This window comes from Gastrolobium bilobum, unplaced genomic scaffold (genome assembly GCF_033153095.1).
Source record: "Gastrolobium bilobum isolate Gb01-03AN ecotype WA unplaced genomic scaffold, APGP_CSIRO_Gbil_v1 utg8625, whole genome shotgun sequence".
NCBI classification, from domain to species: domain Eukaryota; kingdom Viridiplantae; phylum Streptophyta; class Magnoliopsida; order Fabales; family Fabaceae; genus Gastrolobium; species Gastrolobium bilobum.
The window spans coordinates 61,862-170,961 of record NW_026898080.1 but is presented as its reverse complement, the minus strand read 5'-3'; the positions used below and the strand labels follow the sequence as shown (position 1 = coordinate 170,961).

Sequence of the window (109,100 nt, the reverse complement as noted above, 5' to 3'; positions counted from 1 at the left end):
CACACAGTAAGTAAAACCAGAAGAAAGAAAGCAAGAGCACGAAGAGCCAAAATAGCAGTGAACAAGATTGCAAAGAGGGAGAAAACCCCTTTAAATAGAGAAGGAGGGATAATATGTGGCGTACACATATAGCGTCTCACAATGTTGACCGTGTGATTGAAACAACCGTTAGACAATAAGCGGTTCAGATGAAGGACCCTAAGGTAATTACAGCACGACAAGACGTCCCTCACATCGCATTAATGCGCCGCAACTTGTGACGTTAGGGTATCCACGGTTAATAGCAATGATGGAGTTATTCATCATTACAAACTCTCAAAAATCGAAAAGCCACCGCTCCTCTTCGTGAGGCACGTGGTCAATCTTGGGAGTTGCTCATGTCCTACCAGTCACTAAGACCGCCAGACGCTAAGCCTCCCTCATAGTCGCCAAGACTCCCAATGTCCACCAAATCGCCAAAGAGTCTCATGTCCTACCAGCCACTAAGACCGCCAGACGCTAAGCCTCCCTCTTAGTCGCCAAGACTCCCAATGCTATACCAAATGGTCGCGTTTCCTGCTAACCTATCAAACCGTTGTTTTCCCCTAGGGCGCCCAAGGCAATCTATCTTGGCACCAAGCTATGTGTAACACCCCGTGTATACCCGGTTTGTTAACATGTCATCGTATTAAGCTAAGCTTAATTAAAAATGCGGAATAACTTTTCTTTTCAATTATGACGTCATTAATATTACCAAGTTGATTACTTAATCATTTTTCAAAATATTGTCTGTATGTAAATTTCACAAAGACAGCTATCTACACTGAATAACCTCATAATATAAATAACTGAATGCGTCTCTAGTCACGGAACTACAACACGTAGACCAGATGGATCCTGATAGTTTATACAACTCAATTAAACTCAAACATCGCCAAATCAATGTGGCATGGACAATCCCCATGCTCACCCAATAAACAACATACTCATCAAGTCTCAATACAAACATCATAATAATAACATAATAACAGATAAACGACATATCAGCATCCAACACATCATCATAACAGCAGATATCTAACTCAGCTTCGGCCTCCTGCCGCCAGAGGTCTCAACTCCCGAGTTACCTAAACCTGAAATATGTGCCCCAAACGTGGGGTGAGATCTCTAAACAGAAATCTCAGTAAGACAAAGGGTCCTCAAGGATCTCTCCACCCCAAGCTCACTTACATATGCAATACAAGTTCTAAAAGCAATATACAATATCAGTTCCAAAATCAGAGCAATGCAACAGATAATCATGCCATGTGTGTCAACTATTCTACTGGCCAGAGAAATGCAGGACTTAAATACGTCTATTGCCTACATCAGTGCAAGACGCCACTTGCACCCACCCACAGAATCACCGTATTGTATGACGCCACATACTCAGGCTTACCGTCTAGATGGAACAACACATGCATATTATAAGGCCCTTGCACTTAACAGCTCAAAAGCATTTCAATCATCAAAACATGAAAACACATCATGCATAAAACTATTCCCCCATGGGGCATGGTGGAACCAATAATGGCTAAACCGAGGACACGAAAGCTTACCTCGCAAGCTAACTATCCAAGCCAAGCTCACACTAGCTCAATGCCCACAAACAGCACAATCACAATCTGCTTATACAATAATTAATCATCAATAATCATTGCTCAAGATTCCATTAAGTGATTAAGGCTTTCTAACTCATTATAAGTCATTTCATGTTGTTTCTCATGAGGTATTCGAATACTCCCCGATGAGTATTCGAATACTCCAAGTTTCCAGAAAGTATCTGAATACTTTCACATAAGTATTCGAATACTACAAAGTATCCGAATACTTTTCACCCAGTATTCGAATACCACAAGGTATTCGAATACAAAACCCACAGTATCCGAATACTATCCAGTATTCGAATACTTCTTCATGGGAACCCGAATACTTTTCTTCCCAGAAAAGTATCCCAATACTCCTCCAAGGAGTATTAGACTACCAAGGGATAAGTATTCGAATACTACACGAAAAGTATTCGAATACTTATCAGACAGAATGCAGAAACTCGAGCATTCTTCTACATAAGTCCATTTTTAAGGGTCCTAAAGTGATTTGGAGTCCAATGACTCCGTAAACAGATGTTCATTAACATGTTTAAGACTCAGAAACACAGTCCTTTACTCAAATGATCCAAGTTTTACTTTTTAATGGATTAAACAAGCTAAAATCATGAAAATAACAAAGAGGTGATCATGGTATACCTCAACTGCACAAAACTCAGAAAAAGGGAGTGACTTGGAGCTTCCAACACAGCTCCAAGGTTCTGTCTTTGCAAGAGCACGAAAATGCACTACAAGCTTGGACCTTCCACCATCAAAATGGCTTCTTGAAGCCTCCAAAGACAAGAACAAGGCTCTCACAACAAAAACCCACAACTCAGCCCCAAAAACCTGACAACTCAGAAGCCTAAACTTAGAAATGAGTGGCCTCACACCCTCACAAGGTTCACTACTTAGTGTTTACAAGATTATTGTGAAGAAATCAATGGAAAAGGTGAGTTCTTGGCTTACTAAGGTTCAATGAGCTCAAGTCCAAGAAGGGAGGAAATGGCTGAAGGTGGTCAGAACTCACAAGCCTCACGTAGCAGCCAAATTATGGCCTAGGGTTTTAGGCCAAAGAATATTTATAGTTCGTTTAAAATTAAACACAGTGTATTAGCACTAATAGCTACGCTTATCGTTTTAATCTCAAACTTGGGATTCTGGACCTAGCCATTTTTCTAGGATTTTTCATATTTTTATTTTATTTTTTGCAGTAATTTTCGGTACGCGCTTTTACATAGCCAGTATCAGTTCTGGCACCAGTTCTCATTATTTTCACTTGAAACTTGTTATGCTAGTCCTATATATTATTCTAGTGACATATACATACTTTACATAATTTTCTGGGATACTTCATCGGTACGCATTTATACCGTGGAGCAGAACCGATATCTGCACTTTTCATCAGAAAAGCGACTTTCAGCATTATTACTCACTTACCATAATTATTTAAGCCTTCTCATAATTATTAGGGTCAATTATGAAATTATCTTATAATTAATTAATTAAATTCCTAAATTAACGGTGTGGGTTCTTACACTATGCTTACTACCACGCTGAGGGGCTCTTGTTCCGGATGGCCCAACGCCATACAGCCCACCAACCTAAGCCCAAACCTTGTCATGTCCTTTTCTCCACATCAGCCCTACCAACCCTCCATCCATCCTGCCCCCAAGACGGCTGCACCCCCTAGGTGAGACACCAAAATGTCTCGTCTAGGGATTCTAATTCCCTGGGAGACTGCCCCAGACACTATAAATGGTAACCCCCCATCATCATACACTGAAATCGCCGAAGCAGGGCCTACATCACTGTTGTCATAGTAGTGTTGGCTATCCCTAACTGATCCCAAGGATGGTTGACCCCTTATCACCATCCCACGCAGGATCAACATCTCATTCTCCTATAAATATCCCTCTCTACACACAAGGAGAAGCATCTTATGTATCGTTATTCTGCCCATAATCCTTGAGTCACACACACACACCCCTCCATTATCATATGTCATCATTTATACTTGGGATATTATCTCCTAGCTTGGTCTTTACCTGTGCTAGAGGTATTATCCATACAGTGATTCCATCCCTAAAGGGAACATAGTGGACTTATAGATCCCAACGGTACAAGATGCAAACATAGAAAATGGAGATGACGAAGCTTTTCTTGGTTTATTAGTTTATCATGTTAGTTTATCATGAGAGTACTATTTGTCTTTTGTTACTAGTTTATCAGTTTCTTATATTTTGCTACTTGTCTTCACTTTATCATGTTTACTTCTATTTTATTGGGTTATTGATACTTGTCATTCCACTTGAATAAAATAATGTTAACAAATGCAAAAGAAATAAAAATATATTTGATGGAAGGAATTGTTAAACAAAGGAGGGTTACGTAGTAACCAATGTATTTATTATTGTTTTTTTTGGGAAATCGAAATCATGTTGAAATTTGAGAGTAATGGCTTATTTTATTGATAGTTATTGGTAAGTTTAGTTCTTCTTTTAAAATATTTGAACTTTTTTATTTAATAACTTCTTATGATTAGGAAAAAGGTTCTTTTGTTGTTAATTATTTCTTATTGTTCTTTTGAGCAAATGATAATATAATCAAGAGTGACTCAAAATTTACCTTAATAGAATGGGAGAGATTAGATGAGTTGTGACAGCTTGTTAATCCCGTTATTTTCAGAATCATTTCGACTGTGATAGTATGATAATTTTAAATTTTTTAGTAATAATAATAATAATAATAATAATAAAGCAATCATAATTCCTATTTAAAATTATTGATTTTTGTTATCAAAAAAAAAAAAAAAATTATTGATTTCAGGTTAATTTAGAAAATAAAGAATACCTATTAATTAAATTGAGAGTTAGCTGAGTCATAGCGGCTTGTTTACTCCATGTTGTGACTTCGGCAAGTGCACCGATCGTAAAAGTAATAAAAGTGTACTGAGTACGAGATTGTTCCCATGAGGATTGGTTTTCAAGCACTAGTTCGCTAACAACGATTTAGTTGAACAATCGAATTTGAGATGAAAAGAATTGAAATTAAAAATAATTAATAACATGCAATTTAAAATTCAGAATTAAAAAGAATAATTGAAAAGATGATTGATTAAGAATTTAAAAACAAGCGTAGTTAAGGTTTCGACTTTTCCCAATCTCCTCTATATGCTATGAATTAAACTGTCAAGAATCTGCTCTTAATATAATGTCAATCAATTCTTTCTAAGTTAATTAGGGCTCAATTCCTTATTACCCTAAATCTATGTGATCTTGAAAGAACTCTAGTTCCCCGATTATTCTCCAAGAAAATATGCATTAAGATCAAGAATTTAAAGATTGCACAATTGCCTTATGTTTATCCCTAGATCAGAAGGATTATGATAAATTTACCAAGTCAGGGTTCATGCACCAACATCCCTATTGTCATACAATTCCCCAAAATCGATCTATAAAGGAGAAAACTCAGAGAAAGCATTAAAGACGGATAAATTTATTCAATTACAAAAAGAAAAGAATTCAGAAATTATTTAATTCAAAGCATACGAATCAATTGGGTTCCATCTACCCTTAACTTCATAAAAGTTTAGCCTAGCATACTGAATTCAAAAGCAATAATAAATAAAAGAGAACCCCAAGCCTCTATTAGTGTGATGTTGACTTGGTTCCTCAGTGCTCCAACGCTCCGCAACAGGATTTCTCCTTGTGCTGTTTCAGATGCGTCTCCGTTCTTGAATGAATTCATCAATTGGTCCCTAAGGCCCTTTATTTATAGTGGAAAACATATCTTTTTAATTTCTCTTCTAATCTTCATGAAATCTCGTTCATATCTTGATTCAGATATAAAATCTTCCATGGGTCTGAGTCTGATCGCAGTAGGACGTTTTAGCGCCCATTAGAGCGCTAAAATGCTCTCTTTGTGTATTCTTGTCTGCCTCAGGGCGTTTTAGAGTGATGTTGGGCGCTAAAACGCCCTCTTCGAAGGGAAATTTGTTGCTGTCAAGGCGTTTTAGCACTTTGTTGGGCGCTAAAACGCTCTCCTCCAATGGATTTTGGCTATTTTACTTCTTTAGGGCGTTTTAGCTCGTTGTTGGGCGCTAAAACACTATCCATAAGTTTGTGAGTTGCTTGTAACTTGCTTTCTTTGGGCTTTCTTCAGTATTCAACCATCTCCTAGCATTCCTTTTGCTCCATTAGCATTCTTTTATGTCAAAATACCTTCAAAATAAGCAAGATTACCACATGTTATCTAGAAATCCATTCTTTATGATTTTATATTGTAAAACCTTAATTTCCATGCAATCTACTATGTAATTCTTGTATAAATTAGCCTAAAAACATGGTAAACCAAGGGTTTATCACTCCACATATTTTGTTTTGACTCATTTTAGCCGTGACAGCTTGGAGATTCAAAATTCATTTAAATTCATCGTAAAATTTATCATAATAAAAAGAATTATTTTTAAAGGGATTAGCTGAGTTGTGATAGCTTGTTAGTCCTATAATTTTTTTTTGGGTTATTTTAGCTGCGACAACTTAGTAATCCGAAACTTTTAAATCTAAAACTTACAAATGAATTTTTTTTTTAAATTGTTTTCAAAAAATAAAATTTGCCAACACATAAATATTTTATTAAGAACGACGTAGCTTTGAATTTCTCATTGCTCCAGAGGATACGTCGGAGCGGAACTCTTTCCGTCAAGTTAAAATAAAATTTACTTATTTTTCATAATAAAGGTCTAGCTGAGTTGAGACAACTTGTTAATCTTGCAATAACGATTTCAGATTATTTTAGTTGTGGCAGCTTGGTAATTTGAAACTTTTGAATTTGAAACTTCTAAATTTAAAATTAACATAATCAGCACGCAAACAAAAAGAATGACGTAGCTTTGAATTCCTCATTGCACCGAAGGATACGTCGGAACGAAACTTTTTCATCAAGCTAAAATAAAATTTTAATAATTTAGTTTTCCCACTTCCTAAATAATTGTATTTATCTTTTAAAGGGATCAAGCAAATATTTTTAAAAGCTATTAATAATTTGCACAATTAATTTAAGGTAATCGTTTTTAAACGGATGTGTCAGGGATGCAATGAGATTAAATTTTCATCCTTCATTGCGCATAATTAGACTCATGAATCTTTGATCTATAATTTTAAAGACCAATTTATAATAAATTTTTTTTCTATTTTTTCAAATCAAATAAAATTAATTACGATTCCATTATTTTAATTTTTAATTTCGGATTTTTAGAATCTAAAATATGTACCTAAGATTTGTGGGCCTTATTGCCATTAGTCTTTTCACAAACTAGGGGATGTTTGGTAGATGAATTTTTTTTTTTATCCGAAAATATCGATTTTCAGAAATATGATGAAAACATCCAGTTTACGATAATATCCAAAAATTAAAAATTTAAAAAAACTCTGTTTCCCAAAAATCCTGAAAAAAATCGACTATCAAACGCTCCCTAAATGTAAATGTTATATCAAGCAAACCGTAAATAAGCAAAATTACCTCAGAAATCATAGTTGTGCTAAGTGAACGATATTCATATGTCAAGAATTAACTCAAATTAATTTTCTTTATAATGAGGTTTTACCCATCTTGACATTTGACGGGAAGAATATTTTTATTATTTGATCAATTAATTTTTGAAAGAAGTTCTTTCAACACAAACATTACTTCCTTTGACTCTATGTAGGGGTGTCAATGGGTTAGGCCGGCCAACAGGAGCGTACGGTATAGTGTATATTAGGCCAGACTTGGCCTACTATAAGTAGTAAAATAGAATAGACTTAGGCTTTTAAAAGAACCTATTTAGAAAATAGGCCATAGACTTTTTTGTACATGTCAGACCTATAAACCTACAGGTCAGCTTATATCATATTATTTATTTAAAATATAATAAATAAAATTATTATTTAATAATTTTGAATAATAAAATAATATTATATTAGTTATTCATTTAATTGTTGAATGTTTAATAAGCTTAAACAGGCTAACAGACCTAGGCAAAGGCTTTTATTTTTTGAATATAGATCAAGCCAGACTTGTAATTTAGAGCCTATACAGGCTAATAGGCCAGGCCATACCCAATATTTTTTACACAAGCTTGATTTATTTAAGCTAAAGACTAACTTAGTCCAGCCCATTTATATCTCTAATTCTACGTCACCTCGTCTTCCACAATGATGTGTCATCTCTTTCATTGGCATCATCAGCCAAGATCCAATATCAACCTTTAATTATTTAATCTAATGATATCAAAATATATCTGTTTTTTTTTTTTTTTACAAATATCGAAATGTACTTTTTTTTTGGGTAATATCAAAATGTATCGTGTTTTTTTTTTGTATACCATCTATCAAAATGTATCTTAACTTATGGCAAATACGCACTTCTGCAATCAAATTAGATTGCACATGACTTTTCTTGCTGTGATTTGATTCAAAAGCGGTGGCCGATAGATGATGTGGGACTGTACAAAATGCACAAAGTTTTTTTTTTTTTTTTTATAGTACAAAATGCACAAAGTTGAAACACGCAATACGCAGATTAAACGAAGAGATTTTTCTAAATAGGAATTTGTTTTCATCCCAAAAACCCCACAAGGTCAAGAGTGTTTTTTAATATCTAATTTTTTTTATGTACATTTTAATATCTAATATAGAGACAAATACTAAGTGTCTCTCTAGTATTACTTTGAGTGAGGTATATTCTCTATATCAAAAAGTGATATTATCTTATAATTAGAGAGAAGTTGTAATTTTTTATATATAGTGAAAATTTTCTTTGATCGTGCTAGTGATTTTTTCTCAATTAAATTTTTTACATAAATCTTGTATATATGTCACTTCAATTGATATATTTATTGCTCTCTTGATCGGTGAAATCAAGATAAGAAAATAAGTTAATTATTTAATTAGTCTCTTATCCATACTTTTCTAGTAGTAACAGCGAGTTAGATTAATCACTCTTCATATATTTCTCCCCAGATAAATCACGTATTGTTGCTTTTTTTAATAGATATATCCAATGTACGTATATAATGTAGCAATAACACTTAAATACAATCTTAGTCCCTAAATTTTTCCCAATTTGGGACATATTATTTTTTGTTTTTCATTCATATTAGGGACAGAATTTGTTAAGTTTTCTGTCCCTATTAGGGACGAAACGTTTTCAGTCCCTATTAGGGACGAATTTAAGAACGAAATATTTTCCGTCCCTATTAGGGACAGATTTTAGAAACAACATCCTAATTCTATCCCGAGTTGGGACAAAATATTGTCCGTCCCTATTAGGGACGAAATTAGAGACGGATTACAGAAATTGAAAATATTTTGTGCCTAATTCCGTCCCTGATGGGGACAGAATATTTTTCCATCTTAAAATTTGTCCCTATTAGTGACAGAATTTATTTCATCACTAATTCCGTCCCAAATAGGAACGAATTGTTTTTCCGTCTCTAAATTGGTCCCAATTAGAGACGGAATATTTTCTGTCTCTAAAATCCATCCCTAATTCATACTTTTTTAGTAGTGTTTACACTTGTTCTAGATGGCCCAAGTACTGGAGTGGCCCAATTACTCAGGCCCAACCCTCAGCTGGCCCAATTACTCAAGCCCAACCATCGTCCTTGCCTAACACTGGTTTAATCCAAAAGAAGGTACGCGTCCAATTCTTATAAGAGTTGGCGTGCTGGGCAAATATTGATCCAATCGCATTGCCCGCCTTCAAAGAAACCCAACCAAGCTTTGTCTTCTTGGATGGCGACACTTGAAAACAGTAGAAGAATGATCGTACAGAGTAGGCCATATTGAAATACTTGCATATACTCTCAAAGACTCTGACAAACGCCAAAGCGTTGGGATGCAGTTGTGAAGGCGCGACCTGTAAGTGAGATAGCACCCCCATCTCGAACTCGGATAACGGAAACCTCACCTTCTGATCAGTAAAGTGCGTTTTGTACACCATAAACCGCCACCGTGATCGCTGCTCCAAAAGAGGCGCGTCACAAACTCAACGATCAGCGCCGACCGCGATCGGTTGCCACTTCGCCTCCATTGCGCCATTTTCAGTTATGCTAAAGCTAAGCTCACCTTTATAGTGACTGCGTAAGATGCTCATGTCAGAGTAGCTTGAAGAGGTTGAGGCCACCACTGAATCAACCCAATCCTGCGCCCCGAGACCATCGTCCGACTGAACAGTCGCCATAAGTTTGGAAAATCCTTGTAAGTCCTACCTAGGAGCGACAAACACACAGTCAATCCTCTAAACTTCACTAACGCCAGGAAGACCATTGCAAAAGGAAACGAGATAGTCCAACCCACCCTATCAACACCCCTGTCACCTCCAACACCCCCACGCCAAGCACAACGAAAAGGAAAAAGGAAGAATTAAACAGTTAACTCACCATCAGAATCCGAGGTATCTGATGAACTTGAATAAAAATCTGAATAGCTCAGGTTAGAAGGCCACCACGCAGGCGGTATCTTAAAAAGCCCTATGTCCTCAAAAATGGCGTCCCACACGCCATTCCTTGTAAGGCGACCATCCTCCGGGTGATATCTACCCAAACGGTTCTCTGTGGACTCATCATACATACGACGATGGAAAGATTGGAGAATGGAGGGAATTAGACCATGAGAGGAGCGAAGGGAAACTGAAGAAGGGAGAGGGTGGAAATAATACTCCAAAGGACGGTTTTGACACAGGCGATTGATGTTGGATACGGGTCGAATTAATCGCCCAGTTCCAAGATCAGAACACCGAGAAACGCGACGACGTGAAGCGAATTTCTGCCTCCTAGAGGCGGCAAGCGAACGCCCACCAGATCTGGAGTTTTTCTCACCAACTAAATCGTGGCGCCCTCTGCGGCGCCCACTACGGGGAATTGAACATGACGCCTCACCAGCATACGGGAGGACAGGACCTAAAGCTCTCTCGGGAAGGAGATTTTGAATCTCCTTTTTGCTAAAACCCAGAAGTTAGGGTACTTTCCCGTGGGGAAATTTCTCAACCCCAGGAACTAAGGGACGACTTGGGGCGCAACTAGCAAGATACTCTCGCATCGCTGGCCCCACCGCACTATTCCCCAGTGCCTCAAAGGCCTCGTCAAACTCCTCTTCCTTGATTTCTACTTCTGATTCAGGGAGTATGAGGCCTGGGATAGGTTCTGTAAACCTAACCATCGATACAGCAGAAAAAAGAGTAGAAGACAACCAGAAATGAGAATAGAAACGACAAGAGAAGAAGGACTATACCTGAGAATCGCAGAAAAGGAGAGAAAGAAGACCGGCACTATCACACCGAACTGAGGATAGGGAACAAAGGCTTTGAGCAAAGCGTAAGAGTGTAGGTCTCGCGTAAGAAAGAGCCCCAACAAAGGGGCTCCCCCCCTTTTTATAAAAAAGGGGGGGAAAGAGAGAGGTCTCACACAAGTCTCACACAGACACGTGTAAAGAAAGAGAGAGGTCTCACACGGACACGTGTAAGTCCTCCTCACTTAACTGTACGATGACATGCTCATCGTGTGATGAGCGGTTAAGGAGAGGGGGCAAAGTGGTCACTTCAAAGGGACAAGTCACCAGTCGCGTCGCATTAATGCGCCGAACCCTATGACGCTTGGATGCCTGCAATAAATAGTAATGATGGGATAACTCATCATTACGGCTCTTCGGAAACCGAAAAGCCTCTTAAAGTGTCTTTAAGAGGCAGTTTTTCGCTTCCGTCACCTACCAATCCCCGTCATCAATGACCTTATTACAGCTATCACCAAAAGCAATCGCCCGTGCTCAAGCATTTCACATCGCCAAACAATGCGTCGCGAAATCCTATATACCAAGGCGCCAACTTATGCATATAACCAGGTTGGGGTTCATGGCGCCACGGCGATACAAGGCTTTGTAGTCATTTCCCTCTTGAAGGACGCCCCATAGAGCGTCAGTAACTCCCCCTCGAAGGACGCACATCGCCCTGACGAGAACGATCAAAGTCTTTAACTTGGCACCATCCCACGGTTTCTACCAAGCTGGGGGGGCTCCTATTCTGGATGGCCCAAGTACTGGAGTGGCCCAATTACTCAGGCCCAACCCTCAGCTGGCCCAATTACTCAAGCCCAAACCTCAGCCTTGTTCCGTGTCAGCCCTTAGGGCTGATGTAGACCCTCACAATCTCCAAGATTGCAGCACGTCCAAGAGATACCCCAAAATGTCCCACTTCGGGACATTAACCGCTAAAGGCAGTCGCCATAAGCACTGCAAGGGAACCTGCCCCTTTGTTCAGTGATGACATCGCCGGGTGCAGTGGTTGCAGCACTGCCATTGTGGCAGCGCCAACCATGCCTAACACTGCCATCATGGGTGTGCACCCCAAGAAGGGTTGACCCTCACCTCACCAACCCGCATCATCTTCCTTATAAATAGCCCTCAGGGGGCACACTAGATCTTATCTTTTATGTACTGTTGTTATGCCCATTTACTTCCAAGTCATACTCTTGTTATTTATCTGCCATTGATATCAGCTTTCTACCTCTTGGAACTATACCTTCTAGCCTGGTCTTTACCTCAGCTAGTGGTGTAATCCATATAATAACATTACCCTCAAAGGTACATAGTGGGCTCACAGAACTGAACGGTACAACACTTACTTAATTAATTGATGTGGTTAATAATATCTTAAAATTTTGATTACTCTCAACTCTATTTTAGTATATTATACGCTGTTACTTAACACATTTAAAAGTGTTACACTCCATCCAACAGAAGTAGTTCAGTTAACAATACATATTGGGTAGGTGGGGAAAAAATTAAATTTGATTCATACAAATATATTTTTGGCGAGGGTGAATATCTATAACTAAGACCACTAAAATTCGGTAGTTCCCTTTAAATAATACGAGACATGAATAAAAAGGAAATATTAACCTCATGTGATAGGAGATAACAAATTTTTTTAACACATTCAAAAAGGTGCGGGGTCCACTTTAATTTTTTTTCTCTTTCCTTGTATAGTGGGACTCACATAAATTTGTTAGTGCAACATGAGATATCTTATCTCTTATTGTATAAGAAAATATAATTCCTAAATAAAAATATATAAAAAAAAGAAATAAGTAAAGTAGAAAAACAAATTCCACTTCCCAAAGTGTGGCATCAAATTTCAGTGGTCCTGCATTGCTGAAATTCATCTCTAATAGCAGATTAAAAGAGTTAAAGTTGACGCGAAAATTCGAAAAAATGACTCCCTTTGTAGAAATAATTATGATATTTAAACAAAGGCAAAATCAATTATTCTGTTGCATAAAAATACTCATCTCCTGTCACTCTCAGCTCGTAAAACGTGCCCAACTCAAATTTTTTTTTTTTGAAAAAACTGATGGCACCCAATTTGTTTCTATCTACAGAAAAATGTGCTGATCACCAGCGGCATAAGAAATACAACGCCCTTAAACAAAAACAAGTGTTGAGTCCGAGATTCCAAGAAAGAGCATGAACAAGTGACCAAAATGTCACTTGTCACTAACGTTTTTACTCAAATGTCATGCGAATAGTGTTATTTCTCAATATACCATACGTGCAAGTTCGCTACACTTCCCAGCAAACTTGGTTTACTGATGTGGCACATTTTTGGTAGATGTAAGAACCTGCACCGTTAATTAAGGTATTTAATTAATTAATTATGCAAAAATAGGAAATGATTCCATAATTGACCCTAATAATAATCATAATAAGTGATTAAGAATGCTGAAAGTCGCTTTTCGGAAGAAAAGTGCAGATACCGGTTCTGCTAGTCGGTATAAATGGGTGCCGAAAAAGTATCCCGGAAAATTAAATTAAGTGCATGATAATTACTAGAATAATATGTAGGACTTGTAAAACGAGTTTCAAGTCCAAATAATGAGAACTGGTGCTAGAAACCGGTACTGGCTATGAAAAGCGCGTACCGGAAAGATGCTCAGAAAATTATAAGAAAAATATGATAAATCTTAGAAAATTATGTAGTTTCATAATCCAAAGTTTGGGATTAAAATGCTACGCGTAGCAATTAAAGTTAATACTATGTGTTAATCTTTAAGTGCGCTATATATACCCTTATTAAGGGCACAAAACCCTAGAAAACAGTTTCTCTATGTGGGTGAGGGGCTGGTCAGCTGCTGGTTCCACTGTTACATTGCTTCACCACCATTTTGTGAGCTTTGTGACCTCTCTTCCTCCTTTTCTCTTCACTTTGTACCTTGGGTGAGTGGGAGAGATCATTGTGAGTGTGAAAGGAGCTCTTTTCCTGAGCGTGGTGGCTGTGTGGAGGCTGTTTGGAGTCTGGACTGCCTTGTGGGAGTGTGTGAGCTTCTTCCTTGAGTTGTTGGAGCTCCAAGGAGCAACCTTTGTGAAGAAAGGACCCTCCTTGGTGTGTATTTTCGTGTTCTGTGAGAGACAGAACATTGGAGCTGTTGTGTGAGCTCCAAGAGCACCCTTTTTCTGAGTTTGAGCTTTGGTAAGCTTCATCACCTTTAACTTGAGTTTTAATGCTTAAAAATGGTACCTTAATGCATCTAATGACTTAAAGTTGATAACTTGTTGTTGGGTAATGTTGAACACGCCTAGAAATGCATGATTAGATGTTTAAAATCGGTAAAAAGGGAACCTTTAAGGGATATCTTCACGAAAATGCAGAAACTGCATTCTGTCTTGAAAAATATCCGGATATTTGTCGAACAGATATCCAGATATTGGATATCTGGATATGTGGTTTTGGGATATCCAGATATTAGATATCCGGTTATGTGAATCTGTATATCCGGATATTGCATATCCGAATATGGACAGTGAGATATCCGGATATTGCATATCCGGACATGGTCCCGAGGAATATCCGGATATTCTGGGTTTTCGCAGAACAGTAGCTGTGTTGTGCATACAGTAGGCTATTGGGGGTTTGTAGACCCTAGATTGATGAAGTTGAACTTCTGTTTTTAATGGATTAAGCCAGAATCATGGGATTAAGGGCTTGTGGCTTTGTTAGAAGCTTTAAGACTTGAAAACGTAAAGGAGTTGTCTTTAATTTGTATGCATGTGGTACGTGTTATTGATTTATATTTGGTCCATATCAGATTGTGATCTGCTGTGATTGGACTTTGAGCTTGTGGCATTGGATAGCTAGCTTAGAGGTAAGCTTTCGTGTCCTCGATTTAGCCATGTTGTGGTTGCACCATGTTCCATAAGGATATGGTATATGCATGCTGTGTTACATGCTTTCGTGTCCTCCCACCCTTTCCCCCACCCCAAACTTCTCTCCTCTCACTCTAACTCTCACTCTTTCCTTTTTTCCTCTCATTCTCTAGCTCTCTTTACATTAGCAATGTTAGTAATTTAAATATTACTTGTTTGGCAGTTTTTTAGTGTTAGTTATTTGATATTACTTATTTATAAAATGAAACCTTAGGTTAGAAGATTAATTTTATTATTGAGTCAATAGGATAGAATATGTATGTTAATGTTATTAGGTTTAGTATTTTATATTTATGCATTATTTAATAATATTAATTGTTTGATGTTATTTATAGGTAGAAAAATTAGGTTATAAGAATTTTATATTAATGATGTTAAATTTAGTATTTAATTTTTTTTAATTATACATTATTTAGTAATATTAATTGTGCCATATTATTTAGTTATAGGTTGAAAACTTAGGTTGGAAGAATTTTATATTAATGTTGTTAAAGTTTGTATTTAATAATTTTTTGATTATGCATTATTTAATAATATTAATTAGGCCATATTATTTAGTTATAGGTTGAAAAGTTAGGTTAGAAGAATTTTATTTTATGTTGTTAAAGTTTGTATTTAATAATATTAATTGTGTCATATTATTTATTTATAGGTGGACAACTTAGGTTAGAAGAATTATTAATTTTTTCAGTCCGTAGGTTAGAAGCTATGTATATTAATGTTGTTATTTCTTAGTATTTAATATTTATTTATTTATGCATTATATAATAATATTAATTATTTGATATTTTTTATTTCTAGGTAAAAAATTTAGGTTAGAATTTTTTTTTATTATAATTACGATTTTAGGTCTCTTAGGTAATAGGATATGTTTAAAATATTGTTTTCGTCTCTTATGATACCGTCCATGTTTATATATGATCTTATTGTAATTTATAATGTTGTAACTGTAATATAACTTTTTTTATATAAATAGATCCCTGGAGTAGTATTACTTGCACCAGAGTGTGATCGACCCTGGTCCTTCCAATCGTTCTCTCCTCACGTTGCAGGAGAAACACATTTCCATTCATGTGTGGAACACATCCGAGGACCCAAATGTACGTGATCTTTGCTTAATGTCAGACACGCCGCTACACACGATCACCTTGATATACCTAAGGACATCTACTCGTTCTTGAGGCAGGCTGGGTTTTATCACATTGCCCGTCTGTGCAACCATGAGGTTAGTATATTATTATTATTATATCGCGATTATAGTTGAATGTGTTTTAAATTTGAATAAAATATTACTGTTTTGGAAACAGATTGATCACTCACTTATATTACTGTATCTGATGAGTCAGTATCAGGAACAAGACCTTCATCAACCTCTTTCTCAAAACTATTAGTACGCCACGTGGGATCATACATGTCATGTGGCAGGAATCACTTCTAAAGGCATTGTAAGTGGGGATGATAGCGGTGGGGTGACACATGTATATCTTTCGGATTGACTAGTGGTTCCCTGTTAATGTCTATGGAGTAACTACAAGGGACGAAACGTTGAGTGCTTGCCTCTCCACCAGTATTTAGTTTCGCATACAATTCGATATTTGAGGACTCTCCATTCTGTTGAAATGCATCTACTACTAACGCTATATCTTCATACTCCACAACTTTCACAACAACTCACTGCACCGGATTACCAGAGGCGCATCTAGCAATCAGTCGAGAGCGGGATTGACCCCGTTGTAATCTCAACTTCTTGTTATTATTTTCTTCGGGTCATTATATTTGTAATGGGGGCTCATGCGGAACATCTTCGTATCTCCTTCAAACACTTGATCGTTCGGTCCAAAATATCTCCTCCATTGTAATATTAAAAGGAGATTAAATCATTGCTACTCTCACTCATTATGTTGTGAAATATGGAATACAAATTACAAAAAACAAGAAGAAAAACTGGGGTTCTTTGGAAAAAAAAATGCACCAGATTAACAAAATGAAGGTGGGAGTTGGGAGAGGGTATAAATAGCACTGAGTTCGCTATATATATATATATATATATATATATATATATATATATATATATATATATATATATATCAGCGAACTGTAACTGTTGCCAGCTGGGCCAGCGAACTAGCAGGGAGCTACCACGTGGCACCTAGTTCGCTGCAGGGTACAACAAACTTGGTCAGATGCTGCCACTTGGCACCTTGTTCGCTGGCCCATGCAGCAAACTGTCAGGGAGGTGCCTCGTGGCACCTAGTTCGCTTGGACCTTCAGTGAACTAGGTGCATGTCATACACATGGCACACTTAGTTCGCTGCATGTGGCAGCGAACTTCTCCATGTGTCCTGCCAATGTGTCAGCATTAATTGCAACGTAGTTCGCTACTGGGAGTAGCGAACTTGTTGTCAACCAGAAACATGCCACATCAGCAAATCAAGTTCGTTGAGCACTATAGCGAACTTGCCCGCGTGACATATTGAAAAATAACACTATTCGCATGGTATTTGGTAAAAAAGTTAGTGAACAGTGACATTTGATCACTGTTCCGAAAAAGCATAAGGAGGGAGGAACCTTTTATTATAAAAGACTTGCTTGGTCAATACACGTTTTTTTTTTTAATAAACTCAAGGCATCCTCATCTTATAAAATGAGATTAATCACAATTTGGAGCTACAATGTTTTTACCACCAGTTTCAAAGTATTTGTCGTATGAATCGATCTCATGATTTCATAAGTCATCCGTTATGATACACTGACACTTAAAAAAAATTGATGTGTCGTGTCCGTTACTTCAATACGCATTGCAAAGACTCAAAAAAGGATTCAAAGATTGTGTTGCATTTTATTTTTAGTTCCAACTATTAGATTCATTGGATTACGATTATTATTTATTGAGTTTAATATAAATATTTGAATTTTTTTTTATAAAATTAATAGCTATTATAAATTTAATTTAATATTAAATATAATTCACTATATAAATTAAAAATATCATTTAATATCAAAATGTATTTTAACATATTAAAATTTAATAATTTTTAGAATTAATATATCTAAATATCATGCCAAAATTGCCACCGCTTACCTAAAATATTACCAGAATGCCACGCCTCAGAAATTTTTTACCAAAGTGCCACTCATCAATCTCGCTACGCCACGTGGCGAGTTAGGATTGGCCACATGGCAACACCTGGTTGGCCACGTAACTAGCTGCGCAGTGCAGCTAGATTACGTGGCAGACAACCCCTTCCACCGTCTGCCACATGGTCTAAAGCACTGGGCTACGTGGCGACTGTTGAAACACTCAATGTATGTGTGACACGTGTCGCACTATTGTAAATTAGCTGGGCTGAGCAGCTGGTTACGTGCATTTAATTACATAACATTTACAAATAATTTAACTTAACATATTGCTAATTAAAATAAAATAATTTAACAATCCAAAAAATAAGTAATTAACAGTTATAACATAAATAATTAATCGTTACACTGAATTAACAAACATAAAATATATTACATTAATTAACAATCCTTGATTAAATGAAGTAACGTAACAATTCACAAATTTTTAACATAACACAAACTACATTAAATTATTTTAGTTAACACCCATAAAAATAACTAATTAATGTAGAGTAAATAAATTTTTATGTTCGTTAATTAATGTAGTGTAAATTAGTATAAATTTAATTAAATTATTTTACAATTATAATTTGATAATTTTTAGGAGTGTTAACTATATTAATTTAATTTAATTTAAATTAATTTATGCTAATTGAAATTGTTTGTAACGGTTAAAAAATTTAATATAATTGAGTAGTGTTAAAGAATTAAACTAAATTAAATTAATGTTAATTACTTATTTTTTGGATTGTTAATTATTTTGTTTTAATTAGCAATATGTTAAGTTAAATTATTTGTAAAAGTTAAGTAATTAAATTTAGGAGGGTTAAATTAATGTTATTTAATTTTATTTAAATGACACGTGTCACACATGCACGTAACCAGCTGCTCAGCCCAGCTAGTTTACCATGCGTTGAGTGTTCCAATAATCGCCACGTAAGACGCCACGTAGCCCAGCGCTTTATGCCACCTAGCATACGGTGACAAGGATGCTGTCACGTGGCCAACCAGATGTTGTCACGTGGCCAATCCTAACTTATCTTATGATGTAGCGAGATTGATGTTGTGACACTTTTATAAAAAATTTCTGAAGCATAAGATTGATGGCAAAAGAATTTATTTATTGTAATTTAATTAAATAATTACGCATTTATTGCAGTTTGGGAAGTATTTACAGATCTATTGCACAATGTGACGCCTTTTTTGGGCGTCACATGTGACGCCTCATTTAGGCGTCTCTCACCAAGGGAAGACGCCCCAATGGGGCGTCTCTCATGAGGTGTTGACACGTGTCATTTCTCTCTCTAAAAAAAATAATAATTTAATCATAAAACTTCTAAAGGCCATAACTTTTGACTCGGGTATCCAATTCAGGTAATTCTTTTTTTGATTCCACATAACTTTTCGAGATCTACGTAATGACATCTCATTTGATATATTTTATTTCTCACAAACATAATTTAAATTTGCAAGAATGGTACTATACGAGCGTTTGAACCTAAAAGTCTCTTAGTTCTTTCCGAATCAACACCAAACACACCAAAACCAAGTGTTTGAAAAAAAATAGTGTACAATGTTATTGAGCAGAAATTCGTATTGTGTATCGTTTGGTTGATTTTTCGTATCTTGAATCATACGGTATCATAAGTTACATCCTTCTGTTTTATGACTTTTTTCTTTAAAGTCATTTAAATTATAGCTTCTGAATGGTTTTCAAAAATAAAATCCTTCTTACTTAGAGATTTATAATATTTATTTAATTATTTTTTTATTATACAGATTTTTCAAAAAAATAAACATAAAATAAATTTAAAAAATGTGATTAAAAGAGTTGCTTAGTCTATTCGCGTTGCTATTTCTGATTTCAAAAAATGTGAATAATATAGACCACCAAAGCCCGATCCCACTGTGGAAATTTGTTATTATTAAAAGAGTTGCTTAGTCTATTCGCGTTGCTATTTCTGATTGCATTCGGTGGGTACGGAGTGTGGAAATTTATTATTATTAAAAGAGTTGCTTAGTCTATTCGCGTTGCTATTTCTGATTGCATTAGGTGGGTACGGACTGTGGAAGGCGCCACTTTTTCTTATTGCGTTGAGTGGGTACTTACAGTTACTGATCTAACTTGTTTGCAGCAACTTACAACATTATCCCTTCTTTCAATCGCTTGTTCTTTGTTATGATCCTAAATTTCCTTTCCATTTGAGGGATGGCTGAACAAAGCCCGTATGGTGATATTCTAAACATTATCGGCAGTTTGGCTTCCCCAGCCTTGCAAGAATTTGGACGGATTTATGGAGTTATGGATGACCTGGAGAATCTAAAGAGAACACTGGAATCTATCAAAGTTGTTCTCTCAGATGCTGAGCAGAGACAAGACAAGGATGCTGCTATTGAACACTGGATTAGAAGGCTCAAAGAAGTTCTATATGATGCAGATAACTTGTTGGATGACTTGGAGATTAAGGATCTGAGGCGCAAAGTCAACGATCATAGCAAAGTGATGAGTAAGGTTCGTGATTTCTTTTCATCCGAAAATCCACTTGCTTTCCGTTCTAAATTAGCTCGTAAGATTGAGAAGATTCAAAAGCAATTCAGTGATGTTGCTGAAGATATATCCAAGTTGAAACTAAACTCAAGTTTGGTAATTCTTAAACAAAATGAGAATGCATGGAGGGAAACGGGTTCTTTTGTTTTGCAATCGGACATAATAGGCAGGGAAGAAAACAAAAATGAGATTATTGACTTGCTGATGCAAACTAATACCAATGATAATGTTTCTTTGATTGCTATTGTTGGTATTGGGGGTCTAGGCAAGACAGCTCTTGCTCAATTGGTGTACAATGATTCTCAAGTTCAGGAGCTATTTGACAAACGGATATGGGTGTGTGTTTCCGAAGACTTTGAAGTAAAAACTGTTTTGAAAAAAATGTTGAAATCTTTGAAAAAAGATGAAGTTGGTGACTTAGAAGTGGACATCCTACAAAAGAAGCTTCATGAAGAATTAAATGGGCCAAGGTACATGCTTGTACTTGATGATGTGTGGAATGAAAGTCAGCTGAAGTGGAATGTTTTAAGAACTCATTTGATGCATGGAGGTCAAGGTAGTAAGATATTAGTGACAACACGTAGTACCATGGTCTCAAAAGCAATGGGTATAGACACCCCGTATGTTTTGGAAGGTTTGACAAAAGAGCAATCATGGACTTTGTTAAAGAACTTGACATTTGGTGAAGATACCAGCGGAATGAACCCAAATCTTGAATCAATTGGTGAAAAAATTGCAGAAAAGTGTTGTGGAGTTCCGCTAGCAATCAGAACAATCGGAGGCTTCTTACACACTATAAATGAAGGAGGTGATCAATGGCTAAGTATTTTAAATGGTGATGTTTGGAGTCTGTGTGAAGAAAAGCAGAGTATGATGCCAGTGCTAAAGTTGAGTTATCAAAACTTACCACTTGAATTGAGACAATGTTTTGCTTATTGTTGTTTGTATCCTAAAGATTGGATAATTAAAAAGGATGAACTGATTCAATCATGGATGGCTCAAGGATACCTTGCAAGTCCTATTAAAACGCAATCTATGGAAGAGGTGGGCAATAATTACGTCAAGATTTTGTTGATGAGGTCATTTTTTCAAGATGTGTCATTGAGCAAATACAATGATATAATTTCCTTCAAAATGCATGATTTGATGCATGATCTTGCAAAGTCCGTGGCTGGAAATGATTGCTACCTGCATAGTGAGGGGAAACAAATTGTTGGTAGACCCATGCACCTCTCTTTTCTGTCTAGTACCATGTGTTCATTAGATTCATCCGATGTAAGTAAACTGCGAACCCTTCTTTGTCGCAAAACTCAAGTTGGATATTTTACTACACCATCTATCATCACCAACCTGAAGTACCTGCGTGTTTTGAATTTGTCATATTCTTCTATAACTAAGCTGCCAGAGTCAATTGATAAATGCAAGCATTTAAGATCTCTGAACCTGTCCAATTGTAAAGATCTAATTAGTTTGCCCAAGTCTATTGGCAATCTTGTTGGCTTACAATCTCTGAATTTGGGTGGGTGCGAGGAACTTATGTTTAGTACAGAAATTGTCACGAAGTTGATTAGTTTGAGACACCTTGAGATCGAAGAATGTAAAGCCTTCGAGGACATGCCAGTCGGATTAGGGCAATTGACTTCGCTGCAGTCCTTATCAAGTTTTAAAGTGGGTTATGCTGAGAAGAGGAATTGTGGGAAACTAAATGAATTGAAGGAGCTGAATAACTTAACAGGTCATTTGAGAATTCGTAATCTGAATTCAGTAAAAGATGTGGCGTCGGAGTCACAGGAAGCAAACCTAAAAGCAAAGGAATACATTCAAATCTTGAATCTTGAATGGGAAGGATATAACCAAAACAGTGACATCAGCTTGCAGTTATTGGATAACCTTTGCCCTCATCAGAATCTGAGAGAATTGAATGTGAATGGGTATCCAGGAGTGAGGTTTTCAAGTTGGCTTCCATCACTCACTAATATTGTTCATATCTTCCTTCGTGGTTTCCCCAATTGCCAATATCTCCCACCGTTGGAAAGACTTCCTTGGCTGAAGAGTGTCCATATTTTTGACTTTGATGAACTGGAGTACATTCATTATGAAGAGATTTCTCATGTGTTTTTCCCGTCTTTGGAGGAACTCATCCTCTTGAATTGCGAGAAACTGAGGGGATGGAAAAGGTTGCCAAATGATATTGACAACCATCATTTGCTGCCTCCTTTTCCTCGTATTTCCAATTTGCATATTTTGTCTTGTCCAAACTTGACTTGCATGCCTCCTTATCCGCACGTTGTTCACTTGACCTTAAATTCTTGTAGCGTGAACTCAATGATTGAAACATGTTTGGTTCAACTTCACTCTTCATCCTTCAATCCTCATTCTGGCCTCAAGCGCTTGGAGTTTTTCAGAATGGAGATAGAAGCAATGCCAGAGGAGTGGATGAAAAGTCTCACCTCTCTCGAGTACTTTTCTATTGGGGGAATACCAAATAATGCGCCATTGTTTCAACAGTTGCAACATCTTCCTGCTGAACTTCGGGTACTGGAAATTCTTTTTGTCGACAAGCTTGATGTGTGGAAAGGTGAAGATGACATTAGCACACAATGCCAAGTCCCTCACGGCCTTCGTTCTCTACAAAAGATACTTATAGCATATTGTGACAATCTGAATGCTTTGCCCGAGAGAATCTGCGACCTCCAATCACTTAAAGAAATTTGGATTCATAATTGCTATAATTTAGAGTCATTGCCAGAAGGCATGTGTCGCCTCACCAATTTACAGACTCTGAGTATCAGCGGATGTCCCCTACTTCTTGAGAGATGCCAAATTGAAACTGGAGAAGATTGGCCCAAAATTGCTCACATCAGAAACATAACCGTACGATGATTCTTTAAGGTAACAGGCCTAAACTATTACACTTTTTATAATACTACTTTTTTATTATTAGCTTTTCCCGATTTTAATTACAAGACTTTTAAATCACATTTCTCAATTCATAAATGAAAAAAATTAATTTAAAAAAATTGGATTCACAAGTGAATAGTGGCGTAGAAAGATTTTTCCAAATCTTAGTAGTCTTTGGCCAAAAATAAATAAATACAACTGCCGAAGACGTCCCCAATCTCTCAAACTTGTTGACATATATTTAGGGGTGTAAATGAGTTAGGTCGGCCTACAGGGACCTATGGTCTAGCCTATATTAGGTCATACTTGACTTATTATAAGTAGTAAAATAGAATAGGCCTAGGTTTTTAAAAAATCCTATTTAGAAAACAGGCCATAGGCTTTTTTTGTACATGTCGGGCCTATAAGTCTACAGGACGGCTTATATCATAATATTTATTTAAAATATAATAAATAAAGTTATTATTTAATAATTTTGAATAATAAAATAATATTATTTTATTTATTCATTTAATTGTTGAATATTTAATAGGTTTAGACAGGCTAACAGGTGTTACTTGGTTGATTGTATTTGCTTACTAAGAAAACCCTTTTACAAGTTCTAATCTCAGTTAATTAATTCTTTAATATTTAGATATCTATGACTATAATCTTCCCAACAAGCGGTAGTTTCTTTTCTTTTTTTGGGTTTTGCAATTTTATTTTGAGGGAAAATTTTCAAATTTTTACATTGACAGATAAATTGAGAAGATTTCTCTGGTGTCCATACAAATATCCTGATCAGATCAATCCATATTGCTAAGAGTGGAATGCTGAAGATTGTCAAGAGTGTTTCAGCTCTTCTTAACTTCATGTCTCCTGGTTTCTTGTATATATCGTTGCTCATCCTCTGCAGACTTCAATTTGTATTTTATTTTAATTTATTTTTTTTTATCACTAGTTTGACATTTTTATGTAGGCAAGAATTCTGTTATACGGTTTGGACCAATTCCAAGGGTGATTGTTACATCATTTTTTTTCATAGCAAAAATTACTTCTACCAAAAATGAATTCTTGTTTAACAAAATATGAGGGTATGAAATAGCTTGCATTAAGTTAGCCTACAACATATCTTTTGTTTTATAAGTATTATGCTATGAATATTTAGGCTCTCAATTTGATACAACTTACAAGAAATAAGATAGAAGTAAAATTTGATCAAAAATATGTGCGTGCCTAAATGTGTCTGGTATTCACCATGAATGAAACAAATGCCTTATTGCAAATGTTAGATCAAGCAAACAGTAAACAAACCAAATTGCTTCAAAAATCATAGTTGTGCCAAGAGAACGATATCCATGTCAATAATTAACTAAAATTAATTTTTTCTATAATGGGTTTTTGCCGACCTTTGTGATTTGATCAATTAATTTTTGAATGAATTCCTTTCAACACAAACACTTTCCGTAGTTGTTGACCATATGAATCATGATTTCTGGCACTCAGACTCCTTTTTCTATTTTTGTTTTCTGCCAATCAAGACGACCAAGCAGATGAAGGATTTTGAAAGGAAATAGGAGCATCGTGAATGGTTATCATCAACCCATTATTGAAGGTAAGAAGGGTACTCTTAACAACAAAAACCAATGGCACATGAAAAAAAGAAGCTGGGATACAAAACAAAAGCTGATAAACATAAATGAAAGAAACGTTGGAATAAGTAAAACTTGATAAGTAGGGATTAAGAGTTGCCAAATGAACTTTAATATTGGTTAGTAGGCATCTCAATTGGCAAGCACAAGTAAGGATTATTCTTCCTAATCCATCTGCGGCTACGCCCAGTTCTCTCAAAGGCCCTTGATCCCCGACATAGTATACCAAAATTATATATAAACATTTGTAAACCCTCACTAACAATATAAGTGTTAGTCTTTAATAAAGTAATAGTAATAACATCTGCCTTGACCTTGTCTCATTGCTTCACTATTTTGCTTATGAGTTTTCTAAAATCCAAAACTCCTCTCACGCGGTACCACAACCTCTATCACTAGAGTTAGATCCTCTGCTACCCACCATCCCCTCAATCTTCTACACAAAATAATTATTATCTTAATACAAGATAAAATGAGCTTATGCATTTTCCATACTACTCTTGCATTGGGAAATATGTTAGATATATAAAATTCTTCATAAACCTTCACCTTAATAGAGTTAGGCCATGACAACCCTCATTGCCAGAGCTTACATTCGCCGCTACAAATCAATATGATCTTAAATCATATAAACAACATTCAGCCTGACAAATGAAATAATCTTACTGAAAGACAAAAATAGATTAAGTACTTCTTTGAATCTCAAGTCTATAATTTTCAGGGTATGAATTGATACTGGGAAAAGGAAAAACAAAAAATGCCTACCCTGCATATAATTTTATTATATAAAACAACAATGAGTAAAATGCTTGATTCCTAACCAATTATTGTGCATATAAGTGCTCGCCCTGTTCTTTTACAGCACATTATTCACATCCCACAACATGTGCCCTATGTTGCCAATAGGGACCATGCTCCTTCTACAGATGTTTCCCTTGCAAACAGCCACCTTCATGAAAATCACTGAAGCTCCATACAAGTACAATTTAATACATTTCACAGGATGACTGACCATAAGCACTGTTCAATTGTCAAACGAAAGATGTCAACCTCCATAACTCAAAAATAGATAAAAACACAAGAAATTATTCCAATACCCATATAAACAAGGGAATCATTGCATATGTGCAATTTTGGTTCCTCTCAAGTGGCCCAAGCAGACAATAATTAGCACTTGGACTAGAAATTAGTACCAATAGTATGCCTTCATAGAAGGATGTGGAAATTCTCTATGCATGTACTGCAGATAAAAAAGCATCAACTGGGTGGACTAGATTCCTTTATAAAAAAATTTGGGTTGCTGAGTTGTTAACCGAGATTATATACGGCATTGGTTTTTATGCCAGCCAAGCAATGTTATGATTTAAAAAGTAGCTAGATTATCACACCTTTCAACATGTCATGCAAATTGAGATATCTTATAAGAATACTGCTTCTGTTCGGATAAGTTTTCATATATGTCCCTTTTTCCTCTGAATTACAATCACCTGATATTCGATAATCAGATTTCATGTTTTGTAGATTACAGACTCAACCTTATTATTTTTATTTTATTTTTAAAAAAGCAATTGTCCGTTAACCCATATGATTATTCATAGCCTTTGATGGAAAGAGAGAGGAAAAAATGACGTAAAATGATGTTTTGTTCACACCAAATTCCATAACCACACCAATCCAGTCTTTATATTTGCAAAAAATGTGTTGCCTTACATAATGAAAAGAGACGTAGAGAATTTAAACATCCCAATATACGCATTCATAGGCATAAAATCCGGAAATTTTAAATCTAATAATTAAGCATTAATTCAAATAATACACTAATATTCTATAGTCTAGCTTATAATGTCCATTTCGAGTCTGGAATAAGTGTTTTAAGCAAAAGGCAAAAGCAGAAAAAACACAGAATTGAAAGTACAGTACCTTATTTAAAATATCTTTTTTTTTCTACCAGTCCAAAGCTGTTGAGTGGCCAAACCTAATAACATACGGCATTCGAAATATCTTTAATACAAGATTGCAAATCATCAAATAGAACTATTTTGCACAAGTGTTTAACTAAGATGAACTTTTTTCAATTAAGAAATCAACATCAACATCACATTTATCCCTACTAATTGGGGTGGACAAAATCCATATAAAAGCAAGAATATTAGTAAAACTAAAGCATGAATCAGCAACGAATATCTGCAGTTGCCTTATGCATTAGCCTTATAATTATAGAATCAGTAGATGTTTCCAAATACATGTATTAGAATCAATAGTAATATATTAATATAACAGTACCATTACAATCCTATCTCACTCTTAAGTTCTTAATGAGAAATAGTATTGAACTACATGAAGATGAGAAATCTAATGAACCAATACTTAAAAAACAGAAGAATATAATATGAGGCACAACAGTTACCCGTAAAAAATATTTTCCATTTATAAGACCATATGGAACAGGACCAAAAGCCCGTGAATCAAAGGATTCTCGTGTGTTATCACCTTCAATCCAAACATGCCCCTTTGGCACCTACGGATAAAAGATATAATAAGTTGAGCAGCACCAATAATAATAATAATAATAATAATAATAATAATAATTAATGAATGGAGAGAAAGCTAAGAAACCTGCAAAAGATAAATTCCAAGCAGAGAAAGAAGGAGAGAAAGAGAGCACGGGAAAATATAAGATAACAAAGTTAATAGCTAATTTTTTTATAAAAAAATTTAATAATAAATTATAATGTGTTAGAACTAAGAGAGAGCACGGGAAAATATAAGATAACAAAGTTAATAGCTAATTTTTTTATAAAAATTTAATAATAAATTATAATGTGTTAGAACTAAGAGGATGAGCCTAAAGCAGTGATAAAATTGCTCTTTTGTAATTGAAAGGCCACAGGTTCGAATCCGGAAAATAGCATTTTTGCAATGCAAGGATAAGGCTACATACAAGAATTGTCTTCACTTATACCATCACTAATTGGGGTTCAATAGAGAGTGATTTTAGAATGTGTTAAAATTCAGCAAAGGGAAACGGATTGGAATGATACTCTGATCAAAATGACATGGATCATAGTAAACACAAGTAATTAAGTATTGCATTCTAAAAAAGATTACATTCTAAGAATTAGTTTAAGAGAAATAAATAATCATACTAGCTGAAAGCATAGTCAAATTTCAAGTAACAAAACCAGTCATTATAAGCAAATAACTCATCTTTTACTACAACTGTTACCAAAAAATGATGAGGATGACAAAGTGGGCAAAACAGACAAATGCATACCATCAAGACTAATTTGAAATAATAAACGGGGCCGCTATGTGGCACCTTACAAATTACCTAATATGAAAAAACCTGATATGAAACTGTACCTTCTATTCTATATATGTGGAAGTAGGAAATTGCTCTAATCATTCTTTTCGTTCAGCATATTCTTTCATAGAAAATGAGTCTAAATGGGACATAATATACGAGTAATCTGTTGATAAAACATAAAATTAAAAAAGATAGAACAATCAAGTGAGTACTTTTTCCCAATTATTTACTCATACACTAAAAACATTCCATCTATATTCAGGAAAAATAATAATAATTTCGCAATAAGTTTAATTTTCATATTTTCTTATCTAACATGAAAAAGCTATCAAGTAGGCATATTTTCACAATCATGTACCACAAAAAATATAATCAAGACAAAAAAAAAGGAATTAATTTTGCAATAAGAGCAAAACAAGAAAAAAAACCATTAAGCACACACACCACTACAGTTTTAGTAGCATCAGCGTGCAAAGGATCAAAGTAAGTGACAGTGTCCCCTTCCATGGCCACGATGCGCTTCCCAAGGTGCTTATTAGGATCCAAATGGGACAAAAGAGAAACCACGTCTCCATGACGGAGGTTCCCGACTCTCGGAGAGATTTTTTCAACGAGAACGACGTCGCCGGAAGTGAAGGTGGGGAGCATGCTATCCCCATATCCCTGCAAGCAGAGGATTCACCAATTGAGTTAAAAGGGTATTGAAAAATCACCAAGAGGAAGAATAAAGCAAGAATCTTTGTATGGAATGCCACAACTGGGGAGAAGAGGTAGTAGTAAGTGAAGTGAACACCGGATATGAACTTCACGGCTTTGCCTGTGCGATCCAACACTTTCTTCGCTACGCTTCTCCATTGTGCAATGTAACTCACAAAACTCATCTCTCTCTCTCTCTCTCATGAGAGAGACTGTGTATATAAAATTATGTTTGTTAGTAATTAAAAAAAAAAAAAAACTTGTTTTGTTAGTAACTAATTTTTTTCTTTTGATTTAAACCCGTCCATAATTAACATTTGTATTGAATTCGCATAATGAATTGAAGATTTAATTGATATAGTTCTTTTTTGTGAATGAGTAACTAAATTGTAAAAATTAATTATAAGAGATTAAAATGATGGGAAAAACATATTTTTTTAGAGGATATAACTTTATATTATTTTAGATCTTAATCGTTAATTTCCGTCCATAAATGGTTATAATCTATTGGATCAAATTTAATGGGTCAAATTTATTATTAATTAATTAATAATTTTGATCCAATAAATTATAACCGTTGATGGACAGAAATCAACGATTACGATCTAAAATAATATAAGTTTACATCTTTTAAAATGACAGATGTTATTCTCTAAAATAATACAGCTAAGAGATGAATAGAGTTTTTATCATTAACTTTTTAGTGATATAATGTTAGAACTTAAAAGTTTGAGATTAAAGATATCATAGTTTAAAAATGAATTAGGATGCCAAAAAAAAAAAATTGAATTAAATAATAAAATAGGATTTGATTTGATTTGCAATAATTCTGAACTGTGAATTAGGTTATACCAGTGTCTTATTCCAAATATAACAAATCAATAATTCACATCACTAAAACCTTGAAACCAAATTAAAGGCTTTCAGCCAAACGGTCCAATATTTTGCTACAAAGAAATCATTCTCAACTTTAATTTATTGGTGAATTTTTTCCCCACTTGCTGTTGCCCAAATTGATAATAATATTAGCGCTATCTGGACTTTGGAGAAAAAGTCAACAGTAAATGTAACATTTGTCAACAATACGCTAATGTAATTGTATTATTTAATGGAGCGTTTTTTCTTTTTGCATGAAAAACAAATTGATCAGATGATACAATTTGCATAATGAAGGGTTATGTTTACAACTACTAAAAATTTGAAAAGAATTTCTAGTGCTAGGATACCGCAGATGATGATGATAACGATGAACATGGATAAGAGAAGAAATGATGAGTTTACAAGCTCAATAGTATACCTGATGCAGAATTATAGGAAAAATAGGCTTTTAGAAAAAATCAGAAGTGTTATGCTATATTATTATTCTTCAACAATCAAAAGTCTCTCCTTTCACATCCTTCTACAAGCCTTTTTAATCAGGCAATACAGAAAGTAAACAACAATAAAGAACTATTAATGGTCTTAAAATTGACACAAAACAGAAATAAAACTGACTCAAAACAGAAATAATCATAAACCAAACATAAAGTCATGGAAACTGAAACGTCTGCAATTATTAAAATTCATAAAAAGTCTTAAAACCCTTCTAAATGACAACTATGATGGCTTATGGTGACTCAAGTGTATCATCCTCCCCTACTAAGAGAAGATTCGTCCTCGAATCTACGTTGTCTTCATCTGCCATGTCACCTTCATCTTCAGCACAGTATGGGGATAAATCTGCAACATTAAAAGTGCCAGCCACATTATACTGCCCTGGTAACTCAACCTTATATGCATTGTCTTTGATTTTCTCAAGGATTCTAAAAGGACCATCAGCTTGGAGTTGCAACTTGCCAGAGCGTTTGGCAGGAAAACGTTCTTTGCGCAAGTGAATCCATACTAGATCTCCTTCCTTGAAGATCAATTGCTTCCTATGCTTGTCTACCCGTTGCTTGTATTTCTCATTCTGTTTCTGAATTTGACTGTGAACTTGAGAGTGGAGTTCCTTGATGTGCTTAGCATGTTCCTCTGCATCGGAGCTAAAATATTTCCGAATTGGCAAAGGTGATAGTTCTACTGGTGTAATTGGAGAATGCCCATAGACAATCTCAAAAGGACTCTTGCCAGTAGTGCGGTGCTGGGACCTGTTCTAGGCAAATTCTGCCTGTGGTAGTACCAAATCCCAATGTTTGGGATTGTTTTTGTAACACCCCGTATATACCCGGTTTGTTAACATTACATCGTATTAAGCTGCGCTTAATTAAAAATGCGGAATATCTTTTTCTTTTCAATTATGAAGTCATAATACTTAGCCAAGTTGGTTACTTAATCCATTTCATAAAAACATCGCCTGTATGTAAATTGCAATAAGACAGCTAACTGAAATACCTCAAAATATAATTAAAGTGAGTCTCTAAGTCACGGCATTACATCACGTAAACCGGACAACATCCTGATACATTATTACAACTCCAAATAAAACAAGACATAAACAAGACTATGTGTCATGGACACTCCCCATGCTCACCAAATAAACAGTGTAACCAACAAAGTCTCAACATAATACTCCATAAACATAGATGAAACTGAAAGCATAACATCAAAAGGCATGTCCAGCATCCAACATGTCAGCATAATATAACAGCAAAATCTAACTCAGCTCCGGCCTCCTGCCGCCTGAGGTCTCAGCATTACCTGAACCTGAAATAAGCATTCCCCAAACGTGGGGTGAGATCTCTAAACCAGAAATCTCAGTAAGACAAGGGGTCCTCAAGGATCTTCCACCCCAAGCTCACTTACATGTGCAATATAAGTTCGAAAGCAATTTAGCAATATAATTTCCAAAATAGTGCAATGCAGCAAATAATCATGTCATGTGGGTTATACTATTCTACTGATCAGATAAATGCAGGAATACGTCTATTACCCACACAGTACCAGCCCATGCTGTATCAACCCATGCTGTACCCACCCCCAAAGGACCACCCATGGCTTCCCTTTAAGGTAAACACCACATAAATATCATACAGCAATTGCACTTAACAGCTCTATAGCATTTCAATAAAACAGTATATGAAAACACATCATGCATATAATCATCCCCCCATGGGACATGGTGGAACCAAACAATGGCTAAACCGAGGACACGAAAGCTTACCTTGCAAGCTATTATCCAATGCCAAGAGTCCACACAAGCTCAAGGCCCACAAACAGCACAATCATAATCTGCCTATGCCATAATTAATCATCAATAATCATAGCTCAGATTACATTAAGTGATTAGGTCTTTCTTACTCATTTTAACTCATTATATGTTGTTTCTGCAGGAAGTATTCGAATACTCCACGAGTAGTATTCGAATACTCCAGCTCTCCAGAAAGTATTCGACTACTTTCATTAAAGTATCTGAATACTTCTCCCCCCAGTATCCGAATACCTCAGTGTTCGAATACCCAACCTCACTGTATTCAAATACTTTCCAGTATTCGAATACTTCTTCAAAGGTATCCGAATACTTTTCTTCCCAGAAAAGTATTTCAATACTCCAGCAAGGAGTATTCGACTACCATGAACAAGTATTCGAATACTACACGAAAAGTATTCGAATACTCACTCGACAAAATGCAGAAATTCTAGCCAACTTCTGCATAATCCCAATTTAAAGGTCCAAAAGCGATTGAGAGTCCAATGACTCCCTAAACAGATGGTCACCAACATGTTATGAACCCAAAAACACCTTCCTTTACTCAAATGGTTAAAGTTCCTCTTTTTAATGGATTAAACAAGCTTAAACCCTCAAAATGACAAAGGCTATGATCATGGTATACCTCAACTCCGAAAACTCAGAAAAAGACTCCTCCTTGGAGCTACCAACACAGTCCCTCAACACAGCACTCAAGGGTCCACGAATTTGACACCTCAAGATGGTGTCTTTCTCCACAAAGCTCACAACTTGGAGCTCAAAATGGCAAGACAAAGGCCTCACTCACACAACTCAGAAACACAGCTCCTTAGAACCCCAAACAACAACCTCACACACTCAAAAAGTGAGACCACACTCACTCACAAGCTTGCTCTCACTCACCCTCACTAAAATGGTGAAGGAACAAGGAGCAAAGGTGATAACTTGGAGGTTTTAAGTGAAGACAATGAGGGTGACAATGGAGGAGGCACAAAGGCTGCTGAAAGACACAAAATACTCACGTAGAAAGGCAACCAAATCAGCCTAAGTTTTTGTGACAAGCCTATTTATAGGCACAATAAGTTAATTCACACAGTATAAGCAAAAATAGCTACGCTTAGTATTTTAATCCCAAACTTAAGATTCTTAACCTACTCAATTTTACAAGAATTATCATATTTTTATCATATTTTTCTGAGCACCTTTCCGGTAGGCGCTTTTCCATAGCCAGTATCAGTTCTGACACCAGTTCTCATTATTTTAACTTGAACTCATTTTACAAGTCCTATATAATATTCTAGTAATTGTCATGCACTCATTATAATTTTCCGGGATACTTTTTTAGTACGCATTTATACCGACTAGCAGAACCGGTATCTGCACTTTTCTTCCGAAAAGCGACTTTCAGCATTATTAACCTCTTACTATATTTATTTAAGCCTCATAATAATTATTAGGGTCAATTATGAAATCATTTCCTATTTTCTCAATATTAATTAATTAAATTCCTTAATTAACGGTGCGGGTTCTTACATTCACCCCACCTTTTTAGGATTTTGTCCTCAAAATCAGAAAACATACATGTCCCGAAGCGCGGGATACTGTCGGAGAAGTTCGTCCTCTCGCTTCCAGAATTTCCCTTCAGAAATTCTTCCTGTTCAACGTTCTCTGACCATCGAAACGATCTCGCTCCTTTGCTGCTTCTCGCCACGATCGAGAAATTTGAGTGGTCCGACGAGAGTTTTCAAGTTCTCCCGAACCTCCACAACATTCGGTTGCACCACGTGCGAAGGATTCGCTACAAACTTGCAAAGTCGAGACACGTAAAACACGTCGTGAGTGTTGGTCAGGTTCAGAGATAAGGAAAACCGGTAGACAACACGTCCTATTCTACCACGTAACTAGTATGGCCCAAAGAATCACGGGCTCAGTTTCCTCACTCCGAGTTCCCGCACAACACCAGTGATAGTGAAAGTTTCACAAACATGTGCTCACCCTTACTGAAAGAAAGTGGACAGACTTAGACAATCTGTCCACAAAGACCCAAATGAGTCACAGTCAGCCTAAGTCTTCGGCAAACTCACAACGAAGTCCATGGAAATACTTTTTCACTTCCCCTGCGGTACTTCAAGAAGTTGAAGCTCATCCACGGCTTCTGGTGTTCGATCACCATCCTTGGGCATCACAACAATAGGGCACTCGGCAACAATGCCCCATCTCAAACCAAGACACCGTCCTGGTTCTTCTCCACATGCTCGTTCTAGACTCTCACAAACTCCATCTCGAGAAGTGCACCCACAAACAAGGAAGTCACTGCCAAAATTCAAAATTTCACAATGACGTCACGACGTCATCCGATTATCTGGGATCCTCAGTCATTCCCTCAATAGAGGTGACCTATCCCACACACTCAAACAACACAACACACAAGTGAGTTGGGTCCTATTCCATGACTCTACCCCAACAAGACATGCAATAAAATCAATACCCCCAAAATGAATTCTTATTCAGTTCAAAGTGTTAAATCATATTCATGTTCAATTCCACCAATACATGTTAGTTAACCAGCTCATTTACATAGTAACGTACCTTAGTTCATGTACACCTGCAAAATTTCCAATTTCAATAACAATAATAGCTAAAAACTCTAAGTAACGGTATACCTCAATTTCCATGGTATCTGCAAAATGGAGAGTTAGTCAAAGGTGAAAAAACATTGATATATTATCCCAATTCATTGTACTCATTTCATGCTTAACACTACCCCTGGTGTTAACATGCCAACTACTTATGAAGCATATCAATAATCAACATAAAATCCTAGAATCATGGAGACCACTCAACTCACAAGCTACTTGTACACGCACAAAACTTGTATATACAAGAACGCGCGTGGCCCTTGCCACAAGTTCCAAGTGTCACACACCCAGTTTCCCCGAAGAGAATTTCATATCCTCAAACAGAGCATCATCACGCTTAAGTAATGGCGTAAGGCATCTTACATTACAACAAATTGACCGGTGCTCCCAAGGAGACACGCTCAGTCGAAGAAGTCTTTCGCCGAAAGACCCTCAGAACACTACTTCAACTCTGCCAACTCTGGTGGCGACATCCGGTATGGAGCTAATGCAATAGGCCCATACCAGGCAACGATCTATGGAGAACTCTATCTCCCTCTGTGGCGGACACTCAGGAAACCCCTCGAGGAACCCCTCACCACAGGAATGCCAGTGAGATCCTCCTGTGTCCCACTCACCAAACCTCCCAAACGTGACATAATCAATGTCCCTGCTCACCCAGCTCTCCTAGCCCGCAACAATGAAATAGGCGAGGAACTGGCTGTGGAATCACCCGGAGACATCACCACTCGCTAAGCACAACAATCAACCACTCAATCAATCATCGCACAACTATTGGACAATCCATCCATGCCAAGGATGATTTCCAAATTTAGCCATCGGTAATCCTGCTTGATCTACCGAGAACACACAGCCATCCCACTGAAACACGACATCTCGATGTACAGTGGTAGTAACACATTTTTCTCCGGTGGCGGTAATCAACCGCGACGATGGAGAAAGCACAAACATGGGCAACTCAAGCCCCAAAACAATCGGGGTTGCAATAAAGGAATGCGTATCCCCGAAATCAAACCAAACATCAACAACAATTTCACCCAAGGTATCAGTACCTCTGACAAGGTTCAGAGCTCGGTCCGACTGCTGCCGATCCACGGTGTAAACTCGCCCCGTGGCATGTGGCACATCTGGTGCCGCTGTAGGTGGAAGGGAAACCATCTGAAGTGGAACTGCCTGAACTGCTGCAGCTCTCGCCGTTGACAACGGACACTCTCTAGCATAGTGGCCCTCCTTGCCACACTGGAAACATATGGTATGGCCGGTAGCACACGGGCCCAGATGAACCCTCCCATATCCCTTGAACTGACTAGGCGCCTGCCTAGCAGCCAACTGCTTCCCTTTACCTTTTCCAGCAAACTTCCTGTCTTTCCAGGAAGTGGAACTCTCAGCTCCTTTTGTCTCAGCAATCTTGGCCCTCTTGGCCTTACTCGAGTTGCAGAAGTCCTCAATGTCCCGACACTGCTGCACCAGTGTCTCAAAGTCTCTTGAAGCAGATCCAGCAAGATAACCAGCAATATCCTCACTAAGTCCCCTGCGGAACTTAGCAGCCAAGTATGTAGGAGTAGGCCTCGCCATCCTGAAGTGCGCAAACTTCACCAACTGGTTGAACTTGGCCAGGTACTCATCAACAGACAACGAGCCCTGAACCAACCTGTCAAACTCCCCCTGCTTCCTCTCCTGAGCATCATACGAAAAGTACTGACCAAAGAAGAAATCCTGGAACAAAGGCCACGTCATCCTATAACCCTGCATCTTGTAGATATGAGAAGTGTTCGTCCACCACTCGTGGGCATCGCCCTCCAGCATGTAAGTAGCGAACATCAGCTTCTACGGATCGGTGCACTGCATAACCCGAAAAATCTTGTCCAGCGCCTGAAGCCAACGCGCCGCAGCAACAGGGTCAAAGGATCTATCAAAGGTAGGTGGCTTATGCTTACGGAAAGCATTAAGTCGGCGATCGATCCTCAGCAAAAACAGGGACGGTCTGCATGGCCCCGCAAAGTGACTGCCATCACCCATCTGACTCTGAGAGTCATCATGCAGACTGGGTGGTGGCGGTGGCGGTGGCAGTGGTGGTGGTGGCGGTGGAGGTGGTGGCGGAGGAACATGGCCAATAGTGGGACCAGTCCTCATCTCCTCCAACATGACTCTAAACATCGTCATGTTCGCCAGACGGTTGGCCTCCAACACGTCCTCAGTGGCCTTCCTGTTCGCCTCTCTGACGGCGTCCAGCATGGCCTGGTTTGCCATTCTCACGGCCTCCTGGTCGGCTTGTCGGGCCGCCTGCATCTTAGCCAATGCAGCCAGGACCGGGTCGGGTTGACCCTCAACAGTCTCTCGTGTTCTCCTAGATCTTACCATGACTTTGCACAAGTTACACAAATTATGAGTTGATCAGGCCCACACAATGTGATAACATATGCATCAGCATAATAAAATCCAACGGAGCAAACACACAAGACAGACACAACCAAACATCCTAATCATTGCAATACATACATGCTTTTCCCTTGAACCGTTGCTCTGATACCATAAAATGTAACACCCCGTGTATACCCGGTTTGTTAACATTACATCGTATTAAGCTGCGCTTAATTAAAAATGCGGAATATCTTTTTCTTTTCAATTATGAAGTCATAATACTTAGCCAAGTTGGTTACTTAATCCATTTCATAAAAACATCGCCTGTATGTAAATTGCAATAAGACAGCTAACTGAAATACCTCAAAATATAATTAAAGTGAGTCTCTAAGTCACGACATTACATCACGTAAACCGGACAACATCCTGATACATTATTACAACTCCAAATAAAACAAGACATAAACAAGACTATGTGTCATGGACACTCCCCATGCTCACTAAATAAACAGCGTAACCAACAAAGTCTCAACATAATACTCCATAAACATAGATGAAACTGAAAGCATAACATCAATAGGCATATCCAGCATCCAACATGTCAGCATAATATAACAGCAAAATCTAACTCAGCTCCGGCCTCCTGCCGCCTGAGGTCTCAGCATTACCTGAACCTGAAATAAGCATTCCCCAAACGTAGGGTGAGATCTCTAAACCAAAAATCTCAGTAAGACAATGGATCCTCAATGATCTTCCACCCCAAGCTCACTTACATGTGCAATATAAGTTCGAAAGCAATTTAGATATATAATTTCCAAAATAGTGCAATGCAGCAGATAATCATGTCATGTGGGTTATACTATTCTACTGATCAGAGAAATGCAGGAATATGTCTATTACCCACATAGTACCAGCCCATGCTGTACCCACCCCCAAAAGACCACCCCATGGCTTCCCTTTAAGGTAAACACCACATAAATATCATACAGCAATTGCACTTAACAGCTCCATAGCATTTCAATAAAATAGTACATGAAAACACATCATGCATATAACCATCTCCCCATGAGACATGGTGGAACCAAACAATGGCTAAACCGAGGACACGAAAGCTTACCTTGCAAGCTACTATCCAATGCCAAGAGTCCACACAAGCTCAAGGCCCACAAATAGCACCATCACAATCTGCCCATGCCATAATTAATCATCAATAATCATAGCTCAGATTACATTAAGTGATTAGGTCTTTCTTACTCATTTTAACTCATTATATGTTGTTTCTGCAGGAAGTATTCGAATACTCCACGAGTAGTATTCGAATACTCCAGCTCTCCAGAAAGTATTCGACTACTTTCATTAAAGTATCCGAATACTTCTCCCCCCAGTATTCGAATACCTTAGTATTCGAATACCCAACCTCACTGTATTCGAATACTTTCCAGTATTCGAATACTTCTTCAAAGGTATCCGAATACTTTTCTTCCCAGAAAAGTATTCCAATACTCCAGCAAGGAGTATTTAACTACCACGAAAAGTATTCGAATACTCACTCGACAAAATGCAGAAATTCGAGCCAACTTTTGCATAATCCCAATTTAAAGGTCCAAAAGCGATTGGGAGTCCAATGACTCCCTAAACAGATGATCATCAACATGTTATGAACCCAAAAACACCTTCCTTTACTCAAATGGTTAAAGTTCCTCTTTTTAATGGATTAAACAAGCTTAAACCCTCAAAATGACAAAGGCTATGATCATGGTATACCTCAACTCTGAAAACTCAGAAAAAGACTCCTCCTTGGAGCTACCAACATAGTCCCTCAACACAGCACTCAAGGGTCCACAAATTTGACACCTCAAGATGGTGTCTTTCTCCACAAAGCTCACAACTTGGAGCTCAAAATGGCAAGACAAAGGCCTCACTCACACAACTCAGAAACACAGCTCCTTAGAACCCCAAACAACAACCTCACACACTCAGAAAGTGAGACCACACTCACTCACAAGCTTGCTCTCACTCACCCACACTAAAATGGTGAAGGAACAAGGAGCAAAGGTGATAACTTGGAGGTTTTAAGTGAAGACAATGAGGGTGACAATGGAGGAGGCACAAAGGATGCTAAAAGACACAAAATACTCACGTAGAAAGGCAACCAAATCAGCCTAGGTTTTTGTGACAAGCCTATTTATAAGCACAATAAGTTAATTCACACAGTATAAGCAAGAATAGCTACGCTTAGCATTTTAATCTCAAACTTAAGATTCTTAACCTACTCAATTTTACAAAAATTATCATATTTTTATCATATTTTTCTGAGCACCTTTCCGGTACGCGCTTTTCCAAAGCCAGTATCAGTTCTGGCATCAGTTCTCATTATTTTAACTTCAAACTCGTTTTACAAGTCCTATATAATATTCTAGTAATTATCATGCACTCATTATAATTTTCCGGAATACTTTTTCGCTACACATTTATACCGACTAGCAGAACCGGTATCTGCACTTTTCTTTCGAAAAACGACTTTCAACATTATTAACCTCTTACTATATTTATTTAAGCCTCATAGTAATTATTAGGGTCAATTATGAAATCATTTCCTATTTTCTCAATATTAATTAATTAAATTCCTTAATTAACGGTGCGAGTTCTTACAGTTTCCTATTAAGCTCCTCAGCAAGTTACCTAAGCTCCTATTTACTGCTTATGTTTGACCTTCTGTCTGCGGGTGGTGTGAAGAACTGAACTGCAATTTGGTCCCCATTAGTCGCCATAGAGTACGCCAAAAGTGACTCACAAACTTCACATCTCTATCTGATGTAATTGTTTTTGGGACACCATGAAGTTTGACTATTTCCTGCAAAAATAATTTAACAACCTGCGAAGCATCAAAAGTCTTATTGCAAGGAATAAAATGTGCCATCTTAGAGAACCTATCTACTACCACCATAACAGAATCTTTGTTGTGCTGTGTTCTCGGTAGGCCAAGTACAAAATCAAGGCTAATATCTTCCCAAGGAGCGATTGGAATTGGTAGTGGCATATAAAGGATTGCATAGATTTTGTAATGCTAGAGGAGATGCCACCAATATTAACGCCTATGTGAGATATTCAGCATTATATAGACTTTGTTACTGGAGCAGCCATTCCAAATAAGGCGGCTTACAAAATGAGTCCCAAAGAACATGCTGAGTTGCAGAAGCAGGTACAAGAATTGCTAAAAAAAGGGGCGATCTGCGAAAGCTTAGGTCCTTGTGCAGTACCAGCATTATTGGTTCCCAAGAAGGATGGGTCATGGAATGTGCATTGACAGCAGAGCTGTTAATAGAATCACCATCAAGTATCGTTTTCATATTCCACGTTTGGTATCAAAGCTCAGGTTGCCTTAAAGATGGCTGAGCAGGAAAATCACGGAGGTTATGGTCATGGTCGTGGACGAAGAGGTCGTGGCGGCAGAGGACGCGGTCAACCTACCAAAGACGATTATTACACTGATGCGAGAGATGCTGAAATTGAGGAAAAGGACAGATGGATCCAAGAAATCGAACAACTGCTTGCAGAGGCACAGTTGCACGGGTCAGAAGGGAGACAAGAATCTGAACTGTCATCTCAAGAGGAAGAGGAGGACGAAAATCCATTTTGGAACCGCGAAATACCAAGGAGAGGTCGAACCGGTGATCAACCCTTCACATCTATTTTTGAGATGAAGATCGAGATTCCAAAATTTGAGGGATCAACTCACCCTGATGTATTCATCGACTGGTTACACACCGTCGAGAGGGTCTTTGATTTAAAAAACCTCACAGATGAGCAAAAGGTGAAATTAGTGGCAATCAAATTGAGGAAGCATGCCTCAATCTGGTGGGAACATGTCAAGAAACAAAGAATAAGAGACGGAAATTCTAAGATTCAAAGATGGGACAAGATGAAGAAATTGTTGCAGCACAAATTTTTGCCTGCTCAATACAGACAAGAGGCCTTTATTGAGTATCACAATTTCAGGCAACGTGACCTTACGGTGGAACAATACACCACTGAATTTGATCGTCTTCGAATGCGTTGTGACATGGTCGAAGAAGATGAACAAGTGATTGCTCGATATTTAGGTGGATTACGGGATGAAATTTCTGATGTTGTGTACCTACTACAGTATTGGTCTTATGAAGATGTGATCAAACTGTCCTTGAAGGTGGAAGGACAATGTAAAAGAAAGGGTGACAATTCGAAGTTTCAATCAAGATTCCTAGAAAGGAATTCGGAGCTAAATTAGTAAGTTCATCAGCAACTTCACCTGCTGAAAGGAGTTCTATGCCTCAAAAAAATATTCCCAACAAGGAAGGGTCGATCAAAGGAGGTAGTACAGGGAAGAGGTGTTTCAACTGCCAAGGAATTGGACATTTTGCTGCAGATTGTCCAAATAAACAGATTGTGACATTTGCAGAGGCTCCAATTTTTGATGAAGAACCAATCTATGACAATGTAGATGAACAAGAAGAAGCAGAATCTAAAGAGGTGGAGAGTGTCTATGCTGATATCGAAGAATCACTAGTCATTCGGAGGGTCTTGAAAGTGGATATGGTGAATGATGAAACATGGCTTCGACACAATATTTTCCACACCAAGTGCACCAACAGGGGAAAAGTATGCAGTGTGATTATAGAAGGAGGGAGTTGTGAAAACGTGGTTTCTACCACTATGGTAGAAAAATTGGGGCTGAAAACAGAAGAACACCCACAACCGTACAAGCTGTCTTGGCTAAAAAAAGGGAATGAGGTGAAAGTAACCAAAAGATGCCTAGTGTGTTTTTCAATTGGGAAAAGATATTCAGATGAAGTATGGTGCGATGTCATTCCTATGGATGCTTGTCACATTTTATTAGGCAGGCCATGGCAGTTTGATAGGAAGACAAAACATGATGGTTTCAAAAATACTTCCACCTTTAAGAAGGATGGCCACCTTATTACACTAGCACTTTCAGATTGGAGGAAGGATGCGAAGAATTCCATGTTGTCCAAGGCAGAATTTTTAGAAGAAGTCATTGGTGCAACTGAGATATTTGCACTAGTGGTGATAAAAGGAAACAATAATGGTCCACATATTCTCTTGGAGATTGAACCTTTACTTACAAAATTCGCTGATGTAATGCCAGAGGAGATGCCACCAATATTACCGCCTATGAGAGATATTCAGCATTGCATAGACTTTGTTCCTGGAGCAGCCATTCCAAATAAGGCGGCTTACAGAATGAGTCCCAAAGAACATGCTGAGTTGCAGAAGCAGGTACAAGAATTGCTAAAAAAAAAAGGCGGCCCGCGAAAGCTTGAGTCCTTGTGCAGTACCAGCATTATTGGTTCCCAAGAAGGATGGGTCATGGCGAATGTGCATTGACAACAGAGCTGTTAACAGAATCACCATCAAGTATCGTTTTCCTATTCCACGTTTTGATTATCTGATTGACCAACTTCATGGCGCAACTATTTTTTCTAAAATAGACTTGCTTAGTGGCTATCACCATATCAGAGTTAGGCCTGGAGATGAGTGGAAAACAGCCTTCAAAACAAGAGATGATTTGTATGAATGGATGGTGATGCCATTTGGGTTGAGTAATGCACCAAGCACCTTCATGCGACTAATGAACCAGGCTTTGATACCAAATGATGCAGAATTATAGGGAAAATAGGCTTTCAGGAAAATGCAAAAGTTTTCTGTTATATTATTATTCTTCAACAATCAGAAGTCCCTCCTTTCACATCCTTCTACAAGCCTTTTTAATCAGGCAATACAGAAAATAAACAACAATAAAGGACTATCAATGGTCTTAAAACTGACACAAAACAGAAATAAAACTAATACAAAACAGAAATAAAACTGACTCAAAACAAAAATAATCATAAACCAAACATAAAGTCATGCAAACTGAAACGTCTGCAATTATTAAAATTCATAAAAGGCCTTAAAACCCCTCTAAATGACAACTATGATGACTTATGGTGACTCAAGTGCATCAATACCACCTTCAGAAAACACAATAGAAAAGGAAACAGGTAAAAAAAGAAATAACAATTACACTTTTCATTCTCTTAATGTTTTTAACATCCCAGAGAAGCAAAATGGGGAAAAGAATATATTGCAGACGTGTATTGATACAGTAATGGAATATATTATGTTTCTTGTACTTTAATTAGCAGGAAACTGCAAACATAACAACTGATGAGAATGTGCATTTGCTTTGTCCTTCAATGTCTATAATTAGCACCCCAGAAGTAGCTCAGGGGGAAGGCATTTGATGGATTTGCTGAAAATTCTTGAAATGACAAAAGTTCAAATGTCAAGGCTCTCTCATCCTTATATTAGGACCAAAGAATTTTTTTTTTACTGATTTTCTCAATATTGTGTCCTCAGCATGCACCAAAGCTTATGCAATCCGTTGAAGATTATATGCCACCATATCCTCAAGAGCTAAACGAAACACACTCTGAGGAAGGCATTGGAGATTTTGAATAGCAAGATCAGCTTTCTCTTTTGCCAACTCTTGTGCTCTTTCAATGCCTCCACAACTCTTGACCAACTTGATGGCTTCATCAAGGGAATTAATCTCGGTAAATTCAGACTCAATGATATCCCTCAATTTTGGTTCTTTCTCCAATGCATATATTACTGGTGCAGTAAGGTTACCTTTGGCAAGGTCAGTGCCAGCAGGTTTTCCTAGTTGCTCCGCGGATTGTGTGAAATCCAATATGTCATCAACAACTTGGAAGGATAGACCAAGATTCTTCCCATATTCATACATTTTCTCAGTGATGCTGCTGTCAGCACCACTAAAAATTGCAGCTCCTTTTGTACTGGCCGCGATCAAGGAGGCTGTCTTATAATAACTCTTAATTAGGTACTCGTCTAGTTGAACATCACAATCAAACAAGCTAGAAGCCTGCTTTATTTCCCCACTTGCAAAATCTTTGATCACCTGTAACAGCACCAAATAGTGATGCCAAAAAACTTCAGAAAATGGAATTATACATCTCTTCATACCGAATGAAATAATGATTTAACCACCTGGCTTCAAGTGCATCAATTACTTATAGAATAATGATTTTAAGCATGCAAGTGAAAGATGAAGATGTCTTAAAGAGGTATGGTAAGATGGACCTCACCTGGCTGATAAGTTTAATCACTTCAATATTTTCAAGGTTGGCTAGATACCATGATGACTGTGCAAACATGAAGTCTCCAGCCAGCACTGCCACTCTTGTTCCAAACAGTTGATGAACAGTTTTCTTCCCTATTAATGCATAGCAATCACATTGAGTTAAAATTTAGGGAAAACAAAGCCAGCAGAGGAATTATAAAAGAAGAAAACCAGGAAATCGTATGTTACAGTATGAACTCAAAAAGCCTTCTTACAACTGTAACAAAAATGTCAACACTCCTTAAGCAGGTGATGTGTAGCTTTGGCCTAAATGCCTAATACCTAACACGGACATGTAAGAATTCATACAAAGAGCAATCATGTTCAATTATCAATTATGCAATCTTAAGGGTTCTATTACAGAAGTCAGAAGACAACAAGGGATGCCCATACAGAACAACATGAATGTATTAGGAGTGGCACGGAAATATTGAAGTTCAATACAAGCAAGATATTTTAAGATCTATCCAATGTGAATATTTGCCGAACCTATTACTTTTTCAGTTTTTGCATAAGTTCCCTTAAAAGGAATTACAAACAATTTCATTAGGACACAAACGTATTGAGAAACCTATTCTCTTTAAGTTCTCAATTGTCAATTCTATTCTATAGAATGGCACTAGCAGGCACAGCCAATCAAAAGGAGCCATTTTACCAGAGTTTGCATCATCCAATGCTATTTAGGTCAGCTCTAATTGCTTAGAAAGATATACTCCATGCTGCCAATAATAATGAAGCACTGAATCTACACTTTTTGGTTGTCATAGCGCAGCTATATTCTTTTATCCATTTTATTTGATTTCCTTGTTTAGGTGGGTGGAGGGACCCTAGCAGGTATAATATCATCAGATGATAGATGCTAAAATGACATAGATTGAATCTTTTATTCTTCATTAACATGTATAGCAGGTCCTTTCCAAGACATCATAAAAACTGAAGAAGCTTCTAATGGTACACTTTTTTCCTCTTTCAGTATCAGAATCTATTTTGGTTCTCTCTTTTATTTTGTCCTTCTCTTTGTCTCCCCTTTTTAGAGATATTTTTCCGAGTTGAAATTCATGTGTGCTATTATCACATGGATAACAAATCATCATCGATAAGTAACAAAGTTTTGGACCAGAACAAAGAATATCCTGAAACAAATCCCAAACATGATGCAAGGCCCAAGCTTCACTGCTTTGACACAAACATGAGGTGTGAAGGAAATTATTAATCAATTAAATCATAACATAATTATCCGGTACAAAAGGAACTGCGACTTTTAGCGGAGCTGACAGCAGCATATGAGATACATAATTTTGCTCATACAGCTTAAAATCAAAACAACCTTACTGTATGAGCAAAATTGCTTCATAGCATGCATCTTGCCAAATAAGATACATAATCAGAAATCTAAAGAGATGTCAGGAAAATTAAATGGGTATTTCTAAACTAGGATAACAAGCCTACCTCTTCGTAGGTCACTCTCATCTAATACATCATCGTGTATCAAACTTGCAGTATGAATCATTTCAATTATCTCTGCTAAACGCCGATGCTTTACAGTAAGTTCCCTGGAGTCATGCATTTCAAGATGAAGCTTTCAACTTTTTATTGTCATATATATAGAATTTTCAAGACAGGCAAAGAACTTGTGTGCGCGCGTGTGAGAGAGAGAAAGAGAGAATTCTATACTTACTTCAAGCCAAGTAGCTCTGCTGTTGCCCTTGACACCAAGAAAACCAGAGCTGGTCTCATCCTCTTCCCACCAGCACTAAAGATCTGCTCAGCTGCTGACATTAAAACTGGATTTTCTGCACCTACAATCTATGAAAGCATCTTCATTAGATACATTAAAAGTTAGGCACAAAAAATCTAATCATCACTGTTCGCAAAGTAAAAGAAGCTAAAAGGCAAGAAGGTTCTGCAGGCAATGAGAATGATAAGGATTTGGCACCAATTTACTGGATCAACTTTCTTACAAAAAAAGGTCTACTGAAGTATAGAACCACAAAACTAGGAAACAAATAAGCATCCAATGCAATGAGGCCTAATAAGTAGGTAGGGATTTCAGTCACAGTAAAAACAAATAAGAATGGCATTCAAAAAAATCATTCAATCTCATTAAAACTAATTTAAATTTAATAATTAATCCTGAAATATTATAATTTGTAAACTTGTATCAAGAGACAAAGAATTATGATGTTATCAAACAAAACTGAAATGAGGGATTCAGTAAAAGTTAACAACAACAATGAGCAAAGAAAGTCATATGTCCAATCACTGAACATTGAATATCATTCAACAGCATATGCCCCATATTTTATCCCATTCAAACTTCCACATTTTTTTTTGGTCTGGTGAATACAATATCAGTAATGGTGAAACAACACAAGAATTCACCAGATGGGACAGGAACAATTATAAGTCAATCACAATAGTTAGTAAAACAGCACAAAATATGAATCCCAAAACCATCACTTACCGACTGAAGATTTTTATTAAGGGTTTGCAGATCATCAGCAACCACTTCAAACAACCGAGTAGGGGAAATGGGGGTTTCTGAATAACTCTTCAAGTCCAATCCTCCTGTAAGACCTTTAATTGCTTGAGTTCCACCTATGCAAAAACAAAATCAAAACTTTTAATATCTAGTTCCACTGCAATAACCAATACCTATGTTACTTAGTCATTCAAACTAGAAACATGAAGCAACTCTACTACACACTTCTATTGAAAAAAATCTTATACCATCAACCGTAGGCTCTGCAGTCTTCATAGAAGAAACCCGACATTTCGTGCTCCTTCTCTTACAACAAATCAATTTACGAGTTCCATGTTCTCTGCCACACCCTTTAGAATCCACCTTTGCATAATTCCTCACCGTGTAACGGTCAAAAGAAGCATTGGATGAACAGCCACAAGAAACCAAATTTTTTCCAGCAAAATCAATGCTTTTGCTTGTCAAAGGCATCATTCTGTCCCAAATCACAAAACCCAGATGGGAAATGAGCTCAATTTCACGTTAAGAAGAGACCCATCAGCAAGTTGCAGACATTGGAGGAGGAAGAAGAAGCGAAGTTGAGTTGAAAGTTTCTATAGAAAAGAAAAAAACAAACAAGGGCCTTTCTGGCTCGCAAGTTTGAAGTGGAAACTCGCAGTACAAGTTAGAGTTGAATGAGTGGATCCTAAGAGACCACATAGGACTACTGTCCTTGGTTTCTTATCACTTGGAGAGAGAAACTGATTAGAAGGAAATCTGTGACTCATGCTTCTTGCTTCGGACATTTGATAAAAAGGATAATATGAACTCAAACGGTGGGTCATTCTTTTTCTGATGTCATTTTTGTTTTTTCTTAATTAAATTTATGGTATAAGTATTTTTGAATTTGTTCAATAACAATATACTTTTTAAGGGGAAAAAAATTGATTTTGAAGATCCACATCGAACATCAATTTAGTATGTGTAGAAAAATTGTCAGTTTTATGTGTTCAAACAAGAGCCAGAGAAAAACATCAACGTATGTAGTAAAGTAAACCGTGAAAAAAAAAAAAAATCAGAAATTTGAGTTTGAGGATGCAGCCACGTTTTGGTATCTGTTGAAGGACGATGTATTATTCAAGAATATTCTGTGTCCAAATGCCATTGTGTGTACCATGTATTATATAGCCAATCACGGGAAGGCTATATGGGTCTTTTTAACCTATTTGACGCATATACTAAATGTTTTTATTAAATTAATGTGATTGTGAATAGTTTATGGGTTCTTAATTGTGATTGCAAATGAGTTATTTGAGCATAAAATGATATTATTTTGAAATTGAAATTAAGATGTTTTTATAATTATAATTTATTTCAAGGTTATAATAATTTTTATTATTATAATTTTTAATCTTTCAATTCAAAACGAGATAACAAAATAGATGCTCGGATTGCTCCTTTTAACCCACAAGTTATAAGTTTGGTTGAGATTTTTAAACTGTCAATTCTTTTGAATTCGTACAGCTAAGGGCAGGTCAAAACATGTCCAACCCATCATGTGGGTAATATTTTTTTATTTTGTATTTTCTAAAAAAAATTAACTAATAATTTTTTTTATACCTCTTTCATCTTTATTTAACACCTTTTTTTATATATTATTTAACACCTTTTACATCTATAGAGATTATAACTTTTGAAAATATTTCACTATTTTAAAATGTTAACGAGCGGGTGGGTTGGAAGTAGGGGTGAAACTGGGTCGGGTCGGTCTATAGGAGCCTACGGCTCGGCCTACATCAGGCCAGATCTGACCTAGTATATTTTGCATAATAGGCCGGGTTTGGGCCTTAAAAAATCATGTTTAATAAAAAGGCCGTAGGCCCACTTTCAAAAGGCCGGGCCTATAAGGCCACAGGTCAGCCTATATTGTACTATTTATTTTAAATAAAATAAAATAGAGTAAGTATGTCTTGAAGAAAAAACAAAAGATATAAATTTAATCAATTGCAATTATTTATAACTTAATTATATTTGATTATATTTTTTTTTTAAATCTTATTTTATTTCTTATATAGGAGGAACCAACATCTCAACATGTTAGATTGTATATATGAATATATTAAAAGATTTTTGGGAGAGTTATACTTACTACAAGCATCATGATATGTTTGTTGGATTCATATAGTTATTTTAATTTACATAGTATAGATTTGTTTATTGGATCTGATGAAATATATGTTATTTAGTTTGAGCATTTTGCTTTCGAAAATGACTTAAGTGCATATTGTATGAGTTTTGTTATGATTCATGATTCTGTTTGGACGTTGAAATTATGATTTTTGGTGTAGCAACTGAATTTGAGTACTTTGTAAAGTTGATTCATGGTTCTGCTTGGAAGTTAAAAATTAACAGGCTAACGGGCCAAGCCAGACCATTTGTTTTTTTATAAACGGGCCAAACCAGGCTAACCGTTAGACTTATACTAGGCTTGGGCCAGGCCAAATTGGAAATTTTTGACGTAGGCTTGGGTTTTTCGGGGCAAAGTTTGGCCCAGCCCAGCCCACTTTCACCCCTAGTTGGAAGCAAGCAAGCATCGACAGATTCGACATGCTAAAATTTTCAAAATTTGCGTCCGACACGGACACGCTCTGACACGTTCGGACATGCGTTCGACACGCAATCAACATTTGGGGACCCGCGGTTAACTCTTCGATACGTTCCGACACATTTTTCCGACACGCGGTCAACTTTTTCCGACACGTGGTCAACGCTCGGACATGTTTTTTTTTTAATCTTAATTTTGTTTTATTAACTAAATATAAAAAAAATTATAAATTAATTTTTTTTCTATTATGAAATTTGACATGAAAAATTAACAAAGTACGAAAAATTATTTTTATTTATATTTATGTTATAAAATCTAAATATTTGATTGGTTATATGACTTATTATGGACTCTTATATGTGTTAAATATAAATTATATTATATATATTAAAAATTTTATTTAATATTAAAACATGTTCCAACGTGTCGAAATATAACATTTTTTAAAATTAACGTGTCGTGTCGTGTCCCATGTCCCGTATTAGTATCGGTGCATCATAAGTTGGAAGCGGATGGAGATGTGTTAAAAATTTTAACCCACTTTCTTTCCAAGGCGGGGCAAGTTGGAGACAGGACAAGGAATATTACCTACCTTACCACCTCTATATGTATGTGTATGTGCATGTTCAAGTTGTGTAAAAGATGGGTGTGCATTTACATGGGTGAAAAATTAATATTCGCCGTATGAGCAAAATACACATTAGGCGTATAAAAATATGGGCGACTTCCAATAATTAAATTTGTGTGTCACGTGGCAGGCATTAATTTATCCTTGGGCAAATATGTATCCACCCTGCACAAACGCACATGGCCTCAAGCATTTAATTACATTATTAGGATAAATTTTTTCAAAATCATATTGATTCGGTCAATAATTTTGAATTCTACATCAATATAGTAAAAGAATCAATTTATAAGATATTTGTGCCTATATATATATATATATATCAATCTCAAGACCGGTCCGGCCCAATAAGCACACTCAGCCAATTAGATCTACCCAAACCTACACCCAGTCATCCTATGCCTGATTCTGAAAGATACTTCTCTGACCGAAAAGACGTGTCAACATGGAATACAAAGCAAAACAACAGAACCTTCAATCACCCATGCAAGACACCGAATTTTGGACCTATATATCGGGGTTAGCTTGACAAATATCAAGACATGAATGGGTGTGAAATTTTTGTTGACGTGGAATTTTTTGGACCTATATACCAACACCGAAGCACACGGACACGCGGTTTGAAATTTTTTTTTTGCGTCTCAGACACGTGTTCGTGTGTTCGATACAGACACGCTTCGACACGTTTGGATATGTGTCCGACACGCGGTCAACATTTGGGGACACGCAGTCAACTCTCCGACACGTTTTGATACGTTTTTCGGACACGTGATCAACTTTTTAAGACACGCTCGGACAAATTTTTTTTTTAATTTTAATTTTATTTTGCTATCTAAATATAAATGAAATAATTTATAAATTAATTTTTTTCTGTTATGGAATTTGACATGAAAAATTAACAAAGTACAAAAAATTATTTATATTTATATTTATGTTATGAAATTTAAATATTTGATTGGTTATATGACTTATTATGGACTCTTATATGTATTAAATATAAATTATATTTTATATATTAAATTTTTTATTTAATATCAAAATGTGTCTCAACGTGTCCAAATATGACATTTTTTAGAATTAACGTATCGGCGTGTCGTGTCGTGTCGTGTCCCGTGTCCCGTGTCCGTGCATGATAGTATACCAACCAGCTTGGATATCACATAAATATTTATTATGTGAATTTTTTGGTTTATTTCTTTCTGCTTAAATATTGATATATTTTGATTGGGTTTACTGATTTGTTGTCAATTTAAAAAATAAACACAGCGACTTTATTTCATTTCAAATTTTAATACTAGAGGAAGCTTAAACACTTTATTCAAACCCCCATTCAAACCATATAGACTTGTTTTTGTTGCAAGTACCTTGTCATTGCGTTCGACGAATCTTGGGGCATTCGGATTAGAACGTGACCTTAGATTACCCTTATTTGTCTTTATAAAGAAATAGCAACTTTGGGTTTACTGAATAAACTTTTTATGTGCAATTATCTTTAACGATCAAGAGTTTTGCCAAACATTTTTTTTCTCTACCACATAGACATTGGAATGTGTGGTTAAAAAACTTCAACCAAAAAGAAAAGGATCTCAGTTCATCCTCACATATCATTTTTTGGAAAAATTTAAATATATTCATCTCTGATTCAGCCCATACTTTAAATTAATTGCATAGTTGACTCAAAAAATTTAAGCCCGAAAAGAACCAACTCGCCTTAAAAAGATAATTAGAATTGGATTAATTTAAAAAAAAAAAAAAAAAAAACTCAACCATCAATTCTTATTTTTGTGAGAAATTAACCTCGATCTGCGTATTCATCTTTGACGATTAAGAGTAATACTGCCGATATTACCTTTTCGCACACTAGTTACTAGTGTGTGGCTTAAAAACTTATATCCATTATTTTACAAACATTACAAAAATATAAATACAGGGTGCTATTGAGATAAATCTTTAACAACCCTAAAACTATTTTGTTTTGAGGATTGAGAAAGATATTTTAAAAGTTTTATTTATTTCTTTGATATATGAATTTTAACAAAACCTTTTGTTAATTTCCTCAACTCGGTTTTGAAGTTGTTAAAGATAAATTTACCTCGTGTTATATCACTCCCAAATTCCTTTTTTCTGTGAAGAATTTGCACAGCCTTTCTTTGTGCATCTATTTTAACCAATTAATAGTATATAACCTATAGAATCTTTTCCACATAGATATTAAAATCTAAGGCTAAACAAAAAAAATAATTTATCTTACACAGTATATTACAAAAGAAAAAAATTCAGTCACCTATTCTTACTTTTATGAGAAATCTATATAGAGGAAAAAGGAGATCTGGACAACGACCTTCGCAAAGGAGAAAGAGGAGTAGAAAAGGACGACCCACTGGATGGAGGTGAAGAGGATGTGTAAATAGCAACCCACGAGAGAGGCAAACAAAATGTCGGAGAAAAAGACTAGGGCAAATAATATCAGGGAATGCCGTTAGAGACAAACAACAATATATTGTCCATGACACATAGACTTGTTTATGCCTTGTTTTATTTGGAGTTGTAATAATGTATCAGGATATTGTTCGGATTACGAGATGTAATTCCGTGATTTAGATACACACTTTATTTATATATTGAGGTATTTCAGTAGATGTCTTGTTGCAATTTACATGCAAGCATTATTTTATGAAATTGATTAAGTAATCAAGATGGTAATTGATAATGACGTCATAATTGAACGAAAAAGAATATTCCGCATTTTTAATTAAGCATCGCTTAATACGATGTAATGATAACACTACCGGATATATACGGGGTGTTACAAACTTGGTTAATAATAATGATGTCATAATTGAAAAGAAAAAGTTAGCTTCCGCATTTAGTTGAGCTTCGCTTAATACTGTAATATGATAACAAACCGGGTATACACGGGGTGTTACACTAGGCATGAGAAAGGTTTAAAGGACTACTCCGGAAGTGTCCCCAACATGGCATTGAAGCTTGGGAGAAAGGACAAATCTTCTTCCAAGGAATGACGTCGAGCACAAGAACCTTGGTGAATGCTGCAGCAGGGGGATCATTGAAAATAAAAACTCCAGAGGAAGCATTGGAATTGATGAAATCTTTAGCCTCTCAGGAGTTCGATAATGCTCCACTTTCACAAAAGGGAGCGGGGATCATGAAGCTTGACGGCTATAATGCGATGTTGGCTCAGAATGAACAAATATTGCAAATAAATAAGAAACAACAAGCACAATTAGATGCGCTTACAAAGCAATTTGCTAATTCTCAAGTCTTTTATGTTAATAATCCTCAAGTTACTTGTGGGATATGTGCAAATGCCCATGCTACTGAAGACTGTGATTTTATGAGAGCACCTGAAACTGCTGAAGTAAACGAACTCTGGTATGATCAGAAGAACCAGAATGATCCGTAGAGGAACCAGTTTGGAAATAACTACAATCAAGGGTGGAAGAAGCAGAATCAGCATCCAGGATTCAGTTACAAATCCAACCTTCAACTTAATCCTCCCCTTCCAGTGCAACAACAGCCCTCACCACAAGGAAACACTTCAAACTGGGAGAAAGCCTTTGCACAGCTGTCCAAGACCACCTCTGACTATATTCAAAATGAAAATGCCTTCAGAGATGAAACAAGAGCTTCATTCGGAATCAAGAAGCTTCTATCCGAAATCTTGAAACTCAGATTGGCCAGTTGTCAAGGCAATTTGCTGAGAGAGCTAAGGGTACCTTCCCGGGAGACACTATCATTAATCCTAAAGAGCATTGCAATGCAATTACCGCAAGAAGTGGGACAATGATTCATCCTATAGAGAAGCAGCCTGAAGAAAAGAAGAAGGATGAAGAAGCATCGGTTGAGGAAGAGAAGAAAGAAAAGGCAAAGGATATTATTGAAGTTGACAAAAGAAATCCTGAAAAAGCCGAAAAGAAACTATTCAAGTGGGAGCAGAAGAAAGCTCTAGAAAGACAGAACAAGCCATTGGATCTCTCTCCATATGCTCGAATCCCTTATCCTCAGAGATTCAAGCAAGAGATTCAGAAGCAGCAACATTCAAAGTTTCTAGACATATTCAGGAGGTTGCAGATCAACATTCCTTTTGCTGTAGCTTTAGAGAACATGCCCAACTATGCTAAATTCAAGAAAGGTCTACTATCAAGAAAGCGTAAGTTTCAGGAATGTGAGACAATAACTCTGACAGAGGAATACAACGCCATTATCCAAAAGAAGTTACCTACCAAGCTCAAGGATCCAGGGAGCTTTAGCATTCCATGCACCATAGGCAAGGTTGAAGTAGATAACGTCTTATGTGATCTTGGAGCTAGCATCAATGCCATGCCACTCTCCATGATGAATGAGCTGGGGATTACTGAAGTGAAGCCCACAAGGACGATAGTGCAACTGGCTGACCGCTCTTCAAAGCAAGCTTATGGCATCATTGAGGATATACTGGTAAAGGTAGACAAATTTATCATCCCTGCTGATTTTGTCATCCTTGATATAGAGGAAGATGCCACAATTCCAATGATCTTCGGAAGACCCTTCTTGGCAACTTCAGGAGCGCTTATTGATGTACTTAAAGATGAGTTTATCTTACGGGTAGACGGAGAATAAGCAATATTCAAGTTCTTTGACAAAGAAGTTTCCCCACATGTAGCTCAACCGAAAGATCAAGTCTTCTATATTGGTGAAAGGAATGATAAAGAAGAGCACAATGGGGAGTCTTCTCAAGAAAGTAAGCCAAAAGTTAAGATGGAAAAGCCCAGTAGTAAAGGAAAGCATGTAAAAGTCAAGTTCAAAGTTCCTGAGACTACTTTACCTCATCCATATGCAGAAGAGCACTATGGTAGGACATAATTTATGAATGATGGAGCTTGGTCATCACCAAGATCATGCTTTGAGCCACCGTGATCACAAGTCAGGTACGTCAGGCTCGTGACATTAAACAAGCGCTAATTGGGAGGCAACACAACACTTTACTATTTTTAATTTTTCTATTTTAGTTATTTCACTTTTCGTTAATCAAATAAGAAAATACAAAAAAATTAGATAGAGACTAATGTGATCAAGTGATAGTTAAAAAGAGGACCACCAGCTTTCCGACCCGAGCCTTATAATGGATCTGAGGAGGAGGATGCCTATGACGCCGTACTAAGAGGGACCAGCACGTATCCAGCTACTGAGGGACAGGATGATGATGCTGGAGAGGATACCGACATGACACCCGCCATTGTGCGAGATGTAGAGGACGAGGAGCTTGATGACTGATCACTTTAGCTATTTTCATGTTTTATTTCAGTTTTCTTTTATTTGAGATTATTATTGTTTTTTTATGATATGAGATAACCATGTGATGCAGTATGGTATTTTAGCACTAATGACTGATAGTTTTTATTGATGTTGTTTCAGAGGAATCCACTAGTTCTTAACTCTCAATGCGATTTTTTTAGATTTAAATCAGTTGCTAGAGACAACAACATTTAAATCTGGGAATGAAAAACGTGTAGTTCATCAGTGGGTATCGCTAAATGAACCAGATAACTTCATGAGTATACACGAAACATCCGGCTAGTACAGGAAACTGTAAGAACCAAGGAAGCACAGACACTTGTAAAAACAGGAAGAGTCGGGTCCGACACGTTCCGACACGCGGTTGACTTTTTCCGACACGTTGACCATTCCGACACGCGAATTTGACCGTGTCCGACACGGTCAAATGGCATTTTCGTAATTTTTTTAATTTTTTTTTAAATTTTTTTTAAATTTTTTTTTTAAAGTTAAAATATATTAATAAAGTCACCTGATCATATCAATTTTATTTTTTTGTCTTTTTTCCCCTTAAGTAGATAAGAGATCATCTCAGCATTATTGTTGTCGATTCCTATCACGCTCTTGTTGTATCTTCTTCTCTCTGATCTCTCTATCTGATATTATATATATCTCTCTCTCATCCGAGATCTTATTTTTTTTATTAAAGCTTCCATTTTTATAACGTGTTGATGGGTATTATTAATTTAGTTTCTTTTTTTTTGTTAAATTATTAAATATTAAATGAAATATACACTATATAAATTAAAAATATTATTTAATATTAAAACGTGTCCCAACGTGTCGAAATACATAATTTTTTAGGATTGACGTGTCGGAGTGTCGTGTCGTGTCGTGTCACGTGTCGCGTGTCGTATCGGTGCTACATAGGTAAGAACCCGCACCGTTAATTTAGGGATTTAATTAATTAATTATGAGAATAATTAGATAATTCCATAATTGACCCTAATAAGTATGAGAAAACTTAAATAATTATGGTAATTGATTAATAATGATGAAAGTCGCTTTTCTAACAAAAAGTGAAGATATCGGTTCTGCCTCACGGTATAAATGCGTACCGATGAAGTATCCCGGAAAATTATGAAAAGTATGTATATGTCACTAGAATAATATATAGGACTAGTATAACAAGTTTCAAGTTAAAATAATGAGTACTGGTGTCAGAACTGATACTGGCTAAGTAAAAGCGCGTACCGGAAAGGTACTGCTAAATATAAAATAAAGATATGATAAATCTTAGAAAAATGGCTAGGTTCAGAATCCAAAGTTTGGGATTAAAATGCTAAGCGTAGCTATTAGCGCAAATACAGTGCGATTAAAATTTAAATGGGCTATATAAAGACTTGGCACATGATCCTAGGTCATTTTGTGCCTTCCTACGTGAGAAATTCTGAAGTGTGGAGTCAGCCACCCTTGCCACCCCTTCCTCTCCACTTTGTGAGCCAAGAGGCCACATTTCCTCTTGGTTTCTTCATCAAATCTCCTTGTGTGAATGTGCTTTGGACTTGAGAAAGTGTAAGGTGTTTCCTTTCTGAGTTTGGCCTTTGTTTTGGAGGTGTGAGAGCTGAGTTCATTGGTAAGAGTTGTGGAAACCATTTCCTTGAGTGTTGAAGCTTCAATGAGTGATCTTTGAAGAGAAAGAACCCTTCTTGGTGTTCTATTTTTGTGCATATTGAAGTCTGAACCTTGGGAGCTGCATTGAGAGCTCCAAGAGCATTCCTTTTCTGTTTTGAACCCTTGGGTAAGCTTCACCACCTTTGATCATGAGTTTTATTGGTTAAAAGTGGAGTCTTGGCATGTTTAATGAGTTATCTAAGTAACTAACATGATCACTAACCTAAAGGGGTTTAAAGATGTGTGCTTTAACGTTTTAATGTGTTAAAAATGGAACCTTGGGAGTGATATCTCGCGAAATGCAAAAACTGCATTCTGTCGCGAAATATCCGGATATGGGGTTGGAAATATCCGGATACTGATATTCGGATATGGGGTTAGAGATATACGGATATGTATAACCGGATATGCCCCCGACAAATATCTGGATATTCTGGGAATTTTGAGACAGTGACGGTTATGTGCAGACAGAACTGTATTATGGGTTTATGGACCCATGATTGGTTAAGTTGAACCTCTGTAATAATTAACTAAGTTAGAATCAAAGTGATTAAGGGCTTATGGCTTTGTGAGAAGCCTAAAGACATAAAACGTAAAAGAAAAATATGGCCTTTATGTCATATGCTTGTAGATCATGATTGTTGATATGATTGTTGGTCTAAAACAGATTGTGATTCTGCTGTTTGTGGACTTTGAGTTTAGTTGGACTCTTGTTGATAGTTAGCTTGCGAGGTAAGCTTTCGTGTCCTCAGATTGATTTGTTGCTTGTTCCACCGACCTCCATGGGAGGGTGGTTTATATGCATGTATGCTTTTATGAAAGATGAATATGCATTGATATATGCCTGAGATGTGTTAAATTAACTGTCGAGGTAATGTATAAAAGTGGTGTTGATTACTTACACAATCAGACTGCGACTCTGGTGTGTAAGGCATGTAATGTATGAAAGTGATGTGATTATGTTGCAATCTAGGGATTGCAAAGACAGAACAGAGAAAGTGTTTCACAGAAAAACAAAAGAATTTGTGTATTATTCATATATCCCCTTTTACAACAGTATGTCTTTTTATTTATATCTTCCTATACACATGTATCTATTACATGTGAGTCCCTACAACTCCCAATGACTGTATTACAAGACTTTGTACTGCCACGTTGATTTCCTTAGGTGTAGTCACGTGCCCAAGATGGTGCACCACGTAAATGAGTAGTCTTCTTTCCATCTGTATCACTGCGCCCCCAATAACTGAGACCTTGTCCTCAAGGTCTATAGTGGGATAAGCTCTCCGTAACTCACTTTCGAACTCCCACGTCGCATCTTCGGGGACAGCCTGTGACCACTGCACAAGGATCTTGCGTTGATTCTTACGTTTGCCTTGATCCAGCTTGCTACCAAGTATAGCTATTGGAGACTGCACAGGACGGTTATCAATGGACTCCAAAGGCAATTGAAGGGTGGATGTTGAAGGATCTCCATAGAATTTCTTCAACACAGAAATATGAAACATGATCCTTCCGGCAGTTGAACTCGATAGGCCACTGGGCCTACTGAAGCTGCTACTTGAAACGGACCAAAGAAACGCTTGGCCAATTTGTGGCTGGAACGTTTGGCTACTGATATCTGTCTGTACGGTTGCAGCTTTACTAAAACATAATCTCCTACTGCCAATGAACGATCTTGACGTTTTTTATCTGCAATGACCTTCATTCTGTTTTGAGCTCGTATAAGATTTTGCTTTAGATGAGCCAATAAGGTGGAACGATCAGCCAATATAGTGTCCACTGCTTCTAGTTTCAACAAACCACGTGGATAATGAGGAATGCATGGTGGCAACCGACCATATAATGCCTGAAAGGGTGACATCCCTATTGAAGAATGCACAGCTGAATTGTAATGGAATTCAGCCCAAGGAAGAAGTGAAGACCAAGATGTATGTTGTTCTGAACAATAGGCTCTAAGATATTGCTCTAAATAACGGTTTGTGACCTCACTTTGACCATCCGATTGGGGATGATAAGCTGTGCTCATATGCAGTTTGGTGCCACTTAAGCGAAAGAGATTCTGCCAAAATTGGCTCAAGAAAATACTGTCACGGTCAGACACCAATGATCTTGGGAAGCCATGAGATTTAACAATGATTTCAACAAACAATTGGGCCATCATTGCTGCAGTGAAGGCTGATGGTAGAGCTCCAAAGTGGGCATACTTCGTGAGTCTATCTACAACCACCAAGATTGCAGTAAATCACTTGGATAATGGGAGACCTGTTATAAAGTCAAGAGTTAGATCATCAAAGGCTGCTTCAGGTATGGGCAAAGGCTGAAGAAGGCCAGCAGGTGGAGAATTTATTGCCTTCACGGATTGGCAAACAGCACACTGTTGCACAAAATTCTTGACATCCAATCTCATACGAGGCCAATGAAAGGAATTTGATAGTCTCAAGAATGTGCGTAGGCATCCAGCATGACCTCCCATCAATGAACAATGAGCCTCCTCCAGTAATACATTCTTCAAAGTTGATGTGGAGCTCAATAAGTATCTCTGTTTGTGGAACAACAAGCCATCCTTGCAAGAGATATTATTATCCAGCAGCTCACCTCTATCCAGCTTTGAATGTATTGCCAACAAATCAGTAGCTTGAGAATTTTCCTGGCGAATTTGCTCTATTAGGTCACATGAGACCTGAGATAAACAAACATTACAGCTTGCAATTGTATCACACTGTCGAGATAACCCATCAGCCACTGAATTTAAATTGCCAGGTTTATACTCAATTGAAAAAGAGTATCCCATCAACTTGGAAACAAATTTTTGCTGATCCGGAGTTGTGATGACTTGAGATAAAATTTCCTTGATACTCTTGTGGTCAGTGCACAAAATAAAATGGGACCCCAAAAGATAAGGTCTCCATTTCTTAATTGCCTCAACAATTGCAGTGAACTCCCTGATGTATGTGGATGCAGCTGCCAATCGTGGACTAAGCTTCTTACTGAAGAAGAAAATTGGTTGGCCTTTCTGAGTCAACACGGCACCAATTCCTAAACTTGATGCATCGGTTTCAACACAAAATGGCAAGGAAAAATCAGGTAACAATAGAACAGGTGTTGAAACCATAGCTTGTTTAAGAGCTTCAAAAGCCAATTGAGCTTCGTTAGACCACTGCCATGAATATGTGGACAACAAGCTAGTCAGAGGAGCAGCTATAGATGCATATCCCTTGACAAATCGCCTGTAGTAACCAGTGAGGCCCAAGAATGCACGCAGTTTCTTCACGGACTGAGGCTGAGGCCATTCCACCATTGCAGCCACCTTAGTAGGGTCAGCTTTCACTCCCAATCCAGACACCAAATGGCCCAAGTAATCAATTTCATCAACAGCAAAAGAACACTTGCTTAGTTTGACATAAAATTCATGAGTATTCAAACAATTTAGAGCAATTTCTAAATGATGTACATGGTCTTGCAAAGAGCTACTGTAAATGAGTATATCATAAAAAAAACAATGATGAATTTACGCAAAAAGGGCCTGAAAATGTTGTTCATAGCTGACTGAAATGTAGATGGGGCATTTGTTAAACCGAATGGCATTACAATGTATTCATAATGGCCATCATGTGTCCTAAATGCTGTCTTATGTATGTCAGTTTCATTCAACCTAATTTGGTGGTAACCCGCGCGTAAGTCTAATTTAGAAAATACAGAGGCATTGCATAATTCATCTAAGAGTTCGTCTATAGTAGGAATAGGAAAACGATCTCTTACCGTAATTGCATTCAATGCCCTGTAATCAATACACATGCGCCATGAATTGTCATGCTTTTTCACTAGCAATATTGGTGAAGAATAAGGGCTTTTACTTTGCTGTATAAAACCAGTAGCTAATAAGTCATTCACTTGCTTTTCTATCTCTGATTTCTGGAAATGTGGATACCTATATGGCTTGACATTCACAGGCTTGGATCCTTCGATTAAGTGGATTGAGTGGTCAATCTCCCTTGCGGGTGGAAGACTTTTTGGGACATCAAACACCACTGATACTTCAGCAAAACTGCCCAAACTTCTTTTGGGACCGTGTCTTGCAGCTTGAATAATTCAACAGGAAAGGATTTAGGAGGAGGAATCTCTGGCTTCATCATGAAACAAGAAGATTGCCTTGCTGCCACTGTGTTACAGCTGTGGAGAAGAACTCGGTCCTTGTTGAAAACAAACTCCATGGTCATATTCTTATAGTCGTGCGTGACCCGTCCCAAAGATTCTAACCACGGCATCCCCAATATAACCTGAAGATGTTTGAGGTCTAGAGTCCATAATTCCACCACAAACTCTCTATCTTGGATGATTACAGATACATCACAGCATTTTGTGTTGCACAGGAGGAACTGGACCTAGGACAACCTTCATACACCTGGTCTGCGTCAAAGTTATTCCAAGCTCCAATGCCAATTCTCGCTGGATGAAGTTGTGAGAACTTCCCGAATCCACCAATACCCCAACCATTTTATTCCTAATCAACGCTTCCAATTGCATCATTTGATTGTTGCTGCGCATGGATAAAGAGTTTAAAAGTCCTTCCTGCATGATGGTAGGATTTCCATCAGGGCACCACACAATTTGCTCTTCACCGTCTGGAGAATCGTCCTCAGGATCAGCTATGAGAAGCAACATCTTGGATTTGCATCTATGGCTTGCGGTTCACTTTTCGTCACATGAGTAGCACTGACCCAGCTCCCTTTTCTTTTTTAGATCCTCCGGCGAAAGTTTTTTTAATCGGCAAAGAAGAAGGAGCTGGTAGCAATGGTATATTTGAATTACCGCTGTTTTGTAACATGCTGCTGGTTGCAGTATTAACATTCGTTGTATTCTTCCATAACTGTTTCTTGTAAGGCCCATGAAATGATGAACGGAGCTCTTGATGGTGAGCATCGTAAGCAAAAGCCAATTGCATGGCTTAATGAAGGGATTATGGCCAATGAACTTGGATAACACTACGAAGTTCCATGCTGAGTCTAGATACAAAAAAACTCAAGAGTATACCATCATCTAAACCAGGTACCTGATTCATGAGGGCTTCAAATTCTTTCACGTAATCCTGTAAGGATCCTGATTGTGAAAGCTTGGAAAGGACGCCTTGAAGATCCCTATACGCAGTGCCTCCAAATCTTTAGCGAACAGCTTGGCCGAATTCCTCCCAAGAACGCACGACGCCGCTGTTGTGAATCCATTGAAACCAGGCTGCTGCGGTACCTTCCATCTTCAACCCAGCCAACTGGATCTTGAATTCTTTAGGTATGAGTTGCATCTGAAAAAACAGTTCCGTTTTAAAGAGCCAAACATGAGGGTTTTGGCCATCGAACGCTGGGATCTCCATCTTTATGAACTTCAATGCTGCTCGTTGTTCATGTGTGGCGTTGGTCCCCACGTGTGGATCAACCCTAGGTTGATTATTGGAATTCGGTGGAGACGCATGACTCGACCCGTGCGATGAAAATTCCCCGAGTCGTGATTCCAGAGTATTGAAGCGAGCTTTAAAGAAATTCGTCAATCGAACTTCCAAAGAATCAGAAAGTTGATCGATTCGCTGATTCAGTTCCGCACGCATAGCATTGAGTTCCTCAGTGATCTCCTGGATCCGCATCTCTTTGATCTTGAGAACACGAAATGAAAGAACCAAATGTTGCAATCTAGGGATTGCAAAGACAGAACAGAGAAAGTGTTTCACAGAAAAACAAAAGAATTTGTGTATTATTCATATATCCCCTTTTACAATAGTATGTCTTTTTATTTATATCTTCCTATACACGTGTATCTATTACATGTGAGTCCCTACAACTCTCAATGACTGTATTACAAGACTTCTTTGTACTGCCACGTTGATTTCCTTAGGTGTAGTCACGTGCCCAAGATGGTGCACCACGTAAACGAGTAGTCTTCTTTCCATCTGTATCAGATTACTTATACAATTAGACTGCGACTCTGGTGTGTAAGGCATAAGACTGCGACTCTTATGTTTAGATAGGTCGCAGACGTGTATAAACCCTATCCTGTTCCCTGGCCAGTCGAACCGCATTTGCATCCATCACATGATTAATGAGTTAAAGTCTTTGGCTCTTTGAGCAAGAGATATATTGTCATGATTTAAATGTCTTAATATGAACATGCATTGTAATTACTGTTTTCGAACTTATATTATACTTGTAAGTGAGCTTCGGGCGGAAGAGTCCTTGAGGACCCCTTGTCTTACTGAGATTTCTTTTTAGAGATCTCACCCCACGTTTGGGGCACATTTTCAAGTTCAGGTACCTCGGGGGCTGATACCTCGGGCGGTAGGAGGTCGGAGCTTAGTTGACTGTTTATTGTATGTTTATGCTGATCTGCTTGGATACTGATTTGTGCTTTATTGTCATGCTATTATTATTTGAGCTGAGACTTTGTTGGGCCTTGTTGCCTTATTTGGTGAGCCTGGGGATTGTCCGTGCGACATTGATTATGCCTTATTTAGTTAGACTTGAGTTGTATAAACTATCAGGATTATGCCCGGTCTACGTGTTGTAGTTTCGTGACTAGAAACACCTTAATATATGAGGTATTTCAGTTAGTTGTTGAATTGCAATTTACATACAGGCAATCTTTTGAAAATGAATTAAGTAATCAACTTGGTTAATAATAATGACATCATAATTGAAAAGAAAAGGTTAGTTTCACATTTTAATTAAGCGCTGCTTAATACGATACATGATAACAAACCGGGTATACACAGGGTGTTACAGAAACTATCTCAAACTTTTTCTTTTCCTTAATGCAACATTTTTTTTAGAAATTGAAATTATTTTTTTTTTTTGAATTTTAAGTAATAAAAACCCCAATCCATTGTTTTGTGAAAATCTGAAAGTTTGACTTAGTGCTTTTAAATGGAATATTGGTAGGAAATTTGATCAGTGATTTGATTCAGAGCATGATGATGCACCTTCTTAATTTTTCATAATGAGCATCAATGTAATGATTTTCATGATTCATTGAATATTCTCTTTAATGATGAAATTTTTTAAGAGAAAGAATAGGGAAATTACTGTGGATTCATAGCGGTGAAGTTTTGAGCCTATACATAAAATTTTTAATAAGTGTGCATCCCACTGTATGAAAGACTCTAGAACTTGCTTTGTTTCTTGCTTGAATTGGTATATGATATATTCTATGGATATGATTGAGGCATGTTCTTTCTTTAAACTAGATGGCCAAATAGCCAACCATTGCTAACATTCCTTAGTTAAACCCTTTTGAGCCTAAGCCTGTTTATTCTTTGAAAACCTATGAAGATGAATAAGTCACTTTCCATATAAATCTTCACCTTATTTGAGATTAACTTTCAGATTTGAATTGAGGAACAGATGATAATTAATTGATTACATAAATTGTGATGTATGGGAGTATAGGGAGAAAGAAAAAAGCTAAGGAAGTAAGGTTGGGTAGAATGAAAAAAGGAACAAAGAAAAGGAAAATTACTCAAAAAGAGAAAAAAAGAAAAGAAGTGAAAAGAAAGAAGCAAATTGTTCTGAGAAAAAAGAACGACAAACAACAGAAAAGTTCAAAGGAAAGAGAAGAAAAATGAACTGAAAAGAAAAAGAAAGTTGTTTACAAATTGTTAAATGATTGCACCTATTCCTCTTTGAATCTGAATTTTAATCTTGGAACTCATTCTCTAAATTTTTCCTTCCTTCAACTAGGCCAAGTTATAACCCTAATCAAGACCTCTTGATCTGTTGGATATGTCACAATAACTGTGGAGAGCGAGAATATAAGCAAGCATATGGTAGTGTTGATTCAGTGGGATATGAGTGAAACACCAACCCTTTTAACAATTGAGTGTGAGTGAATTGAATTCCTAGTGAGGGAGTGTTTCAGGAAATTTTCCTTATTCTTGATCTTAAGAAATTTTGTTGCAGCTTTTAACTTGTGAATTATGAATTTTACTGATTGATTTATCATTCCTTAGATTCTGAATGCTCTATAATCATGTCTCTGATTAAGTCCTTCTTGTCAAATTCTATGCAATTGAGGATTCCTACTCCCTATTCCCTTAGTTTTATTCTGATTGATTGTTGAGGACAACAATATTCAAATCTGAGAATGTTTGATAAACCCTTGGTTTACCATGTTTTTAGGCTAAATTATACAAGAACCATACGGTAGATTGCATGGAATTCAAGGTGTTATATGATAAAATCATAAAGATTTGAAAATTGATCTAATGTTTTGATATCTTGCTCATTTTGAAGGTAAATCCACAAGATTTGGTGCTAAGAAATGATAAAGGAATCATAACAAAGATTTGAAGATCAATGTGTTAGCCCAATCTGCAGGATCTTAAATAAAAACAAAAATAAATCAAGATTTGATTAGGAATTGATAGAGATTTATGGGGATATTTGATGAGGAATTAAAAGATATGGCTTCAAAGGTTATAAATAGGGAGCTCAGGGTCAAGGAACTCATTCACAGACACACAACAGGAAATACACAGAGACCCAGAGGAAGAATCCTGTTGCGGAGCGTTGGAGCACTGGGGAGCCAAGTCAACATCACACCAATGGAGGCTTGGGAAACTATTTTCTTTCTTATTGCTTTTCAATTCAGTATGCTAGGCTAGACTTTTATGTAGTTAGGGGTAGATGGAACCCAATTGAATCTTATGCTTTGAATTAAATTGTCTATGAATTCTTTTCTTTTTATAATTGAATAAATTTATCTTTCTTTAATGCTTTCTATGAGTTTGGTCCTTGTAGGTTAATTTAGGGGAATTATATGACAATAGGAATGTTGGTGCATGAACCCTGATTTGATAAATTTATCACAATTCTTGTGATTTAGGGATAGACATAGGGCAATTGTGCAATCTTTAAATTCTTGATCTTAATGCATGTTTTCTTGGGAAATAATCGGGGAACTAGGGTTCTTCTGAGATCACATAGATTTAAGGTAACAAGAAATTGAGCCCTAATTAACTTAGGAAGAATTGATTAGCAATATTTTAAGAACGAATTCTTGACAATTTAATCCATAGCTTATAGAGGAGATTGGGGGAAGTCGAAACCCTAACTACGCTTGTTTTTAAATCTTTAAATCAATCATCTTTCCAATTTCTTTTTAATTCTGAATTTTAATTTGCATGTTATTAATTGTTCTCAATCTCAATTCTCTTCATCTAAATATTGATTGTCCAACTAAATCGTGATTAGCGAACTAGTGCTTGAAAACCAATCCTCGTGAGAACGATCTCGTATTCAGTACACTTTTATTACTTTTACGACCAGTGCACTTGCCGAAGTCGTAACACTTACATTTTTGCTATCTTTATTTTATGAGCATTGTTGACTGTGAACTGATTTTGAGACTTATTTTGGATGTTGAGATTTGGATGAGTTTAGATTGAATCTAAAAATCTAAATATTTATTTTGGTGTGTTGGTCTCAGAACAGATTCATGATAATGATGATTTATTTATTTAGACTGAAAATGATGATTGAGTTTAATATTTGACCGTTTAAACTCTTTGATTGATCCGAGTTAATTGTCTTGGACTGGATGTGAATGATTCATATTTGTTTGAACCTTACATTAATCACTTTATTGGATTGTGTTGTATGATGAACATAGGAGGAAATTGTTGGATATGTTAATAATATAATCTAATATTATGTTCACATACAAGCCCAATAGGTGGAAGCATGATTATTTGGGTTCATATGGGCTGGAGCCCAATAACTTGCATTATCTCTAGGATTTCTTAAGCTGGGGGTAACACTGGTGAGCATTTCAAACTTGATGTCTCTTGGTGTAATACTTCAAGCACGTCTAAATCTTTCTCTCTCAAACTCATTACCTCCGGCAAGAATGGCATTGAAAAACCTCGTAGATGGAATCCATGATCCTTTAGGGTGTGTTTGGTACAAGAGAAATTTTTTGATGACCGAGAATCATGATTAATGGGAATTCAGTAGAAATTGAGTTTACTTGGAATCTTACGAAAGAGGTGTTTGGTTCGCCAAAATATTACCGGAAATATTGGGTAAAAATTACTGATTCCATATTTGGTTTAGAACGAAATATGACTTGGAATATGAGATTATTTTACAAAAATAACCCCAAACTATTTTTACTTTTGTAATTGATAGATTGGGTCTAGATTTTTATGTGTATTGGGGTATTTTTGTCTCAAAATTTATTATTGTGTTTTCCCTTTACTTGGTATTCTGATTGGTATTCCGAATTACCATATTATTTTTGGTAATCTGAATAGTGACTTTTCTTTATAAATCAAATTACCGGTAATCCTTGGATACCCGGGAATCGTAATTTATTTCTTCTACCAAACGTGGTAATTACATTTACCAAGGAAGGATTACCGGTAATCCTCTTCAAAAACTTGAAACAAACACCCCCTTAGGGATTTTGTTCAATTTGGCCTATGCTTTATCAGTTACCCTTTTCACCCTTACCATAGAAGCATTAAATCGTTTCACTATAGTAGCTTTAGCATAAGCCCAATCTAAATCCCCCAGCTGTTTTTCCTTCCACGACTTAGTGAAATTCTTCCATAAATTCATTACATAAAATCTATAATGTGCTCCAGCCATTTCTTCTTGCATAGTAAGTATCAAACCATGAAACAAGCATTAAGAAAATATATAAACAAAAGGGAGAGGTTATAGTTATTACCTCTTTTTCTTATTATTTCTTACTATCAAATCTTAACCATTGATTTCCGTTAATTTAATGATTATAATTTATTGGAAATTAATAATTAATTAATAAGTATGACTCAATAAATTACAACCATTAGATTGACGGAAATCAATAAATAAGATTTATTAATAAGAGATAATAAAAAAAAATACAGTAAGTATAACCTCCTCATAAATCAATAAGTGGTATACAATTTCCAACATTGAATGGTATATTGTTGGCATCTTGCCCAATGCAAATAGTAGTAGGCTTCCTTAATCTCCAAGGAAACACCCATCTAAACTAATTAGTGGCATACACTTTGTCTTGTAGCCTCCTTTGCAGGCATCAAATTCCAGTTTCAATTAGTCAAATGCATTTCTGTCTACTTTTATATATTAAATCAGAGTACACATGTGATTTTATATTTAATGTACTTTCGTTAAATTTTAAATTTAAATTCTTTTGATTAATTATTTATATCTTTTGGGGTATGTCATATTGCCCTTCGGTTTAATCTTTTTACCTATATCTAGATCAATGATTTTCATGTATGGTGGATCCACTTCTTTATTATTTTTTTCTCTTGGTTAAAAAGAGATAATATTTTATTGAAAAAGATAGAATTAACTAATGAGAAGAAGGGAGAACTTTTAATCGAAGAGAATGAAAAGAAAAGAGACTTCCTCCATGTTTTTATAGTTTTAGTTTTCTCTTGTAATATATATATTTAGATTGTATATGAATATAAAAATGAAATATTTTTCCAGTTAATTAAAGTCAACTTATCAGAGAGCGGTAATTTTATATCAAAAATCATTTTCTCATTTTAAATATAAATTAACTTTTTGTTAGACGATATGTAAAATTGTAGTTTAAATGTGTTGATATTTGCCAGAGTTTAAATTTAGTTTTTTAGGCTGAATGTCATCAGAAATGCGTTTGTATTTCCTTCCGTAAAAAATATGATCGAAAGTTAAGCAATGAAAATCGTGCCCTCGAAAAATTAGAAATTAAAAAAAGAGAAAGAAGTGTTATAAAAAGAAATCTTCATCTTCATCTGGTTTGTCAGTTGAAAAGCTAAAGGTAACGCGCAAACTACCATCATATCATGAATCCCTTGTTGATCAAGGAACCGAATTTTAAACATCTTTTTCGTCATCCTTTCAATTCCATTCATACTTTTGTTATACTGCATATAACATTCCCTATAATAATAGTATAGTAAAATTTCAAAATAAAAGTGCAAAATTCGATTTCAAATATTGTAGCATATGCTTATTTTTATCAACAGGTTGAGAATTACACAACCTTACAGATACCATTATAAGATCATTGCAATTATACAACGAAATGCACTATTAAATTTTGCCTAGGGGAGCGCATATATACTGTAGTGTATACACTCCACTGGATCACTTCTATGCGTATTTGCAGCTACCATAACCTGCAATTTAAAATGAGAAAAAGTAAGCACATTTAGCACTGCATATTATAAGTCATATAAAACTTGTAAATTGGTTTTACAACAAAATGAGTAATGTGACTTACTAGGATCTGTCATAACAACAACGGAAGAGCCTTTGAAATCACAATTCCAGTGGTTTCTTCCCCTAGACTGATAATAGAGATTCATGGCTATGGAGGCATGGTTCATGAGATTGTCAGGGGAAAAGCAAGGGCCCCCTGTTTGCAGAACCTTGCAATCAACTTGAGAGCATGCATAATTGACGTTGGTTAAAAGGGTAGCTTGGTCTGATGAAGGCTTTGCCACACACCATGTTTTCTGTTATTCCATAACATAAAACATTACAATTTCATTAAGAAGATTATATGGTTTCTTTTTTTTAAGGCATTTTCAGGAATTTGGTTATAGTTACCTGCCCATTAACCATTATCAGATTCCCTCCTGCATATGTCAAAAGAGAAGGAAAAAAAGAAAGAAGAAAATTTCAATTATACAACAATGCTTGATATATATGAACTAGGAATTTCAAATTTTGCAAATGAAAATGTTAGAATTAAGAAAACCCAGTTTAGATCTGAAAGCTATAGTGAGGAAACTCTTAAAAATGGAACATTTTGTGTGACCAAGTTTTTCATTGGAAGCTACAACACAGTTTACATTGGCTATGTAAACCAAATCAAATAAAAACAAAAAAAAAATTAGACCAATGTTGATGACTTCTAATTATACATTGAACAACAACTCAAATTGTGACAACAAAAGGTGGAAAAGAAAATAATGCATGGAGCAAAAACAACTGACACAAACCTGATGTGAGAGAGAAGAACATAAGGAAAAGGAGAACAACTACTTTAGCCATGGTTGTTATGCTGCTTGTACTAGGTACTACTGCTGTCTAAAGCTAAATGAAGAGAGAGCTAATGTGAGTGAGTTTGTGAACGTGGGTGGGTCTAAAGAGTGGAAAGATATGACCTTTTTAAAGGGAAAATGGGGTGGGTGAAAAGCCTAAGGTAAGGTTAGAATAACGGCTACTTTTAACAGCAAATAAAAATTACATAAGACGTTGAGCCTTTGACATTGGGTGGGGACTTTCATGTGTGGAGAAAAAAGGTTACTGTAAAAAAATGGTAGATGCACGTGATATGCGAGTTGTACTTGTGAATTGTGACCTATGATTAATTCATAGTGTGGTGTCTTCTGGCTTCTTGCTTTCTCATTGGATAATGGATATATACTATAATACTACCCCACTGCTCAGCACGTTGTGAGGAAACAATGACCCCACTATTATTTCCATACTATGGAGAGTGCGGTCCATTTTACGTTTTCATTTTTTTTTCCCCAGCATGGTAATTGCAACTATTTTACTACTATTGTTATTACGGGCTTATCATAATCTTCTTGATTTGTTAATCCTAATAAATTGTTTTGTTTATTTTTCTATTAAGAATTCAGCAGAGTGTCTATGCTAGTTTGAAATACGAGGAAGGTTATATAGATAATTTTCTTTTCTTCTTTTAAAAAAAACTTACAAACTAAATTTATAAATTGTAAAATATAATATAGTTTATAACAATTTGTAAATATAATATTTCCCTTGAAATATTGGGTGAGATTTTTTCAGCCTGTAGCAATCTACTATTGTATATTCAATTTTGAAAAAATTACATTTCTTTTTTATTTTAAACAAATATAGTTTTTCTTAAGAGATAAATATATATATTGTAATATAGGGAAAAGTGTGTGTCGTTTTAAAAGATATAAAATTGTATCGTTTTAAGGGAGAGAGAGATAGATAAAGGAGGAAAAAGATTTGATAAAAAAAATAAAAGTGTGGGTCTCACCTCTTTGTGAGAGTGAAAGGATATAAGTTGTGTCATTTAAAAGGATAAATATTTTTCCTTTAATATATAGGTTTGCGTTTTCTACGGTCAATGTAGATAACTTATCTACATTAAAACTAAAACGACATCGTTTTGAGGCGGAAAACAAGGTATTTTTATAATTATAATTTATTTCTGGATTGTAATAATTTTTTTCATTATAATTTTTTAATTTTTCAACACAAAATGACGTCATTTTAGCAGTAAATGTAAATAATTCACTTTAAAAATATTAAATTCTTAATATGTTCCAATATAAATGAAATTTGTAATGATATTGACTATGATGGCATTTGTACGGGCTTTTTATCTAAAAAAAGTTACTTTTCTTAAAAAAAAAAAAAAAACCTTTCGAGCCATTTCATGCATTTGGATAGCAACTTTTGAAAAAAAAAAGAATTAAAAGAATTAAATAATGCTTTAATTAGAAGTCAGAATTCATTGTTTTTTGAAAAAACTAAAAGCCAAAAGTTAAATAAATTTTGGGTAAAGAATTTTTCCGATGATAAATTATGTCCAATGAATTTAAAATGACGTTGTTTTGTGAGAAAAATTATGGTATTTTTATAATTATAATTTACTGCAGAGTTATATTAGTCTTTATCATTATAAGTTTTTTAATCTTACAACCCAAAACGACGTCGTTTTGAGCTCACTGAAAATTACTTTATCTCTAGTAACTGAAAAATATTTTTTCTATAAATTTTTAAAAATTTAATTTTATCATAACCCCGCTCCAACTACTCTCCTCCACTACCACTATTATCCAAATAAAGTGTTTATTATTTTTAATATCCAAATATTTTTTTATTTAAAAGTATTTTTTATGGATTTAAATTTTATAAAATTACTTTACATAACTTTAATTAATGTTCATCAAAATATACACACAAAGTGGGGTCCATATTGACCAATGTGAATAGAAGAGGGAGAAAAAAAAGGGCATCACACAATTTTATGTGTGTATTTTGGTGAAAATAGATAAATTTATCTATATTAACTTTTGAAACTTTAAAACCATTTTTTATATATTTTATTCAAACTTAACATAGTTTTAACAATTTAAAAAAAAAATACTTGTCATTTTAAATGAATCAACTTTGTGTCATTTTTAATGAAACTACGTTATTTTTGTGGGTTTTTAGTATTATTTTTTTACATTTTTCTTTTTTATAAAATTAGAAAGAAAAACAAAGTGGAGGAAAGAGAATGCAAAAATACATCAAAACAACGTAATTTTATTTGTAATTTTCACAACAGGAGAAAAAATCTCCTCAAAATCAACTCATTTCTTCTGATTGCAGCATTTCACCACAATCCGGGCTTTGTATATCGACTTCTAGTCGTTCTCTTCATTCTTGATTTTGTAAAACCACTTGTTCTTCAGAGCTCGTCTTCTTTAAGGAAACTCAGTCAGTTCATATGTCTGATTCTCGTGTAGAGTCTTCATCTCATCATGTATTGCCTTCTCCCATTTTTCTTTGTCTAAGCTCGTCATTGCCTCATCATAACTCTGAGGCTCATCGTCTTCAGCAACAACGGTATATTCATCAGATGGGTACCTTGTAGAGGGTCATCTTTCTCGAGTTGGATATCTAGGCTGTTCTTCAGCTTGAGAACCCGGTTCATCATTCTTATCCCAGATCTCATCATTATTTTGGACCTCAGTATTTTAGTCCTCATCAGCTTGTTGCTGGTCATCAATTTCTTCATTATTTTCTTGATTTTCTCCCCCTACTACAACTTGGATAAGAAGGATGGGTTCTTCACGTCTTACAGTAACTCGAACTTTGGATTTCAAGATGTCTTGAATAGTCTCGTTCTCAAGAAAGACAACATCTCGACTTCTCACTACCTTCTTATGGATTGGATCCCAAAGTCGAAACCCAAACTTACATCTCAGCAAACCGAGGTAAATGCATTCTTTAGTCTTCGCATTGAGTTTTGCTCTTTCATCTTTAGGAATATGCACGAAAGCTCGGCATCCAAATACTTTCAATTGATCATAAGCCGCTTTACGACCTGTCAGAACTTCTTCTGGAATTTCTCCTTCTAGTGACCGTGATGGTGAGAGGTTGATCAAGTCAACAACAGTTCTGACAACTTCTTCCTAGAATGATTTCAGCAATCCGACATTAGATATCAGGCTTCGGACCTTCTCTTCAATAGTTCTGTTTATTCTTTTAGCAAGTCTATTCAGCTGAGGAGTCTTGGGGGGTGTCTTCTTAAATCGGATCTTGGCCGCTCTACAATTTGCATCAAATGGGCCGCAATACTCACCACCATTATCAGATCAGACCACCTTCAATTTCTTGCCAATCTCCCTTTCAACCATTGCATGGAATTCTTTAAAGGATTCGAATACCTGGTCTTTAGACTTCAATAAATAAACCCACACTTTGCGTGAGTGGTCATCAATGAATGAAACAAAGTACTGAGATCCTCCAAGGGATCTCTCCTACATGGAGCAAACATCAGTATGGACAAGGTTAAGAATATACATGCGTCTTCTAGGTTGATCCGATTTCAAGAAAGAAACTAGGTGCTGCTTTCCAGCAAGGCAGTGCGTACAACTCTCCAACACTCGACCTTTTAACCCGGTCACTAATCCTTTCTCGTTTAGGATTTGGAGCCCTTTCTCACTTATATGGCTGAGACACTTGTGCCATAGCTTTAAGCTAGGTCCATCTCGGACAGAATTTGTTTCTCCGTCATTGATCTTTCCTTACATCACGTACAAGGAGCCTTGCTTCTTACTTCGGGCAACAACCAAGTTTCCCTTGGCCAGCTTCTGTCTACCACTACCGAAGTAGTTCACTAACCCGACATTGTCAAGCTTGTGTATCGAGATTATGTTCAGTTGCATGTTAGGCACATGCCTTACATCTTTCAACCCAAGTCGGCATCCGACATCTGTAGTCAGAGTTACATAACCGACACCAATAATTTTGCTGGTCACTTGATTTCCTATCTTCACTACTCCAAAATCACCACCTCGGTAAGAAAAAAAAACCTTTTCATGGAGTAATATGGAAGGAGGTACCAGAGTCAACAATCCAGGTGCAGTCATCATATGCAACATTCAAATAATTATCCTCACCAAGGAGGAATATCTCGACATCCTAGTTGACAGCTACCGCAGTGGTGCTTTTGTCTTCTTTCTTCTTTGGAATAATCTGATTCGGCTTCACTATGTCATTATTCTCATCTTTCTGCATAGTCCTGCAGTCTGGCTTTTTATGACCGACCTTTCCACAATAGAAGCATTTCAACTCATATTTTGGCCTAGACCGGCCTTTGGACTTGTCACGACCTCGACTCTTGCAACGACCCCGGGCGTCGGACCTTCCTCTATTCTCGGTCACGTTTGCCTCAGATGTGCTGGTTACACCTCGTTCCTTTCTCCTGGACTCTTCATTTAGGAGACTGTCTGTCATGGCATCCATCTTCAATTTTTCTTCTGGAATCGAATTACTCAAAGTCACCAATAAAGTATCCCAGCTTTCTGGCAATGAGCTCAACAGTAGCAAAGCTTGTATCTCGTCATCAATTTCCATCTCGGCTTTTGACAACTAATTCACAATCCCTTTGTAGGTGTTGAGGTGTTCAAATGTTCATGTCATCCTTGTATTCCAGCTTCACAAGTAGGCGAACCAGGTGTGCTTTGTTCCTGGGAGTCTTCTTTTGAATCATGGACTCCAATTTATTCCACAATTCATATGCGTTCGTGAACTCGGACACGTGCTCAAAGAGGCTTTTGTCTATGTATTTCTTGATTGTAGCTACCGCCTTACGACTCAGGATCTCCCACTCCTTTTTGGTTTTGCCTGTCGGTATCTCATCAAGGATAATGGGATCATGTAAATCTTTGCAGTAGAGACGATCTTCCATCATTAGTCTCCAATAAGTGAAATTGTCCACGGTCAGCTTGAAAATATCTCTGTCATGTGTTACGCCACTGGTCTCCATCTCATCTCCTTCAGAACTCGTCCTACCCGGGCTCTAATACCACCGTTGGGAACTCAGTTCCCTCTATCTCAGTTTGGACAAGTCATTCCCTCAACTCGGCTTCTACAACCTTCTTGCGAAAGTCAATCAACAAGATCCTGGATCTCAGATCTCGACAAACTGAAACTCGGCTTGAACTTCACCAGGTCGGCCTTTGCGCAGCAGAAGCAGAAAATACAAAGAAGATACGAAGGAGAGAGATACAAAATTCACACACAAATATGTTTAACGTGGAAAAATCTTCATTAATATGAAGAAGTAAAAAATCATGGAACCTAGTCCAGACAAACTCTACTATGATAATAATGGGTACAAAGAATTAAGTTTCACCAAAGTGGTGGTTCACTCAACCTCTCCAACAATGGTGGTATTCAAACTTCTCTAGATATGTTTCACTCAAACTCTCTTTAGAAGTCTCTCAAATGCAAAGCTCAAAGCTTTGCTCACAAATCTCTCAAGTATCACTCAAGAGTCTCTCAAATTATCTTACCTAGCCTCCACCCACAACTAATGAATATATAGAGGAGGTGGAATCTAAGGTTTAAGATTTTAGGAAACTCCTCAATGAATTTGAGCTTAACATTGAAGGAGGAAGCTCAACACCATGAATCCATGTTTTCAAAAGCTCCCCTTTTATATTGAAGAGACAATATCCTTAATTACCCTTTTATACTAGACGTCTTCCTGGAGCTAGTAGCCCCAACCTGGCACTTCTAGTGTCATGGAATAAAGGCTTCACATGAGTTGGGTGTTCCTGACGCCATGCCCATGCTAGTAGCGCGAGGGAAGTAAGGATGCTAGCACTAGATGCGCCATCATGGCGCTGATAGTACCACCAGGATGGTGAGCTTGGCGCTCATAATGCCATGTTGGCACTAAGAGCGTGGTAATAGAGAGAGCAACATGATGATAGTGCTAGTGGCGCTAGCTTGCTCGACAAATATTATTTCTTTTCCTTGTTTTTTTTGAGCTTTTTCTCCAACTTGAACTTCGTGCAATGGGCAAAAATTTCTATAAAAGCACAAGAATTTCACGAAAATGTTTTGAAGAGTGAATTAATAATGTAATCACAATTCTCATGTCTTTTGATTACATTTAGATTAATTGTATGCTTAATTTGATCTTAAATACATAACAAGTTAAAAATTAGTCAATAACTCAAAACAACATGGTTTTGAGATTTAAAATTAAAAGAAATAGTATTTTAATAAAATTTATAATGCAAGAGGAAAATAAAATTTTTAAAATATCTTTTATTTTTAATCCTAAATTCTAAAACATCGTGAGATTCGAAATTGTAGGAGATAAACGTCACTGGAAAAACACTTTTCCAAAAAAAATAACATTAGGTTAATAATAGACGTCAACAAATAAAGAAAATGGATAGGATATTGTAACAATCAATTAGTGTTATTATCAATTAATTTTACTGTTAGATCAATTATGTGGATCCAACAGTTATATTTATTTTTATTTTTGTATGGTTATAATTCTTCATAATTAATGTGAAAACATTAAATATGAGAAATCATAATAATACAAAAATAAAAATAAATATAAAGCATTAAATATAAGAAATCATAACTATATAAAAATAAAAATAAAAATAAATATAATTGTTGGATCAATATAATCAATCTAAAAATAAAATTGATTGATAAAATTAGTTGTTAGAATATGTTTCTCCAGCTTAAAAAGATTATGTTAATTAAGAACACTGGCGGAAAGACCGAAGTGAGAGAGTAGTTTAGTTTTGATTGCTCCATCCCAATCTTAAATTCATCTATTTCAATATTTTATTACTAAGTAACATTCCTCAGCATTCACAATCCTACCTTTAAAAAATGCTTGGAGCTGTTGCAGCTTCCACAACACTTCTAAGTTTTTCACCATCCACCTATCAAAGCAGAATTGTTGTTCACAGAAGAATCTCAAATTCAACACTGCCATTGAACCATGTCTACTGTTTCTCACTCTTATCAGCTAGCCCTATGCATTTCTCTTTCAGTAAGAGCAGTAGGGGACAACCCCATTTCTTTGCAGAAGCTGCTTCATCTTCATCTTCTGGTTAGATTCTGTGGTCACTATCATTTATTCTCAACTTTTTTTTTGCTTTTTCTTCAACCCCCACTTTTTAGTTCCAATTTTTATGCCTTATTATTTAGTTTATTTCTTCAACTTCTTGGAATGCAGTTGTTACTTTCTTGGAAAATTAAGCATGCAGGCTGGGGAATAAACTTTAATGGCAGTGCTGCATTTAAGTGGATTATTATATGCCATTGAATGTTAAGATTCATATTACTATAGAATATGTCTTTTTTTCTCTTCTCTTTTTCAAATGTTGAACTAAAGGTAAATTTAGGTCCCCTTTGGAACATGTTTTATAGAGAATAATACTTTTTGCATATTAAATTGGAGTGGTAACATGGTTATAGTGGGGTTTACTTTTGAGATGCGCTACAATCTTTTAACTTGCTTCTATGAACCTGTACTACAAATATTCACCTTTAAGAAGGCCAAGAAGAAAAAGGGAAAGGGGAAAGTAATGGAGATTCTGCTGTTAACTTTTTTTTTCTCTTACGTTAGTTTTTGGGCTAGTTGCTGACATTCCCAGAACAAAAGTTGGGTGAATTGTCCTCATTAGAAACAGGGACAAGGCTGTTACATTTACTTTTGTGAACTCTACATTCAAAAGTAATGACAAAAATAGCTGATCGTTGTGCAGATCGGGAAAGTTAAAGGCCATATAAAATATGCATAAGATATGAAGTTTCTTCAGTGGATGCTGTTTATTTTTTTTTTGGCGAATCTGAAAGCCTTTGAGATTCTCTAAAATAAAATACCTATACCTCTTATTTTATATTGCATCACTGAGTTTGTAGATCAAACAAGTAGAAAAAGTTAGGTAGCAGGAATATCTGGCCATTAAACATAAGTTCTTAGGCATGAAATTTCTTTTATATCTTTTGATGACACCGAAAACAAATTAAAGAATTTTTTGCATGTCATGTGGTATGACAACATCCTCTTAAACTTAGGCAAAGAGGGGATAGCAGCAATACTAGGTTTCACATTCAGGGTGCTTGTAAAATGTTTAAATTTTCATTAGGAGTCTCAAGTCTGTCAGCATGTACAGTTAAGTAAGACTTGATTCAAACTATCAAGATCAGTCACAATTAATTATGGTGTTACCTGGCATACTATTGGCTGCTTTTTCAGTAACAAGAGGATGGGTTTTTAATTGCCATAATTCTATTATAACAAAAGTTTTCCCAATCCAACTTTAAAGGCTGAGGTGTTTGTCTGGCTGAAATATTGGCAGGTTGTTTAGTAAGATGAGGATAATTTTTTGTTAATTCTTTTTGCCATGTTACTCTACTTAAGGTTAAGGGTTCCTATTCTTCTTTTTTTTACATCACTCCAACTTTTAAGACTGTTTCAGTACCTATTTTAGATTTCATTTGGGGTGATGCATTTTTTTTTTTTTGTATATATTTTTATTTTGTTATTATTTTTATTTTGTGGGGGTGGGGTTTTGATTCGTAAATATATTAATAATGTACGGTAGATGAAATAATACAGTATACTAGAAATCATTTTTTACATAATCTTCTTTCTTTTAGTGTGTCTTGCTAACTGATAATAAAAATTGACATCTATTTGGTTGTAATTGACCACAGCAGCTGCAAATGCTGACTACGTGGAGGAACCAGCAACAAGTGTGGAATTTCAGACATCTTTGAGTTTCCCGGGTTGCTCAGATTCATTAGTTTTGTTTGGAACTGGTTAGTTGTTATAGTATCACGTGGCTTTTGGAAGAGAGGAAGATAAAAATGCTCTGAGCATGTGAAAAAAGATTAACATGACTATAATTATAACTTGATCTGTTAATACTAATGTGAATATGCTGAACAGGATTAATGTTGTATATCTTTTGCTTTAGATACTTTCTTCAGGACAATGTATTCTTGTAAATGGGTAAACTAAATGGTTTGATATCATGCTGATCTTACTTTCCTGGACATGAACTTTTAATTATAATCCTTTGCACTGCAAAGTGAAATGTATGTATCATTCAGTAATTACAGGCAAACTGATGACATTTGGAAAATATATGGTTAACAATTGATTTTCGCATAAAACATTGATTTCACTGAGGTTAGCTGTGAGGAACTAACTTCTTTTATAGCCCATTTGTGGAATTAAATATATCATTAAATTTGTAAATAGTTGCATGGGAAAATCAAACTAGTAAAACTATGAACTTGAATTTTTTTGATTGTAATGGTTTTCTGTCTGTATTGTATTGTGAATCTTTTCTTTTTTGGCCCATAATTGTTGCTATTCTGAAGAGCAGTAGAATGTATTAAGTGTCAATAAAGTAGCAATGTTATCTTTCTCAGTGTTATAAGCTTTGGTGGATAATAACGTATTTCAGGATACAGAGAGAAAGTTTTTGCAATTATTGGCGTCAAGGTCTATGCTGCAGGTCTGTATCTAAATCAATCTATCACAAGTGAGTTGAATGCTTGGAAAGGGCAATCAAAAGAAGTGTTTCAAGGGGATTCTTTCTTGTTCAAAACCATTTTCCAATGTAACAACTTTCTATTTGTTTATTTCTTTCTACAATGTTCTCAGAGAGTTATAATCACAGATAGATTTAGAGAATAAGTTGATAAACATATGCATTTACTTGATTGCAGCTTCCCTTGAGAAATTATTGCAAATTATTCTTGTCAGAGACGTTGATGGTAAAACTTTCTGGGATGCATTAAGTGATGCCATTTCACCAAGAATTGCAGAACCCACAACTGCAGATGAAACTGCTTTGACCACTTTCCGTGGTGTTTTTCTAGATCGTCCTCTCAAGAAAGGGACTTTCATATTTTTGACATGGTTGAACCCCACCAGATTGCTTGTAAGTTTGTTTTTTGTTTATATTTCGTATAAATTCCCGAATTTTTCTTTGAGATTTTTTCTTCAGACAATTGAGATCATTGATGTCTATTATTTCTCCTCTTTATCTTTGCTATCTTACAAGAAAATATTCCAACTAAATTTATTGTGATTTCAGGTTTCTGTCTCCTCAGATGGGCTTCCTTCTACTGTGGATGCTACAATCGAATCTGCAAATGTGACTTCTGCTCTTTTTGATGTATTCCTTGGAGATAGTCCGGTTTCTCCATCCTTGAAAGCTTCAGTAGCTGAAGGCTTGTCAAAAGCACTCAAGTAAAAAATGTTTAGAGTCTCTTTTGAAAATTTCATGCATCCATGTTTTCTTGAAATGGTTCAATCTATGAAGTACTGCTGCAGTCTATTTTCTCCTAGTGTCTATGTAAGCAGGCTCCGTGGTCTACTTATGCGTATGCGTCATGTACAATTGGAAGTTGTCACTTGATTTCAGTAACTATTTTCTAGTGATCTATAATATTTGATTTAGCCATTAATATACACTTTTGCATGCAAAGTTGACCAATTCTATGAACTATTTCTCTTAGAAAGAAACACTTCTATAGTATCACTTCATACATGTGCTACTCTAAACTACATCTACTTTGTCATAGTCCTGGCGTATTCAACTGGGTTGATTGGAATTCATCATGTCACGTTCTATGAAGCACCGACTCCGACACAGCATTTTCGATACGTTCTCGATACGACCGTTAATTCGTCGATACGATACAATACGTTTCCGATACGCGTATCGAATACGTTGAAAAAAAAAATTCGGAGTATCAGTGCTTCATAGGTCACATTGCATATTAAAGTCTCCCTGTCCCTGTATAAATACTAAAATTTTTGTTGAATCTTGTATCTCAAGACCCCTAATTTTTTTTTCTTTCAAAATTCAATATTTTACCGTACATTTTTTAATTTTTCTTTTCTCTCCTTAAATTTTTTCTCCCTCTTAAGCACGGCCTCCTATACAATGGGCGTGACTCTATTATAAATCTACATGATGGGTCTGATTCTTCCCTAGAACCTATGCATAGCTGGAGCTTTACAGCACCGGGTTGCACTCATTCTCATTCTCTTGAGCATGGGTCTACCTCTTCCGCTGCTGGTAGGATGGTGTTTCCATTAAGTGAACATCAAGATGCAGAAACAAGTTTGTCTGGTTCTGTTTGCTCAAGCAAGTTGACAACCTCAGCCATGGTTGGCCTATTCAAGGGATCTTGTTCAAGGCACATCATTGCAATGTTGAACATCTTGTTGACCTCTTGCATTGGGCAAGACCCTAAGCTATTATCAAGAACTAACTCCTCCTTCTTCTCTTGAACAACACCCTTCACCTGTTCCAAAAACAAGAGAATGATTTTCAAGAAAGTAAGTCCACATTCCAAAGCTGTGTCCAGTGAAGTAATTTGAGATTTGAGCTAAATAATCTTTTTCTATTTTAACTCTCTAGTAGCTGTCATAAAATCTTAATATTGTTCCATTTTAATTGTCAATGGAATGTACTTTATAAATATATGGGAGTGAAGGCATGAGTAAAAGCTGAGTAAAATGAACTGCATGCCAATCCAGCTCTTTGGATTTTATGCTTTCAACTGCACAATAGATTAATTCAATTCATATTTGAGGTCGATGCTTCAGTGTTCAATCCATATAATTTCTCATTTTAAAATTCAAATAGAATGGTATGCGTTGTTCTGGCTTTCCAACCATGTCTTTATGAAAGCAATTTCACAATGCTAGAGCTCAAAGTAAATATGATACTTAACTTGATTAAAAAATGAGTTATATAGGTTATTGATTCAAAATTGTCTGATGAATATAATCGAAGAAGGCAATCTCCAAGAATTCCTATCTTACCCATGTGACAAGCTTGGTTCCCTCTTCCATAAATGCTTCATCACTGGGTTTTTTCCCAGTTAAAAGCTCCAGTAACACAACTCCAAAGCTGTAAACATCCCCTTTGACTGTTGCTCTTCCTGTATCAAAATATTCTGCATGCAAACACTCATCACTTTGTAAGACAAGTAGTAGTGTGAAAGGGAAAAACTGTGTTTAGCCAGGTTGTATCTATACCAGGTGCCAAGTATCCAAAAGTTCCAGCCACAACTGTTGAAACATGAGTTTTATTTGGTTCCATCAACGTGGCTAATCCAAAATCAGAAACTCGGGCCTCCATATTTTGATCCAGCAATATATTACTTGACTTGATGTCTCTGTGGATAATGTGAGGGATGCAATCGTGGTGAAGATATGATACTCCTCTAGCAGCACCTAAAGCTATTTTGTACCTGGTTGGCCAATCCAAAACCTTCTTGTCCATTGATCTCCCTGCATATCTTACAACTTTGCAATTAGAAAACTTAGTTCAATTTTCATTTGATCAAATTCTAGTAATCTTGGACATAACAGTAGAAACTTTCATATCCATTCTCAATAACAAAAGAAGTTCATCATTTCATCCTACTCTAAATTTTTTCATTAGGTACACTTGGTTAGAGCAACAATGGGAAGAAAAGAAAGTCAGCAGCAAAAACTATAATACATCAAAATATATGTAATGTCTATTTACTTTGCAGATTTTAATGATTTCCTTCCATTTCCTCCACCTAACGGGAATTCTTAGAATATAATGTTAGAAACTAACAAATACATACCATGCAAAAAGGAATCCAAACTTCCATTGGGCATCAGCTCATATATGAGAAGATTGTAGTGTGGGGCAGTGCAATATCCATAAAGAGTCACAATGTTGCGGTGTTTTATGTCTGCCATTGCTTCCAACTCTCTCTCAAAACCTTTATCCCTGTCTGCAGTTCCACGGTTTAGCCTTTTCACAGCAAAGGCTGTGGAGTCATTTAGTTTTAGTTCATAAACTACACCATAACCACCAGACCCAATGATGTCCTTGTTGTTCAGCTTCTGTGTCTTCTTTAAGACCACATCAGATGCGAGAGATTTAAGCACTGAAGACCTAAATATTACCATCTTCCCTCCTGTATCATAATCAATGCATGTTAGTGTATCATATAATCAATGTATGTTAGTACGTCTTATTTTCTATATGCAAGAACATAAGTCCTTCATACCTGGATAACCTTCTTCATAAATCAAGTGCTTTCTTCTCCATCTTTTATAGAGGAGGGCCGAGATGAAAATCTTTGATATCACAAAAGCAATGAAGCATATGGTTATGGAAAAGGCTATAACCAGGGAATTCCTCATTTGGTGCTATAATCTAATGGTGAAATTTTAAGAACCTGAAGACACAGTAAGTTAAAATAAGGAATGAATTTCCATGGATTAGCTAAGGACTTCTCATTATATAAACTTGCAGAATCTGGAATATGAGGACAATTTGAAAGATTGCTGCATGAAATGTACAAAACTAGCAATTTTTTTCTTTCTTAAATAAAGTTCATGTAAAGTAAGAAGGAAGAAATCTCACTGTAATTCTGTGTGTTGTATTTTGTAATATTCTGGTTTCTGAGAAGAAATCACTTCAAATCTCTAATTTCTGGTATCCATGAATGCTTCTGATCAGGAACATAGATGCCATCTTCAAACACTGGATTGGTACAAAAGTTCTGCAAACTTGTTGACTTTAACTGTTCAGAACTTCGCTTTCAACAATGCTCTCATGAACTCAAATTGTCAAATTATTCAGAGGTTAACACTAATTTAAAAAACGAGCATGGAAAGTTCAGAATCATTGTCTTGTTGAAACCATATTACATCCCGCAATGAGTGGAGCCTAAATTTATGACCAAGAAGAAAAGATCACTAAAGATGATGATAAGAAGAAAAATAGAAGATGTACAAGCAACTTTTAGAAAATATGGTACCTCTGTAATCATGAATAGTTAGACATGAGTCATGAGTAAGGCTTACCTTATTTTTTGTCTGTCCATCATAGCGTACTTATTTCTGTTCAAATAAACTATCATGGACCCAAAGGTTGTGACACGCATACCCATTTAGCATGTTTTTAATGAAAGAGTAGGTTGGTGAATGGATAAAACTTGTCAAAAATGTCTATCTAGCTGTTTCATGTGTTAAAACACTTGGACTTTTTGTGGTATCATCAAAGTCATACATTTATAAAGCTGGCAATGAAATTTTTTCTTTACCAATGTGAAAGGATTTTCATTTTGCCATATCCTTACTAGATTACTTTAATTATAATATGGGAATGTTCCCAGCTATTAAAGTATAAAAGAGAAAAAAAGAAGAAAAAGACAAAAAAAAGTAGGCAAAGCTGGTGTGCTACAAAGCTGGTGAAAGTTTTATGACATGTAATGATCATGTGAATTGCTATGCTGTCACCATTTTTTCTTCACCACCTGTCCTTGTTCCACTAAATTTGGAGGTTGGGAATTCATTAAGCCAACGAGATACTCATTATTGGAAAAGAGAGGAATGGATGGGCACTTCTGAAAATGACTGACATATGAGCTTGTAAGACTTCCACCAACCTATATTGTTATTTTGATTAGGAAGTTTTCTAGCGTAGTTTAATAATGTGTAATATTAAGCTTCTATACGTTGTAGCTAAGGTCACAAAAGATTCATGTCGGTGGTCTGAATAAAAACATTATAAAACAATTAGTTTTAAATAATAATTCTTACTGTGACATAAAGTTTATTTGAGTGAACATATATTTAAGGAAGGATTTAATCGAGTAATAATTACATATTTAAACTATAATAACAATTCTTAACATATATAAACAAAAATATGAAATCAAACCACAAATGAAAGTTAAAGTATACCTATAATCATTGCCTTTATAATTTATAGTATGTAAGTGGGCCTGGATATATTACTTCATCTGGCTGAAAGTGATTATTTACATAAATATAATTCTATTGGAATATAGTTTTTCTTGGATGCTGAAACATTCTCGTCTCGAGCCGGTTTAATTAATATACATATGATACTAAACAGAAACAGTGAAAGACTTAACTTATGAAAATACAAGCTAACTTTTTCTTTTTCTTTAGTCCTTTTTCACATGATATATCACATTGCATACTTTTCTTAGTTTAATTCTTATTTGACGAAGATGAAAACAAGACAGAGTAACCTCTGTAAATCGGACAACTAGGGATTTGCAAATCTCACTCTCAAGGTATCCTGATAAACAGTTTATATAATATATGATTTCTGCACTACCAGATATCCATATAGGACCATATACCCATCCATGGGCACATGCATAATTTGGTTTCGTGCCACTAAGTCTAACAGTATGCATATCAAACAGGTAATCATGTAACTGAATACTACATCATAAAATAGACATGCCTGAATACCCAGATGTATATGCATCAAAGCGAAAAAAATGTACAAAACATATACAGGCCATATACAGAATAACGGATCAGACATCATGATCCTCAAAACGAATGGAATACTGAAACACATAAACAATCCTAAAAATAATAGTAGCATACTGCTACCCAAAATCTAGTCCACAAACCACTCTATCCACGGGTCGTATCTCTGCCCCGTGAAGGCTCCTCGCCAATCTGTGCACCTGAAATAATGTCCCCAAACGGGGTAAGATAACAAATCTCAGTAAGCTGGAGGTTTATAGAGAATTCTCCATACCCCTGGGCCCACTCCTGCATGAAAGTCAGATACCGAGTATACAAAGCATCATATAACAGATATCAGATTGAACAAAACATATATACATATCATATCAGAGGCGTACGCAGTCATTCCCAAGGGAGGATCCCAAGCAGAAATCAACGCTCGTGTTGCCAAGGGAGGACCCCAAGTGAAACCAAAACATATCAGAGGTGTACACGGTCAGTCCCGAGGGAGGACCCCAAACAGACATCAGTGCACAAACAAATCAATGGCCAAAGATCAATACATAAATCACATCAGAACAAATCATATCATGTTATCAAATAGCTCTATGTGAATGCATCTATACAAAACATCAAATATAATCATACAATCCAACCATAGTTCACTAACCATGGTGGAGCACTAAAGCATGAAAAGACTCCTTAAACATAGAGCTTACCCTCTGAAGCTTTACCAATTTGCTCACTTGTAACACAAGTTACCTATTTAGCTCCAAAAGAATCCAAAGACGTTCAGTCCCTAGTCACACGTAGAGAAAGAATCCAAAACAAAACTCAATAAAATGCTTCAATCACATGTAATTACAAGACATACACTTTATTGTTTACTTTCATTTCTTTACATTTATGCCAATACTATGCCAATACACAAGTCAAGACCATACTTTCACAAATTCCTTTATTAGACCATTTTAAGGATAATTACATGAACCACAAGAACCCTCATGGTTTCATACTCACATGGGGTCTTAAAATGACTCAACCAAGCTTCTAAAATACCATTTTATAATTTTTAACATTTCATAGCCCCACAAAGCAAGCTGACAACAAAGGGAAGCTAGGGATTTTGCATCAATTCCATTGACACAACCAATAGTTCCTAGAACCCTCACTTGACTCCTAAGTTAACTAGGTATACTCTAAATAATTTTAAACATAATTCATGCCCATTTTTCTTCACAAAGCCATGGGGCACACCTATAGGTAACCAAAACATTTTTCACCATTTCATAAGTCATTTCGTTTCATAACCATACCAATGAACCACATTGGAGTGCTAACACATCATCAAAATAAAATTTACGCAATCATCCCCCATTGGAATCATGATGGTCGAAATGTAATGTGGTATTTTCCAAGGGATTTTCTTTTTGTAATCTCAATTTCACACTTAATTTACAACTTACACTAACATAACAACCTTCACAAACCAATCAATTAAATTTTGCACATAGAACCCTTACAAACCCACCATGGCCGAACCTAGTGGGGAGGGAATACAAGGGACTTTTTCAAATTTTCAACTCATCATCATGCTTGTTTAACACTATAACATTCCTAAAACACACTAATACTTCATAAATTTCAAGTTTCAAACTTCATAATTTCTCGACAAAATATGTTCATAATATTCAAAACTTAAATCATGACATATAAACCATTAGAATGAGGAACTCTTACCTCAAATCACCTCTACAAGGCTTGGAGAACAAAACCCAAGCTTGGTTCCACTCAAAAATCAACTTCTCCCACTAGGATGAATAGTGACTGAATTTTGAGAAGAAGAGAGCTCTTCACACAAGCCTTTTCAGCCCAAACAAATAGGTGGAATGGATTCCTTGGATAATTTACTATCAATTTCGTGTAATAGACTTTTGCATTTGGATGATTGTGTAATGAAAAATCAAAGAAAAAAGAAAAGAAAAACCTAAGCTCCTTCAATGGTGGAACTCGGCCAGGAGAGAGAGAAGATGGATTTGCTGAAATGAATAGTGACCAAGTGGAAAGAACTTAAGTTATAATGATGTGCAGTCTTTTAGCGGTTGTTTTTCGCTCACTTAATTTCACTTAAATTGACCCGGAACTAAATTTAAAGCTACATATATATTTTTATTTTTCTGAACTCATTTACATTAGTTTTTATTCCCTAAGGAGTAAGGAACAATATTCATAATTCATAGTATGGTTTCTGCACCGTTTTTGACGAAATGCACTGTGAATCATTAACTGTGCACTGTTTGCATACGAAACTTAAACTTATCTTCTTGGGTCTATCATGACTTGTTTGGCATATATTGAACTTTCTTATTCTTATTTCATCAATTTTTTAGTTCTGGACTCTACTGATTGCTTAAACAGCGGTACAAAATACCCGTCACAAAAATACTATTCATGAGATTTTCACGAAAAGTGCCAGACTATACAATTTTTTGTTTTGACCTCATATTTGGCATCAGAATTGCCAAATTATATCTCTAAATTTATTTTGCTCATTTTAAGCTCTACTGGTTGATTTACAACAATGCAGATCATCCGGCAGAAAGCACTGTTCATGACCTAGTCATGATTACAGTCAAAATACTCAAAATCACGTTCTAAGTCTAATTATAGCATTTAAATCTTTAAATTAAATCTCTAATTAAGATTTACCAGTTAAGGTCATTATACATGCACATATAAAAAGTGGGTGATATTCATTTGTTTTTCCTCTCTTTTTTTCTTAATGAACCCACCTATTTTTCTATGTGTGAATGAGATAATTTTTGTTCATGTAATATAAGAAACTATATTCCCTAATTCCATAGATAGACTATTAGCATCGTTTTGAAGTCCTCGTGTGAATAGTGAGACTAACCCAACCAAGGAGAATCTTGGCTCTTCAGGCTTCAGTCCAAGCATTCTAGAGAGGAAACTACAAGTGGAAAATGTTGAGTACTGGCATATTTAAAGGACACAACTGTTCCAGATCCAAATGGTTCCCAATCTTTCACAAGGCACTCGTTGTTGGCCACAAGCCTGAATATGTAAGGTGAGATGGGCTTGTATGATCTGAACGACCCACAATTGATATATGGAGTTGGGCTATTCTGCAATCTCAGCGGCACAAGTTATTAAAAAATGGGTGACATTTTGAGTATGCACTATGCATCAATATATTATATTTTCTATCAAACTCTAAAAGTGTTTTTTTAGATTCATGTTGAGTGGCATGATTTAAACACGCACCTTATTTATCTAGGAACGTATTTTTATGTGACTATCCTAAATTCAATGTCAACATAAATAGATTCATTTTCTATGGGATTATATATTTATATAACACATGTAAGCAAGACAAGGAAGCGGCAAAAGAAAATAAGGCATCGCGTACTTAGAACTGTGAGTTGGGGAAGGAATATATGAATAACTGCAGTTGCTGCTAAGATCACATGAACATGTAAATGAATTGGTTAACACTTAGCCCACGTCAAATGATAAAAAATATTACATAGACACAATAAAAAGGGAAAAAATCAATTAATATAGAAGGGCAAGAAGAAATGCAAAATAATAATAATAATAATAACAATAATAATAATAATAATAAATAAATAAATAAATAAATAAAACAGTGAATTAATATAGAAGGGCAACCAGAAAGGAAACCACTAGCAAGCATTAGCGGCGCAAGAGAGATGGTCATGATTTAATCTTTGAAACTGAGCAGCATGGTTCTTTATAATATAATATAATATAATATAAAGAAACTCTCAAAAGAAGACACTCTCAAAAATTAAGGATCTGTTTGAATACAGTTTTTTAGTTTTTAGAACAAAAAAACAAAAAAACTTATTTGGTAAGGCCTGTTTTGTAAAAAAAAATTTAAAAATTGTAACTGTTTTTTTATTTTTAGAATCAAATTTAAAGAACATGTCTGAGTTGTTTTTGTTTTCTGTTTTGGTTTTTAACTTTCAAAATAAATAAAAAAACATAGAAAACAACTGTTTCTATAATTATTCTATAAAACAGTTTTAAGAACAAAAAACCAAAACACAATCAAACAGAACCTAACTATCTCTGTGCTCTGTTTCTTTCGGGGCATGTAATGTGCATGAATTTAAGAAAATGTATCTCATGGGCGCGGTGTATTTATACTTTTACATGTAGTTTTACATATCAATGCTTCAGTATCGTTTGGAGCATGGCCATTGTTGTTTATTAATTTTAATGTTTTTAAAAACAAAGAGGAAATGAGTCACAAGACCGAGTATAATTAATTAGCATTTAACAAGGATGTTAAGTTTGAGTGGAATTTGAGCTAGGTTAACAATTCCAAGTTTCTTAGCTGCAATTAGTGCTACCTCTTTATCCTCGTCATGCTCCAAATATGAAAAAGGTGTTAATTTCCCCCTCCAACCCTCCCAAAAACGCAAATTCGAGGTTCTTTATTTTATTCTTTTTAGGGTTTGACATGAATAAGTATTAAAAGGAAGTATTGATATGAAAAATTTTATTGCATTGATTTTAAAATATGATAACTTATAAATTGCACATCTTTTATATTATTACTATTACTAGTGAGTACGATTCATTGGACACTAGTTTTCAATCAATAACCTAGTGAGACATTCTTATATGCTATTGTGTCATGCAAACTATAACATTAAAAAAGGAATTGGAGTGGGACGCATCACACATGCTTATAAAATTGTAGTACAGTAGTACACACTCCATGATAAAGAACAATAGGTTTTTCTAATTCTAAGGACACTTAGCCTAGGATGATAAAAAAATATATAAAAATTATAATTTGATTACCAAATTCAAGGAAAATCTCTATTTTTATTTTTATTTCTTTTAGATACATTGAAGAATTGAACACATAATTTTTTACATAACTACTCGCATCACTCACCACTAGACTAATTTTAGTGGTTTAGGAAAATCTCTTTTGTTAAAGCAACTAGTGTCAAATAGCAATGAGTTGAGAAGAACTACATGCCACTGCATTTACATCAAGAGTGAAATTACAAAATTTCATATCTGCTCCCCCTCTCTTATCTATAGTGAAGAACTAGAAAAATTCTATATCCAGAAGTAGAGGTTTCCGGGGTGGCAATAGGACAAATTTCTTTTGGTAGATATTAGAACAGAAATCCGCAAGCAAAGTGGCCACAACCTTAACTGCATCCATTTGTTCATGGTAAAGGACTGCAGCAACAAGAACAAAAGGTAAACTAAGCATGCTAATAACATCTGAGAACAGGGAAGACACCACATAGAAATTAAGGTCAAATATGCCAAGCCAACGCTGTTTCAACCAATTAAGGTCAATATGTAAACCTCTCTTCTTGCTTTCCATGTCTTTAGTGATGGGCTGGCTGGAAGAACTAATGGTGGGAAGAGATCGTCTTCTATGGGCTGAGGTGAATAATAATATCAAGTGGGCTTAGACACTACAATCAAATCCAAAATCTTAAGACATTAGGTATACGAGTCATTTTACTTATATAATGTTCACTCATTCAGTCCATTCTTAACAGGTGTAGAACTTCATTCACTCATACTTCGATTCATCAACATTTATTTCATCTTTCAAGCCCTGTCCTTCCCCACTGGCAAACAATCCCACTATGCAAACACATGAGGCAATAAAAAAATCCTCAAGTTAAAGGAAACACACAGATTGCCCAAACAGAACCTTATTAGCTCTTGCTTTATGAAAATATGAACTCAGTGAAATGTTGAGCATTTAAAACTAGAATGATCATAAAGGTGATATTATAACTTACTTTTGAAAAAATTTCATTCTGCTCTGTCTTATGCATCATCAATTAACCTGGATAGGAGCGAGGAGAGCTTCAATTTCCATATATCACTCTATTGTTCACCTATATTAATGTTCAGGTTGCTAAATGTATTTAATCATGGGTTTAAAAGTTTTCATGCTACAAGAGATAAAATTATCTTTTATTTATATATATACATATATATATATATATATATATATATATATATATATATAAGTAGGGATAAGATCAACTTACACCGGTGTAAGAATAATAAATCTTACACCACATCTTAACCATTGATTTCTGTACATCCAACGGTTGAAATTTATTGAGATTTAGAAATTAATTAATGAGTGAGATATAATAAATCTTAACCGTTAGATGCACAAAATCAATGGTTATGATTTGGTGTAAGACTTATCATTCTTACACCGGTGTAAGATGATCTTGCCCCGTATAAGTATGTGAAAATCATGTGAGAAAAAAAAAAAGAACGAAAGAAAAAATTTAAGCCCTACACATTTTTATATATATATAGAAGATAATTGTATCCCCTACTAACATAACAAACTTTAAACACTTTGATCATTTGATTCCAATCAAATTACTGCTTCCAACAGGAAGGTGGCGGTCATATTCTACAACCAGTAATGGTTAGATTGAGATTAGTGCTGTCTCTTGTAATTTTTGTTGGTCAATTTTTTTTTTCAAATATTTGTTTCCCTAGGTCCCGTTTGACACATTTATCTTTATGAATATTATTTAATTCTTACTCTTTTTTTCACTTTTCAGAAAGTAGGCATTTGTAACCCAAAATTTTGTGTACTATTAGTAACTCTACATTATATGTAGGATTGATGGATTACGGATACTTTGTGTATTTTTGTGATTACACAATTACTTGAATTTGTTAGCGTGTTGATCTCAAAAATTTACGTAGAATAAAAAAAATCACATAAACAAAAAGTTATGGCCTTCTGAAAGTTTGTATCACGTGTCATTTTCAGATGAGTCGCACATAAATTTTGAATGCAGTTGTGCCTAGATTTGAGCGCGATCGATCATGTTGAAAATTTTGTACTACATGTCATCATCGTGTGAGTTGTGCCCAAATTTGAGTGAGACTCAACCTCATTGGTGCCTGGATTTAGGCACGGTTGTGCTCAATTCTGAGCACAACTAGTTGCTATTAAGGGTGTAAATGAGTCAGTTGGCCTAATAGGACCTATGACTCGGCGTACATCAAGTTAGGCTCAACATATTAAAAAGTAGTCAAATAGAACATCAACAGGCTTAAAAAAAGCCTAATTAGAAAGTAGGCCATAAGTTTTCTTTTACATGTCGGGCCTATAAGCTTACAGATCGACCTATATCATATTATTTATTTTAAATAAAACAAATAAATTATTAATTTAATAATTTTTAATAATAAAGTAATATTATTTTAATTATTTTTTAAATTATTGAATATCTAATAGCTTAAATAGACTAACAGACCTATGTCGATATTTTTATTTTTTTAAATATAGACTAGACCAGACTTATAATTTGGACCTACACAAGCTAATAGACCAGAACATGCCTAAAGTATTTTACATAGACTTAGCTTATTTAAGCCAAAATCTAGTCCAACCTAGCCTATTTAAACCCTTAATTGCTATACATTTATAAATAGATTTCAAATTGCTACAAATTCATAATTTTTTATAATATTTTAATTTTTTTGCCAACCTTGTAATTATGAAGCTTTATTAATGATATTTTTGTAAATAACTATAATTTCTTTATAATTTTAAATTTAACTACACCTGAACAAGTCTTATTATTTTTCTACTCTCAATATCAGTTTTTAAAATTTGAGAATAACATTTCTCCTTTTAAAAGATATAATTTTATGTCATTTTAGATTTTAATCGCTGATTTTCGTCAATTAATTATAATTTATTTGGTCATATAATTTTAATTAATTAATAATTTACAATAAATTATAATATTTATTGACAGAAATTAACGGTGAGAATCTATTTATTTCAAAATAGGTTTTGAAATTCGCAGAGTGCCGTGAACACAGCCTCCCTCACAGAAATTTATATTCAATATAGGTTTTGAAAAAAGAAGAAGCTATTTTAAAAATTCGCAAAGTGCCGTGAACACAGCCTCTCTCACAGAATTTAATTGCATAGTACCTTTCTCCTCTCTCCTCTCTCCACGCGCCCCCACAAGAGGCGGTTCCCTAAATATTCGCTACTCCCTCACGCACGCTGTATTCATTAAAAATAAAAATAAAATTTATTCCGTACGGCAGAGTGCAAAACTCAATACCCCATTGAAAAATAATTTAAAGTTCATGTGAAACAGTCTCTCTATATATTATTCCGTACGGCAGAGTGCAAAACTCAACGCCGCATTGAAAAATAATTTTAAGTTCATGTCAAACAGTGGCTTTCTATATATATACATATATATATATATATATATATATATGAGAAAAGATATTATAATAATCAAATTATGTTCCTATTAAATTACTATCAATCAATCTAATTGTTAAATTGATTATGTTGATCCAACGGTTATATCTATTTCCATCTTTGCATTATCATGATTTTTTAAATTTAATATTTTATATTTATTTTCACATTTGTATGGTTATGATTTCTCATATTTAATACTTTCACTTTAAATATGGGGAATCATAACCATATAAAGATGGAAATAAATATAACTGTTGGATCAACATAATTGATCTAAAAGTGAAATTGATTGATAGTAACATAATTTGATTGTTACAATATTCTTCCCCTATATATATATATGGGCCAGGATCATCTTACACCGGTGTAAGAATAATAAGTCTTATACTAAATCTTAACCATTTATTTTATGTATCTGATGGTTGAGATTTATTAGGTCTCACTCATTAATTAATTTTTAATTCCCAATAAATCTCAACCGTTAGATGCAAGAAAATCAACGGCTAAGATTTGGTGTAAGATTTATTATTCTTACACCGGTGTAAGTTGATCCTATCCCTATATATATATATATATGGGCAGGACATTCTTACACCGGTGTAAGAGTTAGAAGTTTTACATCTATCTTGACTATTGATCCACTTGTATCCAATGGCTCACATTACTAAAAAATTAGAGCCCTTAGCCCTTAGATATAAGTGGAATCAACGGATAAGATTAGGAATGTAACTTACACTGGTGTAAAATGATCCTGACTCATATATATATATATATATATATATATATATATATATATATATATATATATATATATATTCCGTACGGCAGAGTGCAAAACTCAGTGCCCCATTGAAAAATAATTTATATTCCAGTTTAGTTGAAAAAGAAAATAACATTATTTCATAAAAAATCGCAGAAACATATTTCGAAAGACGAATTTATTCTCCAGAAACAAACAAATTTTTCTATATGTTTCATCATTTTCATTAAAGTTTGACACATACGAGGCTGTCAATGACGTAGAGGCATTAAATTAAGAAAAAATGAAGATTAGAAAAGAGAACGAAATTGTCATTCGTGCTTGAGGGCTTATTTGGTAAAATGCATAAGGTATGATAGTATAAATTTATATTATATATTATAATATTTTTAATTATTTAGTGTGATCATAGTATAGTATAAGTTTATATAACAAATTTTTTTAAGAGTAAACATCTTTTTTGGTCCCTGACAATATCTACGAAATCATTTTTAGTCCCTGACAATAAAAAAGGATCAAATTGGTCCTTTTTACATACTGTTAAGAACCAATTTGGTCCTTTTTTATTCCAGGGACTAAAAAGGATTTCATAGATATTGTCAGGGACCAAAAATGGTGTTTACTCTTTTTTTAATATATCAAAATAATGTATAACTTAATCAGTTATCAATTTTTCAGTTTGGTCGCCACAGCTTGAATCAATTTGGATCAGTTGATGAACACCCTTAGCCTTAGAGGGAATTAGACCTTAGAGGAAATTTGAATCAATTGTGAGAATGAAAGGATGTAAGGTGTGTCATTTAAAATGACACATATTTTTCCTTAAAAAAAAGTATATTTAATGTGATGGTAAGAAGTTGTCGGTGAAATAATTTTAAGAATTTTCGTTTAAAGTACATCTAAAGCTATAAATGCATGTGTAATTATATATTCAACATGAGGTTTTCAACAACCTCTTATCCTTACCTAATTTGTTTGTTAGGTTATAATTTTTCCACGTCCCCAACAAAAAAGTGTGTATTTTTATCAGTTTCTTTTTTTGGTCAGTTTTTCATCATACAAAATGGTAATTGAAAAGGCGTCAAGTGCCAACCAGTTTATAGTTCAACAAACATTGAATTTAATACCAAGAGTAATAATAATTTTGCTTTTTGGGTTTTTCAGGATATTTTTGTACTCTGCACTATTTAAGTGTGAGATTATTGTGTGCGGAATATAAAATAATATATTTATCATTAAGAACGTGAATCAATTAATAAAAGATTATTTAATTTTAATTTGTGATCTCAAATTTGAGATTATGAAAATATAATTATGTTAAAAAAAAAAATGGTAAATGTGTTAAAACTGAATAAAAGAGTTTTGCTCCTAATATAGTCGAAATCAAATTTAAAATTACAGTTCATTAAATATAGTATTCTTCTCTCTCTCTTGATTTTTTTATTGTAAGGGCAACGGCCCAAAACAACAAAGCAAATAACACAGAAACAAAGAAAAAACACTCTAATAAGTGACATCAAATTCTTTGATGAGTCTTTTAATTTTTGAATCAATCTTACTCATATACATTACTTGGACTCAATTTTAAGATACCTACTCTCCTTATACTGAAGTGTTTGAAATTCCGGAAAAAATTCAAGTTTTTCAAATACAAGCCTTTATAGGTTTGAATTTTATTTTCTTTTCGAAGAACTTGGCCAAAAAGAGTCAAGTAGTTGCAAGATGAGATTGCCAATCCTATGAACTTATTTATTGTATTATTTTGAAAAATAATTTTAAATGTATTATTTAAATAGTTTATCTTTAAGTTTACATTAATATATCTTTTTGCCTGTAGCATCAGAAGGCCCCCAAAACGTGGCATTTTTTTTTCATCCCTTCTTCTACACAAGAAATTCATATTATTTGTTTCTTTTGACTTAATAATGGTAGGTAAGTCACTTAGCTACCCTTCGTTGTGCAAGCCAACTGAAAGTTTGCGGCATTCATTGTGTGCATGCTCTAAGCCTGTCAGGTTCGTGCCAACCACCTCTATGGGCTCGAATGATGTAAACGTGTCACTTCCTCCACCTTAGGATGTAAGTACGTAGGATAAAGGGCCCTTCTATATATTTTCTAAAGTTACCACATTTCATTTTTCCTTATTAATGATATGAATAAAGCTGGACTCAATTGACCCTCTTTTATGGTTTTTTTTTTTTCTTTTCAGTCCAAAAAGTGTGAACTTTATCTATCAATCGATTTGAAAATTGCACGTTCATCTCGCTTTTCGTTCATTTCCGCCACGCCAACATAGCCACAATAAATAAGAAGAAGCAGGCGAAGCAGCTAGAAGCGCTCGCTTCTAGCCCTTGAATTCTGATTCACGAATGAATTGGGAAAGCCAACACAAAGATTCTATTCTGACTTCGTAGAGCCGGTGCTGCTGTTGCCTGCTCTAACCTTTCTACATTCCGGTGAGTCTTAATTCCTTATTCATCTGCTTCAAATTGTATACTCTTCTTTCAATACTTTTTTGGCACATACTTCATACTCATTTTGTGTAGAAGAATTTATATTTTAACTAAATGATGCATGCTTGAAATTATGACATATTAATATTAACCATAGATCTATTTTATTCCTTTCTTTTTTTATTTATAATTATTTTATTCCTTTTTAATATTATCGATTGATGAAATTTGGCAGTGTCAGAAATCGTGCATTAGGTACTTCATAGTCATGGATTCAAGTATTGCAACTCAGAATGATGAAACATCAAAAAAGTTTCATACTGAGCAAACTCTGGTTGATGTTGAAGACATAATTAGCAAGTTACATGAAAGCACTCTTGGTCACATCCTGTGTTTCCTTCCAACTATAGAGGCAGTACGCACTTGTGTATTATCAAGAAGGTGGATTGAAGTTTGGAAATCCATCACCAGTTTACAGTTTAATGATAGTTTCCTTTGTTCTGGGAAGAAGATGCAACAAGAACAATTTGTGCATTTTGTGAACAGAGTGCTTCTTCACCTTGTTGATTCAAGCATACAAAGTTTCTCTCTTTGTTTAACATGTTATCATTATGATGTCTCACAGGTTAGTGCATGGATTTCTACTATCTTGGAAAAGGGTGTCCATAAGCTTCGTATTCAGTATGCTGATAAAGTCGTCCTTTCTTCCCATTCCCTCTTTAACTGCAGTTCTCTAGTACAATTGGTGCTTCAAATGAGATGCACTCTTAGTGTTCCCATCTTTGCTTCTCTCCCAAATCTTCAAAACCTTAGCATTTCTGGGATTAAGTTAGTGAGTGAATCCTCCACTTATTCAGAAGATACAATTCTTAGCTTCCCAGTTCTCAAAGTGTTTGAAGCTAGAGGATGTGAGTGGTCAACTATGCAGGATATTAGTATACAGGCACCTCTACTTGAAACATTTTCCATAGCAATATGGAACTCCCAGTCAAATGAATCATGTAAATCTTCCATCAAGATTTTTGGTCCTCATCTAACTGATTTCTCTTATGAGGGTGATCTTGAACAAGATATCATTCTATTAAACCCATCATCAATTAGAAGTGCTTCTGTTGTGATTGTTATTGATGAAGACAAAAAGAACAGAATGGAAAAACTTGGATTTCAAGCACATATGCTTCTCAAACAGATCCATGAAGTGGAACGATTGAATTTATTGTGTTACAAGGTATGCTTTGTTTTCATAATATGTGAATAAATATTTTGATATGTGGAAGAGTACATTTTCCTGTGGTTGCATAACATGTTAAATAAATATAAAAATTATTAATATAGCCTCACCTAACGTTTTAAGGTTTTGAGTTAAAATGATTCTTTATATGATATAAGAGTCGTAGTAAATAAGTGGTCACGAGTTTGATTCTCACCGCTCTTTTTTGTGGTAGAATTAAGTAAGCGCAAGATAAAAAAAAAAAAACTTGTGCTTGTGCAGCATAAGGTAGACAAAAATTGTACATGTACAATATCCACATTTTAAGTCCAAAGAGCTCTTACATGTGAAAATGTGTTAAAGAAATATAAAAACCATTAATATAATCTCATCTAACAGGTAAAAATATGGTTGTTTACATAAAATGTTTTATAATAAGAGAGCGTGTCTGAAAATGCATTTTAACTACTAAAAGAGGTATGCTACAAGTAAAAATATTTGGGGTGTTAGTTTTTCTATTTAAAAATTTTATAATAGAATATAACCTGATTTTAAACTATCAAATATATATATATATATGTGTGTGTGTGTGATAAGATTTTTTGACACCAAATCTAAGCAGTAGATTTTTGTGAATCTAATGATTATAATTTATTGGGTCGCACTTATTAATTTATTTATTAATTACCAATAAATGATAATAATTAAATTGACAAAAATCAACCATTAAGATTTAACGTAAAATGATAACACGTCAATCTCTCTAATAACTTAAGAGTGTGTGGGTGTGTGGTGAATATAAAAATAACAACTTAAAAGTGTGTGTAAATGTGTGTGTGTGTATGGTGAATATAAAAATAATAACTTAAAAGTAGAGTTTGTTAAAAGTGGGATTAGTTTAAGTGGTGGACCTTTGTGTTTCACTATAAACAACACTGCTCATCTTTTTAGCACAACTGATTGATGTAGCATCCAAACCATTTAACCTCACTAATGGATTTTTTACTAGTAATTTTACTAGTCCATTTTTTTGGCTCTGGCTATCTTGCATCCAAACAAACAAAATTTGACTCTGAATTTGAACAAGTTTCTTCCTTGTCATACAGGTTATAATGCATGCTAAAGATATTTTCACCCATCTACCTGCTTTTGGAAGGTTGTCTCATCTGCAACTAAACGAGGCTACTGGTGAAGCTCTGTTGAAGTTACTCCACAATTCCCCAAATCTTAATACTCTTGTTTTACTTAATGTAAGTTTAGATACTCTTGCTTTACTTCACAAAAAAATTCAAAATGCTTGTTTTATGTGTTTGTTAGATATAATATAAAATACTGTAAATGATTGATGACTCATTGTACACACAAATTTCAGGGAGTATGTGACTTAAATAAAGATATCTTGACTTCTGCATCAGTGCCTCATTGCTTTATGTCAAGCCTCAAAGTTTTTCAGTTTAAAGGATTTAATGTGCATGACCATGAGCTTTGTCTGGTAAAATTCGTGATGACAAATGCAGCAATCTTGGAGAGGATTACTATATCTACAGCTTTTTGGCTGCGTTATTCAGATATTGACTTGGAGAAAGTTAAGGAGCAGATACTCTCTTTTCCAAAGTGTTCCAGCGTTGCCTTGATAGAATTTTCTGATGTCAAAGGTTCCTGAAGATTTCAGAACACGTATAGAGTACTTGTGCTGCAACTGTTAAATGTATTTACTTTGTGTCTCTCATTTTCTTTATTGCATCATGGGCTGGCAATGTAAAAAAAAAAAAATATATATATATATATAGTGTGAGATTTGATATGTGAGAGACCAAGGTATGTTCAAAGAACTATCGGATGAGGTTATATTAATGATTTTATATATCTTTAACACGTCCCTTTACACGAGAGTGCCCTGGGCTTGAAGGGTGGACAATGCACAGACCACTTACCTATGCTTAACAAGCTCCATAATACTTAATTATTTATTAATTAAATGGGGGCGGTGAGGATCGAATTTGTGACACCGAAACTCTGATACCATGTAAAAGACCCTCACCTAATAGCTTAAGCTTTTGGGTTGAATTGACGCTTTACATGATATCATAGCCTCCGCGATCAAGTGGTTACGAGTTCAATCATCAATGCCCTCATTCTCTTAATAAAAATAGTTAATTATTCTGGACTTTCTTATTAATTCCGATCGCCTGGAAAGAACAAAAGAAACATCTTGTTCTTTCTTCAACAATTTCTGATCTCTAGTGGACCTCTCAGTAGGATTCGACCCCAGATGACGTTCTGACCATCTGTCAGAGAAAAAAGAACGGTTGGCTCTGTATCAATGGAATCTCATCATCCATACATAACGAATTGGTGTGGTATATTCAAATCATAACATATGAACAGTAATAACGAGTATTCTGATTGAGACTAGAACTCATAGGGAAGAAAATAGATTTATGAATGGAATAAAATATGCAGTATTTACAGACAAAAGTATTAGGTTATTGTTGAAAAATCAATATACTTCTAATGTCGAATCGGGATCAACTAGGACAGAAATAAAGCATTGGGTCGAACTCTTTGCAGGTAGGCTGAGCCTGATGAACCATCTACCCTTCAAGTCTAATGGGCTCTTGTGTGAGGGAGCGTGTTAGATAAATATAAAACAATTAACATAGCTTCACCCAATAACTTAAGTTTTTCGGTTGAATTGGTTCTTTATAGTTTACGTATTTGTTTTCACCCGTTCTTGCAAGGCATACACATGTTGTTGGGAACTTGGTTCCCTCAAACTCGGCTAAGAAGCTTTGTGGAAGTCAAACGTCGAGTTGGGAGCTCGGCTCTTCAATCAGAGGTCGGCCAGCGCAACGGAAAAATGAAAAACACAGAGGAGAGAGAGAGAAAAGAACACAACAAATTTTAACGTGGGAAAACCTTCCCCAATGTGAAGAAGTAAATAAAACCCATGGGATACTAGTTCAGAATCAAACTTCCACTATGAAAATAATGGGTTATAAAAGATCAAGCATCACCAACAATGATGATTCACTCAAACCTCATCTACAATGATGGTTTTCTCTCAAACTTCCCTAAAGAGGTATAATACTCAAGCTTCTCCTTAAAGATGCTCTCAAAATCAAAGGTTTGAGTTTTTAACTTAAAACCCTCAAATCTCACAAGTCAACCTTTTTCCTTTTCTTTTTCTCTAACCTACCTCCATCCCACAACTAATGTATTTATAGGGGAAGAAGGAGGTTTAGGGTTTTAGGATTTCTTAGACTCTTGTGGGCTTTGGGCTTAGCATTAAGAATGAAGCTCGACAAATCTCCCCCTTTCGACTTCAATGCACCGGCTTCAGCAGTAACCCCACACCTTCACAGTAATCTTAAAAAAAATTTGCTGGTACCGGCTTCGACATCATGCAGGACCAATTCAGGTCAGTGTGCACTTTGACGAGTTTGAGCTTTCCACCTTTCACCATATCCCGGATCCAGTGATACCTCACATCAATGTGCTTAATGCGGGAGTGATAGGTCAAATTCTTAGCAAGATGAATTGTGCTTTGATTGTCATATCTCAACTGGTACTTGTCTTGATCATGGCTAAGTTCAGAGAGAAACTTCTTCATTCATAACAATTCTTTTCTTGCCTCAGTCACGACTGTATACTCGGCCTTGGTCGTCGAAAGTGTCACACACTTCTGTAGTCTTGATTTCCAGGAGATAACTCCTTATGCAAAAGTCATCATATATCCCGTCGTCGACTTTCTTGAGTTAGACTCTCCTCCTAAATCAGCGTCCGTATAGACTTGCAACTTGGCTTTACCTTCTTTAAATCTGAGGCACAACTTTGTTGTTCTTCTGAGATACTTGAAATCCACTTCACTGCTTCTCAGTGTTCTTTTTCGAGGTTTGACAGATACCAACTTATCATTCTAACAGCATATGCCAAGTCGGGTCTCGTACAAACCATTACATACATCAAGCTTCAGACAACGGATTGGTACGGGATCTTCAACATGTTGTATTTGTCTTCATCAGATCTCGGACATTGCTTATGGTTCAACTTTATGTGTCCGGCTAGGGTGGTGCTCACTGTTTTGGCTTTGTCCATGCTATATCTCTTCAGAATCTTCTCAATTTATTTTTCTTGACTCTGCCACAGTAGCTTCTTTTGTTTATCTCGGATAATCTTGATTCTGGGTATCTGCTTTGCAGGGTCGAGGTCCTTCTTTGCGAAGGACGAGCTCAATGCCTTCTTCAAGGCGGATATCCTCGATTTGTCTTTCCCTACAATAAGCATGTAGTTAATATATAACAACAAAATCAGAAAATCTTTGGCCTCATACCTTTTCACAAATACACAGTATCGGCCACTGTTTTCACAAACTTGTGATCAGCCTTGAAAGTTCAAACTTCTTGTACCACTTTTGATGTCCTTGCTTCAAGCCATATAGACTCTTCTTCAACTGGGATATCAAGTTTTCTTCTTCCGGATCTCAGAACCCTTCGGGTTGCTCCATATAAATTTCTTCTTCTAGGTCACCGTGAAAAAATGTTGTCTTCACATCCATTTGCTCCACTTCTATGTCCATTGATGCTGCCATGGCTAACACGGTTCGGACCGCAGCCTTTCACCATAATCCGAGCTTTGAATTCGGCTTTTGGCCGTTCTCTTATTCTTGATTTTATAAACCCACTTGTTCTTCAGAGCTCGTCTTCCTCTAGGCAGCTCGGTCAGCTCATAAGTCTGATTCTCGTGCAGAGACATCATCTCTTTTTGCATTGCCTTTTCCCATTCTTTCTTATTTGAGCTCATCACAGCCTTATCATAACTCCGAGGTTCACAATCTTTAGCAACAACGGTGCATTCATTAGTGGGTACCTTGTAGAAGGTCATCTCACTTGTGTAGAGTGTCTGGGTTGTTCTTCAGGTTGAGAATCCGGCTCATCATGCTCATCATCTCAGATCTCATCATCTTGGACCTTAGCATCTCGGTCCTCAGGACCTTTGTTTTCAATACCTTGGTCAATCTTATCATTTTCTTCATTATTTTTTATTTTCTCCCCTGTTTTAGCTCGGACAAGAGGGATGGGTTCTTCACATCTGACAGTAACCCGAACTTTGGGCTTCTAGATGTCTTGAATAGTCTCGTTCGCATGAAAGACTATATCCCTGCTTCTCACTACCTTCTTATTGATTAGATCCCAAAGTCGGAACCCGAACTCACATCTCGACGAGCCGAGGTAAATGCATTCTTTAGTCTTCGCATCGAGTTTCGCCCTTTCATCTTTAGAGACATGTTGAGCCCGCAATATATTGGGCCATACCCGATTCTTGGTAGAGTAGGACCTGTTGCCTACCGGCTTGCCTTGCCTCCGAACTTGACTAACATCCACGACGTGTTTCACGTGTCTCAGCTTCAGAAGTACGTGGCAGATCCGTCGCACGTGGTGCAGCCTGATGTTGTGGAGGTTCGGGAGAACCTGAAGACTCCCGTCGGACCACTAAAGATTCTCGATCGTGGCGAGAAGCAGCTGAGGAGCAAGATCATTCCGATGGTCAAGGTACAATGGACTGGAAGAACTCCATAGGAGTTTACTTGGGAGCGTGAGGACGAGCTTCTCCGGAAGTACCCCGAGTTTCGACCAGGTATGTTTCTGATTTTGAGGTCAAAATCCTAAAAAGGTGGGGTGAATGTAAGAACCCGCACAGTTAATTAAGGTATTTAATTAATTAATTATGTGAAAATAGGAAATGATTCCATAATTGACCCTAATAATTATTAAGAGGCTTTAATAATTATGGTAAGTGATTAAGAATGCTGAAAGTCGCTTTTCGGAAGAAAAGTGCAGATACCGGTTCTGCTAGTCGGTATAAATGCATACCGAAAAAGTATCCCGGAAAATTAATGTAAGTGCATGATAATTACTAGAATAATATGTAGGACTTTTAAAACGAGTTTCAAGTTCAAATAATGAGAAATGGTGCCAGAAACTGATACTGGCTATGAAAAGCGCGTACCGGAAAGGTGCTCAAAAAAATATTATAAAAATATGATAATTCTTGGAAAAATGTGTAGTTTCAGAATTCTAAGTTTGGGATTAAAATGCTAAGCGTAACAATTAAAGTTAATACTGTGTGTTTTATTTGAAAGTAGCTATATATACTCATTTAAGGGCACATTGCCCTAGATACCAGATTTCCTTCGTGAGAGAGGCTGACCAGCTGTTTGAGCATTGTTCCATTGGTCTCCTTCACCTCCTCTTGAGCCAAGTTGGGACCTTTGGCATTGATCCTTCTCTTTTCTTCTTGTAAACACTTGGGAATCATCTTGTGAGGGTGTGAGGGTGCCTTGCTTGGGGTTTTAGTCACTGTTTCTGGTCAGGGAGTGTGCTGAGTTGGGGTGTGGGTTGAGAGCCACCTTCTTCTTGGTTTGTGAAGCTTCAAGAATCTACCTTTGTGAAGAAAGGAACCATCTTGTGCTAACATTTTCGTGTTCTGTCCTAGTCAGAGGTTGAGGGACTGTTGGTGAGCTCCAAGAGCCTCTTGGTTCTGAGTTTTGAGCCTTGGTATGTTGTACCACCCTTTGATCATGAGTTTTATGCTTAAAAATGGAAGCATGATGCATGTTAAGGCTAAAAGATAATAACTTAACGTTGGGTAATGTCAAACACACCTAGAAATGCATGTTTAAGTGTTTAAAATCGAATAAACCCAACCTTTGAAGGATATCTTCACGAAATGCAGTTTCTGCATTCTGTCGTGAAATATCCGGATATGGTATCCGGATATGAGATTCTAGATATTCGGATATGCACAGTGGGATATCCAGATATTGCATATCCGGATATGTACCCGAGGAATATCTGGATATTCTGGGACTTCGTAGAACAGTAGCTGTGTTGTGTGTACAGTAGGCTATTGGGGGTTTGTGGACCCTAGATTGATGAAGTTGAACTTCTGTAATTAATGGACTAAGTCAGAATCATGTGATTAAGGGCTTGTGGCTTTGTTGGAAGCCTTAAGACGTAAATCGTTAAGGAGAACGTAGTCTTTATGTTAATGCTTTTGAGTTATGTATGTTGATACACTTGCTGGTCCTAAATCAGATTGTGATCTGCTGTGTTGGACTTGAGCTGTGAGGGCTCTTGGCATTGGATAGTGAGCTTGCAAGGTAAGATTTCGTGTCCTCGGTTTAGCCATGTTGTGGTTCCACCATGTCCCATGGGGGTATGGTATATGCATGCTGTGTTACATGCTTTTGATGTTTTGGAAATGCTGTTGAGCTATTGTATGTTAGTGCCTTGTTGATATGCATGGAGGTGTTCCACCTATACGGTAAGCCTGAGTATGTAGAACATACAATAGGGTGAGGCTGTGGGTGAGGTGCAAGCGGTGTTCCTTGTACTACATGTAGGTATAGACGTATTCCTACATTTCTCTGGCCAGTAGAATAGTGATTACACACATGCCATAGATATCTGTTGCACTACATAGTTTTGGAACTGATAATGATATAAATGCTTTTAGAACTTATATTGCACATGTAAGTGAGCTTGGGGTGGAAGATCCTTGAGGACCCCTTGCCTTACTGAGATTTCTTGTTTAGAGATCTCACCCCACGTTTGGGGAATGCTTATTTCAGGATCAGGTAATGTTGAGACCTCAGGCGGCAGGAGGCCGGAGCTGAGTTAGATATTGCTGTTATTTATGCTGACATGTTGGATGCTGGATTTGTAAGCTGCTTATATGCTTATAGCTTCAGTTCATGTTTATGGAGTTTTATGTTAAGACTTGTTGTTTACGCTGTTTATTTGGTGAGCATGGGGATTGTCCATGACACGTAGTATTGTTTTGTCTTGAGTCTTTTGGGAGTTGTAATAATGTATCAGGATATTGTCCGGATTACGAGATGTAATGCCGTGATTTAGATACACACTTTATTTATATATTGAGGTATTTCAGTAGATGTCTTATTGCAATTTACATACAGGCGATATTTTATGAAATTGATTAAGTAATCAAGTTGGTAATTAATAATGACGTCATAATTGAAAAGAAAAAGAATATTCCGCATTTTTAATTAAGCACCGCTTAATACGATGTAATGATAACACTACCGGATATATACGGGGTGTTACACTTACTAATCAGAGTTGTTGATCTTTTTTGATCTGACGGTTCTCAAATGAGGAGTCAACTTTAAATTTGACACTAGTGTCATAAGATCCTACCCTTCTCTCTCTCTATATATATATATATATATATATATATATATATATATTAAATGTGAGAAATTATACTTATACAAATGATGAAAGCATTAAGTATGGAGAATCATAATCATACACCTGTCATTGTTGTACATAAAGCGTATGTAGATTTCTCAATATATATATATATATAGGGGCAGGATCCTTTGACACCGGTGTCAAATTTGAAGTTTGACACCTCATCTGAGAGCCGTTAGATCAAAAAAATCAACGACTCTGATTTGTAAGCATGTGACACCATTGATCTTTTTTTAACTAACGGCTCTCAGATGAGGTGTCAAACTTTAGAATTGACACTGGTGTCAAATGATCCTATTCCATATATATATATATATATATATATATATATATGACAAATACTTTAAAATTGTTTTTAAAATTTGAATACTTTTGAAACGTTTTGATAAATTTTGTTTTTTTATAAAAGATTTCTCAATACGTCACATTTTCGAAAAAAATTTATACGTCATGTTTATGTATTGCTGACGGCCTGGCTCTACCAACGGAACTTCCTATTCCTGCCATATGTCAAAAGCAGTCCCATAAGTGAAGCCAGCGAAAGTGTGATATATTAACATATATTTTTCGAAAATGTAGCGCTTTGATCTTTGAGCCGAAGAAGGCACCTAGACCTAGTAAATGTTCTATTAAGAAATAACTTCGGTTGTGTGTAGGTTACAATTTGATAAATGATTCCAATTCCCAATGATTTGAGTGCATTAGAATGTTTATAATAATAAGATAATAACAAGCGGCTGCTAGGCACGCATTTATAGTTGACAAAGACACATCAACCACACAATTATAGTTGGGTTGGATCGTGGATAACCCTTTGCTAGAAGGGATATATATATATATATATATAAAATTTATTTTTCTTTTTTTTTTAAAAATTATCCAATTTCCTACTGATACAAAGAAATAATGGGTTTCGTCATTTTATAAAAAAAAATTAAGAAAAAAGTGGGGCATGATTTACTATAATAGTGCAGGAAAAAAAATTCATTTACGCATAAGAAAAAGTTTGCCCTATACATATATAATTATATATATATATATATATATGGTTTTTTTAATAAAAATATTTTGGGTTCCTAACAAAAAATATGAACCCACTTTTGTACGTTACAAACAAAAAATAACTTTTAGTCTTTCTACAATTTCAGTTTTTTGAAAATGTGGTCTCTCAGAAATTTAGTGATGACTCAATTTAGTCTATAAAAAGATTAATATAGGTATATTTTTTTTGTAGGAACGAAAGAGAGAATTTTTTATTAAGGATCCAAAATGGGTTTTATGTTTTTTTAATACAATAATATATAGAAAAAGTTTTATTATAAATTCTCATTAAAATTTTTGACATGCTTTAAATTTAAATATAATAAAAACTTAATTACTTTTTTTTTTTGCTGTGGAAACTTTAATTACTTAAATTTATTGTAAAAGGAAAATAATCAAATACTAAAACAACCTTACAATCCTGTATAATTCTTTTTTTATCGATTAAGTATTAAAATATCAATGCAATTTTAAAAATAAATTACTTAAATAAAGTATATTTGAAATTATTTTCTGAAATAAAATTTTATAGCATGGAAGTTGTGCCACCTGACACAATCGTGTCAGTTGCACATACCTCTAAATAAAATTTATTGAATAGTGCTATGTGGCACAATACTGATCGGCAAAATAATTAATTTAAAAGTTTAAAATTTTAAATTTATTATTATTAGACACAATTGTTTTTTTTCATCTTCATAAAATAATTCAAAAATGATTTTGCCAAAAATAAAAAATCAAACATAAAGTAATTGATGATAATAAATTACTATCATCCAATATTTTAAGATCAGCCGGGTCGACCCGGGTCTCGGTGACTCGCTGGGTCCCCCAATCCGAGTGATCATTTGGATCGATTCTACAGTTAACTTGGTTTGGATCGGTTGACCTCCGAGACTCGGTAACTCGGTTGACGCCGGCTAGATCAGTTGACTCTCTTTTCTCTTTTTCTTTTTTTGGTAAATTTTTTATTTTTTTGTTGTTGAGAATTCTTGAATTAAATCATGCTCATATTTTGTGGTAAATATGATTAAAATATAAGGTGAAAATAAGAAGATATTTTGGATTAGTTATGTTCTTTTATGTAATTTAGTTGCATTTTATAATGATCTCGAGAAGTTAAGTGAGAATAAACACTGATGGTCTTATATTAACGGTTGACATTTTTTTCTTAGTGTATATTTCATACCTACCATTTGTTATCATGATTTAGTTTATCTGTGTTATGTCAAGTCACAAAAGGTGCATTTAGCTTACATTGCAATTTTAATCCAATGTTAGGATATGGTCTAGAGCTAGAAGCCTAGGAATATATAGTGTTTGCTATTATTGAGAACCAATTTATTTTTTGAACCTCATTGATAGTTTTCTTACGTGAATTTTCAATATAAGTAAATATGTTTATATTTTTTTAATAAGTGAACTTTGAACCCGATTGAATCAGTGATCCAGTATCTCGACCGAATCGATGACTAGTCTGAGTTTTAAAACACTGCTATCATCAAGAATATTTTTGAGATTAATTGATATTTACATGGGGATTAAAGTGTGTGATAATTGTATAAAAGAAAAAGTGCTTTTGTAAAGAACCATGTAAAGACCTTGTGGTCATTCAAGCTGCTCTGATGTCATATAAAGAATCACTTAAACTGTGATGTCTTTTTAA

General features: G+C 35.6%; 8 protein-coding genes across 13 annotated transcripts; 4 read left to right on the top strand and 4 right to left on the bottom strand.

Annotated features, from left to right (window-relative positions):
* The first annotated feature begins 20,171 nt into the window (after positions 1 to 20,171).
* LOC133312732 (putative disease resistance protein RGA1) lies at positions 20,172 to 23,393 on the top strand. Its single transcript, XM_061513979.1, has one exon. The coding sequence runs from the start codon at positions 20,172 to 20,174 to the stop codon at positions 23,391 to 23,393; it is 3,222 nt and encodes a 1,073-aa protein (XP_061369963.1).
* Positions 23,394 to 25,632: 2,239 nt separating this feature from the next.
* Positions 25,633 to 29,252, bottom strand: LOC133312739 (mitochondrial ATP-independent inner membrane protease subunit 1a-like). 2 transcript variants are annotated; one of them, XM_061513992.1, is made up of 5 exons: positions 29,108 to 29,252; positions 28,794 to 29,012; positions 27,450 to 27,560; positions 26,963 to 27,017; positions 25,633 to 26,062 (listed from the first exon to the last, which is right to left on the bottom strand). In XM_061513992.1, the coding sequence occupies exons 1-4, from the start codon at positions 29,228 to 29,230 to the stop codon at positions 26,964 to 26,966; spliced, it is 507 nt and encodes a 168-aa protein (XP_061369976.1). In that variant the 5' UTR covers positions 29,231 to 29,252; the 3' UTR covers positions 25,633 to 26,062; position 26,963. The 2 variants fall into 2 exon arrangements, with proteins under 2 accessions (XP_061369976.1, XP_061369977.1); XM_061513993.1 differs by having other exon boundaries at positions 25,634 to 26,062; positions 29,141 to 29,252.
* A 14,004-nt stretch (positions 29,253 to 43,256) lies between these two features.
* On the bottom strand, positions 43,257 to 47,596 carry LOC133312741 (solanesyl diphosphate synthase 1, chloroplastic-like). 2 transcript variants are annotated; one of them, XM_061513997.1, is made up of 6 exons: positions 47,122 to 47,596; positions 46,856 to 46,968; positions 46,070 to 46,197; positions 45,841 to 45,944; positions 44,357 to 44,484; positions 43,257 to 44,169 (listed from the first exon to the last, which is right to left on the bottom strand). In XM_061513997.1, the coding sequence occupies exons 1-6, from the start codon at positions 47,345 to 47,347 to the stop codon at positions 43,621 to 43,623; spliced, it is 1,248 nt and encodes a 415-aa protein (XP_061369981.1). In that variant the 5' UTR covers positions 47,348 to 47,596; the 3' UTR covers positions 43,257 to 43,620. The 2 variants fall into 2 exon arrangements, with proteins under 2 accessions (XP_061369981.1, XP_061369980.1); XM_061513996.1 differs by having other exon boundaries at positions 46,856 to 46,989; positions 47,122 to 47,590.
* A 6,290-nt stretch (positions 47,597 to 53,886) lies between these two features.
* LOC133312731 (uncharacterized) lies at positions 53,887 to 54,702 on the top strand. The gene is made up of 2 exons (XM_061513978.1): positions 53,887 to 54,087; positions 54,175 to 54,702. The coding sequence occupies exons 1-2, from the start codon at positions 53,887 to 53,889 to the stop codon at positions 54,700 to 54,702; spliced, it is 729 nt and encodes a 242-aa protein (XP_061369962.1).
* Positions 54,703 to 69,170: 14,468 nt separating this feature from the next.
* Positions 69,171 to 70,076, bottom strand: LOC133312727 (major pollen allergen Ole e 10). Its single transcript, XM_061513973.1, has 4 exons — positions 70,025 to 70,076; positions 69,630 to 69,658; positions 69,301 to 69,535; positions 69,171 to 69,196 (listed from the first exon to the last, which is right to left on the bottom strand). The coding sequence occupies exons 1-4, from the start codon at positions 70,074 to 70,076 to the stop codon at positions 69,171 to 69,173; spliced, it is 342 nt and encodes a 113-aa protein (XP_061369957.1).
* Positions 70,077 to 76,952: 6,876 nt separating this feature from the next.
* On the top strand, positions 76,953 to 80,506 carry LOC133312745 (fatty-acid-binding protein 3, chloroplastic). The gene is made up of 5 exons (XM_061514005.1): positions 76,953 to 77,175; positions 78,792 to 78,893; positions 79,547 to 79,702; positions 79,812 to 80,026; positions 80,183 to 80,506. Exons 1-5 carry the CDS (start codon positions 76,953 to 76,955, stop codon positions 80,339 to 80,341), a joined length of 855 nt encoding a protein of 284 aa, XP_061369989.1. The 3' UTR covers positions 80,342 to 80,506.
* A 689-nt stretch (positions 80,507 to 81,195) lies between these two features.
* Positions 81,196 to 83,289, bottom strand: LOC133312744 (receptor-like serine/threonine-protein kinase At1g78530). The gene is made up of 5 exons (XM_061514004.1): positions 83,154 to 83,289; positions 82,722 to 83,060; positions 82,141 to 82,395; positions 81,925 to 82,058; positions 81,196 to 81,401 (listed from the first exon to the last, which is right to left on the bottom strand). Exons 1-5 carry the CDS (start codon positions 83,287 to 83,289, stop codon positions 81,201 to 81,203), a joined length of 1,065 nt encoding a protein of 354 aa, XP_061369988.1. The 3' UTR covers positions 81,196 to 81,200.
* Positions 83,290 to 96,635: 13,346 nt separating this feature from the next.
* On the top strand, positions 96,636 to 99,955 carry LOC133312742 (F-box/FBD/LRR-repeat protein At3g14710-like). Of its 4 annotated transcripts, XM_061514000.1 has the most exons (5): positions 96,636 to 96,907; positions 97,140 to 97,345; positions 97,634 to 98,132; positions 99,221 to 99,364; positions 99,487 to 99,955. In XM_061514000.1, exons 2-5 carry the CDS (start codon positions 97,173 to 97,175, stop codon positions 99,775 to 99,777), a joined length of 1,107 nt encoding a protein of 368 aa, XP_061369984.1. In that variant the 5' UTR covers positions 96,636 to 96,907; positions 97,140 to 97,172; the 3' UTR covers positions 99,778 to 99,955. The 4 variants fall into 4 exon arrangements, with proteins under 4 accessions (XP_061369984.1, XP_061369983.1, XP_061369982.1 ...); XM_061513999.1 differs by having other exon boundaries at positions 97,146 to 98,132; XM_061513998.1 differs by having other exon boundaries at positions 97,140 to 98,132.
* Positions 99,956 to 109,100: the final 9,145 nt, after the last annotated feature.

Coding starts and splice junctions, on each gene's coding strand:
- LOC133312732 (XM_061513979.1), top strand. CDS start 20,172: ATGGCTGAACAAAGCCCGTATGGTGATATTCTAAACATTATCGGCAGT.
- LOC133312739 (XM_061513992.1), bottom strand. CDS start 29,230: ATGAGTTTTGTGAGTTACATTGCACAATGGAGAAGCGTAGCGAAGAAA. Junction 27,561..28,793: donor ATGCTACTAAAACTGTAGTG/GTGTGTGTGCTT, acceptor TTTTATCCGTAG/GTGCCAAAGGGGCATGTTTG. Junction 27,018..27,449: donor ATGGAAAATATTTTTTACGG/GTAACTGTTGTG, acceptor GTATGTTATTAG/GTTTGGCCACTCAACAGCTT.
- LOC133312741 (XM_061513996.1), bottom strand. CDS start 47,347: ATGATGCCTTTGACAAGCAAAAGCATTGATTTTGCTGGAAAAAATTTG. Junction 46,990..47,121: donor TGCAGAGCCTACGGTTGATG/GTATAAGATTTT, acceptor GTTTTTGCATAG/GTGGAACTCAAGCAATTAAA. Junction 45,945..46,069: donor GCAGAGCTACTTGGCTTGAA/GTAAGTATAGAA, acceptor GCATGACTCCAG/GGAACTTACTGTAAAGCATC.
- LOC133312731 (XM_061513978.1), top strand. CDS start 53,887: ATGATTCATCCTATAGAGAAGCAGCCTGAAGAAAAGAAGAAGGATGAA. Junction 54,088..54,174: donor CATTGGATCTCTCTCCATAT/GCTCGAATCCCT, acceptor AGGAGGTTGCAG/ATCAACATTCCTTTTGCTGT.
- LOC133312727 (XM_061513973.1), bottom strand. CDS start 70,076: ATGGCTAAAGTAGTTGTTCTCCTTTTCCTTATGTTCTTCTCTCTCACA. Junction 69,536..69,629: donor TGATAATGGTTAATGGGCAG/GTAACTATAACC, acceptor ATGGAATAACAG/AAAACATGGTGTGTGGCAAA. Junction 69,197..69,300: donor TGTTGTTATGACAGATCCTA/GTAAGTCACATT, acceptor TTTAAATTGCAG/GTTATGGTAGCTGCAAATAC.
- LOC133312745 (XM_061514005.1), top strand. CDS start 76,953: ATGCTTGGAGCTGTTGCAGCTTCCACAACACTTCTAAGTTTTTCACCA. Junction 78,894..79,546: donor ATTAGTTTTGTTTGGAACTG/GTTAGTTGTTAT, acceptor AACGTATTTCAG/GATACAGAGAGAAAGTTTTT. Junction 79,703..79,811: donor GTTCAAAACCATTTTCCAAT/GTAACAACTTTC, acceptor ACTTGATTGCAG/CTTCCCTTGAGAAATTATTG.
- LOC133312744 (XM_061514004.1), bottom strand. CDS start 83,289: ATGAGGAATTCCCTGGTTATAGCCTTTTCCATAACCATATGCTTCATT. Junction 83,061..83,153: donor TTATGAAGAAGGTTATCCAG/GTATGAAGGACT, acceptor ATTATGATACAG/GAGGGAAGATGGTAATATTT. Junction 82,396..82,721: donor TTTGGATTCCTTTTTGCATG/GTATGTATTTGT, acceptor TAAGATATGCAG/GGAGATCAATGGACAAGAAG.
- LOC133312742 (XM_061513999.1), top strand. CDS start 97,173: ATGGATTCAAGTATTGCAACTCAGAATGATGAAACATCAAAAAAGTTT. Junction 98,133..99,220: donor TGAATTTATTGTGTTACAAG/GTATGCTTTGTT, acceptor CTTGTCATACAG/GTTATAATGCATGCTAAAGA. Junction 99,365..99,486: donor ATACTCTTGTTTTACTTAAT/GTAAGTTTAGAT, acceptor CACAAATTTCAG/GGAGTATGTGACTTAAATAA.